The sequence below is a fragment of the Chenopodium album genome, chromosome 9, assembly GCF_948465745.1.
Source record: "Chenopodium album chromosome 9, dcCheAlbu1.1, whole genome shotgun sequence".
Taxonomy (NCBI): domain Eukaryota; kingdom Viridiplantae; phylum Streptophyta; class Magnoliopsida; order Caryophyllales; family Amaranthaceae; genus Chenopodium; species Chenopodium album.
This window is the reverse complement of record NC_137842.1, coordinates 1,252,722-1,357,959: the sequence shown is the minus strand read 5'-3', so window position 1 is coordinate 1,357,959 and position 105,238 is coordinate 1,252,722. Positions and strand designations below refer to the sequence as shown.

The 105,238-nt window shown below is 35.2% G+C and overlaps 8 protein-coding genes and 1 pseudogene across 13 annotated transcripts; 5 read left to right on the top strand and 4 right to left on the bottom strand.

Annotated features, from left to right (window-relative positions):
* Nucleotides 1–11,132: 11,132 nt before the first annotated feature.
* Nucleotides 11,133–16,013, bottom strand: LOC145559260 (uncharacterized). The gene is made up of 10 exons (XM_081620695.1): nucleotides 15,986–16,013; nucleotides 15,646–15,736; nucleotides 15,496–15,560; nucleotides 15,329–15,400; nucleotides 15,138–15,209; nucleotides 14,934–15,018; nucleotides 14,777–14,841; nucleotides 13,801–14,682; nucleotides 13,443–13,696; nucleotides 11,133–13,352 (listed from the first exon to the last, which is right to left on the bottom strand). The coding sequence occupies exons 1-10, from the start codon at nucleotides 16,011–16,013 to the stop codon at nucleotides 11,133–11,135; spliced, it is 3,834 nt and encodes a 1,277-aa protein (XP_081476821.1).
* A 13,809-nt stretch (nucleotides 16,014–29,822) lies between these two features.
* Nucleotides 29,823–32,534, top strand: LOC145558191 (thioredoxin-like protein YLS8). The gene is made up of 2 exons (XM_081619344.1): nucleotides 29,823–30,029; nucleotides 32,018–32,534. The coding sequence occupies exons 1-2, from the start codon at nucleotides 29,910–29,912 to the stop codon at nucleotides 32,324–32,326; spliced, it is 429 nt and encodes a 142-aa protein (XP_081475470.1). The 5' UTR covers nucleotides 29,823–29,909; the 3' UTR covers nucleotides 32,327–32,534.
* Nucleotides 32,535–32,699: 165 nt separating this feature from the next.
* On the bottom strand, nucleotides 32,700–34,950 carry LOC145558190 (chaperone protein dnaJ C76, chloroplastic-like). Its single transcript, XM_081619343.1, has 4 exons — nucleotides 34,438–34,950; nucleotides 34,019–34,275; nucleotides 33,590–33,773; nucleotides 32,700–33,519 (listed from the first exon to the last, which is right to left on the bottom strand). The coding sequence occupies exons 1-4, from the start codon at nucleotides 34,858–34,860 to the stop codon at nucleotides 32,908–32,910; spliced, it is 1,476 nt and encodes a 491-aa protein (XP_081475469.1). The 5' UTR covers nucleotides 34,861–34,950; the 3' UTR covers nucleotides 32,700–32,907.
* A 1,306-nt stretch (nucleotides 34,951–36,256) lies between these two features.
* LOC145558203 (succinate--CoA ligase [ADP-forming] subunit alpha-2, mitochondrial-like) lies at nucleotides 36,257–42,405 on the top strand. Its single transcript, XM_081619356.1, has 7 exons — nucleotides 36,257–36,618; nucleotides 37,812–38,021; nucleotides 38,693–38,863; nucleotides 39,275–39,398; nucleotides 40,637–40,698; nucleotides 41,403–41,484; nucleotides 41,925–42,405. The coding sequence occupies exons 1-7, from the start codon at nucleotides 36,394–36,396 to the stop codon at nucleotides 42,062–42,064; spliced, it is 1,014 nt and encodes a 337-aa protein (XP_081475482.1). The 5' UTR covers nucleotides 36,257–36,393; the 3' UTR covers nucleotides 42,065–42,405.
* A 1,628-nt stretch (nucleotides 42,406–44,033) lies between these two features.
* On the top strand, nucleotides 44,034–52,546 carry LOC145558185 (lysine-specific demethylase JMJ27-like). The gene is made up of 14 exons (XM_081619336.1): nucleotides 44,034–45,629; nucleotides 45,723–45,838; nucleotides 46,594–46,693; nucleotides 46,776–46,917; nucleotides 47,549–47,612; nucleotides 47,689–48,520; nucleotides 49,204–49,533; nucleotides 50,031–50,499; nucleotides 50,631–50,845; nucleotides 51,105–51,177; nucleotides 51,299–51,384; nucleotides 51,706–51,825; nucleotides 51,926–51,975; nucleotides 52,395–52,546. Exons 1-14 carry the CDS (start codon nucleotides 44,250–44,252, stop codon nucleotides 52,486–52,488), a joined length of 4,071 nt encoding a protein of 1,356 aa, XP_081475462.1. The 5' UTR covers nucleotides 44,034–44,249; the 3' UTR covers nucleotides 52,489–52,546.
* A 2,516-nt stretch (nucleotides 52,547–55,062) lies between these two features.
* LOC145558187 (F-box protein At1g30790-like) lies at nucleotides 55,063–58,593 on the bottom strand. Of its 2 annotated transcripts, none has more exons than XM_081619340.1 (3): nucleotides 58,396–58,593; nucleotides 56,839–58,053; nucleotides 55,063–55,442 (listed from the first exon to the last, which is right to left on the bottom strand). In XM_081619340.1, exons 2-3 carry the CDS (start codon nucleotides 58,045–58,047, stop codon nucleotides 55,398–55,400), a joined length of 1,254 nt encoding a protein of 417 aa, XP_081475466.1. In that variant the 5' UTR covers nucleotides 58,048–58,053; nucleotides 58,396–58,593; the 3' UTR covers nucleotides 55,063–55,397. The 2 variants fall into 2 exon arrangements, with proteins under 2 accessions (XP_081475466.1, XP_081475467.1); XM_081619341.1 differs by lacking the exon at nucleotides 55,063–55,442 and having other exon boundaries at nucleotides 56,852–56,946; nucleotides 57,138–58,053.
* A 229-nt stretch (nucleotides 58,594–58,822) lies between these two features.
* Nucleotides 58,823–60,831, top strand: LOC145559259 (uncharacterized; annotated as a pseudogene).
* Nucleotides 60,832–63,434: 2,603 nt separating this feature from the next.
* Nucleotides 63,435–76,664, bottom strand: LOC145558186 (lysine-specific demethylase JMJ26-like). Of its 5 annotated transcripts, none has more exons than XM_081619337.1 (12): nucleotides 75,716–76,662; nucleotides 75,510–75,625; nucleotides 74,184–74,283; nucleotides 73,951–74,092; nucleotides 72,223–72,286; nucleotides 71,307–72,138; nucleotides 69,911–70,240; nucleotides 68,489–68,692; nucleotides 65,852–65,924; nucleotides 65,650–65,735; nucleotides 63,974–64,093; nucleotides 63,435–63,857 (listed from the first exon to the last, which is right to left on the bottom strand). In XM_081619337.1, exons 1-12 carry the CDS (start codon nucleotides 76,409–76,411, stop codon nucleotides 63,798–63,800), a joined length of 2,823 nt encoding a protein of 940 aa, XP_081475463.1. In that variant the 5' UTR covers nucleotides 76,412–76,662; the 3' UTR covers nucleotides 63,435–63,797. The 5 variants fall into 5 exon arrangements, 2 of the variants coding, with proteins under 2 accessions (XP_081475463.1, XP_081475464.1); XM_081619338.1 differs by having other exon boundaries at nucleotides 73,951–74,086; XR_014092391.1 differs by lacking the exon at nucleotides 63,435–63,857 and having other exon boundaries at nucleotides 64,043–64,093; nucleotides 65,852–65,929; nucleotides 75,716–76,663.
* Nucleotides 76,665–88,914: 12,250 nt separating this feature from the next.
* Nucleotides 88,915–96,408, top strand: LOC145558188 (uncharacterized). The gene is made up of 2 exons (XM_081619342.1): nucleotides 88,915–90,014; nucleotides 96,015–96,408. The coding sequence occupies exons 1-2, from the start codon at nucleotides 88,917–88,919 to the stop codon at nucleotides 96,066–96,068; spliced, it is 1,152 nt and encodes a 383-aa protein (XP_081475468.1). The 5' UTR covers nucleotides 88,915–88,916; the 3' UTR covers nucleotides 96,069–96,408.
* Nucleotides 96,409–105,238: the final 8,830 nt, after the last annotated feature.

Below are 105,238 nucleotides of genomic sequence, written 5' to 3'. Positions count from 1 at the left end.
CGGAATTCCGTCGTAACAGGTCGTCGAAAAACCCTTTGTAGGAAAATGGCCATATTCCGACGGAATTTCCGTCGTAAACCTACTTTACGACGGAAATATTATCGTCGGACTTGAAATTGGCCTTTATTGAAGATCCGTCGCAAGCTTCCGACGGAAACAGATCCGTCGCAACCTTTAATTTACGACGGAATTTTCTGTCGTAATTTATAATTTACGACGGAAAAACGCCTCGCAAACTATAATTTACGACGGAAAAAAGCGTCGCAAACTCTAATTTACGACGGAAAATAGCGTCGCAACCTATAATTTGCGACGGAAAATTCTGTCAGAAATTTATAAGTTGCGACGGAATTTTCCGTCGTAAATTAGAGTTTGCGACAGAAAATTCCGTCGCAACCTATATATTTCCGACATAATTTTCCGTCGCAAATTATAAATTACGACAGAAAATTCCGTCGTAAATTATAGGTTGCGACGGAATTTCCGTCGTAAATTATAGTTCCAGCCCAAAACAAATTTCTGTAATTTTCTGCATTTTCAAACCTGAATTTTTTTAATGACTAGTTGTTGGCCCGCGCGCTACGCGCGAGGTCCCTTAACGTGATTTTGTTTAGGTAATTAGCGTGTAATTAGTCGTAGTGTATTTATTAATGTAAGTTAATTTGCCTATTAATCAGTTTAGTTATAGTATATAAAGTGTAGGTATGGAAGTTAGAGTGGGGATTATTAGAAGGCTAACATAAGGCATATGCACATGTTAGTAAGTTAATGTGCATTGGTTAATCATGGACCATTGAGTTGGCTCCAAAAGCAAACTAAAAGAATAGATATTCGACTCCCACCAATAGGAAAATTAAGTGCAGCACAATCTCTAGTACAACTTTGTCTATTAGCTATTAATATATTAACAATGTTGTAATTGCTTTATAATTACTTAATTATTGATCTATGAGGATCAGATTACATAATTACTACTAAATACTATTTCCGGACTCTGGTTCCTCTTTAATTTGAGTCTAATATATAGGGTGCAGCTATAACGACTCCTCATTGTTCATAGCTTATCTTCTTATTTTTATAAACCTTTTGTATGTATCCACCTTGGTCATTTTTTGTAATAATAGATCCTTTCGAATTTTTCTAGTGAGTAATCAGTTCAAATATTTCGTTTATTGGTGGAATGATCCATAAAAATAGCTTCATATTTATTATGATTTTCAACAATATTAAAAAATAATTTAAAAGTATATTAAATTACATTTAATAAGTAATAGTAATTATATTACATGGTAATATCGTGACTTTACATTATATACTTGAAGATACAATTTTTTCTAATGATATGTAAAACTTTTTTCGCTATTAGCCATCTAACGTGCAAAATCCTCTAAAATGAAGTTTGTCGGTTGGTGCTGATCTTCTATTATGGAGTTTTCTTCCATTTCTTTGATGTAGACACCAACACCATTGGCTTTACCCGCTAATTTGGATTCTTTTTAGGTGTTTAGTTGTCAATTTTTTAGTGATTTTATTTATTGACAACTCACCTAAACAGATATATATACGTGTACGTAATATGAAAAATATCTAAAATCATAGATTTTCTCATATTCGCACACTTTTCCCAAGTTTATTTGTTGGAGTTGGATTCATCTGATGGAAACTAATTCCATTTCTTTCATATAAACACCCACTCCATTTGCTTTAATGCATAACTTGGGATTTATTTATACACTTTAATATTAATATGTTACTTCTGCAGTGAATTTAACCACCAGCAACATAATTATATTAAAGTGCATTTTAAGGGAATACGTTACCACCAACTTTGGTGCTGATTCCCTGTTTTACCACGAACTTTGCTGCTGATTGTGTTTTTATGTGTAGATGTAACGGTATTTTTATGTAAGCTGAAATTGTTTTTTGGTTTATAATAGGAAGGTGAAGTCGATATTTTTTGGTAGTTATTGTTTGAGGCATTTTTTAAGTTAGGATGATAAGGAATTTGTGTTTTTCTTTTTGTAGAGAATTTTTGGTTTCTATTTGGTTTGCAATGTGTTGGAATGAAGTATTTTGTATTTGTTCATTCACATGTTAAGTCCTATTTATAGTAAGAAAATGCTCCTTTTTATTTTATTTTTTTTACAGGTAATTTTTTTTTTAGGTGAGCACCTTGTCTTGTAGTGCTTTCATTATTGCTTTTTATTTGACTGTATGCATGTATGAACGGCCCACCAATATCAAATTGCTAAGCAGCATGATATTCTTGTAAAAGAACACATATCAGTATAATTCTAAACAATTCAATTACCAGAACCAAGCCAATAAATTGTTTATTTGACAATGTTAATATCATCTTAATACAATAATGTAACAATTACTAAAGAAATTACATACTTACAAGTTACATTGAGAATCTTAAGCATTTGGAGAACCACCATGATACGAAGTTCGTTTGACAGTTATAATCTATGTGATAGGTCTGTTAATTATATCACTTTAAATAGATTTTTAATTAAAAACCGCAGAAATGTAAGCCAAAATGCTTAGACTATCCAACAAAACAGTTGGGAGAAGAATTAGAGCAACGATTACTATGAAGCATGATTTTCCTTCGATTGGGATTCCAAATACTCCAACTGAAAATCCCGGGAATACCTTGTTTAGATTATCTCCTTCCGAGATCATGTAATTTGTAGTAACCATATAAAGTTCAACATAAAGAACGATTGATACGATTACTTTACCAGCATTACCAAAAGTATACTCGCCTATGTGAGAATAAGTCCTGATCCTTGGATCTACGTCCATACACCATTTAAGTAGTAAGCTCGTGTAAGTAGCTACTGCGGCTATAAAACTATTTGTTCAGCATAAGTAATTTAGCTTTACTTTAATAAGCAAATGAATTGATAATTTGTTCAAATTAAATTGAGCAAGTTTAAAAGTTCAATGGCTTAAAAGTACTATGGCTATTCTCTTTGAAAAATTGCAGCTTTAAGCATCACCTTTATTTTGATAATACCTTGCATAGTGCCTCTGCTTCATAGAGATATTTTACAATGCATTCACTTTAAGCCTCACATGGCTACAGCTGTAAACGAATGGTGCATGATAAATTGCAATTGCTGTCATCTCTGAATAAGTGTCATGCATGCTTGTTTATTTTGCTGCAGTATGAACATGCATGCTTCTTCACAATTTGGAATTAATGATGCAGCTCTGTTGTCAAGATTCTGCAATGTTGAGTCTTATCTTGAACAAACTATATTGCCATTGCAGTAAGCTATGTTGTATATTTTGGTGGGATGTTCAAATTTTGTGAATTGTTTTTAAGAGTTAACTATACTGAGGGTTTTAAAGGTTCATTTAAATTGGGTGTAAGATAATAATAAATAAGACTTCAAAGGATAATTGAGAAAGCTTAAATGCTCCCACTTTAGATGTAATTATATCTCTATGATATTTTTTTGCGTTGATATATCAATCGTGATAAGCAATTTCGTTTATAGTGTAGTTCACATGGCTACAATTCACTTTGATTTCGTATCTAAAATATATATGTTTTTTAAAAAAAATTTATGTAATGTTAATGAGTATATAAGAGAGTGATATAATTTGGAGAATTTGAGTGTTTCATTTGCATTCGATTCGTGGCCTAGTAATAATGGTATGGATACTCGAACATGAAAGCCGATGATATTTATATTTTAGTGTATTGTAAAGTATGTTCATGTTTGTTTGTTTTTGTTTTTTTTTTCCCTTCTGTTATTTTAGGCTGATGGCAGTTGTGCAATGAAGTGGATTCTAAGATTGGATGAAGATCATCTAGAAGTAGTGGTATAGTCAGCTATTTTTAAAATAAAGTCTACTTTTAAACTTGATAAGTTTATGTGGTCTTGATTAGGTTGATTGTTGCTATTGTTTAGGAGATTCCTTCTGTGTTTTATCACATTCTAGCACATCAATGTGGAGCTTTTCAAATTTACCGCGGTGAAGATGGAGTTGCATGGGACATAGTTGTTTATAAGACTTGCATTGGAAAGTCGATTACTGGTATGTATATTGATGCAGGCTGGAAGGAATTTGTCTCAGATAACGATCTAGAAGTAGGAGATACTTTGATATTGTATTTCATGGGTAATGGCGTCTTTCACACCAAAATGTATAATTCATTCGGGGAGGAAAAAACACATGTAAATGCTCCTACTAATCGAACTATCCCTGTTCGAAGAAGGCTCCCTCTGAGTGCTGAGGAAATGGATAGGCATTTAACTCAAATGCAAGAACAATGCCCTGATCCATCGTTTAAGTATGTGTTTGATCGTCGATGCATTTTCCAAGGAAAAATTGTGAGTTTTTCATTTATAGTGGATTATGATCATAGTTTGTTGCTGTAAAATAGTGTAATATTTTATATTCTATGCATGTGGTTCCTCTATTATTTGCAAGGGCTCATTTTCATGAAATTGAACCTTGCACTTTAGTTTTACTTCGGCATAGAATGAAACAGTGGCCTGTTGAACTTCATCACTGATAGTGTTTTGAAGAATGGAGTTAATTTGTTCTATGAAGATCAAGCAATTGTCGATGGAGTTGGAGCGTTAGTCGTTTATCGACATGGTTATCCTATTTTGTTTGAGTTGTTGCTTGGACTAGTTTAGGAGTTGTAGCTTAATTGTCTTTAAGTTGTAGAATTATTGTTTTTAGAGTACGTTCTTAGATTATGTAGTCTTTATACTTGCCTTAGTTTTAGTAGATTTTCATTGTATTTGTGTATACTAAATAAATATAGTATTTTATCTGTTGTAATATATATTTTCTTTTGCATTTTTTCCTAAACTCTTACATTATCATTTGTTTTTTTAAAAAAAGTTAACGAAATTACATATAATAGTAATAGCAAGACAAGTAGTTCATTTTTAATAAATATATTTTAATATATATTTATATAAATAGGAGTACATAGGACAAAGTTTTAGCTTGGTGTTTGCTAGAAACAATAACCACTATCATTGTTTCTAGGAAACCCCTCAAAAGACATCTTTCTACAGCATCCTTTTTCTATATACATAAAACCATAAGGATAGACTTAAAGTTGATCCTTAGATGATGCTAGAGACACAACATAAAGCACCTAATGTGCCATTTGCTAGATAAACCTGAATAGTTGTGTTTTTAACATAGCAAAAGTAAACAGCTATGGCTGCCTAGATACTTGAGAGCAGCAAAAAATTTAATATTCAAAAGGTGTGCAGGAAATGCACCTTAAGCAGCCGATGTTAGATAGTCGATCACTTTGCCACATATATTGCTTGGCCTTCTTTAGGTAGCTGATAAGGGAAATTCGATCATTTTGCTATATATATGCTTTATATAACGGGTACTAATTACCATCAGTGGCTGGTTCAGTGGAGGCGTTTTTTATTTTTTCAGTCTTCACAGTGATAGGTGTGGTTTGCTTCTGATTAGTTTCGGTTAGCTCAGCAGCATCTTGAACATTACCCCTTCCCAGAGATTTGGTGTGGCCTTGAGTATTAGTGCGCTTCTGTGGAGACATTCCACCAAAGCAAAGCTTCTTCTTTGCAGCAGGTTGAGATCTCAGCAACTGTGATGTGTGTTGCTCAGCTTCAGTTTCCATGGGCCTTTTCCCTGCAGATTTTATTTGCTTGATCATTTCAGAAGTTTGTTGAGGTGATTCAGGCTCCTCAGTAAAAGTTTCTTGCTGCGAATGGTTCATTGAAGAGATTTTCAGGTTCGGTGTAGGAATAAATGGCTCAGAACTTTGCATCTCAGTCATGATCTTAGGAACTTGTGTTTCATTTGTTCCTTGTGTTTGATCTGTAACCTCTTATGTGTTAGGATCATCTTTCAGCTCTACATATTTGAGAGCCCACTCTAGGACATTGTTTTGAGCCAGATGCAAAGTTGGCCCTACCTGAATGTAGAACGGGATGCTGCTAAGCATATTCTGAATAGTCTTGAATGATTCATAATCACCCTGTATTGAATGCATTGTAATAGCATATGTCAAAAATAAACTCTAAACATGTAACAGGTGAAATTTACATGTGTGATTTTGTAGGTTTATAAAACTGTTTATGTGGTGTATTTTTTCCAGTCAAATGTAATTTTTGCCATAATTAGCTGTTTCTTAATGAGAATTTCATGCAACAGAGTGTGTAAGATCGAAACGTATGTGCACAAAATGCAACAAATTTATTAGTTTTCAATTCTGTGCTGTATTTTTATGTAGAATTCATTTAGTGTGTGTCAGCGTGTACTTTATTTAAGGGTACTGAATCAATTAATTTTGTTAAGAAGAAGTTGCTTAAGTGCTTCTTCTAAGTATATTCTCATTTGTAAGTAAATTAATACGAAAGTAAAGAGCTATAGCGGTCATTGTAATGTTATATACCTCTTCCTTTATAGCATAGATTTCTGCAGCAGTTTTTCTGAATAGTCTTTCTGCATCATTGTTGAATGTAGTGAATGCCATACTTCCTGTGTCATCTCTAGCTTCGAACTTAAATGTTGCTCTAATATAAACAATAAGTCTATGTTATTAAGTATAATGCTACTAAATAGAGATAGTTATATAAGTTCATATGTATATACCTCTCTGTGCAGATACTCTCTTTGTTTGAACAAGAAGAACACGAGAAACGCTTCTGCAATGGGAGATTGGAGCGCTTTGAGCAATTAGAACATCCTGTATATGCGTTCACCTTCTCTAAGTCAGCATTTTGAATAGTCACTTCAATCCAAAGAATCTCTTCTTGCATGGTGTTGCTTGGCTATGCACACATTACAGTTAATGAATACTTGTTAGATTTCACACGTCTAATTTTCAGTGAGGCATGAATCTTTGAATCAATTCAGTAATAGCAATGTCTTACCTTTCTTCGCTTCAGATCAGCAATTGAGACTATCTTTTTGTTTTCACTTGGGTATTTAACATCTAATACCATTGCCTGTCTGTCAACTATTCTCTGGTGGAAGAGTTTTACCCTGGCATAAGTTTTAGTGCAAACAGAATTAGCAAATTATAAGGTTTTTGGTGCTGTTATTTCAGATTATATTTTTGCACAGAAAATTACCAGTCTTGCAGCACACGTGCGCGTTCTCCCTTAGGTTCATATATTATGCGAGTAGACATACTTGAGTTCATTGAAAATCCTATTTAAAACAGTAGTGATTACATATTCATAGCAACAAAGTGTTAAAGTAATTTAATAACGGCAGTTGATGTCTTACCACGACGAGTATATGGTTTGAGTGCTCTAAATCCTATGACTTGGAACGAATCTGCCCAGTTTTTTAATCCGTCGAAGTACCTTGCTTCTGTCAAGTCATTCCACAGAGAGATGGAGAGTGGTTGATCGCAGCTATTACATGAAACACACATTCTTAGTTATTGTAATATAGAAACATGATTAAATAAAATTTACTATTCTCCTTGACACTGAATATCATGTAAAGTAACCTCTGATCAGTGATGATTATTTCTCGCACTAAGCTATCTCGTCCTCCATCTTTCCCTTCAACTGTTCTTGGTTCGTCTTCAACATAAAGAACCACTCCTACAACATCTGTGATTAAAAAATGCTAATTAGTATTTTTGTTAGATAGAGTCATTCTGAACATGTTAAGTTATATTATCTTACCATATCTCTCATCAGGATTCACTGCACGAGGAATAGCTGCTATTAGCTGGTAGTTAGGTAAAACTGGTCCAAGTTCAGGATCAACTGCCTGAATCACAGTTCTACTACCAAAAGTCATTTGGTAAGGGAACTGATCAAGGTCAGTTCTCCATTTTTCATCTATAAATTTGATTGGTGCAGCAGAAATATCATACTCTCCCAGATACTGCAGTGCATCTTCAAAAGCCTCAATCTGATCTCCAAATAAAGTACCTCGCATCCTGTTGCCCTACAACATTGCAGTACAAACTTGTAAGCTACACGATGCTATCAGCATCACATTGTAAAGAAGATTCAGCAATCTACTTCTACTTGTTAGCTAGTCTAAGGCATTCGTTTCAAATTGAAAGTTAAAGTTATAAATAAAAATAGTTATCTTCATATTTGGTAAAAAAAAATGTTGTCATTAATGTACTATAATAATCCTATTATATAATCTATCACTGTTGTAGAAATCGTTGAGGGTTTTGTTTCAGCTCAAATTATAGTTAATTTATAATATAATGATAATGAGTCTTTTTCTTTTTTTTTTCAGCTCAAATTATAGCTAATTTATAGTGTGGTGATAATCAAATGCTAATTCCTTTATAAATGATAATAACCGAGCATAGTATAAGAGCTGATCAATCTATTAATCAGTCTAGATGTCATTTTTTTATAAATGTACTTTATTTTGTCTTGATCAACTTATTGATTGTTTTAAAACAAGATCTGATTCAAAGTAACAAACTAATCGTGTACATTTACTAATAGCAATTTATGCTCATAACTTGTAGAATAAAGTGCATAAAACAACTCATTGAAAGGAATCACATGTATCAAAGTTCAGAATGCATAATTGGAATCAAACAGCATAATAGCATATTACAGTTGTCACTGAGTCTTGTTAAAACAATCATAGGCATACATAATACATAGCAGCAACCTAAAGCAACATAGATATGATGCACAATCACTAACTAACCATTTAGATTTTATTATAATTATAACTATAAGTCTAAACGATATATAATATCTACCATTGCCTTGACTGAAATAAGTTTATGGTTTACAAAATCAAGCAGCCTGTTAAAAGCATCACATACTCAGATTTTATTGTCTAAGAATTTCTGTAAAAGCAAGATCTATGTCTTTTTTTTTCTAGTCCAATATCTTTCAGAAGTGATTGCCTATTTTTCATTGACTTTTAATTAATTTATCTATTTCACCTTTTTATGTGCAGCAATTCTTCAATAATAAATTAGTCAGACTACTGCATACAATCATAGTAGTGAAAGGTTTGTACTTGGAAAACAGTTAGATTCTCACATTCAAAACAGTCCAACAAAAATTGAGTGGAAATACTTAGATTCTCACATTCAAAACATACCTAAAATAATATGGACATATAATCTTCTAAAGCAATAAATAGATACCTGCTCGTTCTTCAGTAGCAAAGTCTGGAATCTGACAGTTTTTTTGGAAGATAGTATGTCTCTTCCCTTTTCAGCAACTACTACTCTGACTATATAAGACTTGCTTGATGCATTTAACTGATTCAAATACACATACTATGGTTTGTGTCTAGTTGTTCTGAATTTTAACTCTGTGCATATAAATGTGTACAGAATTTCATGGTTAGTATCAGCATTAAAACAGAATCTACAATCCAATTCATTATTTTTTTTCTAAAAAAATAGACAACCAAATAATAATAAATTTCTTAGAAAAGGTAAACGAAAATAAGAATTCTTAAAACTAATATGAGTAATTATTGCATAAGGAAAAAACCATACCTTCCATAGTTCAGAAATTAATGCTGAGAATACTTGCTTCTGTAAACCAAAAAAACGTATGCCCTAGCAGCAAATGCTTTTATAGTGCTTTAAAAAAACATGTAGTCTTTAAAAACACAGGTAAATTGACTACAATAGCCTTGGATACTTCTAGAGATAGATTGGAAAATAACCAGTGAGGTTTTTTTTTTTTTTAATTGTGTTGTCATTGTTTATACTGTTCATCCCATACCCCTGATTAGGAAATCTATACTCTGAACTTTATACTGCACATTCTATGCTTTTGGTTAGGTATTCAAAGTGTCCATTTTTTACATTTGATATGTCTAGCTTTCTACTTACACATAAGAAAATAATAAGTTATATATTTGTTTTAAAAGTCTTTAAAAAAACAGAACTCACTGGAGAAATTTTATATGGTTCAAGTTTTAAATTTTGGCTGAAAAGTCTATGATATGTTGTCAGATCTTAAGCCACCCTAAAAGCCACCCTAAAAGATAGTCTAAATTTTCTAGCATACTCTATGATACTACTATTATACTATAATATTTAGATATTTATATGAATAATGTAAATGAATTTTTGCTTTCTAAGAAGGAACACTTGATATTTCAAATCAAAATAACAAAGAGTACATAATGCATCTTAGCAGACCATTTTATACAGTTATAGCTTATTCTAAAATGCTATAACCATAAGGCTATTGCTCAAAACTTGTTCAAAAATGTACACAAAATGACCTTAAGCTTGGGTGTAGATCCTTTAAAACCGGATTCCCTGCAATGTAAACATGCAAAAGAAGCTAAATTAAGGATTTCTGTGTAAATGCATATATATTGTCTTAACTAAGATAATATGTAATAAGAGGCTGGGTTTTTTGTATTCTTACCTAGATTACTCCTGCTAGTTTTAAGACAGTATACGAAACAACATTTTTAACAGATGTTTGGGCGTACTCTATAGCAGGAGCAACCGATAGGACTCTGATTTTATCCGCTGTCCGTGCACGTGAGAGAGCGACATATAATTGACCATGCGAAAAGCACGATCGAGGAAGATAGACCAACACTTGGTCTAGTGTCTGCCCTTGAGACTTATTGATGGTCATTGCAAAACTTAATTTGATTGGAAACTGGTTCCTCTGAAATTGAAAAGGATACTTCTGAGAACTCGATGGCCTGAGTTTAATTCGAGGTATAAACACATGTTCGCCTTGATACTGTCCAACAGCAATCACACACTCGATTAAATTTGAGAAAAACCTCTTACATATGAGCCGTGTACCATTACACAGACCGGAAGAAGGCAACAGGTTTCTGAGTAATATTAATGGGCAATCCTTTTTCAACACAAGGTTATGAGGACTCATTCCTCCTAGGCACAGTTTGTTCAGAAATTCCGTAGGGTATATGTTGCCAGTGTCATCCAAAATAGTATCATAGCTTGTATATGTCCTTGCTTCCCCTGGAAACTTATCAATCATGAACGAATTTATAGAATCGACATCATCATTTATAGGAGTTAGAACAGCTCTCCTTGAAAATATTTTGGGATCCAAACTGCCTGAACTCAATTCTGGAAAAGTTAATTCTAGGTATTCTAATATTGGATCTTCTTCAGGCTAAAAAGTCTTCACTATCTGTGTAGGTAACTAAATGAGATCACTTTCCATAGTTTGCAATTCCCCATTTCCTAATGCAAGCAAAAACTCACTGAATGCAGGGTCTTCTCTGGCCCTTAAGTTTTCAGTCAATCTGAATCTCTTTAAATGATTCCATATATATGAACTCACCACACTTGCGTCAACTGCTTCTTTCTGAGACTTATTAGGAACAACAGGTAGCACTTGTCGAAAATCCCCACCAAATACAATTACTTTTCCACTGAATACAATATTATTATCACATATATCCTGTAACAATAAGTCCAAAGATTCCAAATTTTGCTTGTTTGCCATTGATGCTTCATCCCATATTATAAGGGCTGTTTCTTTTATCAATGCTGCTAGGCTACTTTGCTTAGAAATGTTGCATGCTAGTGAGCAATCACTGTCTACTGGTATTTTGAATCTTGAGTGCGCTGTTCTACCAGAAGGAATGTTTGCTGCAGCTATACCAGAAGTCGCTGTCGGCAAAACAATCTTATTCATGAGGCGAATCTCTGCATATAGTGCATTGTATAAGAATGTTTTGCCGGTTCCATCTGGAACATCTACAAAAAATGCTCCTGGTTTTCCTTTTATCACATGCTCCATTATAGATGTAAATGCTTCCCTTTGAGCTGCATTTAAGAGGCTGCGGCTGTCTATACAGCTCTGAGGAATTGGGGCATCTAGTGCGTCTTGTATATCTTTTGTTCTGTCAATCATGATATCAGTGCTATCACTTAAAGAAGTCAAACCACATTCACCCAATGATTTTCCCATAGCTTCTAGATGCTGCTCAATTGATCTGAATGTGAGCTTTTTAATTTTGCTTTCTGCACCAGGAGTTTTTTTTGCAAAATCTTCTGACAATGCAACATAGTTACTGTACCATAGTTCTTCAGGGTTTTCTGGCTGACAGAATATAAGCACAGTAGCAAATAAACGGCGTAAAGCTACTGGCAGCTGAATTTCAGTCGCTTCAGCTAAATAAATGTTTGCAGCATCATCCATTTCTAAGATACCTGCTTTAAGGAACGCCTCCTTGAAGCTTGCACATACATGCCCGCGAACTGTGCGTAAGTCTGTAAATGACCTAGGACTCTTGACATTTAGCAACAGCAATCGCAAATAGAAGCGCTCACCTTCAGAAGGAGCTACAAAGGTTAAACGGCCTACCATTTTTGTTTTACGTTTCCGCCTGAACCATGCTTTTGCAGTACCATCCCATCTATAGTGCTCTGGAAATTCTCCATAAAAATACCCCAAACCATTCTCAGAAGCAGCATTCAAACGGAAAAACTCTGTTAAAGGAGTCTTTGCATAAACACCACTTGCACTTCCCACATCTAGTCTTTCATGTGGCCGCACACACACAGTGTTCATTTTTGGCATATGAACTGAGAGAGGCATTACTGGTGGATATATTTCAAATAAGTCAAATCCAAAAATTCTCCATGCTGCTTCACATGGTGACACCCACCTTCCTGACTGATACAGAGCAATCTCATCTTCAGAATTTCTATCTTCAGCTGAAACATTAAAGGCCACCCGATCATGTCCCTTGTAAACATATTTGTACAAGTACTTTACTGCTTTTATAGTTGAACAAACCTCAACGTTTAAATGGCAGTCAAAAAGTGAAGAAAGATAAGGGTTATAAGGCACAACCCATCGATTATCTAAGTAAGCACCCCTGACCTTGACTTGTTCTCCAGTATCCGTCCTGCGATAGCATGGGTATCCATCCTTATTTGTTGTGGTTTGTGGTGTGAATTTTTTTGGATACCCATTTTTACAAGAAGATACACTATCTTTCTTTCTCATACAAGGGCATTCTGGATTTAATTCCCCACGTGGTCCATGCATCATATGCTGTAACACAATCTTACGGAGTTCGGGTTGATTCACAGGAGGTATTTTTGCGCAAACAAATTTATCATAATCAGCAGGACACTTCATCTTGTACTGTGGCTGTAGAATTAACAAGAAATGAGCATGGGGTAACCCTCTTTTCTGGAAATCTACAACATAAATCATAGCAGCTACTTTGCCAAATATTTTTTCTTTCTTGATTTTTTTCCTGAGAGCAATCAACTTTGCTCGAAATATTCGAGCAACTAAATCTGGCCGATCCTGAGCAGCTTCACATGGCGATAGTTCAGCTTTTATCTCTGGCCAATTTGCGTTGCATGTTACAGTAACAAAGAGATCAGGTTTCCCGTATTTCTACACAAGCGCCATTGCATTCAAATATCTCCTTTTCATATCACGAGGCCCTCCTAGGAAAGATGGCGGCAAAATGAACTTATGTCCAACATTTTCTGCATTTGTTTCTCCACTTTCGACTGTATCAAGAATCCCTTTATATAGATCAGCTCTTATTGTATCTTGATTCCTCCGGAAAAAGTCTAATCTTGTATTTTCAACTTTGATATACATATCCACAATGTACTGCAGGAAAGCACGACCTGCCCTTAGAAGCATGTTTCCTATCCTGATTTGAATCATGTAGGCATAGTACTCTCTTGCAGAGATGTACTTATTTGCCCTGGTATGCCTTCCAGAAGCACCTATAATAAGCATTAAGACAGATGAATTAACTGAACGTATCTTATTTAAAGGAAACAATGTTATAAAAGTAATATAAAACATTAAAGTCTTTGTGCAAACTCACGGGCGGCTTCTGCATCCAGAAACTCTGCTGGAGTGTGTACTGCACAAGACTGAATAGGATCAGGTTCAGTGGCCAATTGTCTGTCTCTACCGTGCGAAACTTTTTTCAGACCCTGATGCCAACCACATTCACCTCTTGGAAAGAGTAGAGGATACTGTAAAGGGTCATAGCACCCATAATAGTGTGCAATCCGGTGAATTTCCGTAGATTTTCCAGTTACAAGGATATGTGGCCATGAACTCTGGCTCGACGAAACACTATCAGGCCAAATAACTGCAACTTCATCTGAAGTGGGAGCATTATACACTCTTTGATCTGGTACAGTGTTTGAATTTATTATGATGTTAGTACTTTCATTGACAGTTACTTCTTTCAAAGAACGAAAAAATCTTGCATATGGATTATCTCTAGTTACTCGCATTAATATGTCAATTACATCTTGTCTTAATTCAGGAAAACAATCTGCCCGATGTTTAAGTTCATTTTGGCCATCATAGAAGTAAAGTTGCAAGTATTTTGGGCCTTTTTCATCTGGAATTAAATCTGGTACAGAATGATATATTTGACCATGTAATTTAAAGACATATATTCCTTTATGTGTTTCTCTGTCGACTTTACCACCAATTGAACTAAAAGAAAATAAATTATTGCACAATCTAGCAAACTTTCTAAAATGCACAGCATCTTCATCCTTTGAAGTAAAAAACCTTACTAATTCCGGGGGATATTCATTAGCAACTATCTTAATATCTCCATCACCACAACAGAAATGCAGGGTTTCAAACTGGGATTTCTTAGCCCCACATTTGGCACAGTAAGTAGGCGGAGCTAACTGTAATGGCTGTGTAGGCAATGGCTTCCCTATAGCAGCCACAGGTGTTTCTATAACATTATCAAAAGATACCTTGTAAAATTCTATCACACAACAACATATATACATTGATCTTATGAACTGGAACTATAAATAAGGACTTACTTTTAGCCGCATCTCTTAATTGCTTTGAAGTTTGTGCAGGTGCAGACAATGACACCTTGTTTTTCCTGTAAAATTATAAAGTAAAAACAGAAAAGAAAGTAGTAAACAGTATACTATACAGCAACATATATAGATTTTCTTTGGAAATTGTAATTACAATATGATCTCACCCTTAGCCAAATCCTTTAATTGTTTTGAACTCTGTCCAGATGATGGAGTTGCCTTAGTAGCCTTGCTTCTTTCTGTCATATACAAAAATAATTAAAGAACAAAACCTGCTTAGTAAATTCACCCAAATATTTCTCCCACACAGCAGCACACATACACTAACCCTTTAAACCGAACCTACAGCAATGCTTACTTTTCGGTGCCTTCTCTAACTGCTCTGAACTCTGCGCACATGATGGAGTTGCCTTAGTAGCCTTGCTTCTTTCTGTCATATCCAAAAATAATTCAAGAACAAAACCTACTAAGTAAATTCAGCCAAATATTTCTCCCACACAGCAGCACACATACACTAACCCTTTAAACCGAAACTACAGCAATGCTTACTTTTCGGTGCCTTCTCTAACTGCTCTGAACTCTGCGCAGATGAAGGTGTTGCTTTAGTAGATTTAGGTTTTTCTGTAATGCAACATAAATAAAACAGGAAGAAAGCTTATTAAATAGATTCACATATATATCCTTCTTGTAGCTATAAACCAAAACAAAGTGCTTACTCCCAGCTGTGATGTATATCGAAGGCCTTGCTCTAGCCTTTTTAGGTCTTGGTTGTTCTTCCTCACTATACAAAGCATAAAAGACAGGTGGATTTGTTTTTGAACATAATTATAACTGGCATAATCATACTTTTCATAATAACCTAGTACCTGATGGAATTCTGCAGCAATGATACACTAATTGCTCGTTTTGACTGTCGACCTTGAGCTGATGGCCTCTTAAAATTATAAGGTGCCTCAGCTATTATAAAAACATTGTAAAACAGCAATAAAGCAGTTATTCATTAAGGTGATAGTATGCAACAACACAATATTCAAAATAAATAAGAAACTCTTTTTTTCTGTAAAGATCATTTTACTGCACAAACGCACCCATTTCACACTGCCACAGCTGAAACCACCTCTAGATCTTATATATGGTAGCAACAAAGTCTGCGTTTTTTTGTTCTTTTATTTCTGCATAAAACCACAACCAACAACCTAGTATTACTTTTTGCAGCTAACTTAGTGTTCGACATTTCACTAAGCGTTAAAGAAAGTAAAATTTGTTTCGATGACTATTTCAGAGACAATAGGCAAAGGAGAAATAATATGTTTATAAGTAACATAAAACAATGTGCACTTAAATAGGGCAATCAAAAGGTGCTTTCATTCATTTAGAAAGTACATTACATTATATTCAAGTCTTATCATACATACGATTTCTTTCATGCGGTTTCAACATACTCAAAAGAAGCACTAAATCTAAATGCCAAAAGTAGAACATAAGCTCATATAATAGACCTAGTGCACACTAAACATAAGCACTGATAATGAGGCAAACATCATGCCATGCTACCTATTAACTATAACACTAAGTAACCTAAGCAAACTTAGCACGCTTCCAAACAGTCTCTAGTTCAGGAATGCCAGAAACCAAAGGTTCTGTAACTCTGACAGCAGAAGAAGATGCGGTGTCCATTGCAACACTTAAGCGGCGCTTCATTGGAGCAGAGGGTGGCACAATAGGCTTAGGAATCTGAAACCTTTCAGATGTCAGAGTCACACAGTCTCCTTCAGGAAAGTGGTCACTTCTAGCAGCTAATCGTTCCTTGAAACGGTAAAACTTAGTCTTTAAATCAGAACAAGCAGCACCCTTCTCTGAAGCAAGGCCATAATTAGCATCTATAACCTCTAGGTTATACTGGGTGACCAAGTAATGGATAGCTCTTTTAGCGGCCTTTTGCCTTGCAGCTGCTACTTCAGCACAAGGATCACTATAAATGCACTCCATACCAGTTCCATTGTGGGGGCAAGACACAGTTAGCCAAGACACAAAACCCAAACCTTCAGCCCAAATAGTCTCCAATGAACTTACCTCTGCTCCCGTTTTTGTAACAACAGCACCTAAAAAGTCAACATAATTCATCGTCACATGGACAACATCCTCAGTTGTTCTCTTTCCTAAATTGCCTTGAGTTGTAGGCATCTCTAGCCCTTTCTCACGACATAATTCAACAACCTTATGCTTATAAAGTTTACTACACAACTAATACATTCTTGCTCTATCAGCAGTAAAATCATTCACCCATACTCCATAGTGGCTGATCATTTTCTGTACAGCTTTTTGAGCTGCCCTTTCCTGTGACTCCTGAATTGTATTAGCCTCCCCACCAAAGAATACAAATTCAGATCTGCCACATTCAGTCTTAACACGAACAAAAGCGTTGTTCCTATCCTTATCTACGTAACCATACACTGGTTCAGGGAAATTTAAACATTCAACCACTTGACCTAATAAAGGTCGAAATGGAATGGTAATTTTGTTCGGATGAATGGCCATAACCTGTAACCGGCAAAAAATAGCATCTTAATTAAAGCAACACAAGCACCAACTAATCAAACACACCTAGAAAATTACAAGACCTAACAGCAATCCAGCTAAGAAACCATATACACTCGAAAAATTCCAGTCCAAATTCCCCACACAAACTTACTGATAGTAGTATCGCACTGATTCACCACCACAGCTAGCCCAAGATGCAGTTTCCTATAGTTCTGTTTTATTTCACCAAGAAGAGGGGGGAAAAAAGGAAAAAGGAAACACAGAACACACAAAAAAAAAGCAACATAAGCAACAACATTTAAGCCAAATCTCCAGAAATACAACAATATTAGCATAAGTACATAAACTAACAACTAAACTAAAACTTGTAGTTCATATTTCCAGCTCATTTACGTTCCATTATAGTCCAGAAAGTCAAGTACTCTTATAATCCAAGAATCACTATGTCAATATGCAAATTTGTTTATATAACTAAGTTTCAGTAAAATATGATCCATTATACTGCAGTGTTCTCATCAAAATTAGCCAGAAGAAAACAACCTCAGTCAAAGTTTCATAGTACCAACCTTTTCTCACACAGCATATGAAGAAGAACAAAGAAATACATACAAGAAATAAGTGAAATATGTGCTGGTATAAAAGGCAAAGAAATAAACCAAAGGACACACCTATACATATTTTAATACAACAAAGAAGTACATCACAAAAGTATTTTAAGCCTCGAAATTCAAATATCTTCTATACTTAGTATATTTAAATACAATAAATATTCTAGCAATTTTGTAGTACAACTCAAACAGCTGCACCACATCATTCCTTGTGCAAACACTGTAGATTAACAGTATCCAACCTACACCAATTTTCCAATTGCAATAATTAATCACCTAATTAGCTAACCAGACCATATCCTTTGCTACTAAAATAACAATTCAAGAAGAAATAGCCCAAACAAATTTTCCAATCACAATAAATAATCACCTAATTATCTAACAATACCATAACCTCCGCCACTAACATAAAACATACAAAATGAAATCCCAAAGTAAATAGCAAATTAACACAGCCAACCATAAATCAAAGATAACTAAATTTCGGGGGAAAAAAAAGGGGAAAAAGAAAAAACGCACCTTATAATAACCCATAAGCATCATATATAAAGCAGCAGCAACCCAGATTACACGAACAATCTCCATTGAACTATGCTCTGGAAGTGAAGAAAACGCAATCACCAAATTAATTGCCTAATTACATCAAAGGTTATTACATCAATAAAGAAAGAAAAAAGGTTCCCAGGAAGCATAGCTCTATACGTGGCCAACATCAACTGACAAATGTACACCAAGCAAGGACAAAAAGTGAAAGGACAATCCTACCCTTGGAATTTTGGTGCTCCAGCAAGGGAGACAAAGGGCAAATGCGCCATTTCTCTGTTCCTAAGGAACAGTAAATTTGGAAGCAACTTTGGTGCAACAGTAAGTTGCTTCGGGACTTTTTATAAGAGTTAAGGATAAATCGACAAAAAAAAAAAACTAAATATTGAGTCCTGAAATTGTTGTTTTGAAAAAATTAATTACCGACCTACGAAATTATATTTATGTACATATATATATAATAATTATGTCCTAGTACAAAAGATAGTCCACATTTTGGTATCTATACCAAACAAAAGCTAGGTTAGAGTGATTCTATGCTAGACTAAAGCTAAGCTACGCAATCGCCTGAAAACCCTGGCCTGCTCCACCACTACCCGGGTCGTTCCTTGGGTCTCGATGCTGAGGATGAATGGTGGAACATGAGTCGTTGTTGGTCAAACGACTCATCATCTCATCCATACTCTCCTTGTATCTCCTCTCCATTTCAGTCATTCGGGAGTCAATTCGCCTTTCCATCTCGGCTTCCATTTGAGTTTGGAGAGCTTGCACCCTGTGTTCCATCTGGTCTTGCATTTGAGAAATGACAGACGGCGTGTATTGCTGTGAAGAACGGGAACCTCGACCCATCTGTTTGCCATAGTAGAGCTCTGCACCTTGGCCAAGTCCCTTCACACGCCCCTTCTTATTGCGCCCACCCACCGTCTCCCAGTACAACTCATTGGGACTCTTCTGAATCCCCTGACTCCTTGTTTCTTCGAGCTTCTTCTGGTAGGTCTCCTACAAAATATTGAAGATAATAAAAAATATTGTTAAAAAACAACCAACAATATAAGGTAAGGTTTCTTTCTTCTAACATTCCAATATCACATACTTTTAGGTGCATAAGGATAGAAATAAAGATAAATAAGCACATAAGTCAAATATCGACCCTAACCCATCCAAAATCATCCAAATTTGGGCTATATGGCTAAAACCATGCCTATTTTCTATGTTTTCAAGCAAATGTAAGGTTTCTTTCTTCTAACATTCCAATATCAATTTCTTTTAGGTGCCTAAGGATAGAAATTAAGAGAATTAAGCACATATGTCAAATATCGACCCTAACTCATCCAAAATCATCCAAATTTGGGCTATATGGCTAAAACCATGCCTATTTTCTAAGTTTTCAAGAAAATGGACTCGTTCTTTCTTCTAACATTACAATATCACATACTTTTAAGTGCCTAAGGATAGAAATTAAGAGAAATAAGCACATATGTCAATTTTCGACCCTAACTCATCCAAAATCATCCAAATTTGGGCTATATGGCTAAAACCATGCCTATTTTCTAAGTTTTCAAGCAAATGGACTCGTTCTTTCTTCTAACATTCCAATATCACATACTTTTAAGTTCCTAAGGATAGAAATTAAAAAAAATAAGCACATATGTCAATTTTCGACCCTAACTCATCCAAAATCATCCAAATTTGGGCTGTATGGCTAAAACCATGCCTATTTTCTAAGTTTTCAAGCAAATGTAAGGTTTCTTTCTTCTAACATTCCAATATCAATTGCTTTTAGGTGCCTAAGGATAGAAATTAAGAGAATTAAGCACATATGTCAAATATCGACCCTAACTCATCCAAAATCATCCAAATTTGGGCTATATGGCTAAAACCATGCCTATTTTCTATGTTTTCAAGCAAATGTAAGGTTTCTTTCTTCTAACATTCCAATATAAATTGCTTTTAGGTGCCTAAGTATAGAAATTAAGAGAAATAAGCACATATGTCAAATATCGACCCTAACTCATCCAAAATCATCTAAATTTGGGCTATATGGCTAAAACCATGCCTATTTTCTATGTTTTCAAGCAAATGGACTCGTTCTTTCTTCTAACATTCCAATATCAATTTCTTTTAAGTGCCTAAGGATAGAAGTTAAGAGAAATAAGCACATATGTCAAATATCGACCCTAACTCATCCAAAATCATCCAAATTTGGGCTATATGGCTAAAACCATGCCTATTTTCTATGTTTTCAAGCAAATGTAAGGTTTCTTTCTTCTAACATTCCAATATAAATTGATTTTAGGTGCCTAAGGATAGAAATTAAGAGAAATAAGCACATATGTCAAATATCGACCCTAACTCATCCAAAATCATCCAAATTTGGGCTATATGGCTAAAACCATGCCTATTTTCTATGTTTTCAAGCAAATGTAAGGTTTCTTTCTTCTAACATTCCAATATCAATTGCTTTTAGGTGCCTAAGGATAGAAATTAAGAGAAATAAGCACATATGTCAATTTTCGACCCTAACTCATCCAAAATCATCCAAATTTGGCCTATATGGCTAAAATCATGCCTATTTTCTATGTTTTCAAGCAAATGGACTCGCTATTTCTTCTAACATTACAATATCAATTGCTTTTAAGTGCCTAAGGATAGAAATTAAGAGAAATAAGCACATATGTCAAATATCGACCCTAACTCATCCAAAATCATCCAAATTTGGGCTATATGGCTAAAACCATGCCTATTTTCTATGTTTTCAAGCAAATGTAAGGTTTCTTTCTTCTAACATTCCAATATCAATTGGTTTTAGGTGCCTAAGGATAGAAATTAAGAGAAATAAGCACATATGTCAAATATCGACCCTAACTCATCCAAAATCATCCAAATTTGGGCTATATGGCTAAAACCATGCCTATTTTCTATGTTTTCAAGCAAATGGACTCGTTCTTTCTTCTAACATTCCAATATCAATTGCTTTTAAGTGCCTAAGGATAGAAATCAAGAGAAATAAGCACATATGTCAATTTTCGACCCTAACTCATCCAAATAAGCATATAATGAGTTCTACTTTGCTAATTTGCCATATATCAACTCATATAATAAGTGTTTACCACAATCCTTTTTGCTTTGTTGTTGGCAGCCACTTGGCCTTTTCCAGGCACTTCCTTGAAGTGTGTCTTCAAGAAAAGATCATGGGCATTTGGTAATTGGCCTTGGTTTTTTGCAGCATTTATATATACATGCAGAAAATCAATGAAAACATGTTAGCCCACCAAAATTCATTAATAGACAAATGACTTAATTGTTACTGGACATATTGTAGGAACCTTACCATCATTTTAGCATGCTGTACAGATGACATTGAACCTTGAAAGTGGGTCGGTTCAACGACATTTTCCATGGATCCGCCTCTTCGGTTCTTCTTGTTTTGTTCCGACCGCTTCTTATAATCTGGATCGGTGGCAACAATTCGCATCATGCCTTCGTGGACATCCTTATTAAGCCATCTTGGTCTGCGACCATTCAGCCTGTGTGTGATGTTGTAGAATGTGCCACGTAGGCGATTTGCAAACTTTTCTTCGAAAGTGTCCTTCACTTGGTTGTTTAACTCAGGTGCCCACTTGAATTTTTTCTGCAAATCAAGAAAATGTCTTTATTACAAAATTCAACTCCATCAATATACTTTATAAAACATGTATTATGTTAGGTTAAAGTTATCATACGCTGAACAAGTTCCAAAAGTGCTCTCTCGAATCTTCATCAACCTCTCCATAATTCCTCCAAGGCTCAACATAGTAGCCGGTTAGCGAGTCGGAGAGCACATTCTTCACCGGGATATCATCAAACCTATAATAAAGGATAGACATTCATGTAAGTAGATAATCAACAAAAAGTGAACAAAACATGGTTAAAGTAGTACAAATTCACTTTATCAAAATAAAGACGAATTTAAGGATATTTCATTATACAAATACATACGCACCAAAGTGTGGAAGGGTCCAACTCTAGCAAGTCATTAGGATGCGGGTCCTGAAGCTCCTGTTCCTGTTGCTCTTGTTGCCCTTGTACATGCCTAGGAATCTGTCTCTGATTGACGATTTCTTAAGAGGCCCCCAAATCATGTGCCTCCTCTTCCTCCATTGACTCATCCTCGTCAACACGTACAACCTGAGATTTCCCCTTAGTCTTTCTCCTCTTGGACGTTTCTCCTTTATTTCCTCCTCCCATGATGACCACCTGAAAAAGTTGTTAGTACCATGATCGCACATTGTAAATTCATAATTTAGATCCATAAGACATTAAAATAATAAAATGAGACCAAAAATGTAATGCAATATTACAAGTCCGAGTAGTCATTAAAAACTAAACATTCGAAGACAATAGTTAAAGGAGTAACTACATATTCTCCTCTTCATTACTCTTATCACTACTACCACTATCATTATCACTATCATTATTACTATCACTAGTGTCATCTAAAAATACATCGATGTCCTCTTCTTCGTCACTATCACTGGAGCCAATGCTTTCTTCTTCTTCATCATCGCTTGAGATAATAAAGCCATCGTCATCATCATCATCACTATCAAGTTCATAGTCTGGAATGTCATTTGGTGGACAAAGCGTTGCATGTACTTGTGGTGAAGGACCCTGCAAAAACTCTAAATCCACCGGAGCATCAATCACCGACCTTGCTTGAGTTCTAAATACAGCCCACCATTGAACCCGATCACGTTTAAGGCTAGGGTAAGATGCATAATACACTTGAGACACTTGGTAAGATAAGACAAATGGATCATACTTGGGATACTTCTTAGTATGATTTACTTTGACAAGCTTGTATTGTTCATGAATGTTCATTCCTTTACCACAAACCATCCAACTACAACTAAAAAAAATAGTCTTGTACTCTTTTTCGGGACCGGTGTAGACAAGTTCAATTATGTCGTTTAAAATGCCAAAGTACTCTCCACCGTCCTCACTTGAGACACACACCCCGTAATTCATCGTAGATTTGTGTTTGCCATAGGACTGTGTGTGGAAATTAAAGCCACCGACAAATATCTGGTTCCAAGTTCGAACACGCTTGAAAGGCCTCATAGACAATGCTCGCAACACATCGGAACTTGGTTTTTGTTCTCTCACCTATAACCGTTACGAATACAAATGTCACACTAATTGAAACGAAATATATTATATTATATTATCACAAAATAATCGATATGAAATGTTCGAAAAGTATTATCACCTTGTGATGAAACCAATCAGGGAATTCAGTTTCGCATTTTTCCATGATATCTTCTCGACGTAAATAAGTTCGAGTACTAAGAATGTAGTCCTCAAACTGCCTAATAGATTAATGACACATGGTTAATCATTGCAGCAATTATATTAAATTTAAGGGATTTTCAAAAGTTTATCCTAAACATACATACCTTTCGTATTCACCAAGACTGCCGGTATTTCTTAAAACGAACAAATGAGCACATTCGAGTTCCTTGTCATCTAAATACCGAGTTTTACCCAAATTTGACACACGACCCTTATCCACCGTGAACAGCTCTGGGATTTCATCGTTGTCAGCCGGGGATTCCACATCAGCATTCACATTTCGACCTAGATCTCGTGTTTTTGTGTCAACTGAGGGCTGAAAGTAATTGGAGCAGAAGTTTGATATCTCTTCAGTGAGATAAGCGTTGCATATGGAACCTTCAACACGAGCCTTATTACCAATTTTTCGTTTCAGGTGATTGAGGAACCTGTAATTATGTTTATGTAGCCGTAGAAGTATAAGTAACGAAAAGCAATGAAAGAGATGAAAGTAAGAGTTGAGAAAGGACCTTTGATTTACCTTTCAAAAGGATACATCCACCGATATTGAACAGGTCCACATAACTTGCCCTCATATGGAAAATGAATTGGTAAATGCTCCATGGAGTTGAAAAAGATGGGGGGAAAACACTTGCACAGGATCTCAGCTATGTTTTTTTCCAATCGCTCCATGTCGCTAACTGTAATTGTGTAGCAACATAAATCGCGAAAGAATTGGCTTATCTCTGTAATTGCATTCCATATATGGGTAGGGAGCAATTCTCTCAAAGCAGTGGGCAACAACCTCTCCATGAACACGTGACAATCATGACTTTTCATTCCATGTAACTTACCTGATTGCAAATCAACGCATCGGCTCAAATTGGAAGCGTAACCATTAGGAAACCGCAGTTGTTTGACCCACTCACACAAAACCTTTCTCTGAGCCTTGTCAAGAGAAAATGGAGCCTTTGGCATGAATTCTTTTCCTCTATCATCCTCTTGAGTATGTAGCTGGGGCCGTTTACACTATTTAGCAATGTCATTCCGAGCTGATGGCGTGTCACAAGATAGCTTTTTCACGTCCATTATAGTGTGAATCAACTGATCAAAAAAGTTTTTTTCAACGTGCATGACATCTAAGTTGTGACGAACAAGCAGATGTTTCCAATATGGAAGGTCCCATAGAGTGCTTTGCTTGAACCACCCTTTTTTTGCATTCTTGAGACGTTTCAGTGCCTCGGGGCCATCTGTTGCTTTCGGGAGGTTTTTCACACATTCCCAAAGTTCCTCTCCTGACATGATGTGAGGTGGTGAACCTTTTTCGACTTTGTTTTTACAAAATGCATTTTTACTATTTCGAAAAGGATGATTTGTCGGAAGGAATTGACGATGGCAATCAAACCAAGAAACCTTACCACCATTTTCGAGCCAAAATGCTTTGCTTTTCTCCATGCAATATGGACAAGCCTTCTTACCGGCTGTGGTCCAACCAGATAACATACCATAAGCCGGGAAGTCACTAACGGTCCATAGGATGGCTGCTCGAAGATTGAAATTTTGTTTTCTCGAAATATCGTAAGTATTTGCCCCAACTTCCCACAAATGTTTCAACTCGTGTATGAGCGGTTGCATGTAAACATCCAAGTTGCCCTTAGGGTTTTTAGGACCAGGAACGAGTAACGAAAGAAACATGAATTGTCTTTTCATACACATTGACGGAGGCAAGTTATAAGGGGTCAAAATGACAGGCCAACATGAATATTGTCCCCCAAACTGACCATGTGGAGCAAATCCATCCGTACATAGGCCAAGTCGAACATTACGAGGTTCAGAGGCAAACTCAGGAAAGCAACTATCTAGGTGTTTCCACGCTTCACTATCGCTAGGGTGTGCCATTGTGCCTTGAACTCGAGGATTTTTAGCATGTCATGTCATTTCCTCATAAATGTTTTTAGTTGCAAAAATCCTTTGCAACCTAGGTGTGATAGGGAAATAAAATAGAACATTCAAAGGCACTAAGCTACCTTTAGAAGTCTTCTTGTATCGGTCGCTGCCACACACCCTACATGTAGATAATTGAGCATCATCTTTCCAAAACAACATACATCCTTTCGGGCATGCATGAATCTTTTCATGGGGCAGCTCTAACCCCTTAACAATTTTCTTGACCTCATAGAATGTCTCGGCCATGTGGTTGTTGTTAGGAATCGCTTCATTAACCAAAGAAGCAAATCCATCAACACATATGTGCGGCAAATTATACTCACACTTTAGGCTAGTGATTCTAGAAGCCATCTCTAACACAGACAATGAACTCCCTTCGTATAACGGTTGTTCAGAAGCCCTTAACAAATCAAAAAATGGCTTGTCTTGTGCATTAGGCTCCTCCTCTAATGAAACAGGTGGCTCTTCGGAATGGCCTTGATCTTGAGACTGACCAAAGGCATCCAAAACCATTTCACGATATTCATTTGACTGCCTTCTACGAGTTCCTGGAAACCCTTCCCCATGACACATCCACTCATAGTAATTAGGTAAAAAACCGCTGCGATACAAATGAAGTTTGACCGTATCTGGATCCCAAAGACGTTTGTTTTTGCATTTAAAACATGGACACCTAACTTCATTCGGGTTGCTACTCTCGGGATGATCTTCCACATATTTAAGGAATTCATCTACCCCCTTCAAGAACTCAGGATTAATAGGATTCCCAACCTTCCTTTCGTACATCCAGCTACGTTCTTTTCGTTTCATGATTACAAGTTCTACACAACTAACACATATGCCATTAATCACATTAGTCATAAAGCACAATATATATTCATTATAGATCAAACTGTTATTGGAAATGCAAATGAGAAGAGAAATGATTTCCAAGGGTCCTTATCACTCCAACCTAACCCATCCTTGTACGTTCAATCTCACTAGTGAATGTATGCCAGAATTTCAATTCTATGGAAAATCCGGCAGCATCTCCCTACAGTTCCCCAAGTACACAATATAGGCGATTAGAAACACCTATATATGTACCTAGAGAACATTGTAGAGAAATGACAAGCAAGGATCTTCCTTAGAATTAAAACAAAGGAATACATTCACCACCTAAGTGAGAATAAACGTACAAGGACAGTCCCAATCGGGGACTATTCAAGACATACTCCTAATGTGTATGCCTTGAACGGGTATCTAGGTATATTATTATGCAAATAATTTTTTTAAAAATATATATACTTAACTAACATACATAATATTAAACAAATATATCAAGATTAAACTAAACAAGAGAAACAAATCAAACCAAACCAAAGTAAACTAATATATCATATTAAAATAAACCAAACCAAACTACCGTTTTATATATTAAATTAAACTAACATATTTCTAAAAAAAACTAAACTAAATTAAGATACTTTATATTAAAAAAAATTAAACTAAAACACATTATATTAACATAAAATTAACTAAACTACATTATGTTAAACTAAACTAAACCAAACTAACATTGTTTTTTTTTAAAGAGAAGGGAGCAATTAATTAATTATAAGATTTATTTAAAAATATATATACTTAACTAACATACATAATATTAAACAAATATATCAAGATTAAACTAAACAAGAGAAACATATCATAACACCATACTATTAATATAAACCAAATCAAACCAAACCAAAGTAAACTAATATATCATATTAAACTAAACCAAACCAAACTACCGTTTTATATATTAAATTAAACTAACATATTTCTAAAAAAACTAAACTAAAATAAGATACTTTATATTAAAATAAATTAAACTAAAACACATTATATTAACATAAACTTAACTAAACTACATTATGTTAAACTAAACTAAACCAAACTAACATTATATTGTTTTTTTAAAGAGAAGGGAGCAATTAATTACTTATAAGAGATGACCAATGTCACTAAATTAACCAAACTAAAAGTTATTGAATACATTCTAATTATAATCCAACACACTATCTAACAACCAAAGTAAGATACACACATACATTATATTAGGGTTTGTAATGTAACTAACCTTTAGATCTGCACTTCTTTTTAACAATTAAACCAACAAAATTGTACAAATCCTACAACAAAATTAAAAAAAAAAAATAATTAAGGGTTTATAAGTAAACAAAATTAAATTGAAAAAAAAAGGGGGAAAGCAAAGGCAACTTACTGAATTTTCAGGGGACGGAGGTGTGGCGTCGCCGGAAACAACCACGGCCAGGTGGTTCAGTCACGGCTAGGGGACGGAGGTGCGGCGCATAGGCTGCGTTGTGGTGGTTATATGTTAGCCGGTGGTGGTTTTTTTGCAAAATTAAAAAAAAAAAAAATTGACCAATTGCACACACTTACCTAGACGCCGAAAACCACCAGGGCGTCGCCGGAAACCACCAATTGCACGTTTCTGCCTCGACAGCTCTCCCTTCCTCCTTATCTTTCTCTTTCTCGTTCTCTTTCTCCTCTCTCTTTCTTTCACCCTTCTTTCTCTCTTTTGTTCTCGGCGGCTGGTGTGCGTCGACTGCAGGCGTCACCGGCGTAACGGTTAGGCGTCGCCGGCGTAACGGTTAAGCGCCGCCGCGACTTTCTTCTCTCTCCTTCTCTCTCTCCTTCTCTTTCTCTCTCTCCTCCCGCTGCTTCTCTTTCTGCGTTTCTTTCCCCCCCTTTTTTAGGTCAAGGATAGATTTTTAATTTTCAAAAATAACAATGAATTTTACGACGGAAATAAATTCCGTCGTAATTATAACTTCCGACGGAATATTCCGTCGCAAAACACTTTACGACGGAATATTCCGTCGGAAGTTTATTATTACGACGGAATTTATTTCCGTCGTAAAATTTACGAGGGAAAATACATCGTAATTAAACTTTTCCGTCGCTAAATTGCGACGAAATGTTTTCCGTCGAAAATATCCACCTTAACGACGGAAAAACAGGTCCGTCGTAAGTATTCCGTCGCAATTTAGCCTATTTCTTGTAGTGAAATAAGATTGAAATGAAAATACAAATAGTTTGTGTAAATATACATAATCTCTTATTGATTCATTAATTTTTAATCCTCCATTTAAGATTTCATATATTAAAACCATATTATGAATAGGTGAATTTTGACAAACAAAATGATGTTAAATGTGAAAAGTTTGTGTAATTATATATAATCATCTCTACAATCTATTTAATGATTATAGATTATTTCTCCGACCTTAATTAATTTTAGAGTTCAAATTCTTTGTATTAGGAATGTGAACAAAAATAATGATTATAACAAATAAACATTTTATCTTGTGTTAGGATTGGTGGGTGCACCATTGAAGCAAATTAAAGAAGTAGAGATTAATAAAATAATTAAAAATATATATATAAGAAAGACATGAAAAATGAAATTAAGCTCTAACATTTTTATATGGTTGGTTTTGGGTCGTTAATGTGTCAAAAGATTTTGGATTATCATTGGTTCTATATATATTTTGTTCAATTTCATGTATTTGGTTTAATTACTCATACAAATTTTAAATTTCAAGCGTGACTAATAATTGAGTCGTCGTTTTTTTAGAACTAGTTTTTGACTCGAACCACACACTAGGTTGTTGCACCTTGCACACAATTTTGATCATATTTAAAATTTCACTTTACAGAAATACAATTTACAATTTTGCTCATTACACATAGCATGAGAATAGTAGTTGGTTAATCACAAATCAATCAATAAAATTTTCAACTAACTTAAACCTTAATTAGACATGAGTGGTGTCAAAACCTAATCTGTCCGACTCCATCCGAAATCAACTCAAAAAATATCCAATTTAATTCTCATTGACACAATAATTTCCTAATAGCCCCTGCGCAAGGATGACACGCACAAAAAAAAAAAAAACACAATAATTTCCTAATAGCCGGCCGCAAGAAAAATATCCGATCCAATCTTATCAAACCCAACGTTATCGAACCAACCTAAATACCCAAACACTTGAATTTACGCGTCTAAACTCGACTAGACCCGAATTAACACCTCTACCTCTGGCTTAAGAACGAGGCGACCGCAAAGTCAATATCAACGCAAAACCTCCGTTTATGCAAGTGTGTAGATTTTACGAGGAGAGAGAAAGTGAGAGATGTCGTACTTGCTACCGCACTTGCACTCTGGTTGGGCTGTCGATCAAGCCATCCTCGCCGAGGAAGAACGTCTCGTCATCATCCGTTTCGGCCATGATTGGGATGAAACTTGTATGCAGGTATCCTTTCCCCCCTTTCTATCAATTCATCAAACCCTAAATTTTCAACTTCTGATTATAATTGTGAATTTCTTTTTCTGAATTCCTCTTTTGTTGGATTTTATATGCTTGTTTGCCTGCTTATAATTATGGAATTTGAGTTTTTGTGCCTTAATTTGGAGTTTCTTTATGATCTTAATTTCTGCAATAATTTGGCTGTGTAAATTGTATTTGGAAGGATAGGGTTTTTTTGGGTATTAATGTAGAATTGAGGGTAGAATTGTTGCATTTTCATACGTAGGAGGGATCGTATTGCTGAAAATTCAGACAATTTTAGAATTAGGAGCTTTTTTCTGCCTTTGATGTTCGTTGCAAAAACTTGAATATTGGGTTTTCTTTGTGCTTATGGTAGTTGTTGTCAAGTCAGGAAGTGACTGTTGAGTGATTGAGTCTTGTACTGTAAACTGAACTAATTCTCGGATTAGGAGAGAACTCGAGTGCATCGAAAGTTGATATCACCTTCATTTTGTAAGCATCTTTTCTTGAATAGATGTTTGTCTTTCCAGTCTTTGTGCCCGTAGCTACTTACTATTCTACGAGTAAGATAAAAGACGATGATATGATAGTTGGCGATCTTCATAGCCATCTGCACATGTCTTATGCTCCTGTCTGGCCTCCTTTTTAGCTGATCATTTCATGGGGCAATTGATGTTTGCATCATTTTGCATGTTTGCTTATGGTGTGTTGCAGTCTACTAGTATGTTAAAAAGCACAAAAAAGTTTCTAGTTTAGGCTTGTAGTCAGTAGTCAATACCGAAATGTGAAGTGTACATGTTAGGATCTTAAAATAACTGTTGGGCAATGTTTTTCTTGTGGCAAGTAATTTATGTTTCAGGTTGAGAGTGGGAGATTGTCTTTGTCATGATTAGATTAGATAGTGTTGGCTTCACTAGCCCTTTTTCTTTTGCTCATGGCGGAAGTCGCTTTTCCCCTTTGGTGAAGCTAGTTCTACTAGTTGCTTGATTGCTATTAGGTTTAACTTGGGAAATAATGAAAGATTCATCTCATAGTTGATGATTGATTAGACTTTTAGATGTTTGATGCGGGTATGTGCCTTAGAAGTTTATTATTATGCTAATGAGGGTGGTTAGTTCATTTTTTAGAAGGGTGCCTTGACCCTTTGAGTCTTTGGGTATGGGTTAGGACCTAGAAAGTTTAATTATGGAATCAGGATTCAGGGATCTTTAACTCTAATTCCACTTATATGGTTTTGGTTAGCCCTTTATCTGAAATTAGATACCTAATGTTCATGTTCTCACAATACTGCCTGTTTCTCATTGAATATTTCCATGTTACTGGGTTGTATATCATATTAGTTGCTCTGCATACCGATGAAGAAATGGAATAGGTATTGTAGATGATTGATGCTATACCTAATGATCAGTCATGTATGTGTTTGCAACTTTTGACTTTTGCCAATTGTATTCTTGTTATACATACACCGTACTTGTTATTGAGTTTATGCATACATTGTACTTGCTATGTTTTGAAAGCAATTGTAGATTTTGAAGAAAGGAAAATGAGTTCTATTTGAATTGGTTTATGTCTTAACAATATATTTTTTTTACCGTGAAGTATGTCAATTGTTGCCTTTCCAACCTAGGCTATGACAAAATCAGCTTCTTTGTAGTTTGTACCTCTGGTGGTAAGACTCCCAAAACCCCACCTTGTAAGAGAGATAGAGGGGGGGGGGGGGGGGGGGGGGTTGGAGTGGTTTCATGTTAGATTCCAGCTTTGTGGTATGCATCCATACCTCCTCTGAGTTAGCAATTGGATGGATTCTGCTGTCGGCTGTATATCTAGGTGACACTTGCAAGTTTCCTGGCATCTCTTGTTTCTTTTTGAAATGTTCGAAAGTCTTATTTACAGTGTGGACATAAAAGTGTTATCTAGTTCTGCTTCTCTTAATTTTGTTTCATGAATCTTACAACAGTTCCCATTTTCCTCAGATGGATGAAGTGCTGGCCTCAGTGGCGGAGACAATTAAAAACTTTGCTGTGATATACCTTGTAGACATAACAGAAGTTCCTGATTTCAACACGATGTACGAGTTGTATGACCCATCCACAATTATGTTCTTCTTTAGGAACAAGCACATAATGATAGATCTTGGCACTGGGAACAACAATAAGATCAACTGGGCCCTTAAGGACAAGCAGGAGTTCATAGACATTGTTGAGACCGTCTATCGCGGTGCTCGTAAGGGTCGAGGTCTCGTGATTGCACCAAAAGATTATTCCACGAAATATCGCTATTGAGTGGTTGTATACTCCTGGTGGAACTTTTATAACAAGTGTATTATTGAACTCGATAAATCTGGGTTTACACTCCTGTAAGTGTACCCCTGATGAATTCATGTTGACTGTGATTGCTCTATTGTTGTAACTGTTGCTTGAACAAGCAGGCAAACTTACATGTTCTGTGCTGATGGATTGTCAAGTTATGCAGGATTTTGTTCACATTTTAGTTCTAAGTACTAGCTATGAGTTTATGATGATTGCCCTTTAATTCATGTCAATTAGTTAGGCGATATGCTGAACTGATCAACGGTAAACAGTAGAAACTCAGAAAATCTGCCATTCAACATAATTGATAGACGTGTGAACATTAAAGCACAAGTTCATTATACAGTTGATCGAGAATGTCTAGATAATCCTTTAACAATAAATTCCGTGTTTCCTTGTCCATAACATGGTTGATCGTTTATGTTTTAGTGTTCAGATATCCGAACATCTAGCTTACAGTTTAGATATATTCCCTATGTGCATACTTTCTATACAAATGTACACCTATTGAATTCCTGAATTTGAAAGATTGGCAGACGTAGATCTCTCTACCTTTAATCTTTTCTTGACAGGCTCCCTACTACTCCTACGACATAAGATCCGATCAGATACCAAGTTACCCCAGCTAGCATAACCTGCATCCCAAAACTGTTTACCACCTGTTGTGCGAAAGAACCACCTATATGTCTGTCCAACCCTCCAATTGCCTCACCTGGTCCTTGTAATCCAACTGTAATCGCTGCAACCATACCCAAACCGATTGGAATGCCTGAAACAAGGGGATTGCTCGGTTTAATATCTCTTTTTATGTATGCTTTGCCCCGGTTAACTCCAGTATAAGATGGTGTTTTACTTCTTGTCTGAGCATATGACTTGTTCTCTATTCTCAGTGGAAGTACAGGGGTTGATGGAACCCAATATTCTTCCTGCTGGGTTTCCTGAGAGAGAACCTTTGCCTTGGCCCGATTCTTAAACATACCGTGTTTCCTAGCTGCTGCTGCTGCATTTCTGAGCTTCTCAATGTCAGGATCTCGGGATATGTTCTTTTCCCTTAGTGTTAAGCTTAGAGAAGTATCTGAAGTGGGTGTTTGCCAGTACAACCAATTTGAGATTGACCTGATGGTTTGTATTGCTGACATCCTCGCGTCTTTCTGGAGATCAGAGTACTGAAAATGTAGTGCAGCATTAGATAATTTTTTCGATAAACCAAGTTCAAATGTCAGGGAAAATAATAACCTTAGAGTCTTGATTTGATTTTTTGGTTGCTGCTTCTTCCAATCGCTTCTGGAAAAATTTAAGTTCAGTGAAAACATCGAAGATTCGTGCACCAGCTGTGTTGCTTGCCCCTATCCTGACCTTCCCTCTTGGCTGCTTTGACATGAGAAATTCCAGTGCAGGAAGGTCTGCTCTGTTTACTGTCCTGATTGCCACTCAACGTACATATAATACGTGCAATCAAACTTATCAGTTGGTTTTATTATATGGTCTAGAGTATAAATTCAATAAAACTAACATCATGATCAAATATTAACCAGGGAATACTAAATTCCCCAAAGTAAAGGTTCTGTAAGAAGTTGAGAACATCCTAGACTCCTAGTTTAGCACAAAAAAAGACTGCAAAACCTACTGAAATTTAAGGCAGTGAAGAGATGAGATGGTCATTACGAGATGCAATCGACAGGACAAGCGTCTATGGCAGCTTGGATTTTATCTTCAGGATCAGCCCACTGAGACACAACGCGAGCCCTTCCATAGGTAGACTCGATAGCAAACGTCTTCTCAGCAAGCAATGCACATTTTAAGCAGCCAACACATCTGATCTCATCAACAAATATAGCCCTTTGTTCTGATTCTGATCCCAGCCAAACCGAGTACATTGGCCTGCCTGTGTAGCCTTGCAACTCTGTGAACTTAGCTCGTTCCTATCCAAACATTCACACCTTTACCTTACCATATACTTGACCAAAACTTATTGGTTCGAAAATTTGCTACTTGTATTAGAAAAATAACCACTAAAAATAAAGTTGAACAATTTTGTGATGAATTCATGATCAGTTGAAACTTAACCAGAAGATAATAATTACCTTATCGTAGACATATCGAGAGATGGGATCAGAGAGAACAGCATAAGCTTCATTAAGGATGATAGCCATATCATGGCCTGCTAGCCCTGCAATATCAGGATGACATCTTTTTTGAAGGGATCTGTAAGCCCTTTTAATCTGGCTTTGATCACTGCTACTGTCTATCCCTAAAAGATCATACAGGTCGTACTCCATTATCGAGCTTGTAGATGACAACGACGACGATGATGATGATGCCTTACAAGTTAGCAAATGATGATGCTTAAGTTTATGATTTGAGAAGTTTGATAAGGATTTTGGGAACTGATCATGTAATAAAATTTTCTGCCCTTTATGTATGATTGATGAATTTAGTGTTGCAAAGTTAAGAGAAAAGGTTGTAGAAGCCATTTTTCTGAAGGTGGTTTGAAACACATACACCATGCAATTTGTTGATTGTGTTTTAGGAGCAGAGAATTACAAAGAGTTTGGAAAAGAAAGAGAGCCACATGTTATAAGATATTTTGGCTAGTCTACCATGAAGGTGATTGTTCTAATATATGTTCCGTGTACTCTTTTAAATTCTTACAAGTACCTCGGGTTTGAACTTTAGAAATTCATCAACATTGACCGGGCGAGTTTTTTCCTTTAATTTCGATTGACTCGTTTAAAGTTAAATTAGTTGGAATCTAATAAGATTTTGATATTTGGTGGTTCAGTTAAAAAAAAAAAAAAAAAAGGGTATTTGTTGCTAAAAAATGATTGTATGTTACACTAATGATAATCATGTCCATTACTTCCCTTTGATTTATCTTAATTCAGGTCATTCATAGGTAAATTCAATATAGTGACCCAACTATCCTTAAACCGACTAAAATAATTTGACTTTTAATTCCCTGTCATTCATGGTTAAATTCAATATAGTGATCCAAATACTCAAAAACCGGCTAAAATAAAAAAAAAAAAAAAATTAGATAAATTAAATTATCATAAAACCATGTAATAAATTGATACAAATTTTTTTTATTTAGTTTTGCAAAATCATTACTTGTAACTTATTTGTATTTCTTTTGCGTTGGGGTCATGTGAAATAGGTTGTATAACATTGTAAAATTTGTAATCTACTTACCGACAAACTAAGGGTCTGTTCTCTTCAGCTTAATTTCATTTCATTTCAACTCCAATCAGTTCAGTTCAATTCAGTTCCTAATTTCCTTCTCTCATAAAATATTTAATTCAGTTCAGTTGAGCTCCTAATTTCTCTCTCACAAAATATTGAGTTCAGTTCAGTTCTGTAAATCAAAATAGACCCTAAGTACTCGATAATATGGAATAGTAAACAATATTACCTTAAAACCTTTTACAGTTTTACCCTCAAACCTTTATAGTATTACTGTATTCCAATTTGCAATACTCTATAATAAATTTCTCCGCCCAAAATTTTCTCACAATTATGATTTTCACCACTTTTCCGAAATAGAGAAAAGTTAATACAAACATCAAAATCACGTGTCCTAGGGTTAGCTAGAACAATATTCGCTAGAGATGTGTAGTGCCGCAATTTCCAAAAGAAAAGTAGATGGCTTAAGCTCACTTGCCCTTCGTGTTGCATGCCGTTCTTACATGCCATGTAATTAGTAAAGCTCGCAAGTTTAGTCATTTTATACGTTATAGGACATGTCATGGGTTAGTTTAATTTTGGAATATCAAAACAAACACGGTCAAAACATGACTTAATACCAAATACACATTATAATGTCGGCCCGATCTAATGTCATCGTTAGTGAAAATCGATACACCTTAATAGGTTCGGGTTTCATGTTTCAACAGTTCAACATTCGCCTCCTTTTTTCCATTTCCATTCCACGGGAGGTGAGGTGACTAATACTATTGTCTTCTTTTCATTACATTTCATTCTCCCTAATAAAATTCTAACATTAGACCACCAAAAAAAAGCCCTAATTTGGAGCTTCAACAATGGCGAGACGACAAGCCAGCAAACTCCTCGCTAACTTGTCTTCCAAGATTCAGCCTACCATTTCTTCTTCTTCTTCTTCGATCGGTCAAACCAGGCAGTTCGGCACCTCTCATCCTCCTCCTGCTGTGTTCGTCGACAAGAATACGCGCGTCATTTGCCAAGGTATCACCGGTAAAAATGGTACTTTTCACACTGAACAAGCCATCGAATATGGCACTAAAATGGTACCGCTTCATTTCTTCTACCTTTGATTTTTTGTTTAAGATTAGTTTTTTTTCAATTTCATTAGTTTTGTTTTTGTTGGATCTGATTTTGTTTAACCTAGATTTTCACTTTTAGATGCTCGATTTTTCGATTTTTGAATGTTGTTTTGGCCTTTTTGTTGGTGATTTGAAGTTGTTTTTGACAAATATGGAAATGAGGAATACAGCTATTGATTTTTCTTTTAATGCTGTTTGATCGGAATTATCACATCGATTTTTATGGATGCAATAGAATAGTGTTGCTATTCTGTGGTTTTTGTGTGTTGTTGATATGATTTTAGGGTTGATGTATGAAATTGGAGAGTATTTTAGTCAGAATTGATGATTGGAAGACTAAGCTAGTTTCTGTTACTTAGTTTTGGTGATCTCAAAACAATTTTAAGGATTCTAGGACCTCAGAGCTAGTGCTTGTTGCATCATTTGAATATGTTTTCCCAATTAGGCGAAATATCAGCGATTGATTTAAGGAAGACTGAGGTGGTGTTGCTTATTATTATATTTGTGTTTTTCTTTGGGTATGGCAAGTGGTTTAACGAAGGGAAGACTGCAAAACAAATGTGGTTTGTAACATAAGAAGTTGAGAATTGTATGAATTACAAGTGGAGTTGGAAGAGGTTGTTAATGTAGAATTTGTGACATTAAAGGAAAAGTAAATGAATGAAGAATTTTGATAATTAGGAAGAGTTTCAAGAATGTAAATGAAGTGAGGGTGCTTTGCGGTTGTGCAGTAGTTATGTCTGCTTGTATCCTCTCCCTCATAATGGTGGAGGCAGGACCATGGGAGACTTTAATGTTAGATGTGATTTGTATAGGTCTTGAAGAATATATATGGACAATCGGGGATAGCTAAGAAAGTCCAGATCAGTGGCTTGGGTCAATCTATCCTTTGTATGGTTATGGTATGGGTTTACAGAGAAATTAGAAATACATTGCCATAATAAGTACACGGGCATCACAATGTTCAAAATGTAGAAAAATTGTGTGAAACTCAGTTAAACATACACTCATACAGTGGTCACAACTCATTGTGGAGGTTCTGATTGGTTAGATATTAATTGGCTTGATTTTTCTGACATCATACTAGTTTATGAGTATCACTTGCATTTTCTAATGTCAAGAGCATTGTATGATTGATGCTTCAATGTTTGTATCAGGTTGGTGGTGTGACACCAAAAAAGGGTGGTACTGAACATTTAGGGTTACCAGTTTACAACACTGTTGCTGAGGCAAAGGAAGATACAAGGGCCAATGCCTCAGTTATCTACGTTCCTCCTCCCTTTGCTGCGAAAGCAATCATGGAAGGATTGGAAGCTGAATTGGATCTAATCGTCTGCATCACTGAAGGAATTCCTCAGCATGACATGGTAAGCCATTTGACTTATTAACTAGAATTAATTTGCTGTTGGTTATTATTTATATTAATGTTTGTTTGTCCAGAATTTCCTGTTCTCATTAGCATACTTTAATTTCTTGTTTAGCCTAATTGACATCGTGACTTTATCTATCTCAAACTTCTTTGTTGCTTGTATTTCATTCCTTTGTGGACTCTACCATGAATTTCCTTTTTTTATTCTTCTTCTCTGTCAGACCTCAAAATTACATGCTTTGTATTGAATATTCCCGAATAATATCATACTTGTATCAAGGCTAAGAACATATTCAGTGGTTGAATGAAAATACAGGGTGCGTCCCATGTCCCCATCTGACACATCTTGTACATCCATTTTAAAGTCACATGTAAGACTTAAGCACTCTTTTTCCTCTGTGCCTTTTTGTGCTGTGGTTTAATCAACTTTGTGCTCTTTCCAGTATACTGTTATTTCATTCTGATATCTGGTTCAAATATCTATGTATTAGTTAGATATGCAGAATTTTATATTGTCTATCCTAATGAAATGGTTAAGTTTCTCTGGTAATCAGCTCTTGAGTGTCAGGTCTCTTGCTGTTTGTTCTTTTATTGTGATGCTAGGCAGTCATATTGGTTGGGATGTTTTGCATATTTGCTTTCTCAAATATATTGTATCTGCTATTCCAGGTTAGAGTCAAAGCTGCCCTTAATAGACAATCAAAAACTAGGCTAATCGGTCCAAATTGCCCTGGAATCATCAAACCTGGAGAGTGCAAGATAGGCATTATGCCTGGTTATATCCACAAACCAGGTCGTATTGGAATTGTTTCTCGTTCTGGTACACTGACATATGAGGCGGTATGGAATTACTCTACTTGCTATTCTTTATGTTTAGTGGCCCAATGGCTGACCTATATAATACTTACCTTCTATATTTTGCTTTCAAGTTGTACTTTCAAAATATCTATTTATTTCTGAGTTCTTTGCCTATCTTCTATTCCATTATACCATGAATGTAGGATTTCACTGGATGCTGCTGCTGCTGTGGTATCACAAAATGTCAATACCAACTAAATGATTGTTATTATTGACTGTCTCAGCTTATTGGTTTATTACTAATTTATTAATTACATCTTTGCACTAATTTATAATTGAAATTGTGAATATGAGTGTTATATTTTGAAGTCATGATAAAATTATATTTCTCTGTAGTATTTGTTTATAGAACTTTAATCTGCCAATCAATTTATACTTGGTGTTGTGATGTAGGTTTTCCAAACAACTGCTGTTGGCCTTGGGCAATCCACTGTTGTAGGAATTGGTGGGGACCCTTTCAATGGGACCAACTTTGTTGATTGCATTGAGAAGTTCATTAATGACCCTCAGACTGAAGGTGGACTTTGTCTTTCTTAAAATGCTTTTCGTTACCCTTTCAGTAATTGATTATACTTCTGCTCTAGTGGCTTGATTTACTTTTGTGATTGCTAAACATTAGAGGACTGATTGGTTTTCCATCTGATGGATTTGTGACTAAATGAATTCACTTGTTGTAGATTTTGATTGGAAAAGAACAAATTACTATATGACTCATCATATTTTGACCCCTGACCTTCCTAGAACTATGGCTATAGTACTCAGAATTTTGTGGAAGATCAGATGACTGTGCAGTTTATGATACTGGATTACTGGTTTTACTAAAATCCCACTTAATTACACTTCCTTCGTTCCCCTAATATTGCAACAATTACCATTTTAGGAAGTTTTACAAATGTTGCAACATTGCCATTTATACACATGCTTTCTCTCTATCTCTCTCCACATAACATGGGTCCCTATCTTTATTTCTCTCTATTTCTCCCCTCATAACAGGGGTCCCTATCTTTATTTCTCTCTCTCTCTCTCTCTCTCCTCATCTTAAATTCTGTGTCTTCCCTCCTGTTGCAATATTAGGAGAATAGAGGAAGTATTTGTTTTGTGTATGCTGGTGTACACGAGAATGAAGATTCTGCAATGTTTTATTTGGCTGTATCTGATGGGTATTAGGAGGTATAGTGACTTATTGATGGGTGGCAGACATTATATAACTTTGGAAGTATGGTATTGGCTTGCGATGCTATTGCTTGTTTCTGTTTGAAGAAAGAATTCCCTCTTCAACTTCACAAGTAAGAATACAGTTATGTCATCCTTCAATTTCCTTCACAACTTCTTCATCCCATCTGTAGTGGACTCCAGATTTAACTTGTTGAGAAATGTTCTGCCATTTTGTTTATATATTTATAATTTTCCTCCACCTTATGTTAGTCATATATCTGCAACCATGCCAGACAGAGGGTGAGAAGGGATGCTTGATTAGTTTGTGTAGCCTTTGTACATTCATAGTTTGTGCAACCAAATCTCCAATAGAATGGGCTTCCAGGTTGTGGTGAGTTGTCTGCAACCTGAGCTGGTATCAAAATATTGTGACACATTTACCTAGTAAAAGGGTTATGGAGTGAAAATGTGCCTAGAAAATTGCTTTTTTTTTTTTTTTTTTTTTTTTTTTATGAACCAGTAGGAGTTATAAGTATCCTTGTATGCTTGGATTGTTTTTATGTACCTTTGCTTATATGTTTCCTGCTGATTTTACTGCAGGTATTATTCTTATTGGGGAAATAGGGGGAACTGCCGAAGAGGATGCTGCTGCTGTGATTAAGGTAAGCCATCTTGACCATGTACCTTGGATTGAAAGTTCTTCCTGCTAAAAGCTTTATGGCTTAGTCCACCCATTTCTTGCTCTGTAAACAGAGTTATACTTATTTTCTGAAAAAATAAATTTTGTTTTAATAATTGCATGGGTGTTTTTATTAGCATTCATTCTTTTCAGCTGAGTACCCCTTATCTAAACCAATTTTTGCTGTGGTGTAATCTTAGTAGCCCTTTATTAAACTGGTTTAGGGAATAGGACCAGGCCATGTTATATTCTGTTATAGTCAACAATGGTCGTTACTTAGCAATGTGATAATGGTGTTATTGAAAAATTAAAGGCAACATTGTTACACGGCTTACATCCTTCTTTGAATTGAAAGATCTGATATTGTGGCTAATTATCTGCTTCTTTTCCCCATATTACATGTCCTACTTATTGATAAATTTAGTGGTGACATTGTATTTTAGCATAGAGGAAATAGTAGTAGAATTTGTTATAGCTTATAAGGACAGTAAATTATGGCACAGTCCCTAAGGGATGAAGGCATTGGTACTTATATTATAGTTTGAGCAAAGCTATCAATGATTTATATTTTGACAGAAATAACTTAATGTTCCTTTAGGCCGGGAAATTTGTTCTAGATAAACTTTTTTTGCTTATGTGTTTCCTGGTTACGATTATGTCTCTTAGTGAGTTCTTTGCTTGAAACAGGAAAGTAAAACTGAAAAGCCTGTGGTTTCTTTCATTGCTGGGCTAACGGCACCACCTGGTCGACGAATGGGTCATGCTGGAGGTAATGTGTTGTGACAGCAATTTTTAGCTAGCTGCCTTGATTTCTGTAACAATTAGTTGCTGATCCATGTTATTGATTTTAGTATTTTGCTTAATTTCTGCTTGTTTACCTTGTGCTATCATGATATGATTATTGCTTCCATATTGGACAGCTCAGAACTTCATGATATGATTTTAGAATTTTGCTTAATTTTAGCTTGTTTACCTTGTGCTATCATGATTTGATTATTGCTTCCATATTGGACAGCTCAGAACTTCATGATATGCTTAACTTCATGTATTAGTAGACACTATATATTTGTCTGTTGTTGTTTCACATTATTCAGTTTGGGTGTTTGGTGTCTTATTTTCTGCTTTTGCTTACTGTAACACAAGGCTAGTGATAATAATAAATTGACAATTCTAATGGTTTGAATTTTCGTAAAAAATATTTCATGGCAGCCATTGTATCTGGTGGTAAGGGCACAGCGCAAGACAAAATCAAGACTCTCAGAGAAGCTGGGGCCACCGTGGTAGAATCTCCTGCAAAGATGGGTGCTGCAATGCTCGATGTCTTCAAGCAGAGGGGCCTTCTAAGTTAGTTTGAAATAAATTCAATACTCTGTTACATTTTCTCCTAGTACAGTGTGGCATAATACCATACCCCATGAATGTGATGTGAATTGTGGAAGTTTCTTCCAGCATCACCTGTCGAAGGACGGGGCAGCATTTTGATTCTATGTGATTATATTTTTGCCTGTGCTCTTTCCATTGAATTCCATTGCGATGGGCAAATGAAAGTAAAATTTTTTTATCGTCATCTGGTGAACTTGATGATGATTTAATTTAATGTTTACTTGCAAAAAGTGAACTTGATCCGAGATAAAAATAAATTTTTGTACTGCTGAGTTAATTCTATAGTAGATGTGCCCATGTTTTTGTACTCCGTAATTATTGTTACTTGAAATTGTGAATTAAGCAGGAAAAACAATAGCCTTGGAAATGGTTGAGTTGTACTCTTGTAGAATCGTAGTAACAATAAATAATTATTTGTTGAAGTCTAGAATACTCGTAGAGTTGTAACGACAGATACATACTCCATACTATGTACAGACTACAGAGTATGAAGTTAGACAAACAAAATATGTGGGGAAGATTAGGAAATGAATAGTTTTGAGTTTGAATCATTTTTAATTTTACTGTAGTAGTATGTTTCCCTCTAATTGATACAGTAAATTTTCCCTCCAAAATTGCGTGTATTATTAAAGTTGGCAAGTTGCTGAGAAAGACAGTGAGGTGAAGTGTAATTAGTATTTTAATTGGATATTGTACAATTTCTCTTCTACCAGTACTGTAGACCTGTAGTAATAATAATTCAGACTTCTCGAGCAGTGAAAACACAGTCTATCTTCTGCTCTTCTTCCCACCATCCTTTATCACTTTATCAGTCTCTTCACTATGCCAGCTTACTTGAGACTAGACATGTTTGTGAACTCTCTCTATAAGGTGATTATTCACACTAATCTTGGTTTACTGCCATATAATTTGTTTGTCAAGTTTCGGAGGTTGTACTCAATATTAATGTGTACACTCTGAGTTAATTATTCACACTAATCTTGGTTTACCGCCATATAATTTGTTTGTAAAGTTTCGGAGGTGGTACTCAATATCTATGTTAACACTTTGATTGACCTATAAAAACTTAAGTTTTAGTTTTTGCCCAGTTACTTAATTCTCAGTAAAATGAACAAAATCATATCTAGAGGTCGATTCAACTAGTTGTTTGACTGATCCGTATGTAATATTGTACTACCTTTGTTAATTTCTTATGTGCAACTTTAGGGTATTATTAGTGAGATATAAAATATTTCAAAGTTGCACATGAAAATTAACGGAGGTAGTATATGTTTTGAAAAAAAGTCATTGTATAAATAGGTTTTGTTATGATTCTTGTAAATTGAAGATGGACTTACATTTTTTTTTTTCATCTTGTATATTAGGGTGTAATTTACATGCAGAACATTTTGAGATAAATTTACATATTTCTAAATATGACTTCCTCTTCATTTACACATGTTTTTTGTTATTCTATTAACTATATTGTACTTAAAAATAAATAAACTATTGAATGACTGATTATTTAGATAACTAACTATTTCGAGTGTTAGATGACTATCAGTTAGCTAAATAACTGTAAAATAACTGACAAACAGCTCAATAACCGTAATAATCGGTTAAATAACTGAAAAAATTCAGACAACTAACTATCAGTTATAAAACCAACTGTCATAACTGTATTATTACTTACAGATAAACAACTAACTGACTACTAGATAACTAACAGTTCATTTTGATTGTTTTCCGACCACAGATCGGAACCGAGTAACTGACTGACTAAAGGAGGAGAACAAATTACCATTGGCGGTATTACGGGGAACCTAAAAACGAGAAACAAGATACTGGAATTGGTTTTTGCAGCCCACAATAAAAACTTACTCTGTTTCACAATTCAAGAACGAAAAAACCCTTGATATTCTCTCTCTTCTTTTCTTTCCTTCCTCCCGTCTATTTAGCGTGAATTTTACCTTCAAAATTCTCATTAATTTTCTCTCTCTTTCTTTCGCTTTCTCTCTCCTCCTTTTGGCGGGACCTTTTGAATTCATTCCCCTAATTTTGTTTCTATTTTTACACTAAATATTCTCTCTCTCGTCAATATTCCTTCATGAACCCTAATTTCTAATCCCCTTTTTATTTTCTGAAATTCGAAATTGAATCAATTTCGTAGTAATGGGAGAAAAAGGTGAGAATGGGGTTGTTGCTGAACCTAAATTGGAAGAAAATTTAGAGGGAGAAGATGTTGCTGAACCTAAATTGAAAGAAGATTTAGAGGGAAAAGATGGTGATAATAATGATAAAGAGAATCATGAAGAAGTAATTCCGATTAAAGAAAGATGCGATAGAAATGACGGAAAAGGTTGGCAGTGTAAGCTTCGCAAATTGGATGATGACAAATTGTGTCAGATGCACTTTGATCAGAAGAATAAGGCTAAGAAGGGTTATTCTAAAAAGGGTCCTTCTAATACTGAGAAGGATGATGATGATGAAGATGATGAACCAATTATAAAGGCATTTCAGAAGAAAAAAGCTGAATTAGTTGAAGTAAAAAGTGCCCAGAAAAAAATTAATGTGAAAGTTGACCCAGATGAAGGTGAAGAGAAAAGCGTCGAGAAAGTAATGGAAGTTAAAGAGGAGAAGAGTGAGACTGTGATTCTGGAGAAAAGGGGTGGTGAGAGTGTTGGAATAGTTGCAGAAGAAATTCCTGGAAAAATCTCACAAGTTCCTGAAGATAACCCAATAAAATCCGAGAAAAGCTTAGAAATTTCTGAAGAAAACCAGGAGGAAATCCCAGATAATTCAGAGAAAAAGAAGTTAAAATTGGAGAAGGATGGAGAAGAGGATGCTGAAATCAAAGTTCCTAAGAAAAGGGGTCGTAAGAGGATTATAAAAGTTGCAGAAGAAAATCCTGAGAAAACCCCAGAAAAATTGGAGCAAGATGGAGAAGGGGATAAAGAAGCTCAAGTTTCGAAGAAAAGGGTTCGAGATGATGCGGAGAAAGGCCATTACAGTGAAGTAATTGTTAGTGATGACAATGGTTTGGCTAGGAGGAGTAAGCGTAGCGGTACGCGTAAGAGTAATTATGGAGAAGATGATGCAGTGCGCGTGTATTTTGAGGAAGATGAGATGGAGCAGAAGAGCAAGAAACGGCGAAAGGGTGGGAGGAAACCGAAGGGCAATAAGGCTGCTGTTAAGGGTGTTGAAGAAGAAGAAGAAGAGGAGGATAATGGTACAGAGGTTGACACTAAGCCAATTGGTGGGAAGAAGAAAAGGGCAGAGAAGAGCACACCAGGTGTTTGTGAAAATGGTGATGAGAAGCATGGAGATGGGGATGATGGCGAGGCGGTTGTGAGTAAGCAAAGCCGTGGAAAGAGGGGAAAGAAGAAAGTGGTGGAGAAAGGCACACCAAGTGTTTGTGAAAATGTCGCTGAGGAAAAAGATGTGGAGAAAGACACAAGTAGAGCGGGAAGGATAACTAGGACTTGTAGGAACAAGCCTCTTGTTTCAATTCCGGAGAAAAAATTGAAGCCAGATAAAGCTTATGATGAGAATGTAACATAATTTAACAACCAAGTTCTTTTATTCTTTCGAGTGCTCGATTTTTATTGATACCATTTTGATTTGTTTGTGTGTTTTGTTTGCCAGGGAATCAAGATCGATTCGGATATGTGTCATCAGTGCCAGAGGAATGATAAGGGACGAGTTGTGAGGTGCACCAATTGCAAGACCAAACGATTTTGCATTCCCTGCATAGGAAACTGGTTTGTATTCCTTGTATTGATGTTGCGCTTTTCTGATTGCTGCTCTAAAGCTTATGCATATACGCCTGCCTAATGAGCATTGCTTAACATAAAGGAGTCATCTTGAAAGCTATATTTTAAGTGTTTATGTTGTGAATAATAATTTTTTTGTTAGTAAAGCCCTTAATTTTCCATTAAACATTTATGCGTTTTAATATGCATCTCCATTTTAGTAACATGGATAATGTGGTGTTTTTACTAATTTTGGTTCTTGCCTGTTTTGGTTGTCATTTGTCAACCATCTGCTGTAGTTTATTTGTGTTGCAAAAAGGTAATTCCTTTACCAATGTCTCTATGAGAGGAATACACTGTTCTACAGAGTCTTAATTGTGTGATTATTTTGTTATTATTTTTATTGCCGTGCTTCCACTTCACTGATTTGTTGTTTAGGCTGTTTTCAATTTTTCATTAAGACTTCATTCAAAAAAAAAAAAAAACAAAAAAATCATTAAGACTGCTTAGACCTGTGTTCCTATTTAGTCAAATTGATATCACCCAGCAAGATTATAGCATAGTCTGCTTAGTATCTATGACGTGGTCCAATAAAAATCGTAACACTAAATTATGCTGCAAGTATTTTTGTCTTGAACTTTCCAGGGCCTGGGATCCTTGACAATGTTCAGTTTATGGTTGTTGGTTCCTTGACTACTATTTATATTATGTTCTACTTGAATAGAGGATATTGGAACAGTTCTGATGCTTGTTATGTCAATCAGGTATCCACAAATGACAGAGGAGCAAATTGCTCAGGCTTGCCCTGTCTGTCTACAGAACTGCAATTGCAAGTCATGCTTGAGAATGGAGGGACCTATTAAGGTGTCTTTTTTCGTCTTTAACATTTAATTGTTTCTTTCCTGTTTATAATACATATTAAATTTACATCTCTATTTCTTTGCAGAATCAAATGAAGGATGAATTCAAAGTTAAATGTGAAGAGAAGTTTGAGCATGCCATGAACATGTTGATGACTATATTTCCATTTTTAAAGGAATTTAACCAAGAACAGGTGACAGAAAAGGAAATAGAAGCCAAAATTCAGGGTATCATATTCTTTTACTCTTGTAACATTGGCTTCATAACTGCCTCCATGTGTGTTGATAGTTTTTTGTCCTTTTCATGTAATTGTGTGAACAATATTCACAATCTGTTATCAGAAGCACCCTTGTATTTGTGGATTTAACTCTAGGGCTACTTTATGGAGGTCAATTTTGTTGAGTAGCTGACAGAAAATATGTTCCAGAATTAATTTTCTTTCTTTTTCATTTGAATATATAAAAATTTGATGTGCCTTGTTTTCTGGAAGTCCCATGTTTATTCTTCCCCTTGCTGCATCTTACCAATAAATGCCTTCTGTATACAATAACTACCATATCCTAAAGCTATTCTGGCTCATGTTCTGACATGTGGGTGCCGTTAAAATATTCATACGGAGGATTTAATTTGTGTTTGATTTTAGCTACTCACTGGTGGATGATTTTTGGTTATTGCAATATCCCAGTAGATGTATTATTATTAGTATTACAAAGATCAGTTTGTTGTCTGTTTTCATCAATAATGAACTATTTGAAATTTGATTCTTTCCATCAAAACATGTGTCTTGATGTTTGTTTTATTATTTGTTATTGATGGATCACCGTTCTGTAAGATTGCTCAGTTTTGCTTTCCTTGTAGGTGTGTCAATATCTGAAGTCATGGTCCCAACAGCATCTGTTGCTAAAAATGAGCGTGTATACTGGTAAGTTGTTTGCATTATGTCCATTTCAGTCCAAGAAGGATTTTATTGATCCTCAACGGTTTTGTTGTGTGTGCAGTGACAACTGCAAAACCTCAATTGCTGATTTTCTTAGAAGCTGTCCTGCATGTGGATATGATTTGTGTCTCACTTGCTGCCGGGAAATTCGTGCTGGACAGCTGCAGGGTCGTGAAGAGGTGGTAATGGATTTTGTTTACAGGGGTTTTGAATATTTACACGGTGAACAATCTGAAGGAACTAATGGAGGTGAAGCTGCTTCTGTTTCAAAAAGAACTAGAAGGAAAAAACCTTGTGTTGAATCAGAGAAAACTACTTCAGGCACTGATGCCCTTGCTCGATCAGAGAGGACTATCGGAAGCAATTCTCCCGGGGTACAACTTGTAAAAAATAAGGGAAAGCTTGAATGGAAGGCAGATGCAAATGGCAGTATAAGTTGTCCCCCATCAGAGCATGGGGGATGTGGTTCACTGCTTGAATTAAATTCTATCTTGTCAGATGGTTGGGTTTCTGAAATGGTGAAGGAAGCGGAGGAGGCATTAGCAAAGTGTGGACATAAGAATTCACCCCAAACTCTTAGTGAGTGCTCTTGTTCTGATTCTGTATGCAATGGTGAATGTGGAAGTGCTTTGAGGAAATGTGCTTCAAGAGAAGGCTCCAGTGACAATTTTTTGTATTGTCCGGATGCCAGAGATATAAAACATGGTGATTTGAAACACTTTCAGTTCCACTGGGCTCGTGGAGAACCAATAATTGTTAGGAGTGTGCTTGAAACTACCCCTGGCTTAAGTTGGGAACCTATGGTAATGTGGCGCGCTGTTCGTCAAATTCAGAACACAAAGCATTCCACGTTATTGGATGTGAAAGCTATTGATTGCTTGGATTGGTGTGAGGTAATTTTTCTATCAGGATAAACTAATTTGTTTGTTGATCAAACCGGTTGATGTTTGTCTTTCTTTACACTGCCTTTTATTTTTCATTTTCTTCATATTGCATGATTTTTTTATTTTTTATTTTTTTATTTTTTTTTTGATGTCCAGCCATTGTGGTATGTGCTTCAGGAAGAATTTAACTTTTGATACCTTTTTTTATTCTCACATTTCTTGAATTTGCTTTAAATATAATGCTAAAGATTAGTCATGTTTGGTTTGATGATGGGTTGTTGGCTCTTTGGTTGCTATTTTTGTTATAATTTTTGTCTAGGGGTTAATCTCCCTGTTATTTAAGGCAATATTAATTCAGGAGAATCCAAAGTCGTTGAGTTGGAATGGCTAACAAGCCTGTATTTTTGTTCAGAAATTCAAATGATTTACTCTCCAGTTTACTGGGGAGAGTCCTGATTTATTTTTTGGATTTAACTGTCAAAATAGAATTTTTATTTTTATTCTTTATATTGATAGTATTTAAGTACTGTCTATATCTAAGTAGAATATAGTTTTTAAAACTGTTTGGTTTATGAATAAGCTCCATTGTTTTAATCTTGTTTATAAATTGTTTTATGTCTACAAATTCATACTATAGGTTGCATATTTGCTCTGTTCTTGTTACTCACATTTGGTTCTTTTATAAATTGTAGGTTGATGTCAATGTTCACCAATTTTTCAAAGGGTATTCAAAATGTCAATTTGATCGTTCAGATTGGCCTGTGATACTGAAGTTGAAAGATTGGCCACATACTAGTAAATTTGAAAAGCATCTGCCACGCCATGGTGCTGAATTTATTCGAGCATTGCCATTTAAGGAGTATACACATCCGCGGAAAGGAGTTCTTAATCTAGCTACCAAATTGCCTAGGGGAACTTTGATGCCAGACATGGGGCCAAAGACCTACATAGCTTATGGACTGCATGAAGAATTAGGTCGTGGTGACTCTATTACGAAGCTGCACTGTGATATGTCTGACGCGGTATGGTGGACCCTCTAAATTTGTGGGGTATCATGTCTTTGTCATTGTCTTTACCAACTTTGTGCGACTTAGTTTTTTGCTGCCTTTGTTTGGTCTAGCTTTTTAATTTTAGAGTCAAAAGAGTGAAGAGTCGGTAATGGTTATCGTTTAATATTTCTGTTCTTCTGGTGATTGCCCTCAGGAGTTTTTTAACTTTTATCTGACAAAGTATTACGGAGTATTAAATTCTAATGCACTAATGTTGTTTTCTGCGATTGTTTTTTTTTTTTCTCTGAATTCTTATATTGCAGTGTGCAAGCTATGTCTATTGTTGGAGCAATTAACTTGATTATGTTTTGCAATTATAGTGTTTTTCTTTCGAGATTGATGGCATATAAAAGACTTTGTTAAAATGTTATTTGTATAGTCGATTAAGTCGAACAGGTTTCTATTTACTATCATATGTGTCCTGTTTGCGATGCCTTGACTTTTAATTTGATTGCATTTATTTATTGTAGGTCAATATTTTGGCACATACTACAGAAGTTGCAGTGCCTACAGATAATCGTAAGGCCATTTCTAAATTAAAAAAGCAGCATTTTGCTCAGGATCAAAAGGAAATTTTTGGTGTTGAGCCCAAGGTTTCTAAGGGGGTTGATGGGTCTGGGGTAAAGAAACTTCATGATGGTGGCAGGGTGATAGAAGATGATACCAAGTGCTTAGATACAATGGATATTGAAGCAGGAACAAAGGTCAAGGTAATTCCATGTAATCTAAATGGTAATGAAGTTGTAGCCTGTGAAGGTGTTGATATGGATCTCGATATGCCTACAACTGTACAAACAAGTAATGATGTTGCTGCTGAGCACAAGAACACTGTGAAGAGTAGGGTTTACAATAAAAGAAAAAAGAGGCAATCTAAGATTCCTGATGGCCATGAAACAGAACCCGAATTGTCTAAGATCTCTACTGAAGGGGAGAACATTGGTAATGAACGAGTGCTAGATGGACTTTGTAATAATTCATTAAATAATAATGATTTGAGTGATTGCACTGTTGTTTTTAAAGCAGAGATAATTGTAGAAAAGAAACTAACATGGGTAATAATTTTGATTCAGTGCTAGATGCTCAAAAAGGTTATCCTGATAAGGATATGGAAACTAGGGATAATGGAACTTCAGCTCCTCCATCTGAGAACTTAGAAGGTTCAGAACCTCATAGTGGAGGTGCGCTTTGGGACATCTTTCGGAGAGAAGATGTCCCTATGCTGCAAGAATATTTAAGGAGACATTATCAAGAATTCAGGCATATTCATTGTAATCCGCTGAAGCAGGTACTATTCTGTAGTCTGTAAACGTCAACAAGCTTGCATGCCTTTTATCTAGCATATTGGCAAAATTTATCAAGATTTGCATCAAATTTAAAATAAAAACTATGGATTCTTTACTTTATTCTTGTTTCTCAAGCCTTTCTATTGCACTGTCAAAACAAAGGTTACCTTAAGCTGTCTGACAATATTATGTCATCTGTGTTCTTTTCTTGACGTGCCCTGTCTAAGCTTCATATAATTGCTTGTTTATGTCAATGAACAGGTCATACATCCTATTCATGATCAGACATTTTACCTTACTGAGGAGCACAAAAGGAAGCTGAAAGAAGAATATGGTAAGGTTCACAGTATTTACTTGTGACATCTCTCCCAGTATGGATTTTTTTTTTGCTTGTGTTGTGTGTAATAGATGTCCCAATGCGTACTCAATTTAGTCTTTTTTGTGCTACTGTGTAGGAATTGAAGCTTGGACATTTGTGCAAAATCTTGGAGAGGCAGTCTTTATTCCAACTGGATGTCCTCATCAAGTTAGAAACCTAAAGGTAGTGCTATTTGTTTTGCTCTCGGTGTTCTTTCAAATTGATTTACTTTTATATTTTATATAGTTTATAAGATTTTAGTTTTTAGTTTCCTAAATAATTTAGGAGTCAACATTAAAAAGCAACAACAAAGTCTTAGTGCCGAATTGGGGTCGGCTACATGAATTGTCAACAGTAATAGTAAGCATACTTGAGAATTTAAAAGTGAAAACAAGGAATCTAGAATTTATTGAATGTTGTCTTGGTTAGGGACTTAGGGTTATGAATTTCATGAGTCTGCCCTTCATGTCAATTCAACTGATTTGTTGAAACTCTCTTGCTCAGTCATGTATAAAAGTTGCGCTTGATTTCGTGTCCCCTGAGAATGTTGGCGAGTGTATGCGCCTGGCTGGGGAGTTCCGGGCTCTACCTCAAAATCACAAGGCCAAGGAGGATAAGTTGGAGGTATGTCAGTGGCAATTTGTGGTGTAATTCCCTGCTTTTGAGACCTCAGGTTGCACCAAGCTAGGAGATTATATTAGTTATAATGTTTTTCTTGATGTAGGTGAAGAAAATGACTCTCTATGCCATGAAGGCGGCTTTAAAAAAATTAAGGTAAGTCACTTTTAGATAACTGAATCCTTCTTTCAATCTTTCGTACTGTATGACTGATTACATTGGGATTTGTCATAGTGGGTCTGAAATCTGAAGGTTGTTCCTCTGTATACAAAATACTTTTGCTTTCTCCCTTTGTTTCAACTGACTTTGGAAACATTACCTGTACGTATGTAGAATCATGTCAATCGCACATTCACACAATGTACAACACTATTTCTTTTCGACACGTGATGTGTCATGTGATAGAGTAGTTTCTGTTAGAATTCTTATGCTATACTATTTTTCGACACCTGATGTGTTGTGTGATAGCATAGTTCTTTTAGGTACCTTTATTTCCCCCTCCCCTCTAATCTTTATTGATTTACTGGACTGCAATTGGAGAACTAATATATTTGTTGCGGGTGTGGGTTTGTCAGGCCTGAGGGGAATGATGGGTCGGACCCTGATGAAGATGTTGATTCAGATCCTGAACCTGAGCTCAAGCCTGAGACCGGGTCAGATGCCGAGTAATTTAACTGTAAAACGGTTCTGCAGTTAGTGGGTGTTTGCTCCTGCTAGTCACCAGAAAGGCTTCTATTTTATAGTGCCACTATAGTCTGCTGAGTAACTATTTGAGAGGTAGTCTAATTGTGTTAGTTAGGCCTGACGAAAGATTTAGGGCATTTTGTGAAGTTAATTGTACAGATCTCTAATCTCAAAAGGTGGGGGAAACTTCATTTTGTTCTTTTGTTCACTTTCTACTTTTGTATTCGGAATGGAAGCTCTATCCTATGTAATTCTTCGATCTAGAATTCCCTCCATTTCAGTATACAAGTAATCTAGGTGTTCATTACTTCATTAGTCATTAATCGTAGAGTTATAATGTCAAATTCACTCATCCCTTAAAACTTTGTTTCTCTCATAAAATAAATCGAATGGTTAAAGTAGGAAATTGTTTAGATTCTGTCATTTTTGAGTCTTCAAAACCGAGCAATGATAACACTATCAATGTTAGAGCAGCATTAAAAAGGGGTAATATCATGGAAATCTCTTATGAACAGTTGTTTGAGGCTAATTAGGCGTCTCCCAAAGACAATCGCCGCCATGGATGAACTTCTTAATCGGGTTAGCAAAGACATTAATGCATAAGGCTGCTTTCCTGGGGAAGAAGGGAATAATTAGGTTATGGAATTGTTAGGGAGTTTCAGCTTTATATAGAAAGGTATATTAAGATTATGGCATCCAGAAAATTATCAAGAGACTTGTCTCAATTCTCAAAAGTAAGGTTTGTAATGCAGAGTTCTTCAATACACAAATTCTTTCTGTTTCTTCTGTGATTAGCGCGAGTGAATTCTTACCATAGCTGGGATCTTCTCTATATAATCGCTACCAAAGATTACCTTTAGTAAACAACTGATCTATATTGATACACTTGAAACAATTTCTAAGTGGTTGCCAGATTAGGTATTCGTTTTACAGAGGTTGCTTGTATCCAATTGATCATTTTCGAAATAATCATATGTTGATATATAATGGCCCAATTTCTGAAACCTGTATTATTTTTCATGTTTAAATTTTATTAGATGAATATACGGAGAGCTAGCTGGGATTTCACCAAGCAGCATTCGGACCACCACCTCTGAGTCCCCTGTCAACCACACTCTACTATGCCCCCCTTGTCTGGCAATCAGTAATCCTCGTAAGACTGCAAGAAGTTCAGCTCTTGTATAAGAGCAGATTCCACAATTCAGCGCAAAAACTTGAAAAAGTTCACCCCTGCTCCAGCTCCGGATTTCCCTTAGAAGCACCATCGGTATTTAATCTTACCCATCCAATACGAGAGAAAATAAAGGTTGCCTGGTCTACAAGAATACTCGGCACCCTTTCAAATCATCTATTGTTACGCCACTTCCACAACCAACAACACGTGACTGCAAAAGCTCGAGGCCATTCAGAACCAAGAGAGACGCTCTTCTATATTCCAATAAATGGAATCAACAGCTTCCTCGTCTTCCAAAACTCCAGTGGAGCTTTTTGAAGTACTACTTAGACTATACTGAGAGTGTATTTAGTACCACTAAAACTCCAGTGATATTATTTGATAACTCAATGAGACAACTTTAAACTAACGCCTGAAATGCCTTTATTACCCTTGTGAGACATAACTTTATTATCTCTCACCCTCCGTTTACATAACCTCCAATTCTCATTCCTTCATTTTGGCTTATGTGGCAATTATTTTTTTTTTTTTAATTCTAAAAGAAAATGTAAATCTCATTTTTCATTGGTTGAATTAATATTTTTAGCTTTTTGCTTATGCTTCCGAATGCTTTTGAATTAATGCTTTTGCTTATGCTTCCGAATGCTTTTGAATTAACACTCTAAATGCTTTCGAAAAATGTCAACTTTATTTATATATATTACAGAGTAGATTAGATTTAGACATATCAGTCTTCATCTAAAAACATAGTATTTTATATATAATTAATTTAAATGGTAAAATGTCATTCGCAAATTTTAAACGGTCTCCAAATAAAAATACCTGCTAGATATGTTACTTCAGCACTTGAATTACTTTGTAGTCTATACAAACTCTTAAATAGACCCGGTTCACATTAATCTATTGTGGACCACTTATAGTAGTGTTACTATTGTTGTTTTATTAATTAAAAAAAAGTCAAATAATGGTTATTATGTTTAAATAAAAGTGACTGTGTTTTTATAGATTAATTTTTGGTGAAAATTTTAAAATAGCGGTCAATATGAATAATATAGGTCACTAGGTTAAAATTAGGATCATAACGTCATACTTCAGGTTTGCAACAATATTAAAAATCACACAAATTTTATTGAAGGTTACTATGTTAAAATTAAAGTTACTATATTTAATATAAGGGTCACTATGTTTAATACCAAAGCCAGTTGCAAACGTGAAGAACTTCGGGTCAAGTTTTTCTGTGTAGTCTAAGGCTTTAGAAATCCAATCCGGATTGATGAGTCGGCCAAAATCAAGGTATTTTGTCTAAAAGGCTAACCATATAAACAATTAGATAACAACATCATACATATGAAAAATTAAACATATAATAAGAAATCAAACTAGGCTGGAGCTAAACTAGTATTATAATACTACATAAAGCATCACAAAAGACAAATCAATCAAATACACAAATCAATCAAAGATAGATTTTTTTCTTTTTTTTTTTTGAGATCATATTAGTTTTCCTTTCCCTTTGTCTCAATTAGCCTACTTGGTATCTGTTATTGAAGCTTACCACTAAGCACCAATAAATTAAAGAGGGTGCAGATGCCAACATTTCCTTTATTCTTGGAATAATGTATAGTCGATGTCGCCTTATTAAGCTGTAGAATCAACACAGTGAGGTGCCTGGCAGTTGATTGCAACAAGCTGCAGCTCTCACGAAAATGAATAGATATAATCATTGCTCAGTGAAACACCAATCGTCTTGCACCTCTTCAGAGTTCTGACCATCAAAAGTAAACATAAGCTATAGTGAAACTCTACTTTCAAACATTGATAAAATTACTTTTATTGTTCTAGCGACTTCAAAGATCAAACTAACAACTTCAGCTGCACAATCCACTAAACAAAACAGTACTTTACATTTATAGGTTCGTCGGATTGCTCCAACATCCAAGCGATAATATTCTTCCCACATTGGCACATAAATGTCAAGATGCATACACAGCAAAAGGAGGATGAAGCTACACTGAGACAACTAGATAGTGAACGAGTATTTAGCATCAAAAACATTTAGTGGGTTTGCATTGATACTTCCTGCATTGTCATACATAATACAATCTTCATGGTCTGGCTGACTACATATTCCCTAGATTCATTTTTCCATTCCATAGCGTTTAGAAGATTGATCGAGTCTTGACTCAGACTCAAGATTGTTCTAGATCTATAAATTTCTGCTCAAAGATAATTAAAAGTTGTAGTGATAACAAAAGATATGTACACAAAGTCCCTAATTATAATCACGACAATACTAATTAAAGTCTAAAACGAGATCAAATGGGAGAGCATCAGGCTTGAGTGATACCAAAGAACACCAAACTGAAGGGTCTCCCTGAAAGATGACCTCCTTATCACCAACTGGTGACTATTAAGCCCAAATTTTCCAACTACTGAACACACAAAATTACATCAATATTACCAGGTTATTAGGGTGATAAATCTTCACATTGATCAACCCTTGCAACTTTAAATGGATTGCTTGACATTATCCTATACCCAAAACCATAAAGTCCCAAGGATTACCCAAAACTCTACGATTGAAAGGCTGGACGTGCCAATATTTTTAGAGCATTGGTGGAGGTAAAATTGTGGGTTGCCCTGAATCTACTTTATTCGACTATAACCACCAGTCCACCTCACAACTTTTGATCCACCAATAAGATGGAGTGTCCATCCAAAATAGGATGCAAAAGGATTAGCAATTCACATTGCACATAAAAGCATATATCAAACATTCATAGAGACCAATGTATGGGAAGTCACAAAGTGTAATGCAATTACTTGTCATATGTAAGTCGAGCTTTTCAGATTAACTGTTCATGTAAATCAAATATGCATTAGATATAAATAATACGGCTATCTTTGTTGGGAAATCACATTAAAAAGGAGCAAAAGTTCAGTCAAGACATACTCCATTAGAAACTGAAGAAAAGATGGATAATTATATAAAAGTGTCCGAAGCCAAAAAAAAAAAAAAAACACACTACAACCTAAATAATTAAGTACACCACAATTAGTAAGACAATCACAACATGAAAGCCAAGACAATATATATGAGATTGCCGAAAAGCAATAAATGCAAGAAACAAGATTAAGTAACTGATCTAGTCAATACTCACATCAAGATCGTTAGGAGTCCTGCACCAGCTCTTCAATGTGATCAGGGTGCGTCTATATGTAAACAGAGAGAACAAAGAACCACAATGGATATCGCTTATTGCATTACTCTGTACAAGTTCCATATGACCAGAACTAAGATCATACATCATAAGTGAACGAGCAGAGCCCAAAAATATGATGTTGGATTTCGGATGAAATGCAAATGTATGTATCCATATGGTAAAAGTAGCACAATACAAGCTTAATGCAAGTTCATATATGTGAGAGAAGGCGATTTTATACTTCAATATCCACTCACCCTGTTTGCTATGGTTGTCAAGCAACCACACCCACAAATGTCCATATTCTCTCTTTGCATACGATAAGGAGCCAGCTAATACCCCAAAACATCCTCTTGGAAGTGATATATTTCTCTCGTCTGGGGAAGCAATTATATGGATAGTCTTAGATTCAAGGTCAATACATAGAATCTTGTCAGGCAAAGATAATCTATATAACATGCCCTTGAAGTAAACACAGTGCCTAACCATCCGAAAGCACTCATAAGGAACAGGTAGCCTAACTTGAACCTCATGTGTCATCCACTCTCCAGTTTGGGAGCAAAAAATTAGCAAATACTGTGGCTGAGTTGTAAGTGATAAGATGACAATACGGTAATGAATGGACTCAGAAGGATCAAAGGCTAATGAGGCATAAAGGGAGGGCAGATGGAGTGTAGGTGGAGGGAGAGGAATGGGCACACATTGTTTGATGGCAGGATTACACACGTAAAAGCGGGGTTTAGGACGATGGACAAACAAAAGCAAGCCATTGCAACAGTCCAAAAAATCAGGACCGCGGTGATCAAACGGCAATATACTTGCATAAGACATGCCCTCAAACCCAGATTTCTCATCTTTCAAAGGAGCACCATCCATGATGTGCACACTATCATCAGATTTAATATGGTCAAAGAGTAGCTTTTTAGCTTTTTGAGGGGAGTATGTCGTAAGATGTCCCAAGCTACCCGGTAATTGAGCAATACGGAAGTAAACCCCTGAAACAGGTGCCTCAACAGACAACCTGGGAACGCAAACATGGGTTATAATTCTATGCCACTCTTTCGATACACACTTGCACCTAATCAGATCCTTTTCAGAGAGCTTAACCAGAATATTAATTATCAGATCCACACTTAAAAGCTCCAAGCTTGTTTCTTGACTGCCCATTCTCTCCTAACAGCAACACAAACACATAAAAGTGAAACATAATTCAGGATCCTAAAGATGCAAAAACAGTCCTGAAATTGAAAAGCCAGAATACTTTGGACCAACAATCCAATCAAACAAATTCATGGTGTATAAAGTTAATTTTTTTATAAGTTCTAGGATTCGGTAGATCTCGACTCAATTTTAAATCCATGACCGACCGAATTTCATACAATTATCAAATCACATAATCATATTCTAATCAATTGAAAATTTCAAACCTTATTGACAATTAAATTAAATACAGATCAGTGATTAACCCTGGATTGTTAAATTGTTATTCGATGATTAAAAAAGATAATAACTTACCTCAGAAACTGCTTCAATGGAGGATTGAAGGGGAAGAAATAAATTATCAAAAAATGGTGGTGAAGATGGAGAGATGACTATGGAGTTTGGAGGTTGAAGGTTAAAGGAAGAGGAGAGATAACAGCAGTTTTACTTTTATTGGGCGTTGGAATAAGAGAGACAATGAGGGAGGAATTCAGGGTATAAAAACAAGGCCGCCACCTGTTGGTTGGGCCGTTTTGTAAAGAAAATTCGAGATTGTCCGCATCAACAAGGGGTATTAAAAAACCCCGCGATTTTGCCCGAATCAAACATTTCAACCCTAAATCACCCCGCATTGCAAATTACATCTATTACTTCCTAAAGGCTATTCCTGGTCAAATTTCATTAGTTTCAAATAGAAGCTTTTTGGGTTGCGTTCAAAAAAACATAGAAGCTTTTTGGCTCGATGGAAGGTTCTCTTTCACCTCGAGGGCATAAGCAAAGTCCTCAAAGCCATGGGTGCAAATCTGTTTTAGGTGGAACTCAGAAAGATATATGGCTTATTGTATTGTGATGTCGAATCAGCTATAACTCAACTGAAACAAAATGGTGGTAATATCAACTCCGAGGAATGCATTTGGCCTTACTCCTCTTCACATTGCTACTTGGAGAAATCACATTCCTATTGTGAGGAGATTACTTGCAGCAGGTGCTGACCCTGACGCTAGGGTGAGTTATTCCTCTTTACTCTGTCTTTATAAGATTTACCTTCTATTCTAGTTAAGTTGGGAGTTGGGTATTATTATATGCATTGTGAAACAAAATCTAACTTGAACCACTTTTTTAGTATCTGTCAATGTGTATTATGCGTCATTTGGATTTGCATGTGTGGGTCAGTTGCTGATAAATTATTTGCACTGATGTCAGGAAACATTTATTTTCTTTTTTGTCATCCTTTGTTCATGTCCTTTCTTAATAACACTATTCAAAGGAATTTGAATGCTTAATAGAATGGATGATCGTTAGATTCCTTTCTGCTCTCTTGTTCTTCTTACTTAGGCGGCTTGTCTTTTAGGATGGAGAATCAGGATGGAGTAGTCTCCATAGGGCTCTTTATTTTGGCCACTTTGCTGTGGCAAGTGTCCTTCTTCAGTCTGGTGCATCAATCTCTATAGAGGACTTCAAATCACGAACCCCTATCGATCTCCTTCTGGACCTTTGTCGCAGATTCTGGGTAATCAACATGCTTCAGGTTTGTGGCTTTGCCTCTTAGTGGTCGTTGTTAGGAATTCTTGCATTGATATGATTGGATGACTCAATTGTACTTTTCTTTCTTGCACAGTTACTACTGAAGTCTTAAGCTGGGGAAGTGGTACTAATTACCAACTTGGAACTGGAAATGCTCACATACAAAAGTTACCTTGCAAATTGGACGCACTTCATGGTTCATTTATTTAGTTAGTTTCTGCTTCAAAGTTTCATAGTGTAGCATCATAACTACCTTTGCATCTTGTGTTGTGCTCTGGCTGCTGTGGGTCCCTAGTATAATGTTGAGATTCTGATATTGTTGTCTTCTTGTAGTGGACAAGCTGCAGTTATAACACCAAGGCAAGTGTTATCAGGCCTTGGTTCTCGACGTGTCAAGGCAGTTGCAGGCTTGCAGCTGCTAAACACCACACAGTAATTGCTACTGAAAGTGGTGAAGTTTTTACTTGGGGATCCAATAGATGTGTAAAATTAGTGATTAGTGGGTGTAAATTGCTTTGCATTTACTCTCTGAGTTTGTTCATTTTATGTTTGTTTGCCTAAATTTGCATTATCATCAGAATCATGTTCTTACTTTTTTCTTGCCTCTGCTGTAACTATGTATGTCGTGCTTTGATTTTCTTGTGAACTATATATTCAGAGGGCCAACTTGGCTATGCTTCTGTGGACACCCAACCAACTCCTCGGAGGGGTTAGTTCTCTTAAGTCAAAAATAGTGGCTGTTGCTGCGGCAAATAAACTATCTGCTGCTGTTTCTGAGACTGCTGCTGTTTTTGCAGCAAGGAAGGGCAACTTGGTTATGGTACATCTAACTCGAGCTCCAATAATACTCCTAGGTTGGTTGAATATTTGAAAGGAAAGTTCTTTACGGCAGTATCTGCTGCAAAATATCATACAGTCTAGGAGCAGATGGAGAGGTATGCAAGTTTAACCAAGCTGGCATAGTTTTTGGATTCGTAAATTTTCATCGTTTCTCTTGGCTGTAGGTGTTCACTTGCTAGGAATTTGAAGAAAAATGGGAATGCTTTAATGAAGTTTCACAGAATGGAGAGGCTTCACGTGGTTTCTATTGCCACAGGAATGGTGCATAGCATGGCTTTAACTGATGACGATGCACCTTTTTACTGGATTTCATCTGATCCTGACCTCAAATGCCAGCAGGTTGGTATTCCAAATACACTAGATGGTGGATTACTGTTTATCCATTAATTTCCACCCTTTGAAGTTTGAAAGTAGACTTGAATTGCATGATTAACATTTTGGCACGGTTTCTATTTAATTTGATTAATTAAAATAAGATAGATGTGTGTGTAATGATCTTCACAAAAGGGGCCAGCTTAGGCTTAGCATTTTGACTAGATGAACATAGCAATAATTAACAAAATTGGGCTTTATTTCATCAACAAAATTAACGAAACTAGGCATTTTTTTTTATTTCATCTAAAGCTTTTAATCCTCATTACCTAACAATTTTTCTTAAGGGTCTTGATGTTATGTTCAAATGGAGTTGATTTCCAAGCTTAACAATCCATACATTGCCTTTAAACAAGTATTTGATTTCCTTTATCGGTTTTCATCGGTATTCTCTGTTTCAAAATTCAGGCTATTCTGTGTATTCTTTATATCACAAGGTGATTTTGGGCTATATTTCTCGTCTAGTGAGCTCGGTTTCTATTCTTCTCAATAACATAAGCAGAACCTATCTGAAAAAAAAAAAAAAAAAAAAAAAAAAAATGACTAGAGTCTATAGCATTGCACAAACTTTACTCTTGTAAAGAACCTGCTAGATGCCTAGATAGTACTCTCATTATACTGCTGAATCCTTGCTTTATTTATATGCAATGACAAGGTTGTTTCAGCCTTTGATTACAGTTTAAACATGCATGTATTAGATTAATTTGTTATACCAGAAGTGTACTGATCTTATATGTTTACATGGTAATTAGCTTCTCATCAGTTTGAGTTGTGTAGTTTGATGTTCATGATGTGTAGTTTGAGTTGTGGTTTCTGGTATGGGTAAGATGTTGATTTTAGGCTTGTAATAGATCAACAGAAGCAGGATATGTGGTAGTTTGAGCTTGAGCTTGCAGCATGGCTACATGGAGAAATTTTAGTTTACTTGAAGGGAAAACTGGAAGAACTAGAGAATTACAGTGCTATATGAGCTTTGTTAGGTTATTTTTATCTAGTAATTCCTGTAACCTCAAAAAATTGCGTCATCATACTCCAGTTCCAATCATCTATAATGTGTATAGCCCAGGTTCTTGTTTAGCCAGCTTAGTAATGTAAATAGACATGTTCTATGTGAAAAAATAACCTCAAGCATAGGATATGAAAGTGATTTAATTTTAAATAAACTTTGCGATATTGATTCAAAGTTTGCTTCATATACAGTGATAAGAGGCTTCTACAACTGGAACCGCATCAAACTAAGATACTGTGATGGAGATTCCTTCGTTGGCAATTCGGAGTTTGACAATGGGGTAGATATATTTCACTATATGGCTTGGTCTCATCTGATTTTAAGACCAGTCTTGTGTAGGTTTCAAAGTTACAGTATATTTTTATCTGTTCCATTTTTCTAATTGTTATGTTAACATTAAATTGGAGAGACCTCAGTGCTTTGCTTTAGAGGATAAAAAAATTGGCAAGCAATGATTCTTGATCTTCTTCCAAAAGGGTTGGCACATGCAGAGAAGGTAGATTTCTATGATAAATCATCGCAAAAGGCGTAGGCGTATGACATCTGTTCGAGTGTTGGTACTCTGCAGGCTTTGCTTTCTGGTTGCTCAGCAGGGGGTTTAGCAGTGTTCCTGCACTGTGATAACTTATCCAGGTTTCTACCCTTACGATCTATTAAAGATAGTGAAACAAACTCTTTATTCCAATCCCACAAAGATATGATGATTCTAATTTTAAATAACAAAGACAATGTTGTAATGCACTCTATCTTAGTTTATCCTCCCATTTGCAATATTGCCCACGTGCCAATGCTCGTGTAATTGAGGAATAGATAGAGAGAATTTGTAAAAGATATTCTCTATTGTAAAATCAGAAAAAGACGATCATCCTCGGAAACAAAGGAGTGAATGGAGGGGAGAGTCAAGTTATAATTTACTTTGCAGAACATAGGAGCAGCTCGTTTAAGAGATTTTACTAATCAAATTTCAGCTTTTTTTTTTTTTTTTTTTTTTTTCTTTGGTATGGTATGCAGCATTTGATTCTTAACTAAGCATATTTCTCATGGGTATGTGGAATGCTTCAACTATAATTTTGCATGTTATACATAGTCTTGTGTATAAAATAAGTGTGCTTTTGTTGAGTTGCATCTTGCATGATAAGTTTGATTTATTAAATATCCTTTGAAATATTAATTAGATTGCTTGATAATTCACATGCTTGTTCAGACAATTAAAAAGAACAATATTTAGTTTCAATTAATTCAGGGGTCAATATCATAGGAATTGGAATTGGAATCATAGCCCAAAGTAGATTAGTCCTACTATTGTATTGGAATTGGAATTATAGTGTAGAAGTGTTGGTGGATTAGGGGTTTCAGACAGGAAGTGTTGGTAATTTTGTTGTATAGTTGGCCAGTTGGGGAGTATAACTAGAGCTGATATGTTGGTTTCTTTTTCTTTGGAGACTTGTTATTGATCAATCAATGTAATTAATTTTTATTTTACATTTTGAGTCATTTGAGCTAATTCTTTCAAGTACTGCTGCTTGTGTGTTTTCCTGTGTTTGTATCAATTCTCGCGGTTATAAGATTCATACTTTGAATTGGGGTTGGCGGTATTCGACGGAGGAAATGATAATTAAAAAATCCAATCTTTTTCTTTCTTTCCGTTAGTACATTGAAGAAAGATAGAAATACTTGTAAAGTCAATTAAAAGTGTCTTAGAAACAGAAGGGTCAATATTATGTTCCAAATGTTTGGACTGACGTGCCACATTCCTTGAGGCTCGCGCTATTGTCACCATCCTCACAATTAGACTTGCTGTGAGTGTGCAAGCTATACTAACAATTAAACTAACTTCCAAAACACAGCTCAGTTAACATTATTTGTACAATATAGAAGCCTCAACTCTGTTCAAGTCACCCTTAACTGCAGACCTGAATTACGAGAAAAATTACTCAGGTCTAGTTCAGGCAACCAATTCTTCATCTGACTCCTATATGGTCTTCAAGTCGTTTAAAGCCTGCTTTACAGCATATATAATCATTTTCCAAACCTACACCAAGAATATAATCAGATTTTTCCCAGAAGTTCACATTCTTCTAGTCTATGTTTTAGTCAATAATGCTAAGGAAGCAATAGAAAATATGCAATCATCGGCAAAAGACATACCTCCAATTTATCCTCCTTGGCTTGGTGATTTCGAGGCAGACTACGAAGCTCCCCAGTAAGACGGATACACTCATGAACATTCTCGGGAGAGATAAAATCAAGCGCAACCTTTATGCATGACTGGAACATACAGACAGGTCAATTCATCAAAATCATGCATAATACTCCCTCCATAGCAATATTATCTTTTATTATACAACTAGCTTAATATACACATGATGCACGAGGTTAAAGAATAAAGAGAAAATACATGCACGAGGTTTATCACGGGGACAAAAGTGTAATTTTTGAGGTAGGGGTTTTACTCCGTGATAAACGAAATTTGTTTATCACGGAGATTAACTGGGGCAGCCTCAAAGAATAAATACTTAAAAATACTTATGTCATTATGTGACATCTCCTATTCATATTCTTCCTTTAAATTTTATTTGCTATCTTTCAAAAAAAAAAAAAATTATTTGCTAAACTCTATATATAGCTGCACAATTGTGTGTGTGTTTTTTTTTTTAATGACAATATTTACATTCTTACTTTTTTTTTTTTTTTTGAGAGGATTTTACTTTCTTACATGACACTTCCTAATTTCCTATGCTCTTTAAAAAGGTATTTGAAAAAAAAAAAAAAAAAAAAAAAAACACCACATTTATCTTTCACTTGTCTATAACGGATAAAGCCCACCATTTTCTGTTATCACCTTTTCTCTCCATCACATAAACCCATATTATCCACTTTTTAGTTTTTACACATTTTGACCCACCCCTATTAAACTTCTTAACATGAGTACTGATTACTGAATAATAAATAGAAAGACAAAATTAAGGATTTTTTGACACTTACCACCTACAATAGTTGCTGTTTTAGGAATTACCACCTACAGTTTTTTTTTTAATTTTACCGCCTACTATTTTTTAAAACATCAAAACTTCCCACCTACTTGGCTCCGAACGGCAGTGTGATGTCATGTGAGGCCCACTAACTACCTTTTCACCCTATTTCCCTCCTTTTTTCTCTCTCTTTCGATTTCTCATTCCCCTATATTGTAATCCTCTCAAAATTGGGGAAAAACTTCAAATTAAATTACATATTCATGTCAATTTTTTCACGAATTGAAGTTTTTTCCCAATTTTGAGAGGAGTACAATACAAGGGATGAGAAATCGAGTGAGAAAGAAAGAAAGGGAGGGAAAAAGGGTGGGAAGGTAGTTAGTGGGTCCCACATGACGTCACATTTGAGTTGAGAGCCAAGTAGGTGGGAAGTTTTAATGTTTTAAAAAATAGTAGGTGGTAAAATTCGAAAAAAAAAAACTGTAGGTGGTAATGGCTAAAATAGCAACAATTGTAGGTGGTAATTGTCAAATATCCCCAAAATTAACCAAGAAACTAGCTTTGATCCATAAAAGTAAAAAGGAAAATGATATATACATGCATACAACCCTTAGGGTTTGAAAAAATATTTCCACTTGATTAGGAATGCGTAATTTTGTCAAGCATTCCTAAAATAAAACCAAATTACATAATGTATTAAGTGCTTATATTAAGAGGCATATATCAATATCCAATAACTCAAAAAAATTTGTAAAATAAGATGATATAATGATTATTAAAGCCTAAATGTTTTTTTTAAAAAAAAATTCACAAGTGAAAGTAAGATAAGGCCACGGGAATCAATATGGTTACCTTCAAGTTTCTAACTTGGTGAGGACAGCCAGCAGGGATTAAGACTGCTTCTCCAAGCTTTTGAACAAATGTCCATGGCTCAATTCCTGTAAGTAGCATAGAATTCAAGCCAATATAAGCAGCAATAGAGAGAAGTTAAATGATTAAGAAAGGCTGAGTAAAAAACCATTGAGAGAGCTACAGAAAACAATCTTAAACCTACCATATACTTCCTTCAGCTTCCTTTTATGCTCCTCATTCAAGTAAAATGTCTGGTCATGAACAGGGTGAATGACCTACACTTTCATACCAAATCAAACAATGAAACTTAAGAAGAATATATCAATAAGTTTGTGAATAGCTAACATTATAAATGAAAACTAATGTCATCATAAAGAAAGCTCAGTCCTTAGAACGCGCATATAGTTACAGCATTGGCGAATCTTCAGATACCAACCAAAAGGAAAGCATGCTAGCAAATAAGGAGCTTAAAAATAGATTTCAATTCACCTTTTGTAAAAATTAGGGTCTCCAATTACATGGATGGGTGTCAAAATTTAAAAGGAAAGCATGTCAATGCTCACATCTCAAGCAATAAGAAAGAGAGTGATCCTTGATAATTTACTAGCGCATGAACACTTCCAACAACAAATAGACATATAAACCATTGCCAACAGCACCTGAATGGCAGGAAGGAAAAATAATTCCCATGAAGCTCAACTTCATTGGTGCAGGCAAAAGTAAGAAAAACCCTATTGTCTTTGCAAGAATGAATGCAGTAAGGCTAACAAGTTGACCACTTTCCAGAGAATAGAAAAGGCAGAACAATGTAGGTTAGGGGTGCAATTTTTCTTAAGAAAGATGCTGCTTCAGTTTTCTTTTTTTCATAGAGAGGATTTAAGAGCAGAAGAAATTTAACACAACAGAGTCAGTGAGCACAAAACAGAGAGAAGAGCAGGAGTGTGGGATTATATGGAGAGTATTAGTGCAGCCACACATAAAACTACTCCTATATTGTAGGGTATTAGTGCAGCCACACATACTTCATTTTGTGTTAATTTAATACCAATAGTTAATTTTAGTTTCATGTGAGTATATGTTATGGTTCTTAATAATGGTAATAAAAGGTAGACCGGCTTTCATTTCACGTGAATCATGTACCATGAGTACATGACTGACAAGTAACTTTTTATGGTAGGATCTAATAGCTTATATCAATGAAAATTTTGCGGCTATCAATGAAAATCTCTCTCTCTCTCTCTCTCTCTCTCTCTCTCTCTCTCTCTCTCTCTCTCTCTCTCTCTCTCTCTCTAAAATGGTCAACGCAGTTTCCATCCTTTTTTTTCCTCAGGTAGCTTCCAGGTTTTTCACACTGCCCCCTTCTGTTTATTATCCTCTACAATATGGCAGTATGTCCCTTTTTACAACTCTCCCTGTTTTTTTCCCTTGCCCCTAGGTAATGGGTAGCTTTCATCTGGGAAATCATTCCCACCATCTCTTAGTCTCCACATACATCCATCCCCTTCATCTCCCCAAACACTCTCCAAATTGTCAGCTTGAGGGTAGTGGCAGATTGGGGGTGTTTAAAAATTAATTTGGTAAGCTTTTGATGCCAAGTCACCCCTATATTGATATTATAGGAGGTTACTCCCTTTTGGGTATCTACAAATTAAGTTATAGTAAATTTACAAATTTGAGAGTGCTATGGGATAGCTCATACTGGTTAATAGACATCATACCTTCGTAGTCCAAGCTGAGAAATTAAATTTGGCAAAGGAGACTAGACCTAAAGACCAATTTCGCCAGCCGGTGATAATCATTTTGAAGACCCAATGCGATTTAAATCTTTATTAAGGACTAATTCCACTGCTAGCAAGAGTAGAATGCCTTGCTTTATTTTAGTCCACCAATCGGTTTTAGGTACAATTGCATAGATTTATATACTTTTAACCAACTCCTGCAAATCTCATCGCATTTCGTGGTCCACATTCCAAAGCTAAAGATTGAAAAAGGACCATTGTTGGGAGAGAGAGGGGGAAGCTGCACTTTTATAGTCTACTATTGTGTAGATGATTATAAAGAAATGGGTGGTAGTTGGGACTTGGGAGTGGAGTAATCTTTTCAATGTAATTAGTGGGAAATATGCCGTTACTTTTCAAGGATGTGAGTGAGGGGTTTATTTTTATAAAGTTTGTTTAAAAAGTATTCCCTCCGATCCTGAATGCTATTCCCATTTTGACTTTGCATGCTTGGCAATAAATTACTTTGGCCATAAATATTTTTAGTTTCATATTAGTAAAACAATATAACAATTAAATATTAATAAATTACTAATTGAAACGAATCAAATAAGACCCAATATGACTACATTTTGTTTTATATATTGAGAGTAATTTAGAAGAAACTATCATAAATAGTGCCATGATTCCAAATGGAATAAACAATAAGGATTGGAGGGAGTAGTAAGTAAAGTGGTCCCAATATAAGTGAGAGAAATAATAAAGAAATTGTGGGTATATGCCATTTATAAAAGTGTTGCAAGAAATGTGGGACAGCTTTATAAGTAAGGAAATGTGGTCCCAATATAGTTGCAAGAATCACTATATAGATATTGGAATAATGAACCAGAAGCCTTAGCATCTATTGCCATTGGCTAAGCTTTTGTTCTTTGTATCAAGTCATTAGTATAATCTATTAAATTATTAAATACTCAAGAAGTAAAATATTACACATTTGTCATCTTTATTTATATTAGAAATTTTTTAATCCTCACAGGAACAATATTACTTGCAACCTGAAATTGATCACTTGCCTTATGTAGCTTACATGCCTTAATTAAATGAATGAATAGTAGTATTACCTGGCTCAATGGAGAGCAATGATCATGCCTAAATTCCGTATAATGTCCCTTCAAATACTCCTGTAGCTTAAGAACGTCTTCTCTACGAAAGATGTCCCAAAGAGCACCTTCACTTTTATCCTCTGAACCTTCCAAGATCCCAGATGGACGAGCACCTTTACCAAGATGCAGAGTACCTTCAGTAGTATGTGTCAAAATATTGACCTAGAAATCCAATAAACAAAATAGCAGTAAGTAGACTCAGCACATTTCAAACAAAAAATACTGAGTAAAAACCTTCAACCTTCCAATAAAACTATCATCTAGAAGTTTAGAACTGATCGAAGTCAAATGCAAGACATTGCTTGTTTGTAAAGCGTATTGTTTGCTTTGGTAATGAGCAGAACTTCAACACATAGCAATACAAAGTTCTCAAATGGCCAAGACATTATAATTGAATTCTAACGGGCCTAGTTCATTGGTATCAAGTTGCAATCACACACACACACACACACACACACACACACACACACACACAGCCTTATTCAATTTTATTGCATAATTCGCATGATCGCATTTATTACGTAAAGCCTGCCAACTTAAACTGTTTGATCATTAATCAATGAAAAAACAATACATCAATCAACAACAACAAAAAATGATAATTACATTTATTATGGAAAGCATAATATTATAACTTAGTTCTCTGTGCTTGCAATATATACACAATATCTCCAAACAGGACAACCATGGCAATTCCAGCATAGTAGTAATGAATAACTTTACAGCTGACAGATCTCTTCTAGCACTGTCATCACTAAATCAAACAGACAAGTTTCTACTTTAAGAGTCCTTGCAATTAAAGTCAACATAATGACAATATATCATACAGTCATCAGCCAAAACAGCAATAGAGGATGTTGCAGACCTTGCAGTGCTCAAAACTAATGCTCCCTCCATTTGTAAGTAATTAATCATCTAGCTTGACCATTACTAATTTTAGTTACATATTTAAAAAATAAAAATAAAAAAAAAGTATACTTTTTGTATATACGAATCAAAATAATTCATGGTAAATACAAATTTTTGTATAACAAACAAATAACAAAAAATCCTTAGTCCCAAAATGATTAGGTAGTAGCTAACATGAATTGTCATAAAGAGCCGCCCGATATAGAAAAAGGGAAATAACAAGAAATTTTTGTATATACACTAATAATTTTCATATATATTAGTTAATATACAGAGTCAATAATAACAAACTTTGAGCTTGAAAAAGGAAGTGGAACAGCTACTTGCAAATAGAGGGAGTATGAAATAGTAGACTTTTTCGTACACACTATAGGCAATTTCAAATTTTGTATTAATGTTGATTGCATGGAGGAACATTCATGCATCATTCAAGGTGCAAAGAAATAGATAGATACAGATAAAAATACGTACCACATCAGACATGTGATAGTGAAGCTTGGTGACAGAGTCTCCAGAACCCAATTCTTGAGCACATCCATAAGCAATATAGGCCTTTGGACCCAAGTCTGGCTTCAAAGTTCTTAAAGGCCACTTGGCAGCTAGGTTCAAAACTCCATTCCTGGGATGTGTATACTCCTTAAATGGCAATGCTTTGATAAATTCAGCACTATGACGTGGTAAACGCTGCTCAAATTTACCAATAGGTGGCCAGTCTTTCAACTTCAGTAAGCCAGGCCACTTAGCACCCTCCAATCGACCTCGTGAATAATCTTTAAAAAATTGGTGAGAGTTGAGATCAACCTACAGCGAATGGCACCCAACATCCATCACAATTTAAGCAACAGAGAACAAAAAGATTATACAATTGAGAATCACAGCATTGATAAAAGCAAAAACAATGGACAAAATAAAACACACTATAAAACCTTACCTTAAAGAAAAACAAAAAAAAACAAAAGTTAAAATTTTAGAAAAAAAAAGTGGCCGTTTGTTATCAATGATGGTCAAATAGCTTGCCAAAGTCTTGACTTCTGGTGGATTGACTAAAATAGAAAAGACAACTTGGGATGCAAGGTCGCAAGGAGTGATGAATGTTACAATCCAGAGTTTATGTGAAGTAGTTACATTTATTAGTTCTTTACAGTCCTATCATATTGGAAAATTTCATGGTTGGACGTATTTATTAGCTAGCATGAAAAGAATATTCAAATGTATTTATAATTGCATCCCTCTTCTACGATTCGGAAGAAAGTCTTCCACAATGAAGTGCGCTTGTTTCCAAATTCATATATTCCGTACTTACTATTTAGAAAATAAACCGTGTTCATTTATAGACGAGTGTTCCTTAAAAAAATTTCTCGTAAATAAGAGATAGATCAAGAAAAAAATTTCAATGTTTATTTATGTATGATGATTATAATTTAATATTTATTATTAGATGAAGACTGCTACAATTACTTTGTAGTTCGTACTATATCCATGACTATCATTACTATACTTAGTAATTGTCTGAAACTACCTATCAAAATCCTGAACCAGATGAAATATATCATTTATAGGGTGAATGGAGATATGAAAAGCTGAAGAGAGACAACAGGGACACATAAGCGAGTTCATTTCAGTCCAAGCATATCAAGACAAATTGTGGCTCCATATCAATGGGAAGATCACAGATTTTAACTGCATATAGATTAGAAGCAAAAAATGCCCCATACATCAAATAGTATAGGATTTTGATAAGGTTTAAAAAAAAAAACACCAAGCTTAGAAACACTCAAAGCAACAGAAAACATAAAATGGCAATGTAGGTCATCAATTTAAGCAGGTAAATTAGTTTGTCCTGAGATGCAAGTAGCATAGCAGTTACCTCAGACCAATCTGAGCAATTAACAGCTTTCACCTTCAATACCCTATTTCCAACTTCACGAAAAGCACGCCACATGACCATTGGTTCCCAACTTAAACCAGGATTAGTCTCAAGAGCATTCCTGACAATGATTGGTTCTCCTAGGGTCCAATGCCACTGGAAGTGTTTGAGATCTCCATTTTGAATGTCCCCAGCATCTGGGCAATATAAATAATTGTCATTAGAACCTTCTCTGAAAGCACATTTCCGCACGATGCCTCCACAGTCAACATCTGAAGCAGAGCATGAACATTCCTCAGGAGCATGGGAAGAATTATCTTGTTCCCATTGGGACACAGTCTGCTCCGCTTTCTTCAACAATTCTGAGACCCAACCATCTGATAAGATACATTTTAATTCAAGAATTGCACCACCACAACCCTCATATATTGGTGGAGGGCAAGTAATGGCACCATTGTTCTCTGCTTTCCATTCAGATGTAGCCTTGTTTTGATCAAGGGGTAACTCAGGAGAAAGGCCGCCAGCTATTCTCTTTACTTGAGCAGGAGCATCTTTGCCTCCAGCAATTCTCTCTGATTGGGCATGCGCTCTCTTTCTAGCTGAATCCTCCAAATTGGAAAGAGTGTTGTAGCCTCTAGTAGATTTTTTTGACCGACCACGAGAGCTTTTAGCATGCATAGATTGTACATCCCTGTTAACATATTCCGTTACAGCTTCTTCACAAACCTGCAGCTGTCCAGCACGAACTTCCCGGCAGCAAGTGAGACACAAATCATACATACATTCTGGACAACTTCTGTGAAGATCGACAATGGAGTTTCTGCAGTTGTTGCTGCACCAAATATGACCGAATCATGGCCTGAAGACTAATAGCAACTCATCAGGAACAGCAAAGCACTAAAGTATACCCCTTTACCAGAATACACGCTCATTTTCTCGCCCAATTGCATTTTGAATTTCTACTTCAGATACTAGTACACCTACAAGAACAACCACCAATTTATAACAACTGTCACAAAGGTATCTTTGTCGAGCCAATTTTTGGGGTATACATGGGGAATTTGAAACCACAAGATGATTACCTAGAATTCATTAAAAAAAACTTCATCTGTTTTTTTTTAATAGCTCCATTTGGATTTATTCGCTATTCACGTATCCCTCTTTGACCATCTTTTGTGTTTTATATGTAAGAAAAAAATACTCGTTTTGATTTATGCTTTTCAAATATCAAATTTTAATGTCCAAAGTTTTACACATACACGCACATGCACCGCACGCACGCGCCCGCACACGCGCGCGCGCACACACACACACACACACAATACAAGTATGATTGTATGAATAAGCAACTGGGAACAGACAATAGCAAGTAGATAAAAATCATAATAAATGCACGGGTCAATATTTAGAGTGCACAGAAAAAACTCTATGATCCCCCTAGCAATATTTCACTACACGTCCACCTAGTTCCAAACATTATTATCCACATGAAAATTTAGGCTGCAATTATCCACAAAAAATCTCGTTCAACAATGTTTATCTTCTTCAAAGAGTTGCAAAAGTCGAAACACCAAAAAAAAAAACATTATCAATTAAAATACTATCAATCAATCAATCAATCAATCAATCAATCAAAGCCTTAATCCCAAAAGTGGGGTCGGCTAACATGAACCAAATTTGATTATTCCGTGTAGTCATCAACATAAATCTTTCTCCTCCATCCCTTACGATCCAAAACTTCATCCTCACGTAAATCCATGCACTTCATATCCTTCCTCACTCCTTCCAACCAAGTCATCTTTGGTCTCCCTCTTCCTCGTTTAATCCCTCCATGGTCCCACTCTTCCACTCTTCGCACCGGTGCACCCTCGGGTCTCCGTCTTACATGTCCAAACCAACGCAGACGATTTTCCCTTAATTTATCTACAATGCCCGCCACACCTACTTTCTTGCGAATAACCTCATTTCTGATTCTATCTCTTAAAGTGTTTCCACACATCCACCTTAACATGCGCATTTCCGTAACCTCCATCTTTTTAATATGCTCTTTCTTAGAAGCCCAACATTCTGTACCATAGAGCAACACTGGTCTTATGGCAGTCCTGTAGAATTTTCCCTTCAACTTTAAGGGAATGCTGCGGTCGCATAACACTCCCGTGGCCGCTCTCCATTTAAGCCACCCTGACTTAATCCTGTGGCCGCTCTCCATTTAAGCCACCCTGACTTAATCAATTAAAATACTATGAGGAATAATAATCAATTATTTAGTCATCACAGCGACATGCTGGAAACAGATCATACCCAGAATATGAGATGTCAGAGTTTTCAGATTTTGTAGTTATATTACACATGGGTAGATACATTGACAAAACAGAAGATAAACCCAGTACTTCTGCGCAAGATATTGGAGTCAACTTCCCAAAAATAATTAATAGCAAAATCAGATTTCAGTGACAAAATACTATGCTATTATGCATCGTTCATCTGCTGGTACACAAGGAAATGGTTCTCACATCAAGTCATTTTAAAATGTGCATCTAAATCAAATTGCAAGAAATCAACAAAAGTGATCAACATGCACATAAAGGCAACTGTGAATTAGAAAAGATATGATGCCATCGTACAAGAGAACATGAAACAATACCCTGAATTATGGCTTCTATTTCCTTTTCTGTCATCTGTTCCTGATTAAATTGCTTTAGAAATGGCAGAATAGTCCTCAACAGATTTTTGGTGTGGTCAATCTTTACTTCTAGGCTAATATTATATCCATCCTTCACCTGATTCTATAAAAAAAATGTCAACCCATGAATTCTGTAAGTAAAATAATACAGCAAAAAGAAACATCTCACTGAGATAAAGAGAGGAAAATCACACTTTGAAAGGTCCCTCCATGCGCAGACATGCCTTGCAGTTGCAGTTCCCACGGCAAATTGGACAAGCCAGCGCAATCTGCTCTTCGGTCATCTGTGGATACCTGGTCCACAAAATCATCAAGAGGATTTTAACATCCTTTTTTCCATCAAAAGCCATAATACTACTGGAATTCTTTTTTTATTATTATTATATTTCGAAAACAGTAATACTGGAAAAAGACACCAACGCCGTTAAATGAGATGATTTAATAAAATGTAACGGAAGAGGGGAGGGGGGGGGGGGAGTACAGTGCACGGTAGCACAAATAGGAGTTGCTCTACAGTTAATGTATGGTAGGCATTTATGGCGCTCATCTTAAAAGAGTCAGGTTATAACTTGACAACATATGCTACATTATCTTGTCGATAGAGAATAAAGAGCAATTGCATAAAGCAGAAACAGCTATTAGTAATGAACAATTTTAACCAATAGAATAGACAATACAAAGAACCTAGCTGAGCAAAGCAAACAATCTATACCTATGCTACTTCGTATTGTATTGAAAAGCGTCAAATTTCCACATGACCCCTCAATTAGAAAAAACTCGAACACATGACCTTTTGAAATGAAAAGTGAAAACTTAACCATGTTTTTTTTGAAGTCCAAAACACCAATCTAATATAACATTTTTTTAAATATTTCAAAATAAGATATAAAAATGTCTTATAAGCATATCTCTTTAAAAAGTTTACACAAGCAGTTAACATTTTTTTTAACTCCAACACTTTGTGGAGTTATATTTATTTAATTTATTTTCCTCAATAGACAAAATTTTACTATTTGTAACAATCCGGAACAATCACTAGTTATGCAAAGTAAATACTACCTCCGTTTCATATTATATCTAACATATACTAAAAACGTATGTTACCCACTATGTGCAACAAATGTTTTCTTTCCATTTTAAGTTGTCATTTCTCTATCTCACTCCTTATCACATGCATGTCTAGCTTTCTATCTCCAGTTATCACTCACAAACAAATTTTGCCTAGAAGTCCATGTCTAGAGCTTTGTTGAACATAATAAGAGGCAGAGGTAGTAGCTAAGAATATCGCAGCAAGTAGGAAGTTATACAACAAATTCAGAAGGGGTAAATATGATTAAAATTTATACCGCATCACACTCAAGTACATGACAATGTCCTCAACATACAACAGAACAAGTGAAAGTTTGGTATTTATCAGCACAATGATATAAAGTTAATTTTCAAGTACACTTGTTATTTTATAATAAGTCCAAACATGTTATTGAACAAGCACAATGAACATCAAAAACAGAAAGACAGACCAGGTTGTGATGCAAGGAATGCAAAACCGTTTGGTCTTGCATTTGGAGCACCTAATAACTCTTCCTTTGTCACCCCTGTGGCACTGATGACACACGCTCGAGTCAATCTTAATCCTCTGGCCAAGAGAAGGAAAAAAAATGGTCAGAAAACAGTACAGCAAAGAAAATTCAAAACAAGGAAACTGAAACCCAGTCATTCCAATTACTTTATCAATCTTGTGTTTACTCTCCTCAGTGCCATTTTCACAAACACCTGGTGTGCCCTTCTTTATTTCTTCATCTTCCTGTTTTTCTTCCTCTTGTTGAGAATCATCTTCAAACAATGCATCACCATCGTCTTCGTCGTCCTCATTCCGCAGTTTCCCCTCAACCACACTACCAAGCCCTTCATTACTATGAGCAAAGTCATCAACTTTCTCCTCAATCTTTCGAAACTTAACCCGGGAAATCCCAATTTCTCTCTCCTCACCTCTCCCTTTCTTCCCTCTTACTGAAATTTTCCGCGCACTTTCTTCCTCTTCCTTTTTCTTACTTCTAACAAGCTTCTCCTTAAGTTTCGTAAGTGTTATCTCCAGCGGACTTTTCTCTTCTCTCTCAGAGCCATTTTCACAAACACTTGGTGTGCACTCATTTTCCTCAACCTCTTTTACATCACCATGATTCCCCTCTTTCTCTTCTTCTTCATTTTTCTTATTCTCAACAAAATCCCCATTAAATTGAACTGGGGTTAATTTCAGGGAACTTTTTTCTTCGATTTTTCCAGATTCAGGAGAATTATGCTTCTTAATTACTGGAAATAAATATGAAACAATATGTTGGTAACACATTTTGTCACCTTTAACCATGCATCTGCTACAACTCCGTATTCTCTCACTTTGTTCTTCATCCCTTCGAACGTCCATTTCGCCTGAATTCTTTCTTTCTTCTGAATTCTTCAACTTTTTGTCACCATTGATAACGTTTCGTTTTGAATTGTGTTTCGGATTTTAAAATGTTAAGAAGAAATTAGGGGGGAAATTGGTGGATTTTTTAGGGTTTAAAATTGGATCTGTGTAAATTGGAATGGGGATGCAACTAAACTTTTCTTAAACTCATCAATTTTTCTTTTTTTTCTGAAACTCATCAATTACACGCTGCAACACTTTACAAATGAGAAGATTCCTCAAAGGTTTAAGCTTCCTTACAAAAATAGACAAAATTGCCCGGAATAATCTGACCTTTGGGCCGTCCGCGAAAAATAATCTCATCTTTGAGTTATTTTTAAATAATCTCACCTTTCATGCCAATTTTATTCAAATGGTCCCAACCAGTCACTTAACTTGTTATAGCAAGTTGTTTGACACGTGTTGGCACCTGATTGGTCCAAATAATAAAATTAAAAAAAAAGTTAAAAAAATTAATTAATTAATTTTAAAAACACCCACCAGCCAAACCACCAACCTTGCCGCACTCCCAGCTGCCGACCTCCCAGAATCCGGCCGCCAAACTCCATTGTCCCAGGAATCCGGTCGCCGAACTCCCTTGTCCCAGGAATCCGGCCACGCGCGAACTCCCTTGTCCCAGGAATCCGGCCGTTAAACTCCCTTAGCTTGTCCCAAGAATCCAACCACCCCCCCCCCCAAATTTCGACCTTGCTAACCAACCCCATCCCCCGATTCCGACGTCGCTGACCTCCCCCATCCCCCGATTCAAGCCGCATCGAACTCCCTGCCCCAAATTTGCGTCGAACCCAATGTCGAGTTTGGTTTGGTTGGTTTTCGAATGGTTTTGAGGTTGGCTGGGTTTGGTTTAATGGGGTTTTGGGGTTGGGTTGGCTGGGTGGGATTCCGGTCGTCAGCGCGGTCAGCTTCTAGGTGGCGGTGGTTTCGGGTCTGGTGGGATGGTGCTTCTAGGGTTTAGGTTTGGGTGGTGGTGGGGATGGTGGTGGCTGAATTGGTGTGGCGATGGTGGTTTTTTAATTTTTACTTTTTTTTTGTTTTTTTTTTTTACCAATTAAGTAACGACACGTGTAAATTAAACTTTTGAAAAAAAAATTTACCTACTCAACCGGTTCCAGGTAAAATAGGACCATTAAAAAAGATCGGGGGGTAAAGGTGGGATTATTTTAAAATAAAGCAAAGGTGGGATTATTTTTAGCGAACGGCCCAAAGGTGGGATTATTCCGGGCAATTTTTCCTAAAAAATAAAAAAAGGTTTTAAGTAAGTTTTATAAAAATAAATAGGAAAATTTGATAATTACCACCTACTATAGTTCATGTTTTAGTAATTACCACCTACAATTATTTTTATTTTATTTTACCACCAACAATTATTCAAAACCTTAAATTTTACCACCACTTTTCCCAAACGTTTATGCATGACGTCATACCCTACAATTTCCCTCCTTTTTCCCTTTTCCTCTCAATTTCCCCTTCTCTATTCTTTCAATTCCATTTTCTTTCTTCTTTAATTCCCTTTGGTGATGCTAATCCATCATTTTTTCCTCACAAGTTAGATTCAAACTGCCCTCTCTCTCTCCTCTTTCCTTTTCAATTTTTTTGGGTAATTTTTTTTCAAAAATTATCATTCAATTAGTAATTTCACCGTAAAAGAACACAAAGGGACCAAAAATGAACAACAAAGACAACAATGGAGGGGTACCAAGCTTAGGAAATCTATTGCTTTCAAACTCATGCATATTGGGCAAAAAGCTAGGTAAATTGGGTTTTTTTTTATTGCTTTTGGTAAATTTAACATAAATGACAAACATAATTTTGTTAATCATAACGTCAAATTCAAGAAATTTGAGTTAAATTCTCCAAATGCCTCACTCAAATCAAATCCCCAATTTGATTTCAAAACCCTAATTTCATTTCAAAACCCCTAATTTAAGTTTTCCAAAGCATAAAACAACAAAACATACTTTTTTTCCTTGATTGCATTTTGAGTATTGAAGCAAGAAGAATGATTTTTGAAACCCTAATTTTATGTTTCATATTTCAATTTTAGATTTTTGCCCAAATTTGATGAATAAAAAAGGGAAAATCGTAAGAAGAAGGAAAAAGAAGAGGGAAAAGTAAGGAGTGGGGCCCAAGTGACGTCATACATGAGGCTTTGAGCAAAGAGGTGGTAATTTTTGATGTTTTAGAAAAATGTTGGTGGTAAAATAAAATAAAAATAATTATAGGTGGTAATTACTAAAACGTGAACTATAATAGGTGGTGGTAATTATCCAATTTTCCAAATAGATAAGAACAACATAACGTAATAACATAAATAAATTCCTTATACAATACTCCCTCCGTTTCATAATGTTAGTCTCATATACTATTTTGGGCGTTTTAAAAAGATCTACCCATATAGAATATGCTCCAATTTTAACTTAATTTTTTTGGAATTAATTGATTGTGGATTGATGACATGGCTCTAAGTAAGGAAATCTCTACCTTAAATTATGCATTATGACTTATGTTTTTCCAAAAAAAAAAAAAAAAAAAAAAAAAAAAAAAAAAAAAAAAAGAATAAAAAAACTTAAATAAGGTAAACTAATTATGAATTATTTGTACTTTAATGTTATATTCCAAATATTCTTCTTTTCTTATTTTATGTGATTGATTCCATATGGGACTAACATTTTTTTTTTAAGAAATTATATACATAATACATTGGTTTTTAGGAGAATTAAAAAGTAAGATCAAAAGATGAATTTTATAATACTTGGTATAAAGCATATTAGTGAGATATTTAAATTGCTACTTATATTAGGAAAGAAAAATAATAATAAAAAAAAAAAAGTAGTGTAAGTGAGGGGTTAGTAGGAGAGAAAAGTAATAAGATAATAATGGATCTTTACCCAAATAAAAAAAATGTTGCAATTATTATGAAACGGATGTAAAAAAGAAAGTGTTGCGATTATTATGAAACATATGGAGTATTTCTCACAATAACATCCACGTAGGCTCTTGATGTAGGCTCGGTTTCAAGATTCGTTACTTGCAAACATAAAACCGCTAACATTGTTGGCGGTTCTAACTATAAAACCTTTGATGGTATTAGAGGTAATGGTATTAGCGGTTCTATATATATAATCGCTAATACCATTAGTGATTCTAAATAATTTGGTTTTATCATTAGTGGTACTATGTATGTAATTTGGCATAATTGAAAGCTTAAGTAAATGAGGTAGCTTCAAATAAGAACCGCTAATGACATTATAGGTTATATGCATAGAACCTCTAATGGTATTAGTGGTTCTATATACATTGTTAGCAATTTTATACTGGCAAATTCCAAGCTTTAGAACTAATCCTATATGTATGATATTGTGGAAAATAGTTTTTAAACCGACTTATATACGGAATTAATTTGCATTTTAGCAATATTATGTAGATATAACTGATTCCATACCTTGGTTGCAAGCACTACACATCCTAGCGAAACACGAAATCTACACATCTAACTACAAAAGCATCAACATTTAGCTAATAATAGTAAGCAATAACTGTCTACCTAAGAATGTCACCAAATTTTGAAAGAACCAAATTGTGCTATTCGACTCCATAAACCATCAGTTCAACATCCCTCCATTATCTAGGGTATTCATGTAATACCCCGTATTTTTATACGTATTTTAATTTAAATAAGTATTTTTGTAAAGTATTTAAATAACTCGAAATGAATTATCATGGCATTTTAATTATTTATTTTAATAAATTTGAAATATTTTATAAAAGGAAAGTTTTATTTAATTAATTATTTTAATAAGATGGGATTATTTTAGGAAAGTTTTATAAAAGGAAGATTTTATAAAAAAAAGTCAAGTTTTATTAGGAAAGGGATTAGTAAGGATAGAAAAGGAATTCAAGGGTAGGAGGGATTCTAGAGAAAAGGGGTATAAATATTCAACAAATGGGCAAAATAAACTTTGCCCAGAGTGGAGAATACCCAAGGTAATTTTCTCTCCCTTCTCCTTTATTTTTCTTTTCTTTTCCTTTGTTTTCCCCTTCCCCTCTCTTTTTTTTCGAGCCACCACCGGCCACCACCGCACCACCGGTGGGCCACCGCGCCACCAGCAGCACGGCAGCAGCCGGCTGTGGTGCTATCTGCTGTCCGGCGACACACACAAAAAAAAAAAAATCCCGTTTTAATCCCGATCAAGTTCTGAACTCATCCGATTTTGATAAAAAAAAAGTAGTGTTTTCCATGTGGAAACAATGTGTTAAGAAAGGCTCATTACCTTTGGTAGAGAGAACAACCCTTTCGTGGCCAAATTCAGCCTCTAAATATGATTTTCGGGCAGTTTTTTATTTTTAACGAAGTTTTTTTTATTCTTTTGTTTTAAATCCTAAATCTAATTATTAATTATGGGTTTTGTGATGATGTTGTGATGTTTGATTTTAAGTATGGTGTAAATAAATTTTCAGATTTTAATTTTAATTAAAAAGCCCCAAATTTGAAACCCTAGGTTTGTAAATAATTGAATATTAAAGGAATATGATATAGGGTGGTTTAAACCTTTGATTTGAGGGTTTTTAAACATAATTACAGCAATTATAAGTGATTTAATAAAGGTGGAATTTTTGTATATAAGCTATAATTAAGTTTCTTGAAAGGATTTTTAATTACCCATTAATTGGGAATAAAAGTAAGAGTTTTAAATTAAATTTCAGCCTATTTTAGAGGGTTTATGAGTGATTTAAAGAGTGTATATAATGCTGGAAATTTATATTGAATAGGTAGTAATGTCTCTTTGTAATTTTGGATTGTAGGAGACTTTCAAGTGAGTGATTTCATATAGTCGTGGCGATTTTAAGATCGTATTCAAGGTACGTTCGCATACTTGGTATTTATTTGGTGATATATATAGGAACATGCTAGGTTTGAATAATTAATTCCAAATAGTATCATGATAGGTTTTGATTGGAATTTATTATTTGGTTGATGTTGGTGATTGAATTGTGAAGCATGGATTATTTGTGATAAATTAGTGATTAAAAATAATTATTGTGGCATGTTATATATGAACCACACTTTTATTATTGGCATGATAGAGAGCATGTTTAATTAAACTAAATGTTTAATTTGGTTTGGAATATTGAAAAAGAATTTTATTATGGTTCATATAATTTTAATTGATGTTATAATCATGAGGAAAGAGCTATTTAAGTGTCTATGTACACGAGGAATAAATTGTATGTTGGTGCCTTAATGCACTTAAGGTGTTCTTAACACCGAGGGATAGAAATTTTGGCGCATTATGCGTTTAAGGTGTCTTTGACACCGAGGTAGATTAAAAAGGGTTCAACATTAAATATTATGTGGTCACTAATTATTCAAGAATTAAATTGGTATGTTTAATTATTTGAGTAATTATAATGATTGATTGTGTTATGGTTTAAGAGTCATCACCAAGTTTAAAAATATGTAAATAACGTAAAGTGAAAGAAATTACGCACCAAAACTCTTGGAACGTATATACCTTGAGTATGAACATATGGGGGGAGTTATGCGACTTTATATTTGACCATAACTTCTACTGGGAGTACAGGACGCTGTATTTTCCTTTTTATTATTATGCGCAGGAATTCCGCCACTTACAAGTGGTTCTTTTATACTAGCACGGTTAGCTCCCATGTTAGTACCCCTTTATTGGGGCAGGTTAGGTGGGAAACCTGTTCAATGCGTAATCAATGCTAAATGAATCAATTAGTTATTTAATTGAGAGTCATGTTGTGTGTTGTATGCTTGTAAACAGGTGCAACAAGGTAAGTTGTGTGTTGATAGGTGAAAGCATGTTAGTGTGTTTAGTTACGCTTATGTACTCAGCTTTGCTGATTGTGTGTTTGTATGTTTGTTTGGCCTTATCTTTACTTTGGCCCTATGATGACCCATTTTTAATGGAGAGTAGTGGAAACTAGTAGAGAGAAGCGTTTCAGGTGATGAGGCATTTTAATGATGGGCATGTGTGAAGAGCGAATCATGCTAGCTTTCCATAAGTTTTATGACGTGTTTATTGCTTTGAATACTTTATTATATTATGCTTGTGAGACTAACGCAAAGGTTTTTAAGTCGGTTTGGTTAAATAAGGGCCTACGATGGTTCCAAGTTGTAGGTTGACTTCGTTTTACTTAAGTTTGACTTTACTTTCGTTTGGTTGACTTTTAAAGTTGAATTGCTTTGAATGTTTTTAAAATAGTCTTCCACTGTGTGTCTTTGATATTTGCCTTAGCCGTTTTCACGGTGGCGGTAATGTCTTAGATTTTCCTATTTCGTATTTCAAAAAAAGGGAAAACCGGTATTTTAAGAAAAAAGAATTTCTAGGGTGTTACAATTCAGAATTGGAAGTCCTTATGAACGATCCATCCATACTCAAGAACTCAGTAGTTGGCAATGATCTAAGCAGTTCTACCTACATAACCCACAAGATCAATGCCCTAAGAAAAAACCATAAAACACCTTAAAATCATTCTGATTGAACCTTTAACATACTTTAAAAGAAATAACATGAAGCCACTAAATCCCAATATGCTCTGAAAAAGTGAGCTTATGTAGTTCATTAAAAGTATAAAAATAGGAGGGAAAAAAGTCATTGGAACAACAATAACAATAAACAAATGAAGAGTAGCAGCAGGTTGTCAATTGTGTAACATATTGCATGATTTGCATCTCATAGAAACCAGCAAGTTGACTAACTTGACTTAGGTCATATATTTAAGGGCCACTGAGGCACACAGGAAAACACTCATAAGCTATATTATTACATGGAATGAGTTGGGTGTTGCTATATATATTCCTAAAATTTTGTTAAACACTCTTGAAAATTCCTTAAGATAAGATCATTATCACAATTTAACCTTTCACATATGTATATTATGGAGTGAAGACACTGAGATATTGTTATCCACTAGTCTACGGCTAATATATTACCCGTAAGTAACATAAGTAACTTACACGTGTGTGTAATTGTGAAACTCCTAAAATAAAAGATATAAATTATGAAATATAAATTGATACTCAATAAAATCAAGACCATGCTATTAATTTCATAATTTCAAAGAACTACGTACATGAATTCAAATCATTATTTATAAAATAAATAAATCCAAAACATAATTAATCATATCATATTTATATCTATCTATACTTAGTATTTAAAAACTCTTACCAAGAAAGACACATGTCTCCATCTTATTACACTTCTCTATCTTGCTCTCTAACCCAAGTGCCACATGTCTTCTTACATAATTAATTTTTTAGTACACTGTTTTTCTTTAATTCTTTCATTAAACTTATACTTCATCTTCCATGCACACTTCATCTTCATCTCCCCTCTTTAATTCAACCTTTTCCTTTTTACTCTTTAATCTTCATCTGTCATAGTGCGTGGTTACTCAATCAGTGTTATAAATATATAGGGGTGGGTTACTTAGTCAGTGTTAGAGGTTGCTCAGTTAGTATCACATGGGTTACTCGGTCAGTTTTATAGGGGTTACTTTGTTCGGCCAGATGGTGTGGCTAGCCGCATACAAAATGCATTGTTATTTAATTTATTTAAAATAATATTAGAGAAACAATAAAAATAAGTTTTAATTAGTAAAAATAATTTTAGTTTGGTAAAAATACTTTCAGTTCAGTGAAAATAATTTAAGTTCAATAAAAATAATTTCAAGTCAATAATAACATAGATATCTATTTACAAGCAAAACTACAAAATGTACACTCCATATGATATCGTATGTCTAAATATCATACATTATCAAAACGAATGATTTGACCGTATTTAACATTCAAGATAAAATGTTATCTTAAAATTTTATCAAACATCTGGGCATCGCCTGGGAACAAAACTAGTAACTAATATATAAAGCTAAATTTTTAGCCAGGCCACGAGACAGCGACACTTGGCATTTCAGTTTTTCGCCAAGTGTCGAGCCACGTAGACAACAATTAAATATTAATATGACACATAGGATTTATTTAGATATATATTTTATGAATAAAAAAGTTGTTTTTTTTAATAGGATAAAAAACTAGGATAGATTTTGTAGTATAAAAAATAAAAGTTAGTTTAGAGTTTTATTTTCAATAAAATTTGGATTGATTTATAGGATAAAATTGTTGATTTAGAGTTTTATTTCCGATAAAATACCTCTATTTCACATGTATAAAATAAATTATAAGTTTAGCCAGATCACAAGACAACACTTGACATTTCAAATTTTCACCAAATATCGCGTCATGTAGACAACAATTTAATAATTATCATATATAACTATATTTATATCATAATTTTTTTGGGAGCAAAGGAAGTAGTTCAAAAAATACAACATTCATTTATAATATATGCTAATCGATTTAAATAAAATACTTCACAATCTAATATGATTTTATTACTTTATGTAGAACTATTAATCGGGTCGGGTCACGGGTCGAGTCACTTCAGGTCACAGGTCAAAAAATGTTCACACTAGCCCAAAGTTTCAAGTTCAGGTCAACTCAACGGGCTTAGAACAATTTTTTAATTTGCTTTATTTTTGGCTAATTTTTAGAAATTTCTAATATTTTAAAAGTACTTTGCTATTTTTTTTTATATAATTTTTTAAATTAAGCATTTTCACCAATATTATTATTAGTCATTATATCCTTATTGCATAATATAAATCGTCACAAAATCACATCAATTCCTAACTAATTTTGTATCAATGATATATTTTAAAACTTGGTATATAGATAAAAAAAAAAATCATCTTATAAATTCATTAAACAACCCGGGCATCGCACGAGGCACCAAACTAGTACTTCTAATATTTTTTATATACATAATTAATCATAACTTTTAATAAATATCTTATAATTCGATTTTATTTTTATCATAAAATTCTTTTTATTTTCATCATAAAATTCTTTTTAAAAAGTTCTTTAAAATAAGATCCATTTATAATATACTTAATTTATTTAAAAAATAATAGAGAATTAGTACGTAAAAATAAGTTTTAATCAGTATAAATAATTTAAGTTCAGTAAAAATAATTTCAAGTCAATAATAACATAGATATTTATTTACAAACAAAACTACAAAAAGTGCACTATTATATCAATGATGATATGATATCATATGTTTAAATAACCTGCATTATCAAAAGGGATTATAGGACCGAAATTAACAAGCCAAAAAATTTATCCTAAATTTTAATTCAAACAAAAAAAAAAAAAAAATCATCCTAAAATTTTATCAACAATTTGGGCACCGCCCGGGCACAAAATCGTACATATCCAAATTCATCGATATTTAAGTGGAAGTGGTTGTTTTCACACATAGAGTATATTTTTATAATATTTATTGTTCTTAGCCTTACATAAATTAATAATATCCTACATCAAAGTATCCTAAATCAAAATGGATTATATCGCTTTTAGATTAAGATTTTCAATATTACATGTTAGAGTTGGTACTTGAAACAAAGTTTTATCTTAAAATTTAATAAATAATCCGGACATTGTTCGGGCACAAACCTAGTTCAATTATAATCCAAATTAATGGCTACTCTCTTTTTAAGCCAATACGGCAATAAGCACACTAATGAGTAATGGTTGCAACCCATGCTCAAGTATGGCGTAGTTGGCACAACACTATTTCTAAGGTTGTTATCTATATCTATACTTAGTATTTAAAAACTCTTACCAAGAAAGACACAAGTCTACGTCATATTACACTTCTGTATCTTCCTCTCTAACCCAAGTGCCACATGTCCACTTACATAATTAATTTTTTTATTACACTATTTTTCTTTAATTCTTTCATTAAACTTATACTTCATCTTCCATACACACTTCATCTTCATCTCCCCTCTTTAATTCAACCTTTTCCTTTTTACTCTTTAATTTTAGTCCCTCCACCTTCTTTATTTAATCCTCATTTTCAATTAAAGTTTCAAAAAATTTAATTTCTTTAATCATGTTTTTTATTACACATTATAACCATAATGACTTACTGATATTTCCTCATTCATTTTTCAATGCAATTTTCTATGAATAACCTGTGCATTACACAGGCCAAAAGGCTAGTTTAACCCAATAAGGTAATAAGTACACGATTAGGTGGCATAACAACCTTAAAAGCTATACCACTCATTCATTATTAATGGGGGTATATATCAATATAGTATGTAAATAGGCATTTTGTTAAACAAAAAAAAGGGTAAGTTCTTTCAAAAAATAAAAAAAGGGTAAGTTCTTTCAAAAAATAAAAAAAGGGTAAGGAATCGAGTAAGTATAGGCCTATACCTGGTATGGTCCATACCAAATACTTTTTTTGTTTTTGTTTATACTGTTATTATTGATAAATATATTGTTATTGTTGATTTTATACTGTTATTTTTTATTCTATATTGTTATTATTCCAGCGAGATTTTTGATAAAAAAAGAGGGAAATAGGAAAGAGCGTATTTTTTTATTATAATGTTATTATTGATTTTTATACTATTTTCGTCTCTTGGTATGGATCATACCTGGTAGCGGCCCATCGCGCCTCGGTAAGGAATCCAAAAATTAGAAAATAATACCACAAATTTTGCAAAAAATGGATTATAACACCACAAATTCTCAAACTTTTATTATAACACCACAAAAAAAATCCAAAACTTGGACTTCATCACCATCTAACGGATTCTTGGATGGAATCCGTTAGTGGGGCTCACCTTGGACACGTGTCACTCAGCTATTTGTTTTTTTAAAAAAATAAATAAAAACAAAAATTAAAAAAAACCTAAACCCTAACCCAGCCCCACCACCACCACTGCCACTGTCGGCAGACCAACCCCAGCCGTCGGCACTCCCTGCCCCACCTTCACCGTCGAAACCAGCCCAACCACCACCCCTATAACCAGCAACTTAGCGCCTTCCCCATTTCCCCCTCACGAAAAACCAGCCAGCGTTTTCCGACCACCGCGCAAAACCACCCCTCCTATCCTCCACCCTTGAAACGGCGAAAACGTCTGGGTGCTAGAGTCGGGCAGGCGGAGTTCTGGGCATTGCGTGAGACGGTTGCGGTGGCTGGGGTGGTTTTTCGGGAGGAGGAAAGGGGGATTAGGTGGAGTCGGCGGTTTTGGTGGGGTCAAGGGGTTCCAGCGGGAGGTCAGGGGGTTCCGGCATTTTCCGACGGGAGGTTAGGGGGTTCCGACAGGAGTTTCCAGCGTTTGGCTTTGGGCTGTCGGTTAGCTTTGGTAGGTGGTTATGGTCGTGGGGCTAGGTTGGGTTAGGATTTAGAGTTTTTTTTTTTTTTTTAATTTTTTATTATTTATCTTTTTTTAGAACAAATAGCTGGCTGACACACGTCCACAGTGAGCCCCACTAACGGATTCCATCCAAGAATCTGTTAGATGGTGGTGAAATAAATTTTTATGATTTTTTGTGTGGTGTTATAATAAAAGTTTAAGATTTTGTGGTGTTATAATCCATTTTCTGTAAAACTAGATGAAACCCGTGCGATGCACGGTTTGTTTGTATTTTTTCAAACAAAATATTTTACTAAATATATATTTATCTATAAACTTTGTGATATTCACTTGTTTACTACTTGAATTTTTTACTATAAAATGAATTATTAATTTTGTTTTTCATATTTAGATAAAAATTCCTAATATAAAAATATAATATTTTATTTCACAAAGTTTCATATATGACTGGTCACAGCGTGTGGCCGGGATTATTTGGTCAGGGTTACTCGGTTGGTCAAGGGTTACTTAATCGATCAGGGGTTTTTCGCACGATCAAGGCTATTCGGTCAGTGTTTTGATGTGTCTCAGCCGCCACACGATATGGCCAGCCACATAGTAAACGCGTTGATTTTATTTTTATAATTAATATAAAATTTTAGATCTAAAATAAATTGCAATTCTTTTTTCATAGGCTAAAATATAACATTTTCCTATGTGACGCTCTGATAAATTTTTATTATTATTATATTCCTACGTGGTGCTTTAAAAAAAACTAATCTTACGTGGCATAATCCTATTGTAGCGTTTTAAAAATATTAATCCTACGTGGCGTTTATTTTTTTTTATTATAATCCTACGTAGAGCTTTAAAAAAACTAATTTTACGTGGCATAATCCGATTGTAGCGTTTTGAAAATATTAATCTTGCATGGCGCTCTAAAAATCCGGGAAAAAACTCCCCTTTATGTCATCCTACGTAGCGCTTTAAAAAAATTAATCTTAGGTGATATAATCCGATTGTAGTGTTTTAAAAATATTAATCCTAAGTAATTTTTCCTTTTTATTGATAATATTATAAATTTAGGGGTTTACGAAGTACTCCGTACTCTGTACTCTGTACTCTGTACTCTTCTTCTTTAAAAAACTCTTCTTCTTAACAAACCATTGATTTGCTGCGATTGTTCGCCTCTCTCTTTCAAGTATTTCCTCTGAATATGAAGAGCGTCTACTTATTTATGACTCATTTTGGAAGCAACATGGCTCACACCTTATTCGGCATCCCCATAGACCTCTGTAATCGTGAATGCGATGAGAAAAAACCTTCCGACCAAAGAAGAATTGAGCCAATCATTGAATTCCCTGTCTCAGAATACCCTCTAGTGATGGCCTGTGCGAAACTGGGTTCCAGGCTTTACATCTTGGGCGGAGAGCGCGAGCGTTCACCTTGTTGTTCAGACTCGGTGGGTTCAGAGTCGGAGATTTATCCTCCCGATGTGTATGTGTTTGATGTAGAAAACCACAAGTTACAGAAACTAAAAGTGGGGATGAATACAGGTAAGCCTACCCCGGTGGCTTTCACTGCAGACGGAAAATTGTTCATTCTTGGCAGTTGCGGTGGTCCAAATCTGATTAGCTGCACCCGCCTTAAACCCACCGACTTACCCTCCTCGTCGTTTCGTTTTTTCGAGGTGTTTGATCCCACCACCAACGAGTGGACAATCCTTGATGACCCACCTGTCACCACCCCCACCATTTGGGTTTCCTCCCCAGTGGTTGTTGGCCGGAAGGTGTACTTGTATGGCCGGTTTCTCGGTCAGGGCGGATCTGGGGTTCTGCTCTCCTTCAATCTCGACTCGTACCAATGGGGGGATTGGGCAGGGATTGATTCCAATGATGCAAATTTTCCACAACTTCGCCGCCATAGGCCCGGTCGCATTCTAATTGGTGACACCTACTATGGTCTCGCCAAGCTAGGTGCCGGGGTGGTGCGCCAGAGGATAACAGAAGAGGATGAGCAACTACTATTCCGTTTCCCTAGATTTGGTGGTAGTGGCAGCACACATGGGTTTTGCCACCTTGGGGACTCCTATTTCTTCACAGTAGTCACTGGCTCTTTACCTGAACCAGGGCTCCCCCTCCATTTTGGAATGCTTGATCAGAATCGCCGCTTTTTTTCTATTCGGGTTTTCCGGGAGATTGAGGGTTCCATATCAACAGACTTGTTGTATTCTGCTGATTACCTCTTCCAATCCACCTACTCCAGCTTTGGCTCCCTCCATGGGTGTTATACTTTTCACACTACCCTCCATTCTGTCAGTTCCCTATCCTTTGCTGCTTCTTATTCATATGTTTTATACCTATAACTTATGCTTTTATTATGCTCTACCAATTTCGATATACAATTATGGAATTCAAATTTTTTATTTGTCTATGGGATAAATGGGTTAGCTTTACAATTTCCCTCAAAAATCATTACTTTAATTGGTCATGGTCATAAAGATTGAGTCTTTAGAGGTTGTTTCAGCTGTGAAAGTAACCATATTAATAGAGGTTTATAGACCTCTCTTCAAAATTGTATCAATTGAGATTTTTCTGGATTTTGACTTGATATTGAAGCTAGTATTCATAGGGGTGCAAAGAATTAAAAAGATCATGAGAGGCTTTCTTTGGTTGGGAGGCAATGTACTCTGAAGAGTATAAACTTGACTCATCAATTCTGGTACATATCAAGGAAGATGTTGCTGGTTATCTTCCTGTTTTCTCTTCATTGGTATTTCCACCACATAATCCTTGAGCCATTGAGGTTCACTTTCTAGTCTCCTGTTCTTTTTTCTATAACATTCTCAGCATTCTCAATCACTACTTCTGTTTCTCCTTGTTGGTGAGCAATCTTTGCATTATTATGTTCTCCATCCCTATGTTCATTTTCCTGAAGAAATTCATATTTTTTTTTTTCGGTTTCTTGACGGATATCAACCTGAGCTTCAACTTCATGATCTGTTCTCTTCAAAGTGTTCACTATATCATCTTCTCCTTTCCTTATCAGAAAAGGAAAAATGTTCTTTTCAAACTTTACATCCATGCTCTCTAAAATTTTGTTATTTTCCATATCTAACAATTTATACCCCTTCTGTCCATAAGGATATCCGACCAAAACACACCTGATTCCTCTTGCAGCAAAATTATCTTGTGGCTCTCTAGTACCACTTGCATAACAAAGGCTTCCTATCACCCTCAAGTGATCATACTTGGGGTTCTTTCTTCATGAGCTTCTCAAAAGGAGTTTTCCAAACTCAAGAAATTAGTCTTCATCTGGTCATAACCAAAATTCAATCCCAGAATGAACTTAATCAATTTGTTCTTTCCTTTCATATCAAGTACCTTTTTCACAACATCACATGTACATTTGGACATTGCACCTCATGTACATTCAGGAATTTCTTCAAGCTCAGAATTTTGATCCCAAAGATATTTCAGCTTACAATAATATTCACTCACACTGAGGTTGTTCTGTTGTAGCTCACACAATTCCTTTTTAAGTTGAAAAAGTTGCGGAGCGTTTGTTTGGCCATATCTTGTCCATTTATGAATTTCATCTCCTTGAGTTGGTTTTGCATGCTTACCTTCCACGGCTTCCAGAAAGGCAAGTTTGTTCTTTGCTCCAAGAGCTATTTTAATGCTTCTGCTCCAATTTAGAAAACTATTTCCGTCAAAGAGAATGCTGCCTAAAGCTGTTCCAGGCTTCCAGCACTCTCATTGACAGCAATGAAAAGAGGGTCAGTATAAGGATTAAGAGGAGTTGTTTCACCTCCAGCCATGAAGAAAGATTTAATATTTTTACTGATTCAGGACTAACGATCTGAGAAGATCAGGTTGAATAAACACACTCTGATACTATGAAGAAAATCAAGTCTGAATTTTATGTTTTGTTCTTGGAATCCCTCTCCGAGAACTGATTCTTTTTTTATTACATTGATTTCAAAATGTTACAAAATTGGATAAGCACTATTACAGCAATATACATTGTATATATCAACAAGAACCTAGGGTTGAACTAAAAGACCAAAGAAACAAAAGCTGTACAAAGCAACCTGTACAAGAAAGCAAAAAAAAAAAAAAAAAAAAAAAAAAAAAAAAAAAAAAAAAAAAAAACACCTAACATATTATAGTCAGCATAAATAGTTTCTTCACTATCAGTCACTCTGCTCCTTGGAAGTTCATCTCTAAGCTTCATAGTGTTTCCTTCTTTTGACTTCTTTAAAGTGGGAAATAGGAGTAAGGCTAGATATTGGAAGGATGCCTTGGTTTCAAGCAAGTGCTTCTTTGTTTTGCTCTTTTGCATGTTTGTGCTGTCAACCCTGAACGTAGCACTGGTTTGTGTCTTCAACCAAAATTGTCATGGGCCTCTGATCAAGTGGAAGGTGGATATGATCACAGCCTTTCTCATGGACCGAGGATGTGAGAAAGTGAAGGTTTTTTTTATCCTTCAAGGTTTTATTGTTCGAAATCCCTCCCCTGTCTTCTGAGGCCTTCTCCCTTTTTCCTGAGCTCTATGATGCGCTAAATCTTTCACAGAAACTAGAGGCCCAAAACCCTTGTTAAGGTACGGGTTTGTGTTATGTGAGGATAGCTAGTGAATTTGGTTCTCATTTGTTTCTTCACTTTGCATATCTATATAATATTATTATTTTCTATATATTAAAAAGGGAAAATTACACTTAGGTGGCCACACCAACACTGTTAAACTAGTCTTTGTAGTGGATTCACAAATATAGTCATACACACACACACAACCAAGTAAACAATGGAACAACAAATTTAGGGAAGAAAGATGGCAGCTTTCATTCACAAGCAAAAGGTTTTTACAGCAATAGGTTTAGCCTATCAATCTCCTTAGTGAGTTTAGCTTACCACATTCCAGAAATCTACTCAATACAATGCCTGCCGTTCCTCACCTCCCCCCCCCCCCCCCCCTCTCTTATATATACAACTTAAGCAAAAGGATGCCCTAATTGGCTGCTAAGTTTGTCTCTTTCTCCAGCTGTCTTTTCTCATCATTCTCTGGGTGATGACTACTCTTAGGATCTGCTGCCTGTGTGTTGTGGTGAGTGCCACACTCCTTAGTGGGTCTGCTGCCTTGTCTTCTTCTGGAGTAGGTGTGGACCACTGGTGGTATGACATGGTCTATTACAGTCCTCTTTCTATACTCATAGAGTTTGCTGTGTAAATCTACCTTGTTCTAAATAGTCTCCAATTACTGCCGTGTTGCCACACTACATGACTCCCATTATTATTGCCCCCAGTTTCACCCCACCTTCATTTAGTGCCTGTTCAAGTTTCAACTTGCTCGGCCAAACAATCTACAACAGTGTCCTTTTCCAAGTTGGAAGCAACAAAAGGAGGGGGTTAGGAGGAATGGGGGTTGGGTTGATTTCATTGCTGTTCGTCCTTTCTTCAATTTTTTCGGGAGGAGGGGAGATCAGGTCAGTGCGTCACCCAATTAAATAGTGAAGGAGGATCTAAGCTTCCTGCTGTAGTTAAGATGAAAATTTCATCTCAGCTCCCAGTATATACTGTTTTAGACATAAGAAAACATGTAATGAGAATGTTTGAGAGGGAAGAAAAGCTAGTCATTCTCGATGGAGGTGGGGCAGAAACTATGTAGATGTAGATTTCATTGACTTTGATCAGGCTCACCGTTTTAGACATAAGAAAACATGTAATGAGAATGTTTGGGAGGGAAGAAAAGCTAGTCATTCCCGGTGGAGGTGGGGCAGAAACTATGTAGATGTAGATTTCATTGACTTTGATCAGGCTCCCAATATATTCCGCCATAGACATTAGGAAAACAACTAATGGAATTTGGGAGGGAAGAAAGAAAGTCATTCCCAGTGGAGCTGGGGCAGAAGCTATGTATATTGAATTTGATTTTGTGAAAATCGAGTACAAGAGCCGCAGTATCTTAGTGTTCTTGATTGTGTGTGTGTGTGTTTTCATCCCCCTCCCCCCTCTCTGCACACACACACATAAAAAACCTCAACTCCCAATGCTCCTATCATGGTTGTCAGATCTAAATCATAAAATCTCTCCAAGCCAGAATCAATGATTGCTATGTCCCATACCTAAGGAAAAAAAAATCTTTTAAATTCATACATACATGCATACATCGACATATAAGACTAAAGAATGGTTTTGCATATATTTACAGTAAGGAAAAAAGAGAAGGAAAAACAGGAAACAATACAACGTACATGATGCAAGTTGGTGTTTTGATTGTAAAATTATACATCAAACCATAACATCACATCATATCAAACCACATTTTAACTTGAATTGCAATCCAATTACATAAAATCAATACCATAAACTTATAACACTAATCAGATATGATATCTACTTATAATAGTTATATGTTATCATACATGTGATTGCTTATGAAACCAGGTGAATTGCTTGTCTAATTGGAAGGTACAGATTGTCTCCTGAAATTTTCAATGCAATCTTAATTTATTGCAGAGATGTAGAGTTGTTCATTTGGGAGGGATTGCAGCATCCTTAATTTGTTTCGTTTTGTGAAATTATTGATATGAGTTTTATGCAAGGAGTTATTTTAGTTGATTGAAAAAGGTGCGGTTAAACACTGTGTTGCATATTTCAAATGGAGCTCTTTATTTTTAAATGTTTGTCATAATGTCATTTCTGTAGACATTGAGAAAATTGGAGTGAAGGATATGATTATTCATGGACAATTGGAATTTTATTTACAGCTTGTAGTTCTTTGACTAAGTTTATTCTGGAAAGAATACCGTAGAGTGTAGAGTATATGTTGGCTGGCCTGGGGTGATTTCAGTGTTTCGACCTTGTTGCAAATTTATTCTGGCTATTCATTTTCCTTGGGTTAAGAGGGAGGAGGGGGGTATTCATTTACGAAGTATGCTGTAGCTCTTGAGAAAGTTGCTGAGTGTTTGGTTTGTGGATGCTTGTTTGTTCATTTGTTTATGTAAAGAGGGCAAAATGGAAGTCCGGATATAAAATCTCTTTAATTTCTCTATTACTATGAATTCTAAACAGCCTGACTATGTGTACATGTGTATCATTCCTCGGTGTATTTTAAGTTAGTAAAGTGGTAGTTCGAAATTTAAAGGTAGTGTGCGTTGTATGTAGTGAATAGTACAAGGGCCACAAAAAACATGAATTTCATAGCTAGAAGTATAATAAACTAGTATTTACTATTTAGTAGTACAAGGGCCACAAAAAAACAACTCTAGCTTGTTTGCGAGCTTTTCAAGTTGAACTCGGACTTGCTCAGGTTAACAGCACCATCAAGCTGAACTCGGACTTGCTCAGATTAGTTTGTAATTAATTATGTTTTTAGTATGTAGTTGAGGTTATAAAGTTTTGAGTAAGGGTATTCTGGTCAATTTGCTGGAACAAACTTGTTATATTTGGAAAAAAATTGTTGCACATAAAAAGAAAGCATCCATTATAGTATATGTTGCAAATAATAGTTAACGGAAGAACGATATTTATTCATATGGTCCACAAACAAGGAGGATTAATTGTTATGAGGGGAAAGAATGAAATAAAATGGATGAGAACAGTTCACCAAACATGACTACCAAATCTAAATTGCTGAGAACTCCCACTATGATTTGGTTATGAGAGTTGTTTCATTGTGTCCAAGTTAATGTTGAGATAGTAAGTCCATGCAAAGGATGAATAGCTAGGGAGGTAGAGGATCTCCCTCTTAAAGTCGAGCATTTATTTTTATTTATTTGCCCCCCCCCCCCCCAAAAAAAAAAAGGGATTCCCTTCGTTCCACTTGATAGTTTACATTTTACTCCATCCCACTTGATAACTTGCGTTTTCTTTTTAGCCAAGATTTTGTAATGTAAAAAACGAAAAAAAATTGTCAATTACTCTCCTCTTGCATGGGTCTCCTTCTCTCATAACATGGGTAACCTAAAAACTTTGATCCAAAAGTAAATGTAAACCATCAAGTGCAAATTCTAGTTACACATTCTAAACTAGATTTGATATTTTTAACTGGCTTGATGTACGAAGTAGAAAACTGCAAATTCTACATAATATCTGATGGTGACACAATAGAAGTGTTTTTATTTTCTTTTATCCACTTGTTTCTGTTGTCATTGATTAGACTAGATCTGATTATGATCTATACATTCCTCCCTTATTATAAATGTATCTTTTTCTATATAAATAAAATTTATTTGGTGTTCACAGATTGACATTCCTCTCTTACTATTAATGTATCCTTTTCTATATTAATAAAATTTCTTTGGTGTTCACAGATTGATTTTGATGCTAAAGTATCTCAAGAAAAGAAAATAGAAGAGGAAGCATGAGAAAGCAGAGATAGACGACCAAAGCTTCCTTGAATTACAAGAAAACATTTGGAGTAACTTATTATGGAAAGATGAAGATGTTGGGCTCATCTTATTTATGGAAGTAACTTACTATGATTGTATGTATGTATGCATTACTAATTTACTATTGCATTTAGTCGTCTGTGCTTAGTCGCGATAGTTTCCTAAATGCTAGAATGTTCTAATGTTCAAGCAAGCGGTTCTGTTGAGTCATTTTGGAAACAAACAGGATTTGACGCTTTAACTCTTTCTTAAGGTTAAGGACATACTATTTGTAGTTTTTTTCTACTTATTGTACTTCTATATCTTGATTATTCAAGTGTTTTTGGCTTTGCAGCTAATAAATCTGAAAGTATTCAGATTATACTTTTGAGTAATTTAGGATGAAGGTCTGAAATGAAAAAACATTATCAAAATCGAGATATAGATATTGTTGGGTGGAACATCCACAATGTATGATTAGAATTTCCATATGCTCTTGCATAACACTAACTATATAAGCTATAAAGTGTTTTGACATATTTCATACACTAACATAAGTGGTTGGATCTTTTAAGAGCTAATAATACAAATCAAGCATGACAACATTGCATATCAATTTTGGGTGATCGGAAAGAAATTTTCAAGAATATGGGTCTTGTACACATTTTAGCTTCTCTTTAAAAATTAATTGTTTTATTTATATACTTACCCCCTTTTGTTTATGTCAATTTGAGAATAACCCCCTTAACAATCTCTCTCAAAACTCAAATCTCTTCCAACTAAATATGCAATTAAGGTAAGGGCAAATTTCTTCCGACTAAATATGCAATTTAAGTAAGTGCGAATTAATTGCATGTAATTTCGACCTGATTGGAGTTGATCAAAGCAGAATCAGCGCAATCTATACTATGGATTTTAAATTTGAATGTTCTAAAGTTAGGGTTCATAAGAATTTGGGAAAATTTTAAATTGATATAATCTAGAAAATTTGGGGTCATTAATGAGCAATTAACATCAAATTCAGTTAACATTTACGCTTAATTGGAGTTGATTGAATGAGTATCAAGGCGTTGTATGAATTCTAAATTCTAACATCATAAGTTAGGTTTTAATATGATTTTGGGGGTCTCAAAAATTGATATAATTTGGGATAATTGGACACATTTATGAGCAGTTGACTTCAAATTGGTTGACAATTATGCTTAATTGGAGTTTTGCATGTATGTATCTTAAATTTTGAATCTTCAAAGTTAGGGTTTGTATGAATTAAAGGAATTTTAAGAATAGATATTATTTGAAAATAAATTCATTTATGAGCATTTTACTTCAAATAGAGTAATAGACTAACAAGTTTGCTTATTATTTGATGCATATATAGGCTATGTAAAACCATTAATTAACTTCCAATGGAGTAATAAAATTTGAAAAATCCCCAAATTCTAGAAACCTTAATTGAATAGAAACAAACTAGAAATTATTGGAGTTTGCAATTGAAAGATTTTTCTTAATACGTCTTGATTTTGTTTACAGATTTATGATGTTTGATGGTGTATTAATGTTAGGCCCTGTTCACTTCACCTTAAAAAAATATTCAGTAAAACTAATTTCAATTCAGTAAAAATAATTTCAATTTAGTAAAATTTAGTAATTGTAAAGAAGAAATATAATAGATAATCATTAAAAATAATTCCAATTACGTAAAAATAATTTAAGTTCAAAAATAATTTTAGTTCAGTAAATATAATTTAAGTTCAACAAGAATAAGGTGAAGTGATTTATCAAAAAAAAAAAAAAAAAAAAGGTGAAGTGAACAAGACCTATATATATATATATTTTTTTTTTTTAAAAGGAAGTGAACAAGACCTTAATTAGTTATTATCTGACAATAAAGTCATTGAGACACCAGACACGCACTAGTCATTGGAAATTCTCTTTATTTAATTTTTTACATAGATCCTTGCAATCTTGGTGTGAAAATCCTCAAAATTATTGTGCTGATATTTCGGAATGTCTAGGTTAGAGGGTGGTAATCGAGATCACGAGCAATATGTACTTGACTCCGTCAAAAGCTTGACTCAACTTCAGACCTTTGCAAGACGAGTTCAACAAGTTCCAACTCAACTTAATAAGCTTGTTAGCAAGTCAATATTTATTTAATTAATTGTGGGACCACTATCAAATTTTCATTATTCATTGAATGCAATTTGGTGCTTACTTTCAATTATAGTTGATACTTTGTATATGAATTACCCACTTAATTCCAAAATGTACATAAAATTAGATACATAGTAATATTAACCCCTTCCGATTTGATTTGAAATATTTGACTTTAATTGGTGCTTATGTTTTCATGAATTCATGATACAATGTTCCGACTCAATAAAAAAAATCAATGATAAGACATGTGCATAAGGACAAGGCATAAAAATACCTATATTTAGCAAGCTAGCGTCTTACCTTGTCTTATGCCAAAGCAAAGGCAACACAAACCCAAGGCAATGCAAGGCCAAAACGAGGTGACAAAGATAAGATAAGATGATAAAGGGTAGATTAAGGCATGAATGACAAGATAATATTAGGCCCGTCTCTTGGGCGGTTCTTTCTGAGCCTCAGAACAGGGCCCCCAAAAAAATCACTGAATCTTAAAAAAAAAAAAAAAAGGGTTAGTTTTCTCATAAATCCCGGCTGCAGTACTACTAATTCTCATGGATTTAATTGCTTCTAATTCTCTTTTTCCCCAAATACAATTAATTCTGTTAATTGTGATTCACATCTTCCCGTAGATTTTTTTTTATTTTATTTTTTTTCCAGCTAGCAAGTAAGAAATAACTATCCAATAATCTATGTCTTTCAAACTATACATTTCAACTTCTCAAACAATCTATCCAAAATAATGGTGTTTAACAACCAATTTTTCTGATATTATACAGAGGCGAATAGGCATAAATAACCCACTCGTAGTCATTTTGTATTTTAATTAATCTCTCTAAACCTACTATTTCTCACGCAATATAATTGTTTTAAGGGTAATGCTAAATATACTCTTGAAAATTGTATAAAATTAGGAATTTATGACAAAAACACGCGCAAATCAATGTAATTAGTGTTTATATTTTTATGATTTCCTAAATTTATACGGTTTTTAAGTATATATTTAATGCTTATATGTAGCCCTGAGGGCTATGTATAACATTTTCCTTGTTTTAATCCACTGCATAAGGGGGAAAAATATACTAATGGAAGCAAACAAGTTCTTTAATTTAGACGTTGGTGATTCTCCAATCCATAATTAAAATCCAGGTTATAAATGTTTTCTTTTTGATGCTCTACTTTTGGTATTATTTTTGTTGGTTATTCTACTATTGTAATTATCATTGTATTTAAAATGACTAGATGAGAATGATATTTGTTACAATAGGGGGCCTAAATTTTCTACTTAGCAGTTAGCACAGGGCCTCTTAATCTCCCGAGACGACCCTGCAAGATATTGTAAGGCATGATGATAAAGGATGGAGCAAGGCATAAATGAGATGATTCCGGGCAGCAAGAAGACCTAGGCCCTTTGAAAACCGCTGAAAGGACCTCGATTCATAATCTTGTTGGGTTAGAAAAATGTTTTATAAAAGCCAAATTCAAAAGTTATTATACATTAACATTATACATGAAAGCCACCTCAATTTATTTAAGACAGAGCCGTCTTGGGAGATAAAGAGGCCCTGTGCTAAGTAGAAAATATTGGGGGGCCCTGTTCTGAGGCTCAGAAAGAACCGCCCAAGAGACGGGCCTGATCTAAGAAACAAAGTTCGTTTATATAAGAGGGTTCAAATTGTATTATACGCTACATAATATAATCATTGAATTATCTATTACAATACTTGTTGTAAAGAAAGAAATTAACATAAGCCTTAAATAGTTAAATACTTAAATCTAGTATAATAATTTGCTAAAGCTACTCTGCAGGAATGTTCAAAAAAGTATAAATATAAATCATTTTAATTGTAATTTATTTTAGGTTATTTAAATTTTCAAATAATCAACCAAAACCTCAATATTATATTTTTTTTTGAAATAAAATTGATTCATAAATAAAGTCATACGACATCTACAAAGAGATTTAGATCTAATGAATACATAATAATTGAATCAAATAAAAACATTCCATAAGCAAAGCTACGATCGTTGTTGCAAATCGTACATTCTTCATACCCTCTTTCATATCGCTGTGATTTACAGCCTTCATTGGCGAGGGGGTCTATCGATCTGTTGTAGCCCTGCAGAAAATTTCCGTCTGATTCGCTAGATTGTAATCGACATATTAACCTCTTTTTCGATCCCGCACAAATTTTTACCCATGAAACAACTCTATAGCAATCCATAAAATAAAAAAGCAAATCTTCCCTCAAAAGAGAGAAGAAAAACCCGGTCTTTCGAAGGAGCCAAATCTTCCTCAAGAAGAAGAAAAACCCTGTCTTTCGAGGGAGAAATATTCCTCCTAGAAGAGGAAGAATTATTATTATAAACCTAAAACAATAGAAAAAGCACACAAAACACAAACAATTGGGGCTTTCCACCGATAAAAATCGATGGAAGCCCCTCCAAAATTCAACAATGGAGGCTAGGGTTTTAGAGAGAGAAGAGAGGAAAGAGAGGCTAGGGTTTTTTGCCTACCTCAATATTATATTTTATACACTCTAAATCAACTAAATCTTATCACATACTTTATACGAAGTATTTGATTAATATTCTCTTAAACTAACTTCATTATCTTAAAATTTGTCTAACTAATTTAATGAGATTTTCCTCGTGTTTTTTTTTTTAAAGAAAAAGAGATTTTTTTTTTTTTTTTTACGAGGGAAAGACTAAAATAGGCAGAGTAAAAGTGTGGAAGAAGTATTTCATATTTCATTGAACCTCCTTCATGAATAAGTTTCACGCATACTCAAAACATTAAGCCATACATGCATGTTTCAACAATCCACACAATCTCTACGTGATGATTTTAAATATTATAGAATCTCACTGCTATTACTGGTACTAGATTGCAGATTCTTAAACCCTAAATAATTCTCCGTTTTTTCTGCTTCAATGTCTGGTTACATTCGAAAATTTGGAAGTTAATGTTGGTGATCATGGAGAAAAGTTTCATTGTAGTAAGAAAAGAAAAGGAGAGGAAGTTCCAAGGGATGATCAACAATGTGAGAGAATATTGAGGTGTGATTGTAGTGAGTCAAGGGACGTAGAATGTGTTATCAACAAATTGTATCATATTTATTTCCGGAGACGGAGAAAAAAGTTTCCTCGGAATCCAGAAATTTAACATATAAAATTGTTCAAAACATAATCTCAGCGAAACCAAAAGAGAATCTCAGTAAGAGTAAAAAAGGAGAAGAAGATAAAGGTTCTGGTGGAGGAAAAGGGTTTGAAATTGATTCGAGCATGTGCTGTCTTTGTCAGAAGACTGACAAGCAAAGAGTGGTTAGGTGCACCAAGTGTAAGACAAAATTGTGTTGCATCCCTCAGGACAGTATAGAAATCGATAGTGAAGAGGAGGAGGATGAGGAAGAGGAGGAGGAAGAAGGAGGAGGAGGAGGAGGAGGAGAAGAGGAGGAGGAAGAAGGAGGAGGAGGAGAGGAGGAGAAGAAGGAAGAAGTCATAGAGGAAGAAGTCGAACAGGAAGAGGAGGAAGAAGTCGATGAGGAAGAGGTGGAAGAAGAAGTTGATGAGGGAGAGGAGGAGGAGGAGGAAGAAGAAGAAGAAGAGGAAGAAGAAGAAGAAGAAGTCGAAGAGGAATATGAAGAAAATGAAAATGTCCAAGGAAAAGAAATAGAAGAGATAGAAGTAGATGAAGAGGAAGAAGATAAAGAAGAGACTCTGAGGAAGAATGAGGGCAGGAAGGGGATGGGCAAGAAGCCTGAAGATAGTATAGCTGAACCTAATGTAGAAAAAAGATCGGAGGGGAATGATGACAATATTAATATTAATAATATATATAGGGACCGTGAAGGAGAACAAGCAGAGTATATTATGAAGGATGAGGAACGATGTTCGAAAAATGACGGGAATTCATGGAGGTGTAGATTACGCAGGGTCAAAGGTCACTCCCTGTGTAAGAAACATCTTGAGAAGAAGAATAACAAGCAGAGGTTTCCTCTATATAATAATAAGCCATGGGTTATGAAGCCTGCAGCTATGAAAAGGCTAGAGAATGGTACACTGGGTGTTTGTAAAAATGGCACTAAGAACAAAGAGATCGAGAAAGATGCACATAATGTTTTGGGGGGAAGGCTAACAAAGGCTAGCAAGAATGCCAAAGCTCCTATTCCAATCCGGGAGAAAAAACTAAAGCCACATAATGTGTATGATGAAAATGTACTACCCCGTACTAGTTACCCCCCAACTAAAGCCACATACCTTTTTTGACGTGTTTTTGGTATTCTATTGTCAGGGGATCAAGATTGATTCGGATATGTGTCATCAGTGCCAGAGGAATGACAAGGGGAGAGTTGTGAGGTGCACTAAGTGCAAGACCAAACGGTTTTGCATTCCATGCACTGGGAATTGGTTCGTTTCTTAATATTTATTGTGCTCCTTATTTAACATGCGTTATCTGATTGAAAAGATATACTTGGAAATTTAATATTAAAATCCCGATTTTCTATCGAGTTCAAATTGTTCCTTTGCATGTTGAAGGTTTTATATTTTTTATATTTTTATATTTTTTTTATTTTTATTTTATATCAATGTTATAGCTCAAATTGTGATTATAAGCATGAGAAAGATCCCCATCATGCAATTGAAAAGTGGCATAAATATGACAAAATTTTCTTCTTGCTTGGTGCACAATTCTTAGTTAGACTCACCTTGCATAGGCTGTTTTTTCCCTTTAGGCAAGGTTCTTTCTGTTTTGTTGGAATCATTTTCTTCTTAATTATCCAGTCATCCTTTTCCAAGCTTTCATGTCAACTAGTCGGGTGATTCTGGGTACATACCTTCGTCTTTTCTGTGCAACTTTAAAATTCAAAGGTATATTATGTGTACCATTCGTAGCATACATAGTACCATTAGAGTCTTATTGATACTGTTAAATACCTCATTGGTACCTTGTAATTTTCCTAGTACATAAAACTCTATTTGTACTACTAGAAAAATATCATGATATATTTATACCATCAAAGCTATTATAATACCATTACACCATCTAATGGTACAATTCATTCACTTAATGGTGTCGTTATTATCTTATGAAAAGTTCACATTACTTACAAAAATACCCCGGTATGTGTTTGCAAATACATACCGGATATGTACCTTTTTTTTCCCTGGAAGCCACTTTTCCATCTTCTTCACCAGCCTCAAGTTCCTCAACAATCAAGCCGCCTGATATTGTCCTTGTATTGCAATTTATTTTGCCACCAGTCTCTGTCAGAGGGCCAGTCTCATTTTTAGCTGGGCTTGAAAGGGTTAAGGCTCCAGTTTCTTTTCTATTCTTTCTTTTCTTCTTAACCTTTTTATCTTCAGTTTGGTGTTCATCAGTAGTATCTCCAGAAACACACCTCTTTCTGCGTAAAGACAAGTTCATAGTCTTAATAAAATCACATCTGAGACATCTATAAAAGACCACAAGCAAAAGCCAAGCATGCAAAAGGAAATACATAAGATCTTTCATGCCACAATTAATCTGATAATGAAGACAAAGAAAACTAGAAATGTGTAGCCTTGCGCCCTTGCCAACTAATAACCCAAATTGGGAGAAACAAAGGTGTACTAAAAGCTAAAGTGTAAATTCTGGACTTTTCAGCAATCTAAAGCCGTGGGAGCAGGCAATGATATGCAGTGATGAGCTACTTTTCATTTACTAAACAGTAGGCATATACAACAAATTCCAGTTATTATATGAATATATGATCATATGTTCTAGTTTTTTTTTATAAGAAAAAAAAAATTAAAGTATTCATTTTAATATTATGGATCTCATTTGTTTCAAAAAAAAAAAAAAAAAAAAAATTATGGATCTCATAACATTACAACATTTTCATGTCCCTTCACATTTTCAAGATTTCGTGACTCAAGTTTTTGTAATCAAGTTTTCATGCTTATCTGCAAACATAATTTACATAACTTCCTCTACTGATGGATAGTACAACACTAACAACACAATAATGTGTCCAATTAAATTTTGAACTGTCAATTAAGAATGTTATTGTTATGTATTTAGATACTCTAAGTTGTAATTAAGAAAGAAATAAGAATTGAAGGCAAAGTTGAATGCTTGTATTGATTGTTAATGGCTTAAGGGATATTACAATAGCTTAGGCTATCAATCTCTCTAGTGACATCAGGTCAAAAATCTCACAAGAGTTCACTCAATTTCTGGATGCCTTTCTTCTTACCACTACTACATACTTATACTAGAGATTGCTAATGGTCAAAGGTGACCTTAAGGCTAACACATGTGATACTTAGCTAAAAAAAGACATAGTAGAAGCTTGGCTGCTTTCTTTCCTTTACTTCTTCTTAATGTGTTTCGTCTTGTTGCATAAGAATGCTTGTGCTTGCTGCTGCCCCTAGTTGTTGTGCTTGCTTGCTCCCCTTTTTGCGCCTCGTGTACACCACCCATGGTGGCTGACTTTTCCCTTTGACCCCATTGACTCGGTCCATAACATCACCTCCCCCTTTTACCTTCACCTTGTCCTCAAGGTGGAAAGCCGGGAATCGATTGTTGATAGCATGAAACTCTTCCCAAGTGGCTTCGAATTCTGGCAGCCCTTCCCAACGAATGAGTACCTCAAGTGTGGCACTTGATCCGAACCCCTTTCGCCTGATTTCCAGCACCTCAGCCGGTTCCACAAACTCCGGAGAAAGTTGCGGCGGAATAGTCGGATTGACTGGTTGGCTGCCGACACCCTTTTTCAATTGCAAAACGTGGAAAACAGGGTGAACGGGTAGTGCTAATTTGTACTCTACCTTGCCCACCTTATCGATTAACGAAAATGGACCATAGAATCTTGCTGCTAACTTGTTGTAGGGTTGTTTGGCCACTGATTTCTGCCGCTACGGCTAGATCTTGAGATACACTTCCTCCCCAATATCAAAACTCACATCCCTTTGCTTCTTGTTGGCGTTATCTTGCATTACTTGTTGTGCCCGATTCAAATTCATTCGCAATT

Bases quoted from the DNA above. Each gene is read 5' to 3' on its own strand.
- LOC145558191 (XM_081619344.1), top strand. From the start codon at position 29,910: ATGTCGTACTTGCTACCGCACTTGCACTCTGGTTGGGCTGTCGATCAA. The intron at 30,030-32,017 runs GTATCCTTTCCC...CATTTTCCTCAG, and splicing joins GGGATGAAACTTGTATGCAG to ATGGATGAAGTGCTGGCCTC.
- LOC145558203 (XM_081619356.1), top strand. From the start codon at position 36,394: ATGGCGAGACGACAAGCCAGCAAACTCCTCGCTAACTTGTCTTCCAAG. The intron at 40,699-41,402 runs GTAAGCCATCTT...TGCTTGAAACAG, and splicing joins ATGCTGCTGCTGTGATTAAG to GAAAGTAAAACTGAAAAGCC. The intron at 41,485-41,924 runs GTAATGTGTTGT...ATTTCATGGCAG, and splicing joins ACGAATGGGTCATGCTGGAG to CCATTGTATCTGGTGGTAAG.
- LOC145559260 (XM_081620695.1), bottom strand. From the start codon at position 16,013: ATGTCGAACACTAAGTTAGCTGCAAAAA. The intron at 15,737-15,985 runs GTAATACTAGGT...TTTTTATAATAG, and splicing joins CACTAAGTTAGCTGCAAAAA to CTGAGGCACCTTATAATTTT. The intron at 15,401-15,495 runs GTAAGCACTTTG...GTTGCATTACAG, and splicing joins GATATACATCACAGCTGGGA to AAAAACCTAAATCTACTAAA.
- LOC145558190 (XM_081619343.1), bottom strand. From the start codon at position 34,860: ATGGTGTATGTGTTTCAAACCACCTTCAGAAAAATGGCTTCTACAACC. The intron at 34,276-34,437 runs GTAATTATTATC...ATGTTTGGATAG, and splicing joins CTCGATATGTCTACGATAAG to GAACGAGCTAAGTTCACAGA. The intron at 33,774-34,018 runs GTAATGACCATC...AGTGGCAATCAG, and splicing joins TGTCCTGTCGATTGCATCTC to GACAGTAAACAGAGCAGACC.
- LOC145558188 (XM_081619342.1), top strand. From the start codon at position 88,917: ATGAAGAGCGTCTACTTATTTATGACTCATTTTGGAAGCAACATGGCT. The intron at 90,015-96,014 runs GTCAGTTCCCTA...TGGTGTTCACAG, and splicing joins TTCACACTACCCTCCATTCT to ATTGATTTTGATGCTAAAGT.
- LOC145558186 (XM_081619337.1), bottom strand. From the start codon at position 76,411: ATGGACGTTCGAAGGGATGAAGAACAAAGTGAGAGAATACGGAGTTGT. The intron at 74,093-74,183 runs GTGTGATTTTCC...TTTTTTTTATAG, and splicing joins GCATGGAGGGACCTTTCAAA to AATCAGGTGAAGGATGGATA. The intron at 65,925-68,488 runs GTAATACTACTA...ATGAAAGTGTAG, and splicing joins ATTGCTCTCCATTGAGCCAG to GTCATTCACCCTGTTCATGA.
- LOC145558185 (XM_081619336.1), top strand. From the start codon at position 44,250: ATGGGAGAAAAAGGTGAGAATGGGGTTGTTGCTGAACCTAAATTGGAA. The intron at 46,694-46,775 runs GTGTCTTTTTTC...ATTTCTTTGCAG, and splicing joins GAATGGAGGGACCTATTAAG to AATCAAATGAAGGATGAATT. The intron at 50,846-51,104 runs GTACTATTCTGT...GTCAATGAACAG, and splicing joins ATTGTAATCCGCTGAAGCAG to GTCATACATCCTATTCATGA.
- LOC145558187 (XM_081619340.1), bottom strand. From the start codon at position 58,047: ATGGGCAGTCAAGAAACAAGCTTGGAGCTTTTAAGTGTGGATCTGATA. The intron at 55,443-56,838 runs GTGAGTATTGAC...TTTGATGGTCAG, and splicing joins GGACTCCTAACGATCTTGAT to AACTCTGAAGAGGTGCAAGA.